This window comes from Trichomycterus rosablanca, chromosome 21, assembly GCF_030014385.1.
Source record: "Trichomycterus rosablanca isolate fTriRos1 chromosome 21, fTriRos1.hap1, whole genome shotgun sequence".
Classification (NCBI taxonomy): Eukaryota; Metazoa; Chordata; class Actinopteri; order Siluriformes; family Trichomycteridae; genus Trichomycterus; species Trichomycterus rosablanca.
In genome coordinates this window covers 15,775,901-15,887,752 of record NC_086008.1, presented here as the reverse complement: position 1 = coordinate 15,887,752, position 111,852 = coordinate 15,775,901, and the positions used below count along the sequence as shown (strand labels likewise).

The window sequence follows — 111,852 nt, the reverse complement described above, 5'->3', positions numbered from 1 at the left end:
AATGACTATTCAATGACAGTTTGACATGACTTGACATGTTTCAAGGCAGTGTGAAGGGGTCTCGACAATAATTAAACTTGATTTAATATCATTAACACAGCATTTTTAATATACAGTCGAATCCGGTTAATCGGACCACATCGGGACGCGTTCGTTTTGGTCCTAATAACCGGCTGGTCCGATTACACGAACGTGTACGAACGTACAAACAAGAACTACTGTTGCTTACGAACTTTGTTCATTGAAAAATACATTTGCAAACAAGTTTTTCGAAACGATCTACAACACAATGTATAGGTACTCAGCATGCGAAGCATAATAAAAAAAAAAGTTATTACTAAAGATGCAGATGGATCCAATAACCGCGTGGCTAACTGCTGGCTACTGGGTGCTTCGTTGTGGGAAAGAAAGTGGTGGGCGTGTTCACCTCCTGCTGGTTTTGCTCTTGTCAACACAACTTTTCGGATTTCCTGACCTTTGATAAAAGCATAAATTCTCCCGGGGAGCCCAGGAATCCTCCCATATCTCGCTGACCCGCTTTGCATCCGCTCTAAGTAGCGACTTGTGGCTTCTTTTTCTTATTCGCTCTCACGTTCTTTGGTCTGATTAAACGGAATTTTGGTCCAAATAAGCGAATAACATTACATGTACATAATAGGATTTGTTTCGGTACTTTAGGATTCGGTCCGAATAAGCGGCTGGTCCGATTAACCGGTGGTCCAATTAACCGGATTCGACTGTACTCAAAACCTTCTCCCTGTCTCCCTCTCCATGCCTCTCTCTCTCTCTCTCTCTCTCACACACACACACACACACAAAACAGCATTTTTTTGTAGTAGATAGTGGCTGCCCCTCCCCCACTCTCTCACTCAGTGGTGAAAAATTGTTACATTGTCCTAAATTCCCACGGGGGCTGAGCCAATCAGGTGTTGCGAGAACTTCCAAGTGAATATGCAAGACCTATATAAAACCCCCTGCCAGTATCAAAACTCCTCACATTCAGACAGTTCAGCTTGCGAACTTGCTTTGTGCTTTTACTACAACTTTTAGCTTGCTATTACCAGATCAGCAACCAATAGCCTTTTTAAAGGCTCATTGCCCTTTATACTGCATTATATTATTTTATAATATATATAAATATTTTTATATTATAATATACTATACTATACTATATTGCATATATTCTGTTACATTCTTTTCATAGTCTTTTCAAAGGCTTATATATTATATTATATTATATTATATTACATGATATAATATTATATTACTATTAGGGCTGTCGAAGTTAACGCGATAATAACGCATTAACGCAATCTCAATTTAACGCGATTAAAAAAAATAGTGCCGTTAACGCAAATTCTAGTTCATGTTGAGACTTGACTGGTAGAACCAACGTTTTAATGTCGGACTTGCCACCGTTTTTCATTTGCGGTTTGTTAAAATAATATAACTGAGCGTCGTAGGGATGCACTTGCATAATAAAGAAATAAATACACGGTATATTCACAAGTTGTCGGGAGCAAAACACTTCATTAACTTAATCTGTTACGGCACTGAATACCGGAGTCAAGCACGCTAGTCCATGAACTATGGAAGCCCCAAAAGGGTCAAAACACACTCACTTCGTGTAGAAACGTCCACTTTTCACATTTCACTTAAAAAACCTTGTTTTCTATAACATTTACACAGATTTTATTTAATGCGATTAATCGCGATTAACTATATGAACTTCTGAGATTAATCGCGATTAAAAATTTTAATCGTTTGACAGCCCTAATTACTATATATAATATATTAAACTTTGAAAGGTTCACAGCCTTTTTCAAGGCTAGTGTAACGTTGCTAACTAGCAACTCACAGCTTTTTTAAAAGCTTATTGTTATTTGCATATTACATTATTGATAATAGTAGAAGTGTAAGCTTTATAATATTAGTACATACATACAATACATTTACAATAACAACAATTTATAGCTAAATAGTTATAGGTCAGCCTTTTTTTATTACATATTGTATCTGGATCTACAATTTTGTGATTGTATTTTTTTCCTGAACATACAACATAGAAACAACATAGTAAGTATTGGATAGGAATAGGAATTTGCAAGACAAGCTTCTATATTTGCATCTTAAGAAACACTTGCCATTAATAACATGGATCCCAAACAAAAAAGTGGTGCCTCAAAAAGAAAAGCAAAAAGATTAAGGAAGCAAATCAGGCAGATTTCCTGAAAAACTTTCCTTTGATCTCAAACTTCTTTGAGAAACCGCTGGATATGAGTGAGACAAGTATTGCTAATGTTAGCAGTGATCAGAGTTCTAGCAATGAAGATGTGATCACCACTGGCTTAGTGTCACCTGTCACTGACTATGTACCTTTGCAGACCCAGTCAGGTGCAGAGCAGGAATGCCAGCCCTGCCAGGCTACCACAGACCAGCAGCAGAAAGACCATGAAAGGAAAGTTGCAGGTGTGTCAGACCCACAATCAGACCAGCCAGCATCGTGTGAGTGTCGTTTTTCAAATGAGGAGGGCAAGGACCCCAACTCCTGGTGTGAAACGGTCAACGACCCTGCTTTATGGCCCAGTACCATTACCGACCAAGCCAAGTCGATTCTTGTTAGTAGAGGAGAAGTGCTAAGTACCCAGCCTCAGTCAGGGATAGAGGCATTGGGGGTACCAGTAGGAGCTTTACAAATGCTCTACTCATTTGCTCTCTACAAAACGGGCAAACTGTGACTAGGCAGTGGCTACTTTACTCTCCTTCAACTGGCTGTGTGTATTGTTTTGCTTGCAAACTGTTTTCCAGTAAGCACAATACTTTTGTTCATGGATTTTCTGACTGGAAACATTCAGAGCGGATTGGTGAGCATGAGGGGAGTGTGGAGCATAGGGCTTGCATGCTAGCATTATATAATCGCTCCAGAGGCACAGCAACAATTGATTCTGATATTGTCAAACAAATTGATGCAGAAAGACAATACTGGCGGGAAGTTTTGAAAAGAGTTGTTGCAGTCATCCAGTTTTTGGGGAGAGGGGACCTGCTTTCAGGGGAGATGATGAGCTATTAGGATCAGCCCACAATGGTAATTTTTTGGGCATCATAGAACTCTTAGCCAAATTTGACCCATTCCTAGCTGAGCACCTCCAAAGGTTTGGAGGTAAGGGAAAAGGTTCTGTGTCCTACTTATCATCGACAGTGTGTGAAGAATTTATCCATTTGATGGGACAGAGAACAAAGCAGGCAATTGTTAATGAGATCAAAGAATCAAAATACTTCTCTGTTATAGTTGACTCCACTCCAGACCTTGCTCATGTGGACCAACTTACTTTTATTTTCAGGTTTGTTAATAATGACGGACATGTAGTTGAGCGTTTTCTAGCTTTTGAGCCTATTGAAAACCATAGTGGGGACAGTTTGGCAGAGTGTGTCGTTGCTATGGTGGAGAATCTGGGCCTAGACTTATCCAACTGTAGGGGCCAGTCATATGATAATGCAAGTAACATGTCGGGAAAGTACAATGTACAGCTACACAACTTCTCTTGTCTTTACGAGACTTTGTGGCAGCACGGAGAGATAACTTTGAGGTGTTTGAAGGGGCAGCTTTAAATGTCACCACTGCTGTCTCCCAAGAGTACAGGCATGACCTCCAGCATACAAAGAAACTATTTGCCCAGGGGCCCAGACTATCCTTAATCCGTCCTTGGGCATGGCGCAAGTTGGGGGAGGGGGGGGGCGCAAGTTCATGGCTGGCACACGAAGGGGGGCGCATGTCCAAAAAGGTTGAAAACCCCTGCACTAACACACCACCACCATGTCAGTGTCACTGAAGTGCTGAGAATCATCCACCACCTAAATAATAGGTACTCTGTAGTGGTCTTAGGGGAGTCCTGACCTATGAAGAACAGCAAGAAAGAGATGGACTACAGTCAGTAATTGTAGAACTACAAAGTGCTTCTATATGGTAAGTGGAGCTGATAAAATGGACAGTGAGTGTAGAAACAAGGAGGTGGTTTTAATGTTATGGCTGATCGGTGTATGTTTTAGATCACACTACTTTTAATATAAAACAATGACAAGTAAACACAAAATGCTTTTGTTGGCAATGTTATTTATTGAAAGAAAAATGATGTTCAGTCCTACTTGGGCCAATGTGACACTGTAATTAAATCAGGTCTTTGTTTTTGTATGACCTGGACGATTTGTCTTGTTGAATTCTGCTCTATATAAGAAAATTCTGAAGGAAACCATCCATCAGTTTAAAGTCCTAACTTGAATCCCATTGAGATGCTGAGGCATGACCTTAAACAAATGTTCTTGCTTGAAAACTCTCCAAGGTAGTCAAATTAAAATAGTTCTGCAAAAAATAGTAGGGCCAGAATTCCTCCACAGTGATGAAAAAGACACAAACATTCATTTGCAGTTGTTTCAGCCAAGATAGCAGTCAGTTATAAGGTTTACATTTACAGTGGTGTTCAAAAAAATAGCAGTGATTTTAAAAAAGCGAATAAAGCACAAAATCATAATAACTTTTATTTCCATAAATGCAAATGCACTGAAAATACTACACTTTCAATTCTAAATCAAAACATTAACAAAATTTAGTCCGTTTGTGTCAATCCTTTACAGAAAATTAAGAAAAATAAATATTAGGCTGTTCAAAATAATAGCAGTGCCAGCATTTTTCTTTAAAAACTCTTATCTATAACATGAAAAAATGTTTGAGGTTTCACTTTACTTTAAATTACTGAACTAATATTTAGTGGCAGAACAATTGTTTCCGAGATCTGTGTTGCATGGAGTCAACCAACTTCTGGCACCTCTGAACAGGTATTCCAGTCCAGGATGATTAGACTACATTCCACAGTTCTTCTGCAATTTTGGGTTTTGCCTAAAAAAAAACACGTTTCAGATTTCAGCCCACAAGTTCTCTATGAGATTGGGCTGGTCACTCTATTACCTCAATCTTGTTTGTCTGTAACCAAGATGTTTTGGATCATTGTCATGTTGAAACACCCATTTTAAGGACATTTCTTCTTCGACATAGGGCAACATGATCTCCTCAAGTATTCTGATATATTTAAACTGATCCATGATCCCTCGTATGCGATAAATAGGCGTAACACCATGGTATGATAAACATCCCCATATCATCATTTTGTACCACCGTGCTTTACTGTCTTCACAGTGAACTTTGGCTTGAATTCAGTGCTTGGGGGTCGTCTGACATACTGTCTACGGCCACTAGACCCAAATAGAACAATTTTGCTTTCACCAGTCCATAAAATGTTCAGCCATTTCTCTTTGGACCAGTCAATGTGTTCCTTGGCAAATGTTAACCCATTCAGGAAACGTCTTTTTCTTAACAACGGGACTTTGCAAGGAGTTCTTGCTGGTAAATTGGCTTCATTTAATCATCTTCTGTACTCACTGGTAAATTTAGATGTTCCTTGATCTTTCTGGAGGTGATCATTGACTGAGTATTTGCTATTTTGGCTATTCTTCGATCCAATTGAACAGTAGTTCCACGCTTTTTTTTTAGCTGAGCAGGCTATAATTTGCTGCACTTCTCTGTATGTTTTTTCTCTCGACAATCAACTTTTTAATCAAAGTACGCTGTTCATCAGAACAATGTCTGGAACAACTCATTTTCCCCAGTATTTCAAAAGGAAATGTGCTATGACCAACCTGTGCAACATTTGCCACCCTCCTACCTTAAATAAGGGCCAAAACTGACACCCATTCTTCTGCAGAATGAATGACTTCACCAATTGAACTCCTCACTGCTATTATTTTGAACAACCCCCTTTCAATCAATGCTTCGATTACTCAGAATGAGTGGGATGCATGTCCTAATTGTTGGGTTTGTTTTGTTTATTATTACTCTACTACACTTTCAAGTCAATTTTTTGCTATGTAGAAATATCACTTCTACTAAAAACAGTGATTAATCAGGTTAATGGTGTTGGACTGCTATTATTTTGAACACTACTGTATATTTACATATTCAGCATTTAGCAGACACTTTTATCCAAAGTGACTTACAGTACTGTGACAGTATACAATCTAAGCAATTGAGGGTTAAGGGCCTTGCTCAATGGCCCAACAGTGGCAACCTGGCAGTGGTGGGGCTTGAACCGGCAACCTTCTGATTACCAGACCAGTACCTTAACCACTAGGCTACAGCTGCCTCCTTAAGCTGTGTGGAATTTTCACACACCTATTTAACCTGAGCTTGCACCTACAGAGGATCCCCATTCCCAAAAAGAGACACCCAAACAACCCCAATGATTACAGGCCTGTAGCCCTTACATCACATGTTATGAAGTCACTAGAGAGACTGGCCTTAGACTGAGACTTACATCAGACCCAGGGTGAGGGAATACATGGATCCTCTACAGTTTGCCTAGCAGCAAAACATCGATGTGGATGATGCTCTCATCTACATGTTACAGAGGGCTCATGCTCATCTTGACAGTGTGGACGCTACTGTAAGGATTATGTTTTTTTATTTTTCATGTGCCTTCAATTCAATCCAACGACAAGGAACTGTCCTACCCCTTTCTTGTTTACGCTGTGTACATTGGACTTTCAGTACAACTATGACAACCGCTTTCTTCAAAAATTCTCAGATGATTCAGCAGTCGTGGGTTGTATTAAGGCAGGATGTGAGCAGAAATACAGGGTAGGGTAGCGATAGCTCAGTGGTTAAGGTACTGGACTAGTAATCAGAAGGTTGCTGGTTGAAGCCCCACCATTACCAAGTTGCCACTGTTGGGCCCCTGAGCAAGGCCCTTAACCCAAAAAATCGTGTTCAGTCATAACTGTAAGTCACTTTGGATAAAAGCGTCTGCTATATCCCGAAAATGTAAATACAGGGGCACGATCAAGGATTTTGTGGACTGGTGTAGCAACAACCACCTACAACTTAACATCTCAGAAACTAAAGAAATGGTGGCGGACTTCAGAAGGAAATAGATAGGGGCAGATCCAGAGCCAGTTATCATTCAGGAAACAGAGCTGGAACTTGTACCCAGCTACAGGTACCTTGGAGTTCAGCTGGATAGCAAGCTGGACTGGTCCAGACATATGGATACAATGTACACAAAGGGGAAAAGCAGACTGTACTTTTTAAGAAGGCTAAGATCTTTTAATATCAGCAGGCCCCTTTTGTGCACATTCTATCAGTCTGTGGTGGCCAGTGCTCTTTTCTTTGGAGTGGTTTGCTGAGGTGAGGGTGCTCGAACAACAAAAACAGACAAAATAAATAAACTTATCAAGGAGGCCAGCTCCATAATTAAGTCCAAACAGGATTCAGTTCAGCAGGTAACAGAGTTAAGAATGCTCACAAAACTCAACTCAATAATCACTAATTGTTCACACCCACTTCATGCCCTGGAGGTGTTTCGACAGAGCACCTTCAGTAGTAGAATGATTCCACCTAGAAGCAGGACTGAGCGCTACAGTCTTTCCTAACAGCTGCAATAATTCATAATAATTTATAATAACCTACTATTATTGTATGATATGCATACACAACCTCTAATGTTTACATGTACGGTGGTACCTTGAAACTCAATGTCAGTTGGTTCTGGGAGTGGCGTTGAGTTTTAAGGTATTTTTTCCCATAAGGATGTATGGGAAGCCTGTTAATGAGTTCCATGGTCCTGTGGAACTGCATATATTTTAGGCTAATGTAAAAGAATGGGGTTGTTTTTACACTTATACACTAATAATAACAAAAATATAATATAAAAACACTAAAATACAATTAAAAAACAGTTAAAAATCAATAAAAAAAATCTTGCACTTTACCTTTTCTTCTTTATTGTTTTCTTATGCTTCTTAATTAGTGGAGAAAACAAATAAGCAGAGGTTTAGTGTTTCTAACGCTAAGCGTTGTAGACTCTCTTGCTCTTAGCTAGTTCTTACAATTTCTTAGCACCCTGACTGTAAAACAAGTTTAAGTGAAACCGTGAGAAAAATCCATCTGAACACAAATTTACTCTGAAACTCTGAAATTTGACGGTTATTCCACACAAATGCAGATTCTTCTCATGTTCGCATGAGTTTAAAAGCCGAGCGCTGAACAAAGCAGCAGTCACACACATGTTTAAGGGTACAAATTTCTCGACGAAGGGCATTGAGTTGCAAAGAGTTTGAGTTTGGGGTACGTTGAGTTACAAGGTACCACTGTATATAGATTTTCCTGTGATTTTTTAAGCTTGTTTTAATACAGTGTCAGTGAATGTTGTATGTATGTATCAAGCTGTTTGTCTGATGTGAGCTGCTGTAACAAATAAATTTCCTGCTAATCTATCTATCTATCTATCTATCTATCTATCTATCTATCTATCTATCTATCTATCTATCTATCTATCTATCTATAACAAACTCATTAAACCACAACTTTCTGCTGGAACAGGTATAGCCTCAAACTCTTGCCACAAAGTTAGAAACATAGTTCATTTAATACATTTATTAGTAACAATGTCTGTGCTATCTAATTTGTTTTATTTTCTCTAACCGCTTCAGCCTAGTCAGAGTTTCAAAAGATCACTGGCCTTAACAAAGAAATACAACCTGAAAAGGACACTTAATTAATTACAGGGCACCATAACACATAGTCATTAACTTACTCACACAGAAGGGCAAGTTAGAGGATTAACATACCTTCAATCTACCTTCTGCATGTTTTTGCCATAATAATACCGTAATATAAAAAAAAAAAAAATACATACAGTATACACATGGGTAAAACGTGCAAAAATCTACTCACATATTCCTTGTAAAAGTTTGCAAATTTTTTTGCATGAAAAAAAAAAAACAGTGTGGCAGTGGCCAATCCATTAGCTACCCATATACACAGATTAGCCATAACATTAAAACCACCTTGTTTTTACACTCACTGTCCATTTTATCAGCTCCACTTATCATATAGGAGCACTTTGTAGTTCTACAATTACTGACTGTAGTCCATTTATTTCTCTACATACCTTTTTAGCCTGCTTTCACCCTGTTCTTCACTGGTCAGGACCCCCACAGAGCAGGTATTATTTAGGTGGTGGATGATTCTCAGCACTGCGTTTTTAAATACCGTGTCCACTCACTGTCCACTCTATTAGACACTCCTACCTAGTTGGTCCACCTTGTAGATGTTAAGTCAGACGATCACTCTGCTGTTTAAGTTGGTCATCTTCTAGACCTTCATCAGTGGTCACAGGATGCTGCCCATGGGGCGCTGTTGGCTGGATATTTTTGGTTGGTGGACTACTTTCAGTCCAGCAGTGACAGTGAGGTGTTTAAAAACTCCATCAGCGCTGCTGTGTCTGATCAACTCATACCAGCACAACACACATTAACACACCACCACCATGTCAGTCACTGCAGTGCTGAGAATGATCCAACAACTAAATAATACTTACTCTGCAGTGGTCCTATGAAGGGTCCTGACCATTGAAGAACAGGGTGAAAGCAGGCTAAAAAGTATGTAGAAAAACAGATGGACTACAGTCAGTAATTGTAGAACTACAAAGTGCTTCTATATGGTAAGTGAAGCTGATAAAATGGACAGTAGAAACAAGGAGGTGGTCGGAAACTTGTTAGCATAACGACGGCATTGCAATATAATGTGATACATGCCATGTAATGTTATTTTATTTTACTATGAAAGTAGGGTATAGGACAGTGTAGGTTTGAGAAAAATTTATGCCAGATGGGAGAGGACCCTGCTGCGTCATCAACATCCCTTAAACGCTACTGATGTCTTTTAATGTGCCTGATTCAAACTAAAGGCAAAATATTTTACAAAACAGTATTTTATACGAAGCGTGGACAAACTATGTACTTGTTAAGAACAATAACTTGAAATAATATATTTCAAAGTGAACCTAAATATGCATAAAATGCGGTTTTATGGTAACTGTTCGCGTCATTAGAGGCGGTTCTGTGGCAATGCCGATGCTCAGTGCTTGAGTGTGTTTCCTGGGAGAATCGCTAACAGAGATGAACATTGTGCAAACACTGAGCCATAATCAGACAAAGTAAGTCCCGCCGCTGAGCGGATTGCGGGTGGACGTATTATTCTGACAGCGTGGTTGTAATTAGTTAGCTCCAGGCGGAATGTAAACTAGTATTTGAAAACTATCACTGCCACGTTTCCATTTTATAGGCAGTTGTCGTGTTCTTGGTAAGAAACTATAGCTCGTTAGCTAGCTGGCTAAAGAGTCGGGTAACTGGCTTGCTAACCACCGGTGTTCCGTTACCTGGCGTTCTCAGTTATAGCTTATTTACAGCGAGACTGTAGAGGAAAACTTATGACAGGTACATGGGCAGACCTATTGAGTTAACTTATTGGAGCTTCCGATATTATGTGCTGTTCTGTTTAATTAAATGGCTGTAAATTAATTGCCTTTACAGACCGGGCACATTCACGCTAGCTATAAATACACTTCTTTGTTTCCCTCTTATCCATAAGCGGTTCAGCTAGCAAAGGATTTGGCTTTATCTTCTTTTGGCAGTTGGACGTTTAGCGTTTTGCATGCTCGCCAAAGTAAAGGTCGGGATATACTGAACTTTTGACAGCAAGCTGTCAAACTTAGTGACCAGCGCAAAGTTCAGCACGGTGTTCCAGTTAAGCTCACATTTTAACGTTTGAATGTCCCAAATTACATGGAAATTCACCGTTGCAGTTCGGAAACAGAGGTGCAATCTCGGTCTTCCAAATCTGGTACCAGAAACTCGGCAACTACAACTAGACGAAGTCTGAGGACCCTGCAGGGCTGGGCACCATGTCCGAGGACAACAATGCTGACAAGTTTATCAAGGTACGTTAGAACATATTAATAGGTGCCCATTCCACTTCAGCTAATGTCAGTCTATCATATTTGCATGGGCTGTCTGTGTGAACTTTGCTAGGTACTACATGCAGTGGACGGACCGCTTAAACTTAAATATATTGTCCAGCAAGCCATATATCAGTCTTTCTATTTATGGAAGATGTCGATCCAGATCCGGGCTTGACACTTTTTAAACGTTAACCAACACAAAAGTCGTTTAGATGGTGTAAGCTATTAACATAACAGTTTAGATTCTTAAGTTTTAGTTGCATAGGGGAGGACGGTGCTGGTTGTCACCGCACGTTTTTTCAGTACCCTGACCGCTGGAAATGTTGATGCAATGTTTGGACTTGAGGGCAGGTCACCTCTTCTCTCTGACTGCAAGAGATTTGATTTCAAATGAGTTTTTCTTGGTAATTACATTACAAAGTAAAATTGAGATTGTATTTTTTGTTAATAGAATAGAACAATACATTATCCATGTGTGGGAATTTGTCTTTGGACACTTGGCAAAAAATAAATGTACACAACATTGACTCATTAAAAACATACATAACATCTATGACAAACATCACATAAAATATCATAATTATGAATGTATCACATGATCACAAGCACATGAATTTACAATTTCTACTGCATTTGGTAAAAAAAAAATATCTCTTATACATAGGAATGTAATGATACACTCTACCCACGATGCAATATGATTCACGATACTGGGTTCACAATAAAAAAAAATGTTTTTAATTTTTTTAAACAAAATGAAATTGAAGACAAAGGTTTCCTTTTATTATTTGTCTTTAAAAAAATACAATAAAATACTGTACATGTGCTTATCTTTTATTTATCTAAATAATGAATGCTCTTTTATTTCTGAGGTAGGTACAAACTATGCCAAATAATGCTTATTGTGTAAAAAAACTGAAATAAAATTAAAAAACAAATCCAACATCATATAAATAAATGAATAATACAAATAAAGAAAGTATCCTCACATAAATAAATTTGGCTTGAAAATCCCCCACCTGGCAACTTTGTGAAGTGCCGTCAACCAGGTGAGGTGAATAGTGTCAGTGCCCTCTGCTGTTTAAAGTGAATATCGATTCATCTTAAATGAATAACCGATTTAAATCGTGGCACATGTGCACCATTTTTTTAACTGTCTTGTTGTGCAGGTGTCTGATCCATGGTGTTCTTATACCAACTTTAATCTGGCAGTTAAGTAGGTTTATTTATGTGTGAAAAAAAAATCACACTGTTCTTATGTCTATTAAAATCTTCTTTACATACATTGTGATTTTTAAAAAATAAATATATATTTAAATTAATTTAATTTTTAACAACCACTTTGTCCTGGTCAGGGTTGTGGTAGGTCTGGTTGGATTAGGAACCACAGGGTGCAAGGAGTACCCTGGATATGGTGGCAAACCAGGGCAATCAGTGGGCTTTGGCCAACCTCCCTTTGTCCTTCCCGACACCCAGCTGAAAGACTGCACCACTGAGATTTAAACCCGGATATCAGAAATGGTGGCACAGCACAATAGACCACTGCCACTGCACCACCCAACTGGCATTCTGTATTTTAATATTTTATTTATATTTTTAGTGAATGTGTTGAGCTTAATGTATTAACTATGTACTTTCCTGTATTTTTTTTTTTAAACCAGCCCCATATTAATGTCTGTAATATACACACAGGAGACCTCCATCTTGGAAGAATATAGTATCAACTGGACACAGAAGCTTGGTGCTGGAATCAGTGGACCTGTAAGGTAAGGTTTTCGTATTTATCATTAATAATAATTTTATTTACACATGTATTTGGCAGTTTAATTTAGGCAGTTACAGATTAAGGGCCTTGCTCATGGGCCCAATATTCTTTAAAAGAATTGGCAACTATTATATTCTGACTTTTTTGGTTATGACAGAATGTAAAAAAAAAAACCAAACTTAGCAGAAAAAACTTAGCCAAAAAAAAAAAAACCAGACAGCCCATAAGGATCTGTCATCTTTTTTTAGTTTAATGATAAGGATCTGTATGTGTATTTAATGAAAAGCAATGTATTATGACAGTATCCTGCACACAATTAGACAGAAATGCACACACAGATACTTGCACACAGAGACAATCACTTAAGAACAATCAGGTGCATTTGGTGGAATGAAAATTTAGACTCGACAATGCATTGGGCCCATCCACACGCACACATTTAAAAAGCAAATAAACGTAACCTTAGGCAATACCTGTTCTGTAAGGGTCTGCACTAAAAGACGTCAATGTAATGTTAGAGAGTAAACAGCTAGTAATTAAAATCCAGTTTTTATAACACCTTTTAGAGAGAGAGAGGGCCACCCAACCATAAAATGTAGCTTACAATGATGTGTTATAATTATAGATTTAGGTAATAAATCTTAGTGCATCTTAGAGTCCATGGGACTGAAAGTTGCATGTAAAGCATAAACATATTAAATGTCACCATAATCCAGAAAAAAAAAAATTATTTCGTTTTGTATTCTTCATTTGCTGTGACATTCAACTAATAAAAACTGAATTCTCAGACTCAGACTCAGCTTTATTGTCATTCAAAACCATGTACATGATTAGAACGAAATGCAGTTACTTAGGTCTCGGTGTGTGTAAACATAATAAAATATAAAAATATAAATAGCAAGAGAAACTATGTTTAGTAAAAATAAAACTTAAGACTTAAAAACTAGAAGAAATAACTAAGATAACTAAGGAATTTTAAATATTTACATTTACATTCAAGTATTGCACAGGAACTACAGCAGCTTTATGTGGATCTGAAGTGCACGATTCAAAGTATAGCAGCAGAAAAGGGCAGCACCAGTTCACAGGTGTTTAAGGTAACTGGTGCATAGACAGTACATGAGGGGTGGAGCAATTTAGCAGTCTGACTGCATCCGGAAAGAAGCTGTTTTTCAGTCTTGTTGCTTTTGCTCGGATGCAGCGCAGCCTCCTACCAGAGGGAAGGGGGGTGAAAAGTCCATGTGCAGGGTGGGTGGGGTCACGGAAGATGCAGGCGGCTCTTTCCTTACACCTAGTTGTGTATATGTCCCCGATGGGTGGTAAGCTGCATCCGATGGTCCTCTGTGCAGACTTTACCACTCTCTGCAGCGCCTCCTTCTCTGCCACAGTGCAGCCAGCATACCACACAGTGAGGCAGGTGGTCAGGGTGCTCTCCACCACACAGCTGTAGAAGGACCTGAGGATGTCTGTGTGAAGACCTGCCCTCCTCAGCTTCCTCAGGAAATACAGGCGTTGGTTGGCCTTCTTTATGACAGCCATGGTGTTGGTATGCCAGGTGAGCGTGTCAGTCAGGTGAACCCCAAGGTACTTGACTGAGGGGAGGGGATGTACCAGTCCTGCGGAAATCCACAACCATCTCCTTGGTTTTCTGAACATTGAGGATGAGATTGTTGTCTCTGCACCACCATGTTAGGTCTTCCACCTCCTTCCTGTACGGCGACTCGTCTCCATGGGTGATGAGTCCGACCACCACTGTATCGTCTGCGAACTTGACCACGAGGTTGTTCTTGTGGTGTGCTCTGCAGTCGTAGGTCATGAGTGTGTACAGTAGTGGGCTGAGCACACAGCCCTGGGGGGAGCCGGTGTTCAGGATGATGGTGGAGGATGTGATGTTGGACACCACTGTATTGTAGTTTGCACAAATTCAGATTTAACATTTGCAATAACCACACACTGCTGTGTCTCCATTGTGTAAGTTAGAAACCATGTATATGCGTTTGAATCTGATATTGTGCATTGTTTTTACTTTTATTATTCTCCACCACTCCAGACCCCTACCCTGATCTTGGAATGCCACAATCCGTTGCCGACCAGGTGCTCCACCCTTTTTTATGTAAAGAGGTTACATAAGCAGCCTTCTAGGCCTTGGGGACTGTACCTGTTTAAATAAAAAGATTCAAAACATAGGTTATGTAACATTTAAAGCAGCAAGCTTTAAAAGGTAGACATAAAGTTTATCCGTGTCAACCAATTTCATTGAATCTCTAGCTAGTAATGCATTAGCCATGTCACCAGAGTCCCTTCTTGCTTTCTTTTTTATGCAAGGATTTTGGCTGAGAATCAGGGACTTCATTTATTTTTCATTATATATTTTGTGCATGCTTATCAGCATTTGAGTTAAAAGACTTACAGTACTGGTTAAGAACTAAATCTGGCATATTGGTAGTATAATGAGTATCACCTGCTAAAAGATCCTTCAAAAAGGCCTGTACATCAAAATGTTGTTTCATTTCTAGTTCTAAGATTAAATCAAAGATGGCTTAAAAGAGTCTTTTTTTGTTTGGCCCTGTCTGTAATGTACTGTGAAAGATTAATATTGCCACAGAATTCATTAATTAATTGGAGGCAGAACACGACCAGTTGATGTTAAAATTACCTAGTATAATTATTAAGGATTATAGAAAGGGACAGACCAGAAGGAGGTCTATATACTCCTATCACTATAACAGTTATTTTGCACATTACACACTTTCAAATTCAAAAATATTTCTACGGTGACTGCAAAACAGTGCAAGTAAAACAATATGTGTTACAGCTGGCTACATCTCCTTTCTGTTATTTTTTTTCCTCTGATTTGAGGAGAACGAAGCTAACCCACTCTCCCTCCGACATGTGGGCAGCAGCCGTATGCATTTTGTCACCCGCACTAGGCAAGTGCATATATGCGAATCAGCCTTGTGTACGGAGAGAGACACCCTGATCAACGCACTCTTTCCCCGCCTCTGTGCAGGCGCCATTAATCAGCCAGCAGAGGTCGTAGTTGCATCAGTTACGAGGAGTCCCTATTTGGCTTAATACCCCACCCTTGTATGAACAACAGGCCAATCCTTGTTCATGTGGTTGCTTAGCCCAGCCGGCAGGCAGAGCTGATATTCGATACGATGTATTCGAGATCCCAGCTCTGGTGTGCTAGCTTGTGTTTTTACCGCTGCGCCACCTGAGTGACTGCCTTTTGTGGTTTTAATGCAGCGGTCAAAATGTGTAATTTCGATTTCTATACTTTGGTTTACAACAACTGTCACTAGTTACACTACCCAAGCCATTGTTTTATTTTTGTTCAGATTTGTCTGCAGTTCTGTTATTTATACAGTTGTCATTTTCTTTACTTAACATTTATTTCAAGACTGTGTTTTTCTTTGGGGCACCTGCCAAAAACATCTAAATTGGCATAACAAGTTTTTTTTTTATTTCTACAGGGTGTGTGTAAAAAAATCTACACAAGAACGATTAGCTTTGAAGATCCTCATTGACAGACCTAAGGCACGCAATGAGGTACTAAAGGACACATTTAACCTAAAATGTTAAGATCTTGTTTCCTTTTTGTTTTGTTCTAAGCATTTCAGAATACCAAAGAAGATCCAATTTTAAAACATATGGTTTTACCATATGGCTGTTAAATTTACAAAACTGCTTAAAAGTTCAGTTACTTTTGTTCAAACATTTCTACTTTTAAATGTATTTAAATGTTTTTTAGGCAATTATAATAAATCACTTGTTTTGAATACAGGGTTTAATTGTTTTATACACGACTCAAAATTAGGGGAACAACTAAATCACACATTGTATCTCAATGAATGAAAGATTTAATTTTGATTTTTTTACAGATATAAATTGTGTAATTTTTTAAATACGAAATGACTTAACTGGGGTAAATGGAAGCCAAAATCATCAAGCCAATGAAGCACACACCAATTTGGCTGATCCATTTTGCGGGAATTTGATCGCGGCAACTCGTAATGTGACTCAGTAGTGTGCATGGCCCGCATGTGCCTGTATGCACTCTCCTGATGAGATGGCAGGTGATGTGCTGGTGGATCTTTCTCTCGACCTGGGCATCACTAAGTTACTGAACCGACTGTGGCTCTGCTTGGTGGTGTTAGATGCACTAATACATAACATTCCAGAGGTTCTCAATTGGATTTCTGCCAGGGGAATGTGAGGGACAGTCAGTGGCATCGACGTCTTTGTAATCCAAGAACTGCTTACACACACCGGCCACATGTGGCTAGGCATTGTCCTGCACCAGGAGGAACCCAGCTTACTGTGCTGACGTAAGTTCTGACAATGGCTCTAAGGATTTCATTCCGATACCTAACAGCAGTCATGGTATTGTTAGCCAATCTGCTCTCATATGTGTAGTAAACCGTGTACCAAAGACGGTCCTGCCAATCCTGGTGTTCTCTGGCAAATGCCAAATGAACTCCAATGTGCTGGCCTGTGAGCATGGTTCCCATTAAAGGACGTTGGGCCCTTATGCCACCCTAAATCTGCCCACTTTAGTTCATTTTGGCTCTGTCAGTGCTACTCCATTTTATTCTTGCCCAAAAGAGCACATCTCTGTCTAGCTCTCCTCTTCTAATGGCCTGTGTCCTGCTCTTGAGACTGTGTTGGGAGACCTTTCGACACCACATTTGGATTTGCTATCCTGGAGGAATTGCAGGATGGACTGTGCAACCTGAATCGTATGCAGGTACCACCTCATGCTACCAGTAGTGACACATACAAGCAAATCTAGAGAAGAATCAGACAGGAAGAATAATGAGAATTGTCTGTGGCCACCACTTGCAAAACCATTCCTTTTTGTTGGGTTGTCCTTCTTTCCAGCACACATGTTCTTACTTTCATTTGCACCAAAGCAGGTCAAATTAATTTACAATTGTCTAACAGGACAGATTAGTGTCCCTGAAGTTTCATTTACTTGGTGTTATGATGTGATGATTAAGTGTTCCCTTATATATTGGGAGAGAATTGGGGATCTATTTGATTTAATCGGAACTTCAGCATACAGCATCCCAACAGTGTGACTTTCCTGTTTACCTGTGGCTAAATGTTCTCACTTACTTAACAAATGGAAGGCTTGGCATTGCAGAACTTACATTTGTAATCTAGCTTTTTTTATTTAAGGTAAGACTTCACATGATGTGTGCCTCACACTCAAACATTGTAAAGGTCTTGGAGGTTTATGCCAACAACGTGCAGTTTCCCCATGAATCAAGTCCGAGGTGGGACATACACCACACAGACTCTCTTGTGTTCTCTGCTTTTTTGTTCTCACTTATATTTTTCTTCTCCTCTGTTTTTTTATTGTTTCAGAGCAAGGTTATTAATTGTTATGGAGATGATGGAAGGAGGGGAGTTGTTTCACAGAATCAGCCAGCACAGACACTTTACAGAAAAGATGGCCAGCCAAGTCACTAAACAGGTATTCTGTGCACATTTCTGGTACATTACACACAATTTGTATTTGTGTGTTTGTTTAGTGGTTAGATTAAAACTTTTTTTTATTATTTGCACTTCTTTTAAAAAGTATTCACTATAAATAATACTTTCCAAAAGATTATGTGCTTACATAATGGCCAGTCATTATGCCATATATACACATGCACAGGTGCAATCGGAAATACTCAAAACCCTCCAAAAAAAATAAGGATTATAGGTCTAAACATTTCTGCAAAACTAGATTTTGCTTTAAATGAAGTCCTTTATTAGTTGAATGATACACAAACGAAAGAAAATGAATAATGTAATTTAGTGAAGCAGGAATATTTGTTAATACTGCCATGTCACAATTATTCCACCTCTAGATAATATTGCTGATCTACCTACTGCTAGTCTGTTTGACCTAAAGTTGGGTTACGACATGATTAAACTATTGGGAACTCAATAACCTTAATGTGATGTGTTAAATAAACACCTCCCTGAGGTTCAAGTGTTAAAGGTTTGTTGCAATCATGGTGAAAACTAAGAGCTGTCATAAAAGCTGAGGAACATTATGCCTTCTGTTGTGAACTTTGGTAATAATTGGACTTTCCAGCAAGACAGTGATCCAAAGCTTGGTTACTGAATCAGTCCTGGAATATGCTTGGAAAGGCTTTGTAGTATCAATATTAAAATTTCATAGGAAATTATAAAAGAAAGAGAAAGTTTTTTACAAGAAAAATTGTCTTTGTTAATATATAATACATTACAGTAAAATAATTATACCTAACATTAATGATTTCTTACCATTACATGTATGGGGTTTACACTTGGAATAAGTCACTGAAACAAGAAAGTACCTAATTAATGATTTGTGTTTTCATATGTATTATCTTCTTTAGATTGCCCAGGCTTTGGAGCATTGTCACTTATTGAATATTGCACATAGAGACTTGAAGCCAGAGAACCTGCTGTTTAAAGACAATTCAATAGTAAGCCTTTTCCATAGTATTGCTTAGAATGTGTTTTTAATTCAGTCATTTTACTAACTGACTAACGTAGAATATGCACTGTTTTTGAAATACTTTCTATTTAAACTCCACCTTGCAGGATGCTCCCGTAAAACTGTGTGATTTTGGTTTTGCCAAAATTGACCAAGGTGATCTGATGACGCCACAATTTACTCCTTACTATGTAGCACCTCAGGTAAAAAAACAACCCCTTACATTTATTTATTTATTTAATTAATTAATTAATTAATTAATTAATTAATTGTTTGTTTAAAATTGGGGATTTAACATATTTCAGGTATTGGAGGCACAAAGGCGCCACCAAAAAGAAAAGTCTGGAATTATACCTACCTCGCCTACCCCTTACACATACAACAAGGTATTGTTTTTGTTAATAGTTGTTTTGCAATTCAATAGTGCATTTAAATAAACAAGCCAATGTCTACCCTAGTACTTACTTTAGATGTTTACTTAGTTCTATTTGAGGAAGGTTCCCCATATTATAAGTAATTTGCTTCTAAATACAGATTTTCTTATTGTGTTATTGATAAATGTGCTTACATATAACAGTTTTGTTAGGGTGAGAACTTAAGTTACCATTGTGGACCCACTGAATAGTTCTGTGCAGAGCTGTGACCAGTAATAATGTCACACAAAAAAGGCTGTATGAATAAATCACCTAGAAAATGAAAAATCTTTCACTTTCAGAACTAGCTGTTCATGTTACATATTTTTTGTTTACTTGCAGAGCTGTGACTTGTGGTCCTTGGGTGTGATTATCTATGTGATGTTGTGCGGTTATCCTCCATTTTATTCCAAGCACCACAGCCGCACTATCCCTAAAGACATGCGCAAGAAGATCATGACAGGCAGCTTTGACTTCCCCGAAGATGAGTGGAGCCAAATATCAGAGATGGCAAAGGACATTGTTCGCAAGTAAGTGTAATTTTGAAATTATTATGTTAATATGGCCATTATGGTAAATGTATGTTTTAGTGTTTTAGTATGGAGTGTCAATCATCTATTCACTTATTTACAGTTACATTAATTTATTCACAAGAGAGGGGGTGGCACGGTGGCTAAGTGGGTAGCACTGTTGCCTCACAGCAAGAAGGTCCTGGGTTCGATCCCCAGGTGGGATGGTCCCGGTCCTTTCTGTGTGGAGTTTGCATGTTCTCCCCGTGTGTGCGTGGGTTTCCTCCGGGTGCTCCGGTTAACTCCCACAGTCCAAAGACATGCAAGTGAGGTGAATTGGAGATACAAAATTGTCCATTACTGTGTTCGATATAACCTTGTGAACTGATGAATCTTGTGTAACGAGTAACTACCATGTCTGTCATGAATGTAACCAAAGAGTGTAAAACATGATGTTTAAGTCCTAATAAATAAATTAATAAATATCACAGAAGAGGCAGAATCCAGTCCTGAACCTTTTGAGAAACTAAACTAAAACATGTTTAAGGTAGTTGCATAAAGACAGGGTTGCATTAAAACATTGTCATTTAAAAGAAAGGTATTAATTTCAACATATTTAGACCCACAGGTGTTTTGGTGTATGTCCAGGACAGTTTAAATTTGCACTAAAAGTAAGTGATTAAGCTTTAGTTGCTGTGATTAAACATTAATCTCAAAACATCCTATAACATCAAAATACATAGTGTATATTCAGACATTTTTATTCAGAATTATTAGATAATAACGAATTTACAACTGACTTATGATGGTCCACTTTTGATTAAAAGAATCTAATGTACTAACCCCATCTTCAGAAAAGTTGGTACATTTTGCAAATAAAAAGAAGAATCTGTGATTTGTTAACTCTCTTGAACTTTCATTGAACTGACAAATGTACTATTAAATTCACTGACCAACTTAATTATACTTTGTAAATATAAACACATTTAGAATTTGAATTAAGGAAAAAGTTTACATAGCGGCATGTTTACTGTTGTTACCACTTTTCTTAATCACTTTACTTTATATATTCATCCATAATTTATTTTATTATTCATCCTAAAATCCATACTTTAAATTGTACTGGTTATTGTGTAAATATCCATATGCTATGTAAATACTTTTGCTTCTTTTTTTTTTATCTCTCGGAGAGTGTCAAACAAAATTTCGTTGTACGCAAGTATAATGACAATAAAGGTTCTTCTTCTTCTTCTATTAATTACACTTTTTAATGTTTTGGCATCTAAGGATACTATTCTTTGCAGTTTTGCAAGTGGAACCTTTGCCCATTCTTGCTTGATACAAGATTTTAGCTTCCACACAGTTAATAGTCTGAAATTACTTTAATGGCATATATTGGCCAGGGAATGTATGATGAGCTAGTTAACCAATTAAACATTATGTAAAGCTAGTTAGGAGTCTTAGCAAGGAAGGATTAGTGTTGACAGTGATCATTGGTTTTGTCATGGTCCCAGGGGGGAAAAAACAGCCCCAATACATCACACATGCCCCATTTTACTTAACGATTTATTAACCATCTGTTTTTCTAACAAACTCACTAAGTTTTGTTTCCTTCTTGATAGGCTGTTGAAAGTAAAGCCTGAAGAAAGGCTTACTATTGAGGGGGTCCTGGCCCACCCCTGGCTGAACTGCACGGAGGCTTTGGACAATGTGCTTCCTTCTGCTCAGATGATGATGGATAAAGTAAGATCTACTTATCTACAGATATATATATTTTTTAAAATCATACAAAAGTCATACAAAAATATATGTCTGTTTAATATATTTACTGAAACATAATAAAATGTGTGTGTGTGTGTGTGTGTGTGTGTGTGTGTGAGCAGGCTGTTGTCGCTGGAATCCAGCAGGCCCATGCAGAGCAACTGGCCAACATGAGAATACAGGACCTTAATGTCAGCCTGAAGCCTCTCAGCTCTGTAAACAACCCTATTTTGAGGAAGCGAAAGTTACTCGGGTTGGTCTCTATTATCTGGAGTGCAGTGGTTGTTAATTGAATATTAAGGTTCAGGTCTGGTGTCAATACACTGTGATTTTTTTGGACCTAACGAGTCAGCATGTAGCTTAAAGGAACAATAAGTTGAAACCATTAGCTATCAGATGTAATTTTGTAACGTTTTATTAATTTGTGGGCTTTGCTTATTTATTTTTTCTATTACCATTTAGCTGACAAAAAGTGTTGGAATACTTAGAAAATGTTGCAAAATGTGGTAACTGCAACAGAGGGAGGAATAATCTTTGTCTTTAAAGACATGCCCATTGTTGGTGCTTTTGGTGGTGGACAGAGGTCAGCATATGCATCCTGACTGGTCTGCGGCTATGCAGCCCCATATGCAACAAACTGCAATGCACTGTGTATTCTGACACCTTTCTATCAGAACCAGCATTAACTTCTTCAGCAATTTGAGCTTCAGTAGCTCGTCTGTTGGATCGGACCACACGGGCCAGCCTTCGCTCCCCACATGTATCAATGAGCCATTACCCTGTCGCCAGTTTACCACTGTTCCTTACTTGGGCCACTTTTGATAGATACTGACCACTGTAGCCCGGGAACACCCCACAAGAGCTGCAGTTTTGGAGATGCTCTGACCCAGTCGTCTAGCCATCGCAATTTGGCCCGTGTCAAACTCACTTAAATCCTTATGCTTGCCCATTTTTCCTGCTCCTTACACATCAACTTTGAGGATAAAATGTTCACTTGCTGCCTAATATATCCCACCCACTAACAGGTGCTGTGATTAAGAGATAATCAGTGTTATTCACTTCACCTGTCAGTGGTCATAATGTTATGCCTCGTAGGTGTATAAATGTGTACAAGTGGTATTTATTTGCAAATTCGGGCTTGTCAGCAAATGTAACCATTTTCGGTACACGGAGGGAGATGCTAGCACGTTATGCCACCTCATCCCGTTGGTTTGAATGGCATGATGCTAACTGTGTTGGCTTAGTAAGCGAAAACTGATGGAATCGCTGTCTAAGTAGTGCATTCGAATAATCTGACTTATAAGTCAATGACTTATTATAATTTTCTCTACTTAGGCAGCGAGACAGCAAAGCAGCTCACTAGGTTTTCAAACAGACCCTTTGTGTCTGTTATGTGTCTGTTATGTGTTTGTTTGTTTGGATTTTAACGTCATGTTTTACACTCTTTGGTTACATTAATGACAGACATGGTAGTTACTCATTACACAAGGTTAATCAGTTCACAAGGTTATATCGAACACAGTCATGGACAATTTTGTATCTCCAATTCACCTCACTTGCATGTCTTTGTATTGTGGGAGGAAACCGGAGCACCCAGTGGAAATTGTAAGGAATAGATTGTAAGGTTCACTTCCTGCAAATGTGAACAGTATGTTTTATTTGTTCTTGTTCAATATAGTACAAGACCAAATGATGGCTTTTTTATCAATGACCCTGAAAATGGAGCAGAAGACTCTAATGTGGCACTTGAAAAACTAAGAGATGTCATTGCGCAGTGCATTTTACCACAAGCTGGTAAGTAAAGTGGCACACATTTTCTGGAGTTATACACATGTGCCTGTCACTACGATACTCATGTAACTACCTACTGTGCATCTGTAAGTTGTAGGAAAAATGGCTAACTGTGTCCAAAACTGCATAAATAATAGGTTATATTAAATACACTGATCAGCCATAACATTAAAACCACCTCTTTGTTTCTACACACACTGTCCATGTTATCAGCTCCACTTACCATATACAGTGGGGCCAAAAAGTATTTAGTCAGCCACTGATTGTGCAAGTTCTCCTACTTAGAAAGATGAGAGAGGTCTGTAATTTTCATCATAGCTACACTTCAACTATGAGAGACAAAATGAGAAAAAAAATCCAGGAAATCACATTGTAGGATTTTTAAAGAATTTATTTGTAAATTATGGTGAAAAATAAGTATTTGGTCAATAACAAAAGTTCAACTCAATACTTTGTAACATAACCTTTGTTGGCAATGACAGAGGTCAAACGTTTCCTGTAAGTCTTCACCAGGTTTGCACACACTGTAGCTGGTATTTTGGCCCATTCCTCCATGCAGATCTCCTCTAGAGCAGTGATGTTTTGGGGCTGTCGCTGGACAACACGGACTTTCAACTCCCTCCACAAATTTTCGATGGGGTTGAGGTCTGGAGACTGGCTAGGCCACTCCAGGACCTTGAAATGCTTTTTACGGAGCCACTCCTTCGTTGCCCGAGCGGTGTGTTTGGGATCATTGTCATGCTGGAAGACCCAGCCACCCCATTCTTCACAGTAGGTATGGTGTTCTTGGGATGCAACTCTGCATTCTTCTTCCTCCAAACACAACGAGTTGAGTTTTTACCAAAAAGTTCCATTTTGGTTTCATTTGACCACATGATATTCTCCCAATCCTCTTCTGGATCATCCATATGCTCTCTGGCAAACTTCAGACGGGCCTGGACATGTACTGGCTTAAGCAGGGGGACACGCCTGGCACTGCAGGATTTGAGTCCCTCTCGGCGTAGAGTGTTACTGATGGTAGCCTTTGTTACTTTGGTCCCAGCTCTCTGCAGGTCATTCATCAGGTCCCTCCGTGTAGTTCTGGGATTTTTGCTCACCGTTCTCATGATAATTTTGACCCCACGGGATGAGATCTTGCGTGGGGCCCCAGATCAAGGGAGATTATCAATGGTCTTGTATGTCTTCCATTTTCTTACAATTGCTCCCACAGTTGATTTATTCACACCAACCTGCTTGCCTATTGTAGATTCACTCTTCCCAGCCTGGTGCAGGTCTACAATTTTCTTCCTGGTGTCCTTCGACAGCTCTTTGGTCTTGGCCATGGTCGAGTTTGGAGTCTGACTGTTTGAGGCTGTGGACAGGTGTCTTTTATTCAGATAACGAGGTCAAACAGGTGCCATTAATACAGGTAACGAGTGGAGGACAGAAGAGCTTCTTAAAGAAGAAGTTACAGGTCTGTGAGATCCAGAAATCTTGCTTGTTTGTGGGTGACCAAATACTTATTTTCCACCATAATCTACGAATAAATTCTTTAAAAATCCTACAATGTGATTTCCTGGATTTTTTTTTTCTCATTTTGTCTCTCATAGTTGAAGTGTACCTATGATGAAAATTACAGACCTCTCTCATCTTTCTAAGTAGGAGAACTTGCACAATCAGTGACTACTTTTTGGCCCCACTGTAGAGGCACTTTATAGTTCTACAATTATTGACTGTAGTCCATCTGTTTTTCTGCATGCTTTGTTGCTGTTCCTCAATGGTCAGGACTTTCTTCCAGGACCACCACAGAGCAGGTATTATTTGGGTGTTAGGTCATTCTCAGCACTGCAGTGACACTGAAATGGTGGTTGTGTGTTAGTGTGTGTTGTGCTGGTATGAGTGGATAAGACACAGCAGTGCTGATGGAGTTTTTAAACACCTCACTGTCACTGCTGGACTGAGAATAGTCCACCAACCAAAAAATATCCAGCCAACAGCGCCCCGTAGGCAGCGTCCTGTGACCACTGATGCAGGTCTAGAAGATGACCAACTCAAACAGCAGCAATAGATGAGTGATCATCTCTGACTTTACATCTACAAGGTGGACCAACTAGGTAGGAGTGTCTAACAGAGAGGACAGTGAGTGAACACGATATTTAAAAACTCCAGCAGCGTTGCTGTGTCTGATCCACTCATACCAGCACAACACACACTAACACACCACCACCATGTCATTGTCAATGCAGTGCTGAGAATGATCCACCACCTAAATAATACCTGCCCTGTGGTGGTCCTGTGGGAGTTCTGACCATTGAAGAACAGGGTGAAAGCAAGCTAGAAAAGTATGTAGAGAAATAGATGGACTACAGTCAGTAATTGTAGAACTACAAAGTGCTTCTACAGTGTATCACAAAAGTGAGTACACCCCTCACATTTCTGCAAATATTTCATTATATCTTTTCATGGGACAACACTATAGACATGAAACTTGGATATAACTTAGAGTAGTCAGTGTACAACTTGTATAGCAGTGTAGATTTACTGTCTTCTGAAAATAACTCAACACACAGCCATTAATGTCTAAATAGCTGGCAACATAAGTGAGTACACCCCACAGTGAACATGTCCAAATTGTGCCCAAATGTGTCGTTGTCCCTCCCTGGTGTCATGTGTCAAGGTCCCAGGTGTAAATGGGGAACAGGGCTGTTAAATTTGGTGTTTTGGGTACAATTCTCTCATACTGGCCACTGGATATTCAACATGGCACCTCATGGCAAAGAACTCTCTGAGGATGTGAGAAATAGAATTGTTGCTCTCCACAAAGATGGCCTGGGCTATAAGAAGATTGCTAACACCCTGAAACTGAGCTACAGCATGGTGGCCAAGGTCATACAGCGGTTTTCCAGGACAGGTTCCACTCGGAACAGGCTTCGCCAGGGTCGACCAAAGAAGTTGAGTCCACGTGTTCGGCGTCATATCCAGAGGTTGGCTTTAAAAAATAGACACATGAGTGCTGCCAGCATTGCTGCAGAGGTTGAAGACGTGGGAGGTCAGCCTGTCAGTGCTCAGACCATACGCCGCACACTGCATCAACTCGGTCTGCATGGTCGTCATCCCAGAAGGAAGCTGACGCACAAGAAAGCCCGCAAACAGTTTGCTGAAGACAAGCAGTCCAAGAACATGGATTACTGGAATGCCCTGTGGTCTGACGAGACCAAGATAAACTTGTTTGGCTCAGATGGTGTCCAGCATGTGTGGCGGCGCCCTGGTGAGAAGTACCAAGACAACTGTATCTTGCCTACAGTCAAGCATGGTGGTGGTAGCATCATGGTCTTGGGCTGCATGAGTGTTGCTGGCACTGGGGAGCTGCAGTTCATTGAGGGAAACATGAATTCCAACATGTACTGTGACATTCTGAAACAGAGCATGATCCCCTCCCTTCGACAACTGGGCCTCATGGCAGTTTTCCAACAGGATAACGACCCCAAACACAACCTCCAAGATGACAACTGCCTTGCTGAGGAAGCTGAAGGTAAAGGTGATGGACTAAACCCAATTGAGCACCTCAAGTGGAAGGTGGAGGAGTTCAAGGTTCAAGGAGTTCAAGGTGTCTAACATCCACCAGCTCCGTAATGTCATCATGGAGAAGTGGAAGAGGATTCCAGTAGCAACCTGTGCAGCTCTGGTGAATTCCATGCCCAGGAGGGTTAAGGCAGTGCTGGATAATAATGGTGGTCACACAAAATATTGACACTTTGGGCACAATTTGGACATGTTCACTGTGGGGTGTACTCACTTATGTTGCCAGCTATTTAGACATTAATGGCTGTGTGTTGAGTTATTTTCAGAAGACAGTAAATCTACACTACTATACAAGTTGTACACTGACTACTCTAAGTTATATCCAAGTTTTATGTCTATAGTGTTGTCCCATGAAAAGATATAATGAAATATTTGCAGAAATGTGAGGGGTGTACTCATTTTTGTGATACACTGTATATGGTAAGTGGAGCTGATAAAATGGACAGTAAGTGTAAAAACAAGGAGGTGGTTTTAATGTTATGCTGATCAGTGTATAAATATAGTAATGACCAATGATGTCATTACCATGTTCACATCCTATTTTGTATATTCTTAGTAGTTTAGGATATATCAGCTATGTATTATACAGGGGCATACATTTGTCAGTGAAGCAGCATGGAGATTTATATTCAGTTGAAAATCAGCAGGCCACTTATAGTTGCGTTTACAAGCTGTGTGCCATACATGTTCGCCTACTTCATGGTTACCTTAACTCATGCCAGTACTTCTGTTTTGAGTAGCACCACCCTGGTCATTTTTAAGTGCAATTTTGGATTACAATTACATAATCAATTCCAAATCCACACGACTCCACCTTGATCTCTCTTAGTAGGTGATGCATTTTGACAAGACTTTTTACCAACTCAACGAGTGTATAGGTAGATTTGTGTATATGCAGCACTTTATTATGCTGTCCTATAATTTTATTTTTCTGCACAACAATTTGTATTAACAAAAATAGCACCTTAAAATTAATAAATTACCAAAGTGCTGGATCTTATTATCTCTCTTATTAAATCCTGTACATCTCTTTGTATAGCCCTAAATCAGAAAAGTTGGGACAGCATGGAAAATGCAAATAATAGAAACACAGAGTTCCTTACATTTCCTTTGACTTTTATTCCATTGCAGACAGTATGAACCTGAGATTTTTCATGTTCATTTGTTCTGTCATTCTTACAGGAGAAAATGAGGACGAAAAGCTGAACGAGGTGATGCATGAAGCATGGCGTTTCAACAGGGACTGCAAGCTTCTCCGTGATGGATTGCATGGGCTGAGCTGGAATGGTGAGTGTCCCATTAAGTGTCAATTTCAATCTTCAGATTGTCTTTATTCTGACAATAGAATTTTAGTATTGTTTTGAATAAAACCAGTTTAACCTGTTATTATTATACATTTATCTTAAGCTTTGTTTTTCTTATTTACTCAGGTATGGCTTTTTCTGATAAAGTTGATCGGTTGAAATTGGCAGAGATTGTGAAACAGGCCATTGAAGAAAAAACATTAGAAGACTCCCACTAGAAAGTGCTACATTTTTATTTACTTTTTTACTGTTTATTATAATTGTTCTTAAACAAATAACTGTAAAGAGAAATTTTATGTACATTGAACTTTTCCCCTCCATGGACACACTTGCAAGTCTGTTGTACAGCTGTGGATAAAGCCAAGTTGGTATGATTGCTCTCTCTCTACAGTTGTAAATGAAAAAAATGTAAATCTTTTTCCCCTGAACAAAAATTATTTCAGTATGAAGGGAGCAATTTATGATTCATTTTTATTAGGTTTTTTTTTTTATTTTTTTTATTTTTTTTATGCCCATATGTCAAGATAAATTTAAAGGATTCAAGACTAAAAGACTTCTTTAAAGGACAGCATTAGGTTGCTTTAACATTTGTTATTTATGTTAATATGTAAAAAAATAAAGACAATTTATTTACTGCAGAATAGAACTTGATCAGAATTAATGTTACTTTAGCACTAATCAAATACATATCATTACAAATTGTCCAGTTATAACTTATCTCTGATATATATTGTAATTTACTGACTATCATCCTTGTCCTCCCTGAAAAAGGTTTAGCTGTTAAGTTGGAATATTAAATGATTAATTCTCTTGTATAACTACAATCCACAATTTTTACATTTTTATGTCAGTAAGATCTCTCTTAAGCTGAATAATCGGTAGTTTTAGCTGATATCTGCCCATTTTTGATTAGTATTACATAAAAAAAACTATAGCATTCCTTTATAAACAAATGCTGCTAACATTTTGATCCACATGAGCCAATAGGCCAACTAGGGCCTGGTATTTCACAAGCATCATGGTTACAAATTACTTGATACCATATGCACTATACTAACAAAAGTAACCTGAACAACTATACAACAATTTTGACTTTTCATTATAGTGTTATCACTCAAAATTTTACAATACATTATGAAAATAGGTCCGATGTCTAAAGTATAAATGGTCATTCCGCTATTTATTCCTAGAGCTTATTACATTATTTTAAGACTGATAACTTTTGAAAAAGTTTCCCTTGAATTTTGACTCATCAACCACTGGTGTAGCTTGGTGATTCACTTGTTATACTTTTGCATTTAAAAACATTTGGCTATTATATACAAAACTCACAATTCACAGTTGCAAGTGCAAATTTAGAAAACGATTCAAAAGTGACTTTTTTTTAGACCTGTATTATGGAGGTTAGTACAAATTTAAGGCTAATAATGCATTTATTACGGAAGCCAATTACTCATAATTTGTTTAATTGAAGTATAGACTGAATACAGAAAGTATTCAGACCTCCTGACTTTTTGCATGCTTTTTTGTGATGGATTTAATTTTGACTGTATATGACTTTTTGAAAAATCTTCACTTGATCACTCATAATGACAAAGAAAAAACAGAGTTTTTTTTTCAAAAATGTATTAAAATCAAACACTTAAATCTCTAATTCACAAATGCAGCAACTGCATTCTTCTTGGATATGTCTGTACAAACTTTGCATACATGGATTTGGGCAGCTAATTCCTTTCTTCATGGCAGATTCTCTCATTTTCAGGCCTGTCCCCACAGATGTTTAATGGAATTGAAGTCTGTTTTTTTCTTTCTGTCCCTCCCACTGAGAAGCACCCCTGTTTTTCCTAGACACAGTACTTACACAGTTCTGCAAAAAGATTTTCATTTTTGTCTCATCAGACCAGATAATCTTTTTCATGTTGTCCTTTACATTTCAAGTAGGCTGTCATATGCATTTTACTTAACAGTGGCTTTCAACCTGCCATTAAGGCCTGATTTATGGCTGCTGCAGAGATGGTTGTCCATCCAACATGAATTTTGGGGCTATTTTAAATTGCAGAAGTTAGACTTCTAAACAAATCTCAAGAACAATTTGTGGACCTGACCACAATGTTGAGTGCCACGGCAAAGGATGTGAATAATTGTGAATAAGAGCTTTCACTTCTTGGTTTTTAAATAAATAATAATAAAAAAAATCATGTATTCACTTCATCATTGTAATTAATTGAATTGATGGATGGGTTATAGTAATTCAAAATGAAATTCACAATGTAGCATGCAAAAAGTCAAGCAGTCCACCAAGCAGTAACCCCCCCTGCTTAAGATTCAGGTTTATAGCTTGGTGGTGCTATCAGTCAGCCGGGCGTCTACACAGACGTATTTGTGTATGTCTGGTAAGGCAGGGATAGTCAAAGCGAAGAAATATACATATAAACAAACACTGTTTATGTTCACCCAAACGTTTGTTTTACTTTCATCACTGTTGCACTATGACGCTTTTAGAAAACAGATTTATTCCTTGGGTATTTATACTTTAATAGATGGCTCAACAACCATAGCAACAAGTCATTAATAGCACTCAGGTGTATCATCTTTTAAAAACTGATTACACTACAAATTAATTACAACTCATACATAAGACATACAATATATTAACATTAATTAATGCAATATATTAAAACTACAATATGTTTAAAAAGCCAAAACATTGTAAACATACATTTTATAATGAACTGTCCTTAGCTGTAATTATTTAATACACACTCCCAAAATGTTAGTTTACCCCGTGTGTTTAGTGTTAAACGCCTAAATTTAAAATGTAGCAATGTATCTGGGACACTTTTTGAAGCGGTTTAATTGCTTTATGTTCGTCCCTTTAAAACCAAGACAAAGCAAATCACAGAAACTATTTCTACAAGCTGTCTTCTAAGCATGGCAATATTTTGCTCTTTTTTCAGAATGGGTCAGGAAGAGGTTAGTGGCTTTAATCTTTTGTTTTTCCACTTAAGACTCTTGTTAGTAGTGCTTCCACTTTTGTCATTTCTGTTTTATATTTTAATTTATTTAATTAATTTTATCTTTTACTCTTTTCTGATGTGGCACGTAAGCACTTACCATTTCATGATGGAAGACTTGTAGACCTGTACCTCAGACAGTATTTTTTTTCTGACTATTCTAAAATATTTGTATTAAAGCAATTATTTGCTAACAATTGTGTTTCTGGTTGTTATTTTGGTTAATGTCTTTTAAGTAACCCTGAACTCAGAAACATGGTTTTAAATTGTTACAACCATGGGTCCGTTTATTCACAGTACAGAGGACAGTTTTTTCAATTAAAATAGGGTTATGTCTAATAACCTAGACAACATATAAATCAGGCAGTCTTAAGAGTGAAATAATTATCTTAAACATACAGTGTATCACAAAAGTGAGTACACCCCTCACATTTCTGCAGATATTTAAGTATATCTTTTCATGGGACAACACTGACAAAATGACACTTTGACACAATGAAAAGTAGTCTGTGTGCAGCTTATATAACAGTGTAAATTTATTCTTCCCTCAAAATAACTCAATATACAGCCATTAATGTCTAAACCACCGGCAACAAAAGTGAGTACACCCCTAAGAGACTACACCCCTAAATGTCCAAATTGAGCACTGCTTGTCATTTTCCCTCCAAAATGTCATGTGATTTGTTAGTGTTACTAGGTCTCAGGTGTGCATAGGGAGCAGGTGTGTTCAATTTAGTAGTACAGCTCTCACACTCTCTCATACTGGTCACTGAAAGTTCCAACATGGCACCTCATGGCAAAGAACTCTCTGAGGATCTTAAGAGACGAATTGTTGCGCTACATGAAGATTGCCAACACCCTGAAACTGAGCTGCAGCACAGTGGCCATTATTTACAGTTGCCATGGTGATGGTGGACGCTGGCGCATTTGGCTGCCGCTACCGTTACCGTATTTTACCGTATTTTACCGTATTTTATTGTATTTTTATCGTTTTTCGTTTTCATCTTTTTACACACCTTGTGGATCTATTTCTTTTATGTTACTTTTGATACTTTTATTTGTGCTTTTGATACTTTTTGTTCTTTCTACTGTACATCGCGTCTGCGGCCGGTGGTGAACGGTGGATGAGTTTTCCTGGGATCGGCACGATGTTGAACTATTCCGTTGACCAGCTGAGGAAGTTCAACAACTGCACTACTCCATCGTGTATTTCAGTCATCAAACAGCTTGGACTCCTTCGCCGGCCTCGTTATATTCACAGGGGCTCCCGGAGAAAGCTTGTTTATCTTCGAAACGGTAACGCTATTCCATCCTTCTGGTCAGCCGTGCGCACTGTCGCTCCGCAAACACGTCATCAGAGCGCTGCTGCCTTGCACACCAGTAGCGGTGTAGTCTCCATGACAACGCTGTCCACGGAGTGGGATAGGAAACGCGGAGTGGACTTAGCAAATCTCCGTTCTCTTCCTCGTTCCTCACAGCCAACTACACAACAATACCACTTGAAAATGGCATTGCTTAATGTTCGTTCACTCAACACAAAAAGTACTGTACTCAGTGAATTTATATCTGACAGTGAACTAGACTTTTTCTGTCTCACTGAAACTTGGCATAAACCCTTGGATTATTTTACGTTAAATCAGACCACGCCAATGGGATACTCGTATATTGATGAACCTCGTATGGAAGGGCGAGGTGGTGGTGTTGCTGCAGTCTATAGGGATGATATTAAAATAACCACTTTGTCTTTTCCTGCTGCTCTTTCTTTTGAACACCTGGCTTTCAAGTTGTCAGGGCCTACTCCTCTGGTCACTGCTGTAGTTTATCGTCCGCCAAAGCCAAACGCTTCCTTTCTCTCTGATTTTTCAGATTTTTTAACCCAGCTTAGTGGCCTCTCATCCTCTGTACTGCTTATGGGTGATTTTAACATCCATATTGATGACAACAACTGTAAATTTGCCAGGGAATTTTTGGAATTGTTACAGTGTTTTAATTTCACACAACATATACATTTTCCAACTCATAAAAAAGGTCATACTCTTGACCTTGTCTGCTCTACTGGTGTCCTAGTTCATCAGCCGTCCAGCCATGACCTTACTGTCTCTGATCATTTGACAATCATCATGGACATTGAGGTCACTAGGCCCATCACTAGAGCTAAACGTAAAATATCCTTCAGGAATCTTCAATATATCTCTCCCTCTGCTTTCTCAGATTCTCTTGTTAAAAAGATGTCTGTCTGTCCTGTACTGTCTAGTAATTCATCTGACCTTGTCGATTACTATAATGACATACTCGCCTCATGTCTTGATGAGCTGGCTCCTTTGAGAACCAAATTTGTTTCATTTAGTCATTCCGCACCATGGTACACAATTGAGCTTCACCAAATGAAATCCCGTAAACGCCAGCTTGAAAGACTTTATAAGAAAACCGGTCTAACAGTACATTATCAGATTTATTCTGATTATCTTCAACATTACAAAGACGCTCTTACGGCAGCCCGATCCACTTACTATTCCGAACTCATACATGCTGGATCAACAAATCCTAAGACTCTCTTTTCCACAATAAATAAACTTCTCAAACCAGTTGACAATACTACCAATTCCTTTACAGTTGACAAGTGTAACTCTTACCTCTCATTTTTTCAAACAAAAGTTGAGAATATCCACAATTTTCTGACAGTTTCCCCTGTCATCTCTGTTTCTCCGCCTATCTCATCTCAATTTATTACCCAGCCTCTGTCTCAGTTCTCACCTGTGTCTCTTTTGGACCTATCTGAGATCTTAACAGGGATGCGAAGCTCCACTTGTGTTTTGGATCCTGCTCCATCAAAACTTGTTAAGGGTTGTTTTCCAGTTATCTCATCACTTATCACAGAGATAATCAATTCCTCTCTTAGTTCTGGCTCAGTCCCTCAATCACTCAAATTGGCTGCTGTTACTCCCATACTTAAAAAACCTGGACTTGACTCTAACATTATGAGTAACTTTCGGCCCATTTCCAATCTTCCATTTCTGTCGAAAATACTGGAACGTGTTGTTGCCTCACAGCTCAAAGATCACCTAAATTCCAATAATCTATTTGAATCATTTCAGTCTGGTTTCCGCCCCCAGCACAGCACTGAGTCAGCCCTCCTCAAAGTCACAAATGACCTTCTTCTTTCCTCAGACTCTGGACAAATTAATATTCTCGTCCTCCTTGATCTTACTGCAGCTTTTGACACCATTAATCACTCCATTCTTCTGTCCCGCCTTGAATCCTCTGTCAACATCACTGGTACTGCCCTTTTGTGGTTAAGGTCATATCTCATAAACAGACAACAGTTTGTTAATATCAACAATTGTAGTTCTGCCATTGCTCCACTGTCCCAAGGCGTTCCCCAAGGCTCAGTGTTAGGTCCCCTTTTGTTTATTCTTTATATGCTCCCCCTTGGTGACATCATACGTCGGCATGGTTTACATTTCCACTGCTATGCTGATGATATTCAGCTTTACATCTCCTCCAAATCCATTAATACTGAACTTCACTCCACTCTGACAAATTGCATCACTGAAATGAAATTGTGGATGAAAGCTAATTTCCTCAAATTAAACTGTGAAAAATCAGATATGATCATCGTAGGTCCTACAACCCTGGCAAAAACCACAAAAAATTTTCAAATTACCATTGATAATGACACTTTGTCTCCGTCTTCTAACATCCGAAATCTTGGTGTAATTTTTGATAGCAACCTCTCTTTTGACCGCCATGTAAATCACATCACCAAAACTGCTTTCTTTCATCTAAAAAACATAGCACGTCTACGTCCATCACTCTCTTTTTCTGCCGCCGAAACCTTGATTCATGCTTTTATTACATCCAGAATTGATTATTGCAATAGCATCCTTTATGGTACATCTAACAAAATCCTAAAAAAACTTCAGTATATCCAGAATTCAGCTGCTCGCCTCCTTACTCATACTCGCTCCCGTGATCATATTACACCTGTTCTACAAAAACTTCATTGGCTTCCCGTTGCTCAACGCATTCAATTCAAAATTCTTCTATTCACTCACAAAGCTCTCCATAATCAGGCCCCATCCTACCTCACCGACCTGCTCCATCAGCACATTCCCTCCCGTAGCCTTCGCTCTTCTGAGGCTAACCTACTGTCCATACCCTCTAGGACCAAGCACCGGACCTGGGGTGACAGGGCCTTTTCCATAGCTGCTCCATCTTTATGGAATGCTCTCCCCAAACACCTACGAGATTGTCCTGACCTGTCCAAATTCAAGTCACTTCTCAAAACTCATCTATTCAGAGTGGCATTTAACTTGTAACAACACAAAATAAATGCTTTTATTTGTGCTATTCTTTTTAATAGTTTTTATACTTAGATCACGACAGAAATGTGAAGTCCTAGATCCTAAAACTTGTAAAGTTTTCAGTTTCCTGATTGCATGTAAATCTGTCCTGTTTCTGTCTAATTTTAAGAAATTGTTCTATATTTGTTGTTCTCTCTCATAATTTAGCTAATTTTTAATGAACTGTCTTATGCTGCTCTCTTTGTTTTTATCTTAATTATTCTTGATGTTGATGTACTATTTTGATTTTGTACTATGATTTGTATGGTGTATGTACGTATTTGTTTTGATTATTTGTCTTATGTAAAGCATCTTTGAGTATCTTGAAAAGCGCTATATAAATAAAATGTATTATTATTATTATTATTATTATCATCCAGCGTTTTAAAAGAGCAGGGTCCACTCAGAACAGACCTCGCGTTGGTCGTCCAAAGAAGCTGAGTGCACGTGCTCAGCGTCACATCCAACTGCTGTCTTTGAAAGATAGGCGCAGGAGTGCTGTCAGCATTACTGCAGAGATTGAAAAGGTGGGGGGTCAGCCTGTCAGTGCTCAGACCATACGCCGCACACTACATCAAATTGGTCTGCATGGCTGTCACCCCAGAAGGAAGCCTCTTCTGAAGTCTCTACACAAGAAAGCCCGCAAACAGTTTGCTGAAGACATGGCAACAAAGGACATGGATTACTGGAACCATGTCCTATGGTCTGATGAGACCAAGATTAATTTGTTTGGTTCAGATGGTCTCAAGCATGTGTGGCGGCAATCAGGTGAGGAGTACAAAGATAAGTGTGTCATGCCTACAGTCAAGCATGGTGGTGGGAATGCCATGGTCTGGGGCTGCATGAGTGCAGCAGGTGTTGGGGAGTTACATTTCATTGAGGGACACATGAACTCCAATATGTACTGTGAAATACTGAAGCAGAGCATGATCCCCTCCCTCCGGAAACTGGGTCGCAGGGCAGTGTTCCAGCATGATAATGACCCCAAACACACCTCTAAGATGACCACTGCTTTATTGAAGAGGCTGAGGGTAAAGGTGATGGACTGGCCAAGCATGTCTCCAGACCTAAACCCAATAGAACATCTTTGGGGCATCCTCAAGCGGAAGGTGGAGGAGCGCAAAGTCTCGAATATCCGCCAGCTCCGTGATGTCGTCATGGAGGAGTGGAAAAGCATTCCAGTGGCAACCTGTGAAGCTCTGGTAAACTCCATGCCCAGGAGAGTTAAGGCAGTTCTGGGAAATAATGGTGGCCACACAAAATATTGACACTTTAGGAACTTTCACTAAGGGGTGTACTCACTTTTGTTGCCGGTGGTTTAGACATTAATGGCTGTATATTGAGTTATTTTGAGGGAAGAATAAATTTACACTGTTATATAAGCTGCACACAGACTACTTTTCATTGTGTCAAAGTGTCATTTTGTCAGTGTTGTCCCATGAAAAGATATACTTAAATATCTGCAGAAATGTGAGGGGTGTACTCACTTTTGTGATACACTGTATAAACCACATATTTAACATTTACATTGTCAGAGTATATAGAAATCTTCAGAAACTTATGTGCTAATGTTGTGTACAAACCACTGGGTGAAAGGCAGTGATTTGTACATTTAACAAAAAGCTTAGCTTTTTACAAAAAAGAATGGGTTAAAGTTAACCACTGTGCAAACAACTGGATTAGCAAATAGTTTTAACAGTTTACAACATTTCTTTAAGCACAATTGCAGGACGTTTAGGCATTTTACCATCCGGGGCGACTAGTCCTGACAGAGGAGAGATGAATGCAGCTAAGTACACAGAGCTCCTTGAGGAAAACCTGCTCCAGAGCGCTCTGGACCTCAAACTGGGGCGAAGGTTTACCTTCCAACATGACAACGACCCGAAGCACACAGCCAAGAAAACAAAGGAGTGGCTTCGGAGAAAGTCTGTGAATGTCCTTGAGTGGCCCAGCCAGAGCCCAGACCTGAATCAATCAATCAAACATCCTGACAGAGCTTGCAAGGATATGCCAAGAGGAATAGGCAAAAATGTCCAGAAACGAGTGTGCCAAGCTCGTAGCTCGTAGCTTAAAGCTGTAATTGCTGCCAAAGGTGCATCAACCAAGTATTAGGCTAAGGGTGTGTACAGATATGTAACCCCTAAATATACGTTTTTGTCAGTAAAATAAAATTGCATATTTTCTAAACCCTGTTTTCACTTTTACAATTATTGGTGATTGTGTGTAGATGTTTGAAGCAAAAAATATATTATAGAATGAGTCTGTAACGTGATAAAACATGGAGAAGGTAAAAGGGGTGTGCAGACTTTCTAGCTTGACTGTACATCGTGTGGCTGGCCGGGTGTGTGTACGTCGCTTACCTGGGGAACACATGGCACCAGGATGCACTATGGGAAGGAGGCAGTGTGATGCTTTGGCCAATGTTCTGCTGGGAAACCTTGGGTTCTGCCATTCATGTGGGTGTTACTTTGACATGTACCACCTGGGTCATTCCTACTATTCGGTGCCATTTCAGGTTGGTAACTTTCTATAAAAAAGTGCAAAACCTTTCATGGTTTTATAATTTTATCTGAAGGAGGGCTTGTTAAACTATAAGAAATATATGTTGGTCCAGCTCAGGATATTATACTTTAATCATTTTGACCAAATTTTTTGCATGTGACGTAGGACAAATGTCCCCCCTGTTACAGGACATTCTCTTCTCTATTAATAAGTGTTTTAAATGCACAGTTATTTTAATATTTATATTTTCTAAAAGCTTAAATCTTCCTCAATTCATCCTGCAAGTTTTTTTAAGAACGTTTTTATAAACAAGCTTTATCTAAAAAAAAAGATACGTTGTTTTTAAAGGCACAATGTAATTTGAATACATTTCTTTTAGCATAAAAAGGAATTTCAATGTAATTTGGCTCCATTTTTTTATTATTTCATTTTACGGATTCATTCCCTCCAGGTAACCACAAAGATATGCATAATAATTGTTGATTTTATTTCATTAATATTAAAAAAAACACAGGTAACAGGGTGGACAGACGAGAAACAGGGTGGACAGGACGTAACGGGGTGGATATCATACAGTTACCAACAGTAAATTTCATTAAAAAGAAGCAACTTGTGCCCCCACCCTCATCCCCCACCTTCAACCATCAAATGTACTGAACACCTAAAGTTATTATCAGGAACATTTTTCAGTCTAGTGCTCTCATATACAGTGTATCACAAAAGTGAGTACACCCCTCACATTTCTGCAAATATTTTATTATATCTTTTCATGGGACAACACTATAGAAATAAAACTTGGATATAACTTAGAGTAGTCAGTGTACAACTTGTATAGCAGTGTAGATTTACTGTCTTCTGAAAATAACTCAACACACAGCCATTAATGTCTAAATGGCTGGCAACATAAGTGAGTACACCCCACAGTGAACATGTCCAAATTGTGCCCAAAGTGTCAATATTTTGTGTGACCACCATTATTATCCAGCACTGCCTTAACCCTCCTGGGCATGGAATTCACCAGAGCTGCACAGGTTGCTACTGGAATCCTCTTCCACTCCTCCATGATGACATCACGGAGCTGGTGGATGTTAGACACCTTGAACTCCTCCACCTTCCACTTGAGGATGCGCCACAGGTGCTCAATTGGGTTTAGTCCATCACCTTTACCTTCAGCTTCCTCAGCAAGGCAGTTGTCATCTTGGAGGTTGTGTTTGGGGTTGTTATCCTGTTGGAAAACTGCCATGAGGCCCAGTTTTCGAAGGGAGGGGATCATGCTCTGTTTCAGAATGTCACAGTACATGTTGGAATTCATGTTTCCCTCAATGAACTGCAGCTCCCCAGTGCCAGCAACACTCATGCAGCCCAAGACCATGATGCTACCACCACCATGCTTGACTGTAGGCAAGATACAGTTGTCTTGGTACTTCTCACCAGGGCGCCGCCACACATGCTGGACACCATCTGAGCCAAACAAGTTTATCTTGGTCTTGTCAGACCACAGGGCATTCCAGTAATCCATGTTCTTGGACTGCTTGTTTTCAGCAAACTGTTTGCTGGCTTTCTTGTGCGTCAGCTTCTTTCTGGGATGACGACCATGCAGACCGAGTTGATGCAGTGTGCGGCGTATGGTCTGAGCACTGACAGGCTGACCTCCCACGTCTTCAACCTCTGCAGCAATGCTGGCAGCACTCATGTGTCTATTTTTTAAAGCCAACCTCTGGATATGACGCCAAATACGTGGACTCAACTTCTTTGGTCGACCCTGGCGAAGCCTGTTCCGAGTGGAACCTGTCCTGGAAAGCCGCTGTATGACCTTGGCCACCATGCTGTAGCTCAGTTTCAGGGTGTTAGCAATCTTCTTATAGCCCAGGCCATCTTTGTGGAGAGCAACAATTCTATTTCTCACATCCTCAGAGAGTTCTTTGCCATGAGGTGCCATGTTGAATATCCAGTGGCCAGTATGAGAGAGTTGTACCCAAAACACCAAATTTAACAGCCCTGCTCCCCATTTACACCTGGGACCTTGACACATGACACCAGGGAGGGACAACAACACATTTGGGCACAATTTGGACATGTTCACTGTGGGGTGTACTCACTTATGTTGCCAGCTATTTAGACATTAATGGCTGTGTGTTAAGTTATTTTCAGAAGACAGTAAATCTACACTGCTATACAAGCTGTACACTGACTACTCTAAGTTATATCCAAGTTTCATGTCTATAGTGTTGTCCCATGAAAAGATATAATGAAATATTTGCAGAAATGTGAGGGGTGTACTCACTTTTGTGATACACTGTACAGTGGGGAAAATAAGTATTTGATCCCCTGCTAATTTTGTAAGTTTACCCCCTTACAAAGACTTACAAAACAGTCTATAAGTTTTATCGTAGGTACACTTCAACTGTGAGAGACCGAATCTAAAAAAAAATCCAGAAAAAAAAACATTAAATAAAGGTTATAAATTAATTAGTATTTAATTAAGGGAAATAAGTATTTGATCCCCTACCAACCAGCAAGAATTCTGACCCCCACAGACCGGTTATGTGCCCATGAGGCACACAAATTAGTCCTGTCCCTGTATAAAAGACTCCTGTCACAGAATCAGTTTCTTCCATTCAAATCTCTTGACCACCATGGGCAAGACCAAAGAGCTATCAAAGGACGTCAGGGACAAGATTGTAGACCTGCACAAGGCTGGAATGGGCTACAAGACCATCAGCAAGAAGCTTGGTGAGAAAGAGACCACTGTTGGTGCGATCATTCTAAAATGGAAGAAATACAAGATCACAGTTAATCACCCTTGCTCTGGAGCTCCATGCAAGATCTCACCTGGTGGGGTAAGAATGATTCTGAGAAAGGTGAGGTCAATGATCTCAAGGGAGCTGGGAGCGCAGTCACCAAGAAAACCATTAGTAACACACTTCGGCGTAATGGATTGAGATCCTGCAGTGCCCGCAAAGTCCCTCTGCTTAAGAAGGCTCATGTACAGGCCCGTCTGAAGTTTGCCAATGAACACCTGAATGATTCAGAGAAAGCTTGGGAAAATGTGATATGGTCAGATGAGACCAAAATTGAGCTCTTTGGCATCAACTCCACTCGCCTTGTTTGGAGGCAGAGAAATGCCCGGTAGGGATGGTGTTCTTGGGGTCATATCCAGCATTTCTCTGCTCCCAGCTCCCTTGAGATCATTGACAAGCTCCTCCCGTGTAATTCTGGGCTGACCTCACCTTTCTCAGAATCATTCTTACCCCACCAGGTGAGATCTTGCATGGAGCTCCAGAGTGAGGGCAATTAACTATGATCTTGTATTTCTTCCATTTTCGAATTATCGCACCAACAGTGGTCTCTTTCTCACCAAGCTCCAGCCCCCATCATGTGTACCTTTTACAGAGGTACCATCGAGAGTGTCCTGACCAGCTGCATTACTGTGTGGTACGGCGCCTGCACCGCGTCCTGTCGCAAGACCCTCCAACGCATCGTGAGAGCAGCTGAGAAGATCATTGGCACCTCTCTCCCCACCCTCCACGAACTTCACAACACCCGCCTCTCCCGAAAAGCCCTCTGCATGGCAGGTGATTCCACCCACCCACTGCACAGCTTCTTCAGTCTGCTGCCATCAGGAAGGAGACTGCGGAGTCTCCGGGCCAAGACCAGCCGACTGAGGGACAGCACCATCCACCAGGCGGTCAGGATCCTCAACTCGCTTCCTGTTCTGCCCCCCCTCTCACGAACCTAACCCCCCCCCCCCCCCCCATCAATACCATAACTTACATCCCCATTTATCTTTTCAACGCACATATCACTTTAATCTACAATATAACATAATCGTTTTTGCACTGCCGTCGTAATTAAACTGGTTTTTAATAAAGACTTCATAATCTGCACTGCCACTTTAGTGTTTTTATATTGGGACTTCTATTTTTAAAATTCTTCAAGTGGTAATTTTTACTTCTATATTTTCATATTTGTGTCAGTGTGTATATATATTTGCGCTTCAGAGAGTGTTTATCCTTATTCTATTTTATATTCTTTTATTCTAGGTTATTGTTAATTAATGTTTTATGTTGCACCATGGGTCAGAGAGTAACGCAATTTCAATCCTCTGTATGTCCTGTACATATTGCAGTTTTGACAATAAAGCAACTTTGACTTTGACTTCTTGCTGATGGTCTTGTAGCCCATTCCAGCGTTGTGCAGGTCTACAATCTTGTCCCTGACGTCCTTTGGTAGCTCTTTGGTCTTGCCCATGGTGGTCGAGAGATTTGAACGGAAGAAACTGATTCTGTGACAGGAGTGTTTTATACAGGGACAGGACTAATTTGTGTGCCTCATGGGCACATAACCGGTCTGTGGGGGTCAGAATTCTTGCTGGTTGGTAGGGGATCAAATACTTATTTACTTCAAATACTTATATACTCTGCTTTCTCTTCCTTTCTCGCCATTTCTTTCTCTGTGCTCTCTTCTCTCTTTCACTGAGGTCTGACACTTCTTTTTTTCTACCTTCATCTCTGTCCTTTCTCCACCTCTCCTTCTCTTTACTAAGGTATCTCTGCCTTTTTTCAGGGTCTGCATCACGATGTGTCCTGTAGCGCCTCTGCTTTTCTGCAGCAGACAATGGTGCCATTCCCTGACAAATATATGCATCCCATTTAACTAATCTTTTTCAACATATATAAAAAATAAATTCATATTAAATTAATAATAAATACCAATACTTCATCTTATTTCCACCCTATTACTATGTGTCCACCCTGTTACTGTGCAAAACAGTAACAGGGTGGACAGTAACAGGAGGGACATTTTATGCTAAAGTTAGCATTACTGCTCATGTGATATACAGCAGGCTAGTTCATGGCGACCACAGACAAAGATTTTTAACCTGTTTATTAACCATATTTTTAAAATTACAAAAATGTATAACTTTCCATTATAAATTAGCATAAAAGAGTGGACATGTTATGCTTTACCGCATCAGTAAACCTTTCTAAAACATTGAAAAAAGAATGAATAAAGTATGATACCTACTCTGTTTTTTGTGGATGATTTCCCTCCCAAAATGTATGCTACTTCCTGGTAGTCATGTGACTAGAGGAAGAGTCAGAGGGCATGTCCAGACAAATTTTCCATCACAGTAACAGGGGGGACAGTTGACTCAGGGACACAACTTATTTTAAAGACTTTAAATATTAAAAATGTATTAATAACAAAATATAACATTTGGTGAGAGATATTATAAATAAGGCTATACAACAATAATGAAAAATTTAAAATTTGTTTGATTTTTATTACTTATATTTGTAAATGAATTTGAGAAAACATGATTGGGGACATGGCAGTTAAGCCTACTTGCACTAAAATCAGAGTGTTTTTTTTTTTTTATTAAATAATCCTGGGAACACTTCATTGTTTTATATGGTGGAGGGGGGTTAATCATGTAAGACAAGCTTATAGAAATAAGTATTAGCCTATTTTTACACAAAATATACCATATTACGTCATGGGGACTCAAATGGCACCGAATGCTAGGAATGACCCACCTACCTTAGCATTGTTGCAGACCATGTACACCCTTTCATGAAAACTGTATTCCCTGATGGCTGTGGCCTCTTTCAGCAGGATAATGCGCCCTGCCTCAAAGCAAAAATGGTTCAGGAATGGTTTGAGGAGCACAGCAATGAGTTTGAGGTGTTGACTTGGCCTCCCAATTTCCCAGATCTCAATCCAATCAAGCATCTGTGGAATGTGCTGGACAAACAAGTCCGATCTATGGAGGCCCCACAGGAGTTAAAGGATCTGCTGCCAACATCCTGGTGCCAGATACCACAGCACACCTTCAGGGGTCTAGTGGAGTCCATGCCTCGAGTGGTCAGGGCTGTTTTGGCAGCAAAAGGGGGACCAACACAATATTAGCAAGGTGGTCATAATGTTATGCTTAGTCGGTGTACATCTCATTAGAAATGTGGGCACCTTTCATGGAATAACCATTGTTTTTTGCCCACATGACCAATAGGTTTTCATTTTGAAGAACATTGTCATATGACAATCCATTTTATAAAAGCACGTATAAAAAATTATATTAAAACGTTGTTGGGTGACTGCGACAGTGCAGGTTCTGGAGATTTAGTGTCCATCCCTGACTTCGTTGACTGTGAGGAGTTCGGCATGTTTCCTCCAGATACTCCATTTTTTATTAACCCCCTAAAATATACAGATGGTGGATTGGCTGTTAAACATTAACCGAGTCATTGAGTGTTGTTCTGCCAACGGATTGGCGCCCTGGGTTTTATTTTGCTCTGTGTCCAGTTTTCCCTAATGGCACTAGACTCAGCTATGCTAAACAAGGACGGATTAAGGATAGTCTGGGCCCCTGGGCAAAGAGTTGCCCAGGGCCTCAAACAAGCCCCCCCCCCCCACCCCACGCCCCCCCCCCCCCCCCTCCGACAACATAAATAAATTAATACATTAAACAACCTGTCAATAACTAACCCTAACACAAGAATCTATTTTATATAACTTTCTTTCTACTCTTCTTTCTTGCAAAGTCATCCACTAATTCATCAAAATTAAGCTGTCTGACCAAATCTGATTCAATGGCCAGAAGTGACAGTGAGTTCAGGCGGTTTTGGCGCATCCTAATTCTGAGTTCATTCTTAATACGAGCCAGTTTGGAGAATGAACGCTCCCCTTCACAATTTGTGATAGGCACAGTCAAAAACAGTCTAAGTGCTATGTAGACATTTGGAAAGGTTGACTGTAAATTCAAATTTATCATGGTTTTGAGCATTTTACTAGGACATTTTTCTTTTTCTGTTATGAATGATTTGTATTATATCAATTCATCTGCCAGGCTCATGTTCAGATCTGAAGGATATGCTGCAGCGAGTGAGTTAGCCTTTAAAGTGAGCTCACTGTTGGACATATTGTCAGGCATGAAAAGAACATCAAATAGCTCAGTTAAGTGTGTGTATGCATTCAAACGGTGGTTGAGACAGGACACAAGTTTGTCAATGACAACATTGAAAGTTTCAATCCAAAACTTGTCCTTTCCGTTAAATGCTACACCTGGCTCTGCACTATCATCAGACATAATTTTGCGCTTCTTTGTATGCTGGATGTCATGCCTGTACTCTTGGGAGACAGCAGTGGTGACATTTAAAGCTGCCCCTTCAAACACCTCAAAGTTATCTCTCCGTGCTGCCACAAAGTCTCGTAAAGACAAGAGAAGTTGTGTAGCTGTACATTGTACTTTCCCGACATGTTACTTGCATTATCATATGACTGGCCCCTACAGTTGGATAAGTCTAGGCCCAGATTCTCCACCATAGCAACGACACACTCTGCCAAACTGTCCCCACTATGGTTTTCAATAGGCTCAAAAGCTAGAAAACGCTCAACTACATGTCCGTCATTATTAACAAACCTGAAAATAAAAGTAAGTTGGTCCACATGAGCAAGGTCTGGAGTGGAGTCAACTATAACAGAGAAGTATTTTGATTCTTTGATCTCATTAACAATTGCCTGCTTTGTTCTCTGTCCCATCAAATGGATAAATTCTTCACACACTGTCGATGATAAGTAGGACACAGAACCTTTTCCCTTACCTCCAAACCTTTGGAGGTGCTCAGCTAGGAATGGGTCAAATTTGGCTAAGAGTTCTATGATGCCCAAAAAATTACCATTGTGGGCTGATCCTAATAGCTCATCATCTCCCCTGAAAGCAAGTCCCCTCTCCCCAAAAACTGGATGACTGCAACAACTCTTTTCAAAACTTCCCGCCAGTATTGTCTTTCTGCATCAATTTGTTTGACAATATCAGAATCAATTGTTGCTGTGCCTCTGGAGCGATTATATAATGCTAGCATGCAAGCCCTATGCTCCACACTCCCCTCATGCTCACCAATCCGCTCTGAATGTTTCCAGTCAGAAAATCCATGAACAAAAGTATTGTGCTTACTGGAAAACAGTTTGCAAGCAAAACAATACACACAGCCAGTTGAAGGAGAGTAAAGTAGCCACTGCCTAGTCACAGTTTGCCCGTTGGGTAGAGAGCAAATGAGTAGAGCATTTGTAAAGCTCCTACTTTGCTAGCCTAGTTGTTTGTTTGTAGCCTTTAGCTAAATAACTTTTTATATACGTATGTTTTAAACATATAATTTATACGTTAATCTTCCGTGTGTTGTTGATTTAGTTCTATTTTGTTTATCGTAAAAAAGCGCTTGTGTTTACTAACGTAAATTCGTGCTGTGTTGGAAACTAGGAAACTTCTGCTACCGGCATCCGAACGAAGCCGGTTTTGTTTGTTTTTGTACTTCAGCGCATAAACATCATAATTATCCAGAATTAAAACCGTTTTCGGTCCGCACGAAGCGCGTTTGTGTTTGGTTGTGTTCTGTATTTCAGCTCTTAAAACACCTCTGTTTTGTGGGGAGTTATAACCGTTTCTGTTCGTAGGAAGCGCGTTTATTTGTTTTGTACACCAGCGCATAACACCGTTCTCCTTTAGAATTACAGCCGCTTTTGTCCGAACGAAGCGCGTTTGTGTTGTTTGGTTGCTTGTGTTTGGTTGTGTTCTGTATTTCAGCTCTTAAAACACCTGTGTTTTGTGGGGAGTTATAACCGTTTCTGTTCGTAGGAAGCGCGTTTATTTGTTTTGTACACCAGCGCATAACACCGTTCTCCTTTAGAATTACAGCCGCTTTTGTCCGAACGAAGCGCATTTGTGTTGCTTTGGTTGGTGGTTTTTGTATTCCAGCTCATCATCGCCTGTTTCATCCGGAATTAAAGCCGTTCTTCTGTGACTACCAGCAGAAGCGCCGGTGAATCCAACATAAACATCATCTCCAACTCATCTTGTAAAGCTAAGTACATTTCTTTGTTACTATGGCCCCAGCAGGAGCTTTGTATCCATGTTCCGAGTGTAATATGTTCAGTTATTCCTTCTCCGTGTTTAGTGATAACTTTACATGTGATAAGTGTAGATTAGTGGTTAGTCTAACGGAGAAGATCTCAGTGTTAGAAGGGCGCATTCGGGCGTTAGAACAGACTACTACTAGTGAGGGCTTAGATTCAGCTGTAGCAGTCCCGAATGCCAGCAGTTCAGGTACAGAACCCCAGACTCCGGCATTAGAGCCCTCACAGCGGGGCGACTGGGTGACGTCTCGGCGACATAGTCGTAGGGAAAAGCACCGACCATCTCAGTTGCACGTGTCCAACAGGTTTTCCCCACTCAGTGAGCCACCCGCTGAGAAGCCTGTTAATGTAAGTGCTCTGGTTATAGGAGATTCTCAGCTCCGACACGTGCGTATTGCAACCCCCATAGAGACACCAGCAACCATAGTCACTTGTATTCCGGGGGCCAGGGCGCCTGACATCAGAGCAAACCTGAAAGTGCTGGCTAATGCTAATCGTAGATTTTCGAAGATTGTTATCCACGTCGGCACTAATGATGTTCGTTTACGGCAGTCTGAGGTTACTAAGAGTAATGTTAAAGAGGTGTGTGAGTTAGCTAGGTCGATGTCTGAGGCAGTAGTGTGCTCTGGCCCCTTACCGATTCGACCCAGTGGCGAAACCTACAGCAGGTTGTTGTCGCTGAACCGCTGGATGTCTAAATGGTGCTCAGAAAACTGCATCGATTTTGTAGATAACTGGTCCACCTTTGAGGGAAGGCCTGGTCTTTTGAAGCGGGATGGTGTCCACCCCACGTGGGAGGGTGCTGCTCGCATTTCTTGCAGCATAGGTGACAGGCTTTACCACCGCGTTAGTGTAGCGGCAGATAGTGTTAAATGACTATCCAGAGCCAAGACCAGGCAGCAGACTAACAGGCCTAACCGACTGTCTGCGAGTCGCCATCGGACGTCACCCGGAATCCTTAGGTCACAAACCATTGAGACTGTGTCTGTTTACCGTGGCAGGTGTAAGCCAAAACAAATTCAAAAAGTATGTCATAATAACTTAATTAAAATTAATCTAAATGAGCATCATGAAAACTCTAGTAAAGTTAAACTAAAGTTAGGACTTCTAAACATCAGGTCACTTGCATGCAAAACAGTAATTGTAAATGAAATAATTACAGATAATTGTCTTAGTGCCCTGTGTTTAACCGAGACCTGGGCTAGACCTGATGAGTATCTAGGTTTAAATGAAGCATCTCCTCCGGGTTACAGTTATGAACATAAGCCACGTCTTAGCGGTCGTGGTGGAGGAATAGCCGCAATTTATGATAAAGACATAGGTCTTACTGTAAAATCAACTCCCATAACAAACTCGTTTGAAGTTCTTATCTCTGACATAACCATTAAATGTTCATCTGATAAAAATAGTATGTTTAAACTGGTTACTGTTTATCGACCCCCTGGTCCTTACTCAGAATTTCTTAACGAATTTGCCGATTTTCTTTCTAAATTAGTCTTATCAACTAAGAAAGCTCTAATTGTTGGTGACTTTAATATTCATTATGAGGATAAGTGTAATCCACTCAAAATTGCGTTTGATTCTATTTTAGAATCCTTAGACATCACCCAAAATGTAACAGGACCCACTCACCGCTGTAAACATACCTTAGATTTAATACTTACTTATGGTATAAACATAGACAACCTGGAAATTATACCACAGAATGACTTAATCTCTGATCACTCCCTACTAATATATGAAGTGTCCCTGTCCAATAATATACAGCAACCAAATCGTTTTAAATGTAAGCGCACTATTACATCTGCAACTGCAGCAGCGTTCATAAACTGCCTACCAGAATTACCAAATATATCAGCATCAGAACCTAAAGAACTAGATCAGGCAACTCAAAACCTAGAGACCGTACTGCGCACAACCTTAGATAACGTAGCCCCACTCAAAACTAAACTGATTAGGGAGAAAAAACTTGCTCCATGGTACAATGACCACACATGCGCACTTAAACAAGCAGCACGGAAATTAGAACGTAAGTGGCGTCACACTACACTGGAGGTGTATAAGATTGCTTGGAAAGATGCTCTAACTGAGTATAAACATGCACTTATAAAAGCTAAATCTTTATATTATTCATCCCTAATAGAGAAAAATAAAAACAATCCTAGATTCCTTTTTGAGACAGTGTCCAAATTAACTAAAAACGTCAATGAAACTGAATCTAATATACCGCCTGACTGTACCAGTGATGATTTTTTAAAATTCTTTAATGACAAGATAGAAAAAATACGACTTCAGAGTCAGAGTGTGTCACTTGCCAATGTTAAGTATAAACTCACTCCGAGCAGCATTGGTGATAATAGTAACGAGTTAATCCAACTAAATTCCTTTAATCCAATCTCCCAAAATGAACTAACTGTGTTGATTAAATCATCGAAGTCATCATCGTGTATACTCGATCCTGTTCCAACTCGTTTACTTAAAGATTTACTCCCAGCTATTGTAGAGCCCCTGCTTACATTAATCAATGCATCCCTTAGCCTTGGATATGTACCTAAATTGTTTAAAAGTGCTGTTATTAAACCCCTGATTAAAAAACCTAATCTTGATCCACATGTTTTATCTAATTATAGGCCAATTTCAAACCTTCCTTTTGTCTCAAAGATATTAGAAAAAGTCGTTTCCAAACAGCTATGTTCTTATTTGAATGAAAATTGTATTCATGAAAAATTTCAATCAGGATTTAGACCCAATCATAGTACCGAAACCGCATTAATTAGAGTAGTTAACGAGTTGTTAATGTCTTCTGATAATGGATGTGTCTCTTTTCTTGTTCTATTAGATCTTAGCGCAGCGTTTGATACGGTCGATCATAACATTTTACTGGAGAGGCTAGAAAATACAGTAGGTGTTAAAGGACTCGCACTCTCTTGGTTTAAATCATATTTGACTGACCGATCTCAATTCGTTTATGTAAATAATAAATGCTCGGAAACTACAAAAGTAAAGTGTGGTGTTCCACAGGGGTCGGTACTTGGACCGCTATTATTTACACTCTATATGCTTCCACTAGGTGAAATTATTCATAAACATGGCATAAACTTTCACTGCTATGCAGATGACACACAGCTGTATATATCAGCCAAACCAAATGATACTGACACAATCAGTAAGATAGAAGATTGTGTAAACGACATAAAAAACTGGATGTCGTGTAATTTTCTTTTACTTAATTCAGATAAAACTGAGGTTTTACTTGTTGGCTCTAAAGCTGCAAGAGACAAGTTGTCTAACCTGGTGCTAAACTTAAACACGTTCTCTGTTACTCCCAGCCCAGATGTAAAAAACTTAGGTGTCACAATAGATTCAGATCTTTCCTTTGATACACACATTAATAATATTACTAGAGTTGCTTTCTATCATTTGCGTAATATCTCTAAAATAAGAAATATACTATCTGTTAATGACGCCGAAAAACTGATCCATGCGTTTATAACTTCTCGGTTAGATTATTGTAATGCTCTTCTAACTGGATGCTCTGGTAGATCCTTAAACAAACTCCAGTTAGTTCAAAATGCAGCAGCTCGAGTGCTAACTAGAACTAAAAAATTTGATCATATCACTCCTGTTCTATCATCTCTACACTGGCTGCCAGTTAAATTTCGCATTGATTACAAAATACTTTTACTAACCTATAAAGCGCTACATGGTCTGGCTCCACAGTATCTGAGTGAGCTTATTAATTACTACAACCCAGCACGTCCACTTCGTTCACAAGATGCAGGGTTACTTATAGTTCCTAAAATTAAAAAGACCAAAGCTGGTGGAAGAGCATTTTCTTACAAAGCTCCACAACTTTGGAATAATCTTCCTGCCTCTGTTCGGTATTCGGACACAGTCTCAATGTTTAAGTCTAGACTGAAAACATATTTATTTTCTCAGGCTTTTGATTAATATAGACAAAGGCGCAGAGCTTGGGGGTTCTTGGTCATAGAAACTTGTGGTGATCAGGGATGTTGGGTCGCTGTCGTTCTGCCTCTCTTGTCCAATCACTCTGGTTTGGGTAGGAGAGGTGGGCGCTGATGTCCTGTGAAAGCCTTCATGACCTTGTTACCTGCTCGCTCTCCCTTTTAGTTATGCTGTAATAATTAGGGCTGCCGGAGTCTAAAACTCTCTGTAAAACTGTTTGTCAACTAGCATTGTACATTATTAACTACATTCTCTGTTGTTTTACCCCGAGGGCATTCTGATGGAAACCTGTTTACCCGCCGAGGTTAAGGATTGAAGTCGAGACTGCCGGGACAACGATGCTGCTCCTGTCAGATGTGACGGGTCTGGAGTAATTGCAACGACAAGAAATCACTACAGACTTTATTGAAGACTAGAGCGGATAACAACTCTATTATTATTTATTTATCTATTTATTACCAGTTATAACTTTTAGATCATTTAATTCTGTGTTTGTATGATTTGTGTAAATCGTGTATTTATTTAAAGTATCCTCCAGGCCACCCATGAAGGATGGGCCCTGTTGAGTCTGGTTCCTCTCAAGGTTTCTTCCTGTAATTTTCAGGGAGTTTTTCCTTGCCACAGTCGCCCTCGGCTTGCTCAACAGGGGTTTTTGTATCTGTTGGTCCTGGATTTTGTAAAGTTGCTTTGAGACAATGTATATTGTAAAAAGCGCTATATAAATAAAGTTGACTTGACTTGACTTGACTACTGGTACCCCCAATGCCTCTATCCCTGACTGAGGCTGGGTACTTAGCACTTCTCCTCTACTAACAAGAATCGACTTGGCTTGGTCGGTAATGGTACTGGGCCATAAAGCAGGGTCGTTGACCATTTCACACCAGGAGTTGGGGTCCTTGCCCTCCTCATTTGAAAAACGACACTCACACGATGCAGCTGGCTGGTCTGATTGTGGGTCTGACACACCTGCAACTTTCCTTTCATGGTCTTTCTGCTGCTGGTCTGTGGTAGCCTGGCAGGGCTGGCATTCCTGCTCTGTACCTGACTGGGTCTGCAAAGGTACATAGTCACTGACAGGTGACACTAAGCCAGTGGTGATCACATCTTCATTGCTAGAACTCTGATCACTGCTAACATTAGCAATACTTGTCTCACTCATATCCAGCGGTTTCTCAAAGAAGTTTGAGATCAAAGGAAAGTTTTTCAGGAAATCTGCCTGATTTGCTTCCTTAATCTTTTTGCTTTTCTTTTTGAGGCACCACTTTTTTGTTTGGGATCCATGTTATTAATGGCAAGTGTTTCTTAAGATGCAAATATAGAAGCTTGTCTTGCAAATTCCTATTCCTATCCAATACTTACTATGTTGTTTCTATGTTGTATGTTCAGGAAAAAAATACAATCACAAAATTGTAGATCCAGATACAATATGTAATAAAAAAAGGCTGACCTATAACTATTTAGCTATAAATTGTTGTTATTGTAAATGTATTGTATGTATGTACTAATATTATAAAGCTTACACTTCTACTATTATCAATAATGTAATATGCAAATAACAATAAGCTTTTAAAAAAGCTGTGAGTTGCTAGTTAGCAACGTTACACTAGCCTTGAAAAAGGCTGTGAACCTTTCAAAGTTTAATATATTATATATAGTAATATAATATTATATCATGTAATATAATATAATATAATATAATATAATATATAAGCCTTTGAAAAGACTATGAAAAGAATGTAACAGAATATATGCAATATAGTATAGTATAGTATAATATAATATAAAAATATTTATATATATTATAAAATAATATAATGCAGTATAAAGGGCAATGAGCCTTTAAAAAGGCTATTGGTTGCTGATCTGGTAATAGCAAGGTAAAAGTTGTAGTAAAAGCACAAAGCAAGTTCGCAAGCTGAACTGTCTGAATGTGAGGAGTTTTGATACTGGCAGGGGGTTTTATATAGGTCTTGCATATTCACTTGGAAGTTCTCGCAACACCTGATTGGCTCAGCCCCCGTGGGAATTTAGGACAATGTAACAATTTTTCACCACTGAGTGAGAGAGTGGGGGAGGGGCAGCCACTATCTACTACAAAAAATGCTGTTTTGTGTGTGTGTGTGTGTGTGAGAGAGAGAGAGAGAGAGAGGCATGGAGAGGGAGACAGGGAGAAGGTTTTGAGTACAGTCGAATCCGGTTAATTGGACCACCGGTTAATCGGACCAGCCGCTTATTCGGACCGAATCCTAAAGTACCGAAACAAATCCTATTATGTACATGTAATGTTATTCGCTTATTTGGACCAAAATTCCGTTTAATCAGACCAAAGAACGTGAGAGCGAATAAGAAAAAGAAGCCACAAGTCGCTACTTAGAGCGGATGCAAAGCGGGTCAGCGAGATATGGGAGGATTCCTGGGCTCCCCGGGAGAATTTATGCTTTTATCAAAGGTCAGGAAATCCGAAAAGTTGTGTTGACAAGAGCAAAACCAGCGGGAGGTGAACACGCCCACCACTTTCTTTCCCACAACGAAGCACCCAGTAGCCAGCAGCGTGGTTATTGGATCCATCTGCATCTTTAGTAAGAACTTTTTTTTTTATTATGCTTCGCATGCTGAGTACCTATACATTGTGTTGTAGATCGTTTCGAAAAACTTGTTTGCAAATTTATTTTTCAATGAACAAAGTTCGTAAGCAACAGTAGTTCTTGTTTGTACGTTCGTACACGTTCGTGTAATCGGACCAGCCGGTTATTAGGACCAAAACGATTGCGTCCCGATGTGGTCCGATTAACCGGATTCGACTGTATATTAAAAATGCTGTGTTAATGATATTAAATCAAGTTTAATTATTGTCGAGACCCCTTCACACTGCCTTGAAACATGTCAAGTCATGTCAAACTGTCATTGAATAGTCATTGAATAACAAGCTGAATAAAATATGTTTTCCAATAAATAATCCTCAAACAAAATATCAGGGTTACACGCATACGCAGCCACAGCTACTACAACAAAACCACTTGCTGTTTCATCATCTGTCACCAAACCAAAATTGTGCTACTCAGTAAAATTAGCTTGCAGTTCTGTTGTATGAAAAGGCACTTTTCCTTTCATGCATTCCTTTAGAGCTAGAGTGACCACTGGTCTCTTTACTGTTGTTTATTAAAGGGGAAACATGAAACTAGTCAAATGGCTTGTTTTCACATAAGTGAAATCACACCCTTGGCCAAATTCACTCAATTTAATCGGTGTCAAAGATAGCATTCATCAGACAAATTGCTTGTCTTAAATTTAAATAATTGCAAAATTGCTAAATTAATTTGTGTCTCTGCGCTTAAGAGAAATTTAACATAATAATTTTGAAACAATACAAATTCAGAAACATTAAGTAAGGGCCTGAATTGCATTTTTGCAACAAAACGTCTGTTATGAAATATGGTAGCTTGCCTGGCAATTTGTAGGTCCCTAGAAAGTCAAGGAGCCATGGTAAACGACTTCTATGGAAGTCAAGGGCCCCATAGCAGGGGCCCTCGTGATCAAGGGCCCTCTAATGGTATGCCCTGCTCTTCTCTAGGGCCCCCTGGTAGGGGCTCTCATAACCAGGGCCCTCTAAAAAAATGCCCCCCTCAGAAGTCGAAGTCAGAGCAGTGCCACAACGCCTCATCCATTTTCATAAGGGGCCCAAAAGCATGGCTAGGGCCCAAAAGCATGGCTAGGGCCCCCAAAAGCATGGCTAGGGCCCAAAAGCATGGCTAGGGGCCCCAAAAGCATGGCTAGGGCCCCCAAGAGGCCCTGGGGTCAAAGTCCCCAATAGTCAGAGGATCCTTAAAATGGAGGGCCCTCGGAAATAAAAATATATTGTATCATAAATGTTGCTAGGCATCGCAAAATGTTTTGGGCCAAAGCCCCGCTGGGGCCCCCTGATCTCAAGGGCCCCTGGGCGCTGGCCCCACTGGCCCGGTCAGTAATCCAGCCATGATGCTAAACGTTAAGCAGTTCTTGAAGATGAAAGCAAAGCAGAACTGCTGTCAGCGCTACCGACTCACGTGGTTGCCGTAGCACTGCCGCTTAGCTTCTTAAAACCTCTGTTCACTTCCTGTAAATAGTGCGCTGCACTCTATTCCGCATCTCGCTAATTAAAAAATTTTTTTTTTTTTAATCTATTTTGGGGTGTAGTTTACACAAAACGTTAGAATTATATTCGTATTAAGGTTTATTTTTTGTCAAACAAAACAGGCGTTTCACATTTCAATGCACGCCTGCCTGTGTTGTGTATATATCCCTCCGCTGCTTTCGCGTTTTTCAGCTGTTTAGGTCTTTAACAGGCAGTGATCTTGGTAAACTGATAATACCAAAATAAAAAAGCTAAACGATTTTATTGTTTATTTAGCATATATAAGTAGTGGTGCATTTTAACATAACCATATTAAAATAGTTTAAGAAGGCAAAGACAAGTTAGCTGGCGTGCCTAATAGCAAATCGGCTGAAGCAGTGGAAGTAGCAGTGGAGCTATCTAGCTGATAGCTAACGCTAGCGAGCTGTCACTTGTTTTGTTACTCTGTTTACATTTGAAACGCTTCGTCTAGGTTTATGAACATTTAGACGAATCTGTTCAAATAGTTGTTTATGGGATAATCATGTCAATGAAGCAGGCCGGTGGAAATCGCAAAGCCGGCGGGAGCAGCGGTGGGGCCGCTACGGCCTCAGGCGCAGGGGGATGCGGAGGAGCTGCTGCTGCTGGACGCCACAGTTTGTCTAGGTGAGCCACATCTTTTTTCTTAATGACTAGTTAATATTCGGATTGGCTAACCTATTCCGTTTGAATATGTAAATACCTATAAATGTGTAGCGTATATATTTAATTGTGAAATTGGCGGCTGTTTCAGGGAGTGATGTAGCTGTCTAGCTTAGGCCGAAGGAGTATTTTGGGTTTTGGTTGCAAACTAATTGTTCTTGCGTATGAAGTTATCATATACATCAGTGGTAAACGTTACAGTATATAAGTTTGGTTCGTTGCACTGGTTGTATAATAATGTCAATAGATGATTTGGACAATTCTATCATGTGGTTAGATATTTGTTAGTCTCACAGGGTGTTTGTCATGTACCGGCGTCTTTAGGTTGATATTAGGCCTAATATTCTGTTTGGGATGACCACCGTCAGCACAGAGTGGTGTGTATAAAATAACGTAAAGGCACGGAATTTCAAACAGTGTCCGAGCACCTGCTTTACAGACCAGCGCTATTTTAATTCCTTTGACACCATCAGTGGACACTGGACTTGGGTTTATTAAAATCATTGAAGATTAAAAAGCACAGAATACATTGACCCAACGTTAACAGTTCTCTAGCTTTTAGCTGTACTGATTATACGAACAGTTAATCTTATTTTAAGCAATTATATTTTATGTTAAATTGTCGACGTTGAAAGTCGCATCGCTCTAGACAGACCAGCCTAGTTGACAATTATAACCAGCAATAGGGTATAGATATTTTAAACAAAATGCTTTAGATACATAGTAATTTGAATATTTGCAGTATAATTTAATATTAATAGTAATTGCAATATATTAGCCGGGAGCGATTTATAACCAGCATCTGATTATCATTATTGTAATATAGCCAAACTTATCCGGTCACTAGTCAAGCCAGGTATATTAAACATGTTTATATTTTGCTCAGTTTACCTGTTTTAACAGCTTGTTGGATTATTTGGAACATTACAATTAAAATGTCACCGTCCAGCTTTACATTATTTTATTCATACCCATATTCCGGCTCCTGTTCTACGATTGGCCTGTACTGTCTCGCCCCCTGCGGCGTTATTGCTGCTATTGACTAACTGCATTGTAGTGTGAACCACAAGCCACTCCGGTCGCAGGAGGCGCGGCTTGCTGAATACAGGTGTGGAAAAATACACGCAAGCTCAAACGTAGGTTGCGTTTGGGCACTAGTGGCGTCCGGTCAAAGAATCAAGACAGAAAGATCTTGGCTAAAGTCAGGCGAGTCAACCTTGACGCTTATTTGGGTAGTAAAGTAAGAAGAAAAAAAAACTACCCTTTAAAATGACATTTGTGTAAGTATGTTGCTTTGTTGCATAATATTTCGAAACTCTTGATGGACCGACGCTCTCCTTGCTAAAATAACGTTTAAAATACACGTGTTTGGGGTTTGCTAGGGCTTTAAATACATTCTGTTTCAATGTCACAGTTATACATTGTGTTTTCCTGTTGCATTCCTCATATTGATTTAAATTCCTTTTTTATACCTCATTCAGCTGCCAGTGCTGATGCAGCACACAGTGTCCTATGTGTCTGATTTTATTATTTTTAATTAAGTAAAGGTACAAAGGAGAGGTAAATTAAAGAGTTCAATTAAAATCTCTTCCTAGGTACAGTCAGAAACTTCCTCTTCTGCCACTGTTTTATATACCTTTGTTTTAAGAATATACAGTGTCATAAACAATGTAGATTTGAGAAGTATTTATCATACAATTTCAACACTATCTCTTACAAATGAAAAAGAAAATAAAATATACGTGAAATTCAATTATATTTTAGTCACTTTTTAGTCACATCTGTGTTAAGAATAAACTAAAATGATAGTTATTTACTTTTTATCAAACAGAGGAAGCTAAACTGTTTTTTTTGGATATCTTTTTTACAATGTAAAAAATTGTTTTACATGTATGTCTGCAGTTAGCAAACACTTTCATCCAAAGCAACTTAGAATTTTAAATACAGTGCGGACAATTAAGACACAGTGGCCACAATTCTGAAATTTGGCAGTGGTGGGGCTTGAACCAGCAATCTTCCATTTAATCTAGGACCTTAACCACTAACACTGGCTATTTTAATTCTTTGTTGATTGAAGAAAATGACCATTCTGTAGAAGCAATTATTGCTTAGTAAGAATGCAAATTTTGATTTAGTAAGAATGCAAAAATATGTTTTTAATTGATAACTGATATGTCAAAGTACGAGGAAAATATTGAACACACCACAGGGTTTCATATCAACACAGCTTTATGATTTATTGCATTGACTGCTTACAGCTTGATGTAGTGAACATGGGAGTAATGTACTGTAGAACAGAGAAACACAATAATCAAAACTAGTTCAGCATTCAGAACTCATTGCTGGCCAGTTTAAAACAATCTATATTACTTCTTAACCATTCTTGTGAACTTGTGGACCTTTGGGTCATTATCCTGCAGCCATGTAATGTTAACTGCTTCCACCACAATTCCACGTAAAAATAAATGAATTATCACTTTGTAATAATTCTGGCCCCTTAATTAAGTCATGTATATGTGCATGTACATATGTGCCATAAGTTTTTATTACTAAAAGTGTTATGGTTACATTTTGGCAGTTGATTCGAGGTTCATGTGCATACCAAACCATGCAATGTGATCCCTTCTGATTATGGATTATGTGGCTCGTTACACCATTACCATCTACCATACATTAAGTAGTAAATAGATTTAGAAACCTTGGTCAAATCTTGAATGTGTGTGATCTTTGAGCTCTCAGATGGCATTGTGTGAGAACAAATGTTTAGTTCTCTGTATTAAATATGAAAAGGACTGGTCAGGCGTATCAGTGAAAGGTGCAAAAGCCAACATGTCATAGTATGGGGGTGCATCAGTGGCCACTACATGGGAGATTTGCATATGTATGACTGTACCACTGGTGTGGAGGAGTATACTAGGACTTTCATGAGATATGTGGGTATTTCTGCAAGACAATGCCAGGCCTCGTTTTGCACGCTACAACAACGTGTTTGTCTGTGCTGTCTCCTATTGAAAGTGTATGTTAGATCATAAAGAGGAGAATCAGTCACTGACTGCTGAGCAGCTGAAGTCACGTATCAAACAAGAATGGGCAAAAATTCCACTTGCTGACAACCCATAAATTCCCATTTATCAGTAACTAGGGAGCTGAATGACATTAATAATTGTTACAAACTTCTTTTATTATAAAAAAAATAATCTTGCCCATCAGTGGCTTTATCATTGTGTAATGACTTATGCAAGTAATTAAGTAAATCAGAGATTTTAATCAAAAGCAACATTCGTGTTTATTAGCCAGAATCTAAGTATCACTAATGTAGAATGAAATGGTCTTCCACTTCTTGGTCAGTAACAGGTTTTTAATATAGTTAAACTATATACTTTCACCATACTCTCTTCACATAGTATTTTTAATGACATGGCACTATTCATGGAATATTTCTGGTTTTTAGCACTATTTTTCCCCAGTATTGGCTGTAAGGTGCACTTAATACACTTGACACACTAATCCAACTAATAGTAATTAATGATAATTTGGATAATTTTATTTTGATCTCATGAACACATTCAGAACTATTATTTAATTTTAATTTAGTTATGCACAAAATTAGTGGAAATGTTACTTTCAAGTTTAATGCACTGTATATGTAAAAAAGACAGTTCATACAATAAACTATAATATTGTGCATGTTTTCATGCTCTTAGATGTATTACATGTTTAACAGAGGACATTATAAATAATATATACAAAGCTCAAATAAAAGCAACACTTGGTAGGAATTCTGAACAGTCTAGCTACTGTGAGTCTTAGCTATTCACTCTCAGTGCTGTTCTTAAGCCCGGATAAAATACCATAAGGATGGTTGCATCAGGAAGGGCTTAAATCGGTATGGGGACCAGTGTGATCTGCTGTGGCAACCTGTAAGTACGGGAACAGCCAAAAAAGCAAGATTTTTACAAACTTAGCATAATGGATGTAAATTTTGTCATTCATTGAACCAGAAACTGACAGTGGTCAATGGTTATCTGATAACCGACAAGCTAATAGCATCTTATAAAATATAAAACATAGTTTTATATCAACAAGTTTGTACTTTATTAAATAAAAAACTGTGACCGCAAAGTCAGATGACAGTAAGATGAACAAATACAGAATGTTTATTTTATATAGTATATATTTGTTTAATGTACTTACTGAATGAATACTAATTAAATAACAGACATGTAGTCTGTACATTAAAGCTCTTCCTGGCAACAGGTAGGTATTGTTAGATAGAGTTTTATCTTTATACCGATACATGATGCAAAATATCCACACCACATGAAATAAACACGCACAGCTCCAGATGTGCATAGTATACCATGCTCCATGCTGACACAAAAGAATCGTTTGTGATTTTGAACTGTAATAGTTTTGTCATTCGTTATTTAAATTAAATAAATACATAAAACAACTCTGATTAGAAATGTTTAATGCAGGGGTTCACAGAAATGGCACATGCATACTGATTGTGTGTTTCAAACAGTAAAAGACTTTACTGATTTGTGACAAAGATGTCATTGTTTAATTCATACTGTCAGTTAAAATGTGATTTAAATTCATTTCAAACATTTAACTCTTGATTCAAATTGAGAGAGCAGCTAATCATTTTCATCCCTACTTACCATGCACCCCAACATGCTTTCTCTTCACATTTTCAGACTAAATGGCTCTGTAAAATTAGTGAAGTTATTGATAATAGCCACCAAGAAGAACTAAAACTGACTACTTGGCTGCATAGTTAGTAAACTACATATCATATGTAGTGCATGTTACTACAATCTAGGAATTAATTTGGGATTTTGTTTATGCTAGCGGCCTAGTGGTTTCATATTAAGCTGTTTTGGTATGGAATAAACAGCAAACCAGCCAACTGATAATGATTTTTTTGCCATTTGTTTTGTTAATGCAGCCCAAAAAGTTAAACAAGCATCAAAATTACAGCCTGTTTAGCAAATGAGTTATCCTTGTTTGTAATTGTTAATCTGTACAGTCTGTTAAATGGGCAGTTAAAGTAAATTAAAGATTGTAGGTGCTGCTGAACAAGTGCTGGTGTTAAACAGAACTCCTTATTGGCTGCATGTGTACCAGTGCATTATATACTTCAGATTGTCACATTTAAGATTAATGGCAATGATGGGTCCAGAATTTGCCACCTTTGTCTAATCAAAGCCCATGTTGAATGGCAAATCTAAGACTATTCATGATTAAAGTGTTTGCTGAGCTGAGAGTACCTATATCTCAAACCACTCATCTTTAATATAAAACTTTATTTAAAACACTCTGGAATTAAAATGTGAGAAACGCTGCTCAGGTGGTGCAGCGGTAAAATACGCTAGCACACCAGAGCTGGGATTTTGAATACATCGTATCAAATCTCAGCTCTGCCATTCAGCTGGGCTGGGAGGCCACATGAACAATGGTTGGCTGTTGTTCAGGCTGGGATGAGCCGGACCAGGGTTCCTCATAACTGGTGCAATTACAACCTCTGCTGACTGATTGATGGCACCTGTGCAGAGTTGGGGAATAATGCTGATCAGGGTGTGGCTGTCCGTGCACAGAGCTGATCCGCATGTGAACTTGCCTGGTGCAGGTACACCAGGGCTACATAGTGTTTTTGTTAATTATGCAGCCTTGGAATATTACTTTTATTGTTAAATTTGACTAATAAAAATTTAACAAACACAAGCCTGAGATGCAGAAAAGATTAACTTCCAGTGAATATATCTTCTGCCTAATCACACTGACCTGTAGTGCAACAAAATGCAGATTTAATTAGGGTGTACAGAATGTACAGAATACATGGTGATAGGGTTATTAGGGAATACATGAAAATATATGCCTCACACAAAGGCAGCTTTATATAATTATTTTTATATGGTAAAAAGGGAACATCATTAATGTCAGGAATTTACTGTACATAAGCTACATTCAAGCTAATGTTTTGTTTAGTAGCTTAGTATGCCTTATTTTATTAAGTCTTCCCCAAGACTTGGATCAGAAAATGTCTGGCTAGGCTAGCTTCGGCCCTGTTACTGATACATTGTATTTAAAACTTTATCAGTATTGTATCTTTTTGTTGTTTTCTCTTTGTAGTGGTTATGATCACACATACAAAAACTGAATTTATGAACTCTTCATTTAAATTGACTATTTTTTGTATTTTCTACAGGGGACACAATGTTAAAGGATCCTCCACTGCAGTAAGTTGTTTACTTTTACTTTCCATAATAAATATAATGTAGTATAATGTAATATACTGTACAATCACTGGAATAGGAACAGCTGTCAGGTGGCATATAATCACTGATGAAGTGCGCCCATGTGGTGGTTGCGTCACAGTCGGCTTTTGTATAATGTGTTGACCTGTCCACTGCACAGCAGAAGGCAACATTTACCAGCTATGAGTAAACAAAGCAACTTGAGCGACTTCCAGCTGAAGGTCACACAATGGTCGGCCAAGTGTGGTTGATCTGAGAGGCCATCAATACAGCAGTGGGCAAGCAAAACCAATTTCGGCCATGACCATGCGACATACCCTGCATTGATTAGGGTCCAACAGCCATAGACCAACACTTGTGCCGCAATGGGCCTTGGATACATGGAAGACGTTTGTCTGGAGTGATGAGTGCCGTTTCTTGTTGAGACACGCTAATGAACGGGTCTGCATCTGGCTCAAACCCCATGAGAGCCGCATTTGGATTGCTGCAGGCCGGTGGTGGCGGTGTGATGGTCTGGGGAGCATTCTCTTGGTATGTCTTAGGACCGTTAGTCATCATACCACAATCCTTGATTGAGTGATCCGAATGATGTTCACCACCTTGTGGAGTCTGTTCGCCGACCTATTGCATGCTATATTATTGGTATCATTATTAGCCAGGCATTCCTAATCCAGTGATCTTTCAGTGTTTGTATATATAAACATATATCTATACATATATACACTGTCGAGTCACAATATCATGACCACTTCCTACTTTGAATTGCGGCAGCCCGTAGCTCATGAAGGAAGTCACATTTTGTGAGCGGGCTTGGTGGGTATATAAGGTGTGTGATAGGCAGTCTGCACACATCTCTCATTGCTGTCATGGGTAAAATGGGGAATTTATCAGAGTTGCAAAAGGGATGATTATTGGATTTGGGTCAAGGGTGGAAGTATTTCTGAAACTGCTCAGTTTGTGAAGTGTTCACGTTATGCTGTGGTGAAAGTGTATCATGAGTGGACAAATGGCACCATTTCAAATAAGTGAAGTGAAAACTGCGGATCACCATGTGCCATTGATGTGAGAGGTGAATGTCGGCTACAAAGGTGCGCGAGGGCGGACCGACACGCTACAGCAGAGCAGCTCACCACCAAAATAAACCAGGGGGCTACCAGATGTGTGTCTAAAACAACAGTTGAGCGAACCCTACTGCGTATAGGGCTCTGAAGCAGACGGATGTTCACTGCACCTCTACTAACAAAGCTGCATTGGCAGAAAGGCTTAAATTTTTATGGCAGTATAGGAATTGGACCGCCGATGATTGGCAAAGTGTTGCCTATTCCGATGAGTAACGTTTTCTGCTTCATCAAACGGATAGACGTTGGAGTGTTAGGCGAGAAACATCAGAGAACAAACACCCTGCAACCATTGCAGAAAGAACACAAGCTGGTGGTGGCAGCAGTATGGTCTGGAGAATATTTGCGTGGCTCCAGATACCTGTGACAACCGACCAGGACCTTGTTGAGTCACTCCCAGCCCGTCTAGCAGCTGTCTGTACTGCACACGGCATTTACTCTAGATATTAGCTGGTGGTCATAATAATGTGATATGACAGTGTGTGTATATACATAGTTTCAGTGCCTTTGCTGAAAAAGTCATTATTCTTTGTTCAGCAGGTGGTCTTTAGTGGAGTTTATGCAAACATGAGGATGGTTCATGTCTTGACCTCAGTGGTGGTATGTTCAGAATTACAGAATTTGTAATGATTTGACAGAAATGTATTTTGTAGCCAAAGGTAGCAGTGCATTTTATATAAATGTGAAAATGTGCAGAAATGCACATCATTGAACGTTCATAGCCTGCATAATGACAATTACAACCCTCAATTCTAAAATGTGTATTACAAATAAAATCGGAAAGCACTGATCTACTTTTATGTGTATTTATAAGAAATGAAAAACTCTAATTAAATGAGAGTTCATTATCTTTCAGTTCAGTCTGTGGTAAAATACAGCCTGATAATAAGTTACTTGACATTGAGTGTAGTCACTACGAATTCCCATCACATCTAGTAAGTCCAGCAGGATTGACATTTTTGGCATGGCAACCACAAACCTGTGGGCTTCAGCTGCAGGAGGTTTCTGACGGGCTTTACATTAGAACCGACTTGGGGTGAAAAACAGAACATTATTGGGTCTGAGCTGGAGACATCAGGGTGAAAAACAGAGCATTATTGGCACCCGTGAATATTAGGTAGACCATATAAAGTATTTACTTAAATAAAGTATTTAGTGGAACTGCTTGGATTTATGAACTCAGGTGTTTGATTTAGAAAAGCACAATACACAAAAATAAAATAAAAATGTGGCAAAAAAAAAAAGGATATAAAAATGATGCTAGAATACGATTACTGGCACCCTTTGTTCAGTTTGCAACAAAGGACAAAATCAGACTTACAGTGGGGCCAAAAAGTATTTAGTCAGCCACTGATTGTGCAAGTTCTCCTACTTAGAAAGATGAGAGAGATCTGTCATTTTCATCATAGGTACACTTCAACTATGAGAGACAAAATGAGAAAAAAAAATCCAGGAAATCACATTGTAGGATTTTTAAAGAATTTATTTGTAAATTATGGTGGAAAATAAGTATTTGGTCACCCACAAACAAGCAAGATTTCTGGCTCTCACAGACCTGTAACTTCTTCTTTAAGAAGCTCTTCTGTCCTCCACTCGTTACCTGTATTAATGGCACCTGTTTGACCTCGTTATCTGTATAAAAGACACCTGTCCACAGCCTCAAACAGTCAGACTCCAAACTCAACCATGGCCAAGACCAAAGAGCTGTCGAAGGACACCAGGAAAAAAATTGTAGACCTGCACCAGGCTGGGAAGAGTGAATCTACAATAGGCAAGCAGGTTGGTGTGAATAAATCAACTGTAGGAGCAATTGTAAGAAAATGGAAGACATACAAGACCATTGATAATCTCCCTTGATCTGGGGCCCCACGCAAGATCTCATCCCGTGGGGTCAAAATGATCATGAGAACGGTGAGCAAAAATCCCAGAACTACACGGAGGGACCTGATGAATGACCTGCAGAGAGCTGGGACCAAAGTAACAAAGGCTACCATCAGTAACACACTATGCCGAGAGGGACTCAAATCCTGCAGTGCCAGGCGTGTCCCCCTGCTTAAGCCAGTACATGTCCAGGCCCGTCTGAAGTTTGCCAGAGAGCATATGGATGATCCAGAAGAGGATTGGGAGAATATCATGTGGTCAGATAAAACCAAAATGGAACTTTTTGGTAAAAACTCAACTCGTCGTGTTTGGAGGAAGAAGAATGCTGAGTTGCATCCCAAGAACACCATACCTACTGTGAAGCATGGGGGTGGAAACATCATGCTTTGGGGCTGTTTTTCTGCAAAGGGGACAGGACGACTGATCCGTGTTAAGGGAAGAATGAACGGGGCCATGTATCGTGAGATTTTAAGCCAAAACCTCCTTCCATCAGTGAGAGCATTGAAGATGGAACGTGGCTGGGTCTTCCAGCATGACAATGATCCCAAACTCACCGCTCGGGCAAGGAGTGACTCCGTAAAAAGCATTTCAAGGTCCTGGAGTGGCCTAGCCAGTCTCCAAACCTCAACCCCATAGAAAGTTTGTGGAGTCCGTGTTGCCCAGCGACAGCCCCAAAACATCACTGCTCTAGAGGAGATCTGCATGGAGGAATGGGCCAAAATACCAGCTACAGTGTGTGCAAACCTGGTGAAGACTTACAGGAAACGTTTGACCTCTGTCATTGCCAACAAAGGTTATGTTACAAAGTTTTGAGTTGAACTTTTGTTATTGACTAAATACTTATTTTCCACCATAATTTACAAATAAATTCTTTAAAAATCCTACAATGTGATTTCCTGGATGTTTTTTTCTCATTTTGTCTCTCATAGTTGAAGTGTACCTATGATGAAAATTACAGACCTCTCTCTTTTTTCTAAGTAGGAGAACTTGCACAATCAGTGGCTGACTAAATATTTTTTGGCCCCACTGTATCTTTGATTAATTATAAAGTAGACTTAAATGTCACCCACTTGTCAGTGCTCAAATGACTTTAATTAGCCTGTTAAGTAAGGGTCAGTTTTATTCCTTGTTCTTTTTCCATAATGACAAAGACCTTTGAGTACAGTCTAAGTAGATCAGAAATGCTATTATTACCAAGCCCAAGCAGTTTAAAGGTTACAGGACCTCCAAAGACCTTGGTGTCACGGCTTTAACAATTGCCATTCATGGGACAGTCAAGAACCTTCCAGGACATAGTGGAATTAGGAAAATTGTTGAGAAAACTCTAGATAAAGTGATTTGAAATGTGGCAAAGAAACCACATACTACATCCAAAGAACTTCAGGCTAAGCTGGAGACATCTGGAGTGAAGGTTTCAACTCTTATGATACACCACACAAAACAAAAAAAGGGCTCTGTGGGTGAAGGCCAAGGAGGACCCAATTAAAAACATAAAACGAGTGACTGAACTTTGCCAAAACTTATATAAGACAAATCACACTACTTCTGGGAAAATATTCTATGAGCAAATGAAACTATTTGGCAATGCATACCAGCATTATGTGTATAGACAGTATGTAAAAAGGTGCACCCTGTCTAGAGTGAAACTTGGTGGAGAATATATTTGGTTTTGGGGCTGCTTTGCTGCCTTTGGGACTGAATACCTTGAATGTGTTACAGGAACAGTGAAATTAAAGGATGGTCAGAGCATTTTACAGTGTAATGTGCCCCCAAGTGTAAGAAAACTAGGTTTAAGTCAAACACAAGGAGTCCTAGAGCAGGATAAATACCCAAACCACACATCCACTCAGTCCAATTAAAAATGTTTGGAGAGAGCTTCAATCTACTATTGGGAAAAGGAACCCTGCAAACATTCAAGAGCTTGAGAGAATTGCAGTGGAGGAAACTACCAAAGCAAAGAGTTCACAGATGGCCACACATGTTTGAATGATCATTGTTGCCAAATGTTGTGTAACCAAGTATCCTGTTAATGTCATAATACACTGATCAGCCATAACATTGAAACCACCTCCTTGTTTCTACACTCACTGTACATTTTATCAGCTCCACTTACCATGTAGCTTTTTGAAGTTCTACAATTACTGACTGTAGTCCATCTATTTCTCTACATACTTTTTTAGCCTGCTTTCACACTGTTCTTCATTGGTCAAGACCCCCACAGGACCACCACTGAGCATGTATTATTTGGGTGTTGGATCATTCTCAGCACTGCAGTGACAATGACATGGTGGTGGTGTGTTAGTGTGTTGTGCTGGTATGAGAGGATAAGACACAGCAGCGCTGCTGGAGTTTTTAAATACCGTGTCCACTCACTGTCCATTCTATTAGACACTCCTACCTGGTTGGTCCACCTTGTAGATATAAAGTCAGAGAAGATCGCTCATCTATTGCTGCAGTTTGAGTTGGACTTCTTCTTCTCACTAACAGGCGGACCGCGGTCCGGGTCCGGACCCAGAAGCTGTCCCATACGGACCCGGACCTACAGCCAAAACAGAAAGTTATGATTTGAAACCTGACGGAGCGCTTCTATTTTAACCGGCGCAGCTTTTGTAGTCTTTACGGTAGCGGTTTAGCGGATGAGAAAACGCACAGACCAATCACGTGACACCACTCATATATACATATATACTGTATATACTGTATATAGTTAAACATTCCGGACCTTTGCTTCAAGAAATTTTCTCTAACTGGACCTCTTTACATTTTAGTTGAATACCCCTGTTCTAGACCTTCATCAGTGGTCACAGGAGGCTGCCTACAGGGTGCTGTTGGCTGGATATTTTCGGTTGGTGGACTATTCTGAGTCCAGCAGTGACAGTGAGGTGTTTAAAAACATCAGCGCTGCTGTGTCTGATCCACTCATACCAGCACAACACACACTAACACACCACCATCATGTCAGTGTCAATAATACCTACTCACTGGTGGTCCTGTGGGGGTCCTGACCACTGAAGAACAGCATGAAAGTGGGCTAACAAAGCATGCAAAGAAACAGATGGACTACAGTCAGTAATTGTAGAACTACAAAGTGCTTCTATATGGTAAGTGGAGCTGATAAAATGGACAGTGATTGGTGTATATTATACTAATTCTAAAACTGGTGCCTGCAGCATGTTTCACAAATCTGTGACACAGAGACATTTTAGACTAGGAATGTCATGACACATTCATTAAACTTGCTTGATTGTAACAGGAAAATCCAAAAATGTTTATTAAAAGCCAAATATTATTGTTATTAAAATGTTATTAAAAGCCAAATATGGTTCGTGTTTTGTCATTTCTCTTTAAACTCTATTACTGTAAAATCAATGCTTTCTGTTTTTATTAGCAATTCACAGTCCCATTTTTTTATTTAATTATTTCTTGATCAGTACAAGTGTAAAGTACCTGTTTTGTATTATAGATTTTTAAATGTTTTGTTTAACATACCAAGAAAAAACCTTAATCATTTGATTTTTAACCTATTTTACAGGGAACCAATTGTGAACTCAAAGTAAAAAATGGAGTGATCTATGAAGGTGTCTTCAAAACATATGGTCCAGAGGTACACAGAAATGCCCAGTGTGTATAAACAAGTTTAAATTAGTGTCACATTACTATATAAACAAACGTGTTGCTCAACCATATTGAAGTGGTTCATGATACAGACATATGAATGTGATTAAGCAGTTAAGTCATTTAAGTTTGTGTGTGCTTATTTTCAGTGTGATCTAGTCCTGGATGCAGCCCACAGGAAAAGTCCTGAGCGAAACGCTGGCCCTCGACGTGAAGACATTGTTGAGAGCATTATCTTTAAGACTTCAGATGTCGTGATGGTACATTTTAAAGATGTGGACCTCAACTATGCCAAGAAAGGTGAAACATTTTCCTAAACATATACAAACCAACAGACTAGCTTGCATGCTAACAATGATACCAAAACATACTTTCTCATTCTTTTTTAAATTTGAAACCTACAGTGTATCACAAAAGTGAGTACACCCCTCACATTTCTGCAGATATTTAAGTATATCTTTTCATGGGACAACACTGACAAAATGACACTTTGACACAATGAAAAGTAGTCTGTGTGCAGCTTATATAACAGTGTAAATTTATTCTTCCCTCAAAATAACTCAATATACAGCCATTAATGTCTAAACCACCGGCAACAAAAGTGAGTACACCCCTGAGAGACTACACCCCTAAATGTCCAAATTGAGCACTGCTTGTCATTTTCCCTCCAAAATGTCATGTGATTTGTAAGTGTTACTAGGTCTCAGGTGTGCATAGGGAGCAGGTGTGTTCAATTTAGTAGTGATAGCTTCACACTCTCTCATACTGGTCACTGAAAGTTCCAACATGGCACCTCATGGCAAAGAACTCTGTGAGGATCTTAAAAGACGAATTGTTGCGCTACATGAAGATGGCCAAGGCTACAAGAAGATTGCCAACACCCTGAAACTGAGCTGCAGCACAGTGGCCAAGATCATCCAGCGTTTTAAAAGAGCAGGGTCCACTCAGAACAGACCTCGCGTTGGTCGTCCAAAGAAGCTGAGTGCACGTGCTCAGCGTCACATCCAACTGCTGTCTTTGAAAGATAGGCGCAGGAGTGCTGTCAGCATTGCTGCAGAGATTGAAAAGGTGGGGGGTCAGCCTGTCAGTGCTCAGACCATACGCCGCACACTACATCAAATTGGTCTGCATGGCTGTCACCCCAGAAGGAAGCCTCTTCTGAAGTCTCTACACAAGAAAGCCCGCAAACAGTTTGCTGAAGACATGTCAACAAAGGACATGGATTACTGGAACCATGTCCTATGGTCTGATGAGACCAAGATTAATTTGTTTGGTTCAGATGGTCTCAAGCATGTGTGGCGGCAATCAGGTGAGGAGTACAAAGATAAGTGTGTCATGCCTACAGTCAAGCATGGTGGTGGGAATGCCATGGTCTGGGGCTGCATGAGTGCAGCAGGTGTTGGGGAGTTACATTTCATTGAGGGACACATGAACTCCAATATGTACTGTGAAATACTGAAGCAGAGCATGATCCCCTCCCTCCGGAAACTGGGTCGCAGGGCAGTGTTCCAGCATGATAATGACCCCAAACACACCTCTAAGACGACCACTGCTTTATTGAAGAGGCTGAGGGTAAAGGTGATGGACTGGCCAAGCATGTCTCCAGACCTAAACCCAATAGAACATCTTTGGGGCATCCTCAAGCGGAAGGTGGAGGAGCGCAAAGTCTCGAATATCCGCCAGCTCCGTGATGTCGTCATGGAGGAGTGGAAAAGCATTCCAGTGGCAACCTGTGAAGCTCTGGTAAACTCCATTCCCAAGAGAGTTAAGGCAGTTCTGGGAAATAATGGTGGCCACACAAAATATTGACACTTCAGGAACTTTCACTAAGGGGTGTACTCACTTTTGTTGCTGGTGGTTTAGACATTAATGGCTGTATATTGAGTTATTTTGAGGGAAGAATAAATTTACACTGTTATATAAGCTGCTACTTTTCATTGTGTCAAAGTGTCATTTTGTCAGTGTTGTCCCATGAAAAGATATACTTAAATATCTGCAGAAATGTGAGGGGTGTACTCACTTTTGTGATACACTGTATATTGCTCCATAGTGGTCAGCGAAAACACAACCCAGTAATAATCTGTATTGTTTACAAGGATATTCTTAAAATGTTCTTAATTCTACAACCCCAAATCAGAAAAAGTTGGGACAGCATGGAAAATACAAATAATAAAAAACACAGAGTTTCTTAAATTTACTTGGACTTTTATTTTATTGCAGACAGGATGAACCTGAGATATTTCATGTTTTGTCCGCTCAACTTAATTTCATTTATTAATTTTGAAATACCGCGGTATAGACCAGCCAACCGCAGGGCATGCCAAGCAACCGCAACACCGCGGTGTTCACGTTTTTTCTTTCTTTCTTCTCTTTTTTTAATTGTTGCAGGGTCCATCTTGTTTGATACGCTTACGTTCGGGCGTAATAAATGTTAAATAAATTCATAATGAAAATGAGTTAAGAGCGACATTTTCCCGCAACCTGTTCGCATGCGTTGCTGCTGAGCGTCAGGCTTTGTGTTTTAAAATGTAAACAATCGCAACAGGAATTATAGGCAAGTTTATTAATGATTAAATTGAGTTCACACTCAATAAATACTTGTAATTTAGACTATATTCAAACAGCCTTGGTGAACTAAAACACTTAATGATGGTTAATATGGCATTGCAGCCTGCAAATATTCTCTTGCTGGCTTGCTGGAATGATTTAAATGTGTTTTTTCGTTGAATAAAAATTTATTGAAACGAGTAATAACTTGAAATGTAGTATATATTGTTATGTTAATTATACCTACTAAATAGATAGTTTGTCGCATTGTAAAGTCGCATGCAGGTACAGTACACGTGTATTAGTGTAACGAGCCCCATCAGAGAGAGTTTTAGTATCGAGGGGAACATTGCTACCCCACTCAGATTCTCTCTAAACCACATCAGATGAACGTGTTGGTTCTTCTACGTGTTGGTAGCGCGCATGATAACGCAGGTTTAAACTCTTACAGACTTTATTCTTTATTCTATTTTTTTTTTTTTTTTTTTTACCATATTTTGATTAGATGTGCATTTAAAATATTTAGCCTAAACACTTTTTTTTTTCATTTCACAGTGTATATCTAGCCTAGGCTAGAAGCTTAATTTAAACCTTTTTTAATAGAGAAAAGACGCGCATCCCTGCGCTGTTCTGTATTTAACATTAAACATGCATTTCATTGGTCTTAAAGCTGTCTCATCTTTGTCATTATAAAGCAATAATATGCCGAATCATAGCCTAACAATAAAGCTTGTTTATATAGCTCTAAAATCCAGATTAATTAAGTAATTTAAAAAAAAAAAAAAAAAAATGGCGATATTACCGCATACCGCGATATTGAGACAGGCTGAATATCGCAAGGGGAAATTCTTTTACTGTGACAGCCCTAATAAACATCCATTCCTGCATTTCAGGCCTGCAACACATTCAAAAAAAAGTTGGCACAGTAAAGCACTTACCACTTTGTAATGTTGCCATTCCTTAAAAGATTCACCACACTTAAAAGATGTTTTGCCACCGATGATACCAAGTGATTTAGTGTTTTAGCTTTTATTTTGTCCTATTCTTCCTGCAAACACATCTTAAGATGTACAACAGTACGGGGTTGTCGTTGTCGCATTTTTTGTTTCAAAATTCTCCACACATTCTCTATTGGGGACAGGTCAGAACTGCAGGCAGGCCAGTCAAGTACCCGTACCCTCTTCTTTTGCAGCCATGTCTTTGTAATGTGTGCAGCATGTGGTTTTGCATTGTCTTGTTGAAAAATGCATGGACGTCCCTGGATAAGATGACGTCTTAAAGGCAGCATATGTTGCTCTAAGATCTCAATGTACTTTTCTGCATTAATCCTGCCATCACAGAAGTGCTCCATGATGAATCCTGGCTTTTGGACTTGTTGCTGATAACAGTCTGGATGGTCCTAAAAAAGACCTGGAATGCTGATTCATCTGACCACAATACATGTTTCCACTGTGTGATGGTCCATCCTAGATGCTTCCGAGCCCAGAGAAGTCAATGCCGCTTCTAGACATGGTTAACATAAGGCTTCTTTTTTGCACAGTAAAGTTTTAAGTGGCATTTGTGCATGTAACTCCATATTGTAGTGCTTGACAAAGGTTTGCCAAAGTAATCCCTTGCCCATGTGGTTATATCAGCTATTGTTGGGTGGTGGTTTTTAATGCAGTGCCGTCTGAGGGATAGCAGATCACGGGCGTTCAGGTTAAGCTTGCGCCCTTGGCCTTTACGCACTGAAATACCTCCCGATTCCTTGAATTGTTTAATGATATAATGTACTGTAGAGGGAGAAATATGCAAATCCCTTCCAATCTTTCTTTGGGGTACATTGTTTTTAAACATTTCAATAATTTTCTCACACATTTGTTGAGAAACTGGAGATCCTCTGGCCATCTTTGCTCATCAAAGACTTTTCCTGGAGGCTGTTTTTTGTACCAAACCATGATTACAATCACCTGTTGACATCACCTGTTCGGAATCACATTATGATTTAGTTTTTTCACTTCATTACTAGCCCTAAATTGCCCCCGTCCCAACTTTTTTTGCAATGTGTTGCAGGCCTGAAATGCAGGAATTGAGGTATATTAACAAATGAAATAAAGTTGAGCAGACAAAACATAAAATATCTTGGGTTCAAACTGTCTGCAATCAAATAAAAGTCAAAGTAAATGTAGGGAACACTGCATTTTTATTTTATTTGAATTGTCCATACTGTCACAACTTTTTCTGATTTGGGGTTGTATTAAATTGAATGTTAATCTTAATCTAAGGTAACCAAACATTTAAGAACTAACACAGCACTAAAAAGTATGCACTTTTAAAATTGATTTTATATGCACAAATTCAATTAAAGCAGTAAAGAAATCACATTGTGTCTGTAATTACTGCCAGGCTTTGAGTCAGTTTCAAACTGTATGCAGAAGCTAAAGTTTTGGCATGTTCACTGAAACATAAAATCTGAAACTGTTAGCTGTTAGCTATTTTTGCTCTTTCGTGTTTAACTGGCTGGTTAAAGGTGTGGGTGAGACTTTGAACCAGGCTGCAGTATTGGTTGTTGGCTTTGCTTAATGAATCTATATTTTAACTAACCAAGGTTTTTTTAGGTGTGTAGACGTCAAATTTATTTGTATGGCACTCTTTACTATGGGCATTAATTACTACGAGCAAAGTAAACATGCAGGTCCAAAAGCCCCCAATGAATTGGCCAGGGGCAATGGTAAAAAACTTATTATAAAATATTTCAAAATATTTGTTCTCTGGGATTTTTCTAATAATACTATGTTGAAAATAAGTCTATGATTTTCCTTGCTTTTTCTATTAAAAAAAGAATTAAGATTTAGCTGTAATATACAAACCCCATTTCCTGACGTTATCTTTGATGAAAAGGATCATCCAGACTATTATCAGTGAAATGTGCAAAAGCCAACATCTGTCATGTTATTATCTGTCATGTTATGTTATTATCCAATTGATGTGAAGGTGTATATTGGGGTTTTAGAGAGACACATGCTGCTATCAAGGTGACATATTTTTTGGGTAAGTCCATGATTATTTTAGCAAGAAGATGCCAGGCCTCTTCTGTACACGCTACAACAGCGAGGCTTGGTAGACGCAAAATGTAGGTGCTTGGCTGGCCTGCCTTCAGTCCAGAGCTGTCTTCTATTAAAAATGTATGACGCAGCATAAAGAGGAGAATCAGACAAAGATAACCAGGGGCTATTTAGCAGCTGAAGTCTAGTATCAAGCAAGAATGGACAAAAATGTTACTTGCAAAACTGCAACAGTTTGTGTCCTTGATTCCCAAACCAGAAAGTCTCATTAATAAGGAAGATGATGGAACACAGGAGTAAAAAAATTTTTTCTCAAAGTTTTATGCGTGTGCAGACATCAATTTCTAAATGTGTTTATACACTGATCAGGCATAACATTATGACCACCTTCCTAATATTGTGTTGGTCCCCCTTTTGCTGCCCCATATGCAACAACCTGTGATGCACTGTGTATTCTGACACCTTTTTATCAGAACCAACATTAACTTCTTTAGCAGTTTGAGCTACACTAGCTCGTCTGTTGGATCGGACCACACGGCCCTTCGCTCCCCACGTGCATCAGTGAGCCTTGGCCGCCCATGACCCTGTCGCCGGTTTACCACTGTTCCTTCTTTGGACCACTTTTGATAGATACTGACCACTGCAGTTGCTGCAGTTTTGGAGATGCTCTGACCCAGTTGTCTAGCCATCACAATTTGTTCCTTGTCAAATTTGCTCAAATCCTTACGCTTGCCCATTTTTCCTGCTTCTAACACATCAACTTTTAGGAAATAATGTTCACTTGCTGCCTAGTATATCGTACCCACTAACAGGTGCCATGATGAAGAGATAATCAGCAGTGTTATTCACTTCACCTGTTAGTGGTCATAATGTTATGCCTGGTCACTATTTGATAAATTTTTAACTTATGGTTCATACAAATACTATCACAATAACAAAACTAACTCTAATCATAACTATTGTGCAATGAAAGTCCTTTATAGGTGTATGTAAACTTTTAACTTCAACTCTATGTGGATGGCATGAATAATGTGAAGCTTTTCTTTATATTCAGCTGACTTTTTTTACTCTCTCTTTTTTTCTTTCAATGGACATAGTCTCATCAGAACAAGGTAATTCAGCTTTTCTTGTGTTGCAGTTTCAGAAATTGCTTCAAAATAATACATGTTTACTTATATTTATGAGAACCCAAGCTGATTGCCAAAATGAATCACATTGGGCTCTACATTGCAGCAGTCCAAGCTTCAGATTGTCATTAAAATGCAAGGTTTTAAGAGAATGGATTGTTTATAGTATGAAGTTTTATTATTTGGATGAAATATTTGCATAGTTAGGCCTTTTTTCATGGTTTGACAAAATTTAAATCTCCAGTACTAATCTTTTTCATGCAGAAAAAGATTTCAACAGAAATTGTTCTAGTTAATGTTCTCATTTTTTCGTTATTACTTAATTACTCAAGAGTTCAAGAGAGGCTTTATTGTCATTTCGGCTGTATACAAGTATATTGAAACGAAACAACGCTCCTCCAGGACCAGGGTGCAACATACAATACACAGTGCAGATAAACAACAGTACAATGAATACAAAAACACATTTTCAATCTAAAAAATAATTAAGGAAGACAAGACTAAAGACAAGTGTTGGTCAGTACATAGTACTGAGTAAATGATGAGTGAGGTAGAAAACATATTCTGATATGCAGTTAGCAGCATAGGTTTTTTTAGCAGCGGAGATATAAAAAAGGAGTAAGGTGCAAAAATGCAAAAACTTGTGCAAATTGCAATATTGTGCAAAGATGCAAGTAATACAGTCACTGTAGTACAATACAGTAGTTGTGTGTATTTAAGTTGTCAGAGTCCAGAGTCTGTGTTAATTGTGTATGTAGTTGTATGTATTTAAGTTATGTTTAAGAGTCCAGCAAACAAACTGGGTTGATTTTGTGTGTGTGGTCGTGTGAGTGAGTGTCTCTGCATGTGTACGAGTGTGTGTGTGTATATATAACGTAAGTAATTTTATGCCAGTGTAAGTTTGTATTAGTGTATGTGTGTTAGTTTGTGTGTGTATGTACGTGTGAGCATGCGTATGTACAGTGTATCACAAAAGTGAGTACACCCCTCACATTTCTGCAGATATTTAAGTATATCTTTTCATGGGACAACACTGACAAAATGACACTTTGACACAATGAAAAGTAGTCTGTGTGCAGCTTATATAACAGTGTAAATTTATTCTTCCCTCAAAATAACTCAATATACAGCCATTAATGTCTAAACCACCGGCAACAAAAGTGAGTACACCCCTAAGAGACTACACCCCTAAATGTCCAAATTGAGCACTGCTTGTCATTTTCCCTCCAAAATGTCATGTGATTTGTTAGTGTTACTAGGTCTCAGGTGTGCATAGGGAGCAGGTGTGTTCAATTTAGTAGTACAGCTCTCACACTCTCTCATACTGGTCACTGAAAGCTCCAACATGGCACCTCATGGCAAAGAACTCTCTGAGGATCTTAAAAGACGAATTGTTGCGCTACATGAAGATGGCCAAGGCTACAAGAAGATTGCCAACACCCTGAAACTGAGCTGCAGCACAGTGGCCAAGATCATCCAGCGTTTTAAAAGAGCAGGGTCCACTCAGAACAGACCTCGCGTCGGTCGTCCAAAGAAGCTGAGTGCACGTGCTCAGCGTCACATCCAACTGCTGTCTTTGAAAGATAGGCGCAGGAGTGCTGTCAGCATTGCTGCAGAGATTGAAAAGGTGGGGGGTCAGCCTGTCAGGGCTCAGACCATACGCCGCACACTACATCAAATTGGTCTGCATGGCTGTCACCCCAGAAGGAAGCCTCTTCTGAAGTCTCTACACAAGAAAGCCCACAAACAGTTTGCTGAAGACATGTCAACAAAGGACATGGATTACTGGAACCATGTCCTATGGTCTGATGAGACCAAGATTAATTTGTTTGGTTCAGATGGTCTCAAGCATGTGTGGCGGCAATCAGGTGAGGAGTACAAAGATAAGTGTGTCATGCCTAAAGTCAAGCATGGTGGTGGGAATGCCATGGTCTGGGGCTGCATGAGTGCAGCAGGTGTTGGGGAGTTACATTTCATTGAGGGACACACGAACTCCAATATGTACTGTGAAATACTGAAGCAGAGCATGATCCCCTCCCTCCGGAAACTGGGTCGCAGGGCAGTGTTCCAGCATGATAATGACCCCAAACACACCTCTAAGACAACCACTGCTTTATTGAAGAGGCTGAGGGTAAAGGTGATGGACTGGCCAAGCATGTCTCCAGACCTAAACCCAATAGAACATCTTTGGGGCATCCTCAAGCGGAAGGTGGAGGAGCGCAAAGTCTTGAATGTCCGCCAGCTCCGTGATGTCGTCATGGAGGAGTGGAAAAGCATTCCAGTGGCAACCTGTGAAGCTCTGGTAAACTCCATGCCCAGGAGAGTTAAGGCAGTTCTAAGAAATAATGGTGGCCACACAAAATATTGACACTTCAGGAACTTTCACTAAGGGGTGTACTCACTTTTGTTGCCGGTGGTTTAGACATTAATGGCTGTATATTGAGTTATTTTGAGGGAAGAATAAATTTACACTGTTATATAAGCTGCACACAGACTACTTTTCATTGTGTCAAAGTGTCATTTTGTCAGTGTTGTCCCATGAAAAGATATACTTAAATATCTGCAGAAATGTGAGGGGTGTACTCACTTTTGTGATACACTGTATGTGCCTGTGTGTGTCAGTAAGCATGATCGTGTGTCAGAATCTAAGTGTGTTGGTGTATGTATGTCTATGTGCAAGTGTTTGTGGATTTATGTATGTGTGATTGTGAGTGTGCATGTAAGTTTGTGTATGAGTGTGTCAGTCTGTGTGTATGTATGCATGCATGTGAGAGTTTGTGTATCATGCAAGTTTAGAAACCTGATAAAATTTAAATCTAAACTTATTATATGTCATATGTAAACAGCATTTTGTAATGCAAATGTACAGTAGGTCTACACAATGTATTTTAGGCTGACAACCCTAAAGCTAATGGTTTTCCCAATAATGTTGCATGCTGTTGTAATGAAATGGAACTCATGCTTAAATGCTGCACTTTAAAAGTATGATTCTAACTTATCCGAGTACCAATTTCTTTTTCTGTTTTTTGAACCCCATTTACAATTGCTGTCATTTGCCTTTTTTTACCTATTTAAAGAGATTACAGTGTATAAGTTCAGCAGTTTAGGTACTGACATAGTGACCAGAAGGTTGCTGGTGCAAGCCCCATCAGAGTCAAGTTGACTTTGTTTGACCCCTAAACAAGTTGGTATGGTCTGACTGAGCTGTACCGTGCAAAGTATCTTTCATTACCACGTTACTTAATGTGGCATGTTACTTTGAAAATAAACTTGTTACCATGGAGATAAACTTAAAGGCTAAAAAGTCGCAGTCACACCACACTGAAAAGCACATCTGTATCCTACTGCATGCTGTGTGCTAGGTAGTTTGTATTCATGGCTCATACACTGCCCTAATTTGTTCCGAACAAATCAAATCAGTGCTAATTTCTTTTAACTCGTCAATAGTCATTGTTTAACCATTAACTGTTATGCATGAAGCTGCCCCTTACATTTACTGCACATGCTCCTATTCAAAGCGATCTACTAGTATGACCATTCAGAATCCAAGTAAGGTCAGCCTGGCAAGTGTGGGGTTTGAACCAGTGGCCTCCCGATTACTAGTCCGATAAATAAACCACAAAGCCACCACTAATATTATATTAGAAAAGATAAACAGCATTAGGTTTATGCTTTATTTAGGCATTAAGCTTTATTTAATGAAAGAAAGATTAATGCCATGAATGTGGCAGTAATGTGGAATAGTAAAACAAACATTCATCGCTGTAAAAAAACAAAATTGGTGATCTAGAGTTTAACTCCATACTGACACAACAGTTTCACTGTTTGTGTTTTTAAGGCATATTACAGTCAAGCCGGAAAGTGTGCACACCCCTTTCACCTTCTCCACGTTTTATTACGTTACAGACTCATTCTATAATAGATTTAGTTCTTTTTTGCCTCAAACATCTACACACAGTTGCCAATAATTACAAAATGAAAACAGTGTTTAAAAAATATGCAATTTTATTTTACTGACACAAATCGTTTATTTAGGGATTACATATCTGTACACACCCTTTTAGCCTATTACTTGGTTGATGCACCTTTGGCAGCAATTACAGCTTCAAGGCGTCTTGGAAAAGAAGCTACAAGCTTGGCACACTTGTTTAGCTTAGCTGCATTAATCTTTCCCTTTATCAGGACTAGTCGCCCCGGTCCAGCTGCTGAAAAACACCCCTACAATCATGATGCTGCCACCGCCATGCTTCACTGTAGGGATGGCATTACCCAGGTGATGAGTGGTGCCTGGTTTCCTCCAGATGCGACACTTGGTATTCAGGCCGAAAAGTTCAATTTTTGTTTCATCAGACCAGGGAACTTTGTTTCTCATGTTTTGAGAGTCCTCTAGGTGCTTTTCAAGCAGGCTGTCATGTGCCTTTTACTAAGGAGTGGCCTCCGTCTGGCCACTCTACCATAAAGGCGTTTGTGGGTGCTGCCTGGATGGTTGATCTTGTGATAGGTTCTCCCATCTCCACGAGGATACGCTGGAGCTCTGTCAGAGTGACCCTCGGGTTCCTGCTCACCTCCCTGGCAAAGGCCCGTCTTCCCCAATTGCTCAGTTTGCCCGGGCGGCCAGGTCTAGGAAGATTTTTGATGGTTCCAGACTTCTTCCATTATGAATGATGGAGGCCACTGTGCTCTTTGGGAACTGCAGCAATTTTTCTGTACCCTTCTCTAGATCTATGCCTCGACACAATCCTGTTTCTGAGGTGTGCAGATAATTCCTTTGACCCCATGGCTTGGAGTTTACTCTGATATGCACTGTAAACTGTGGGACCTTATATAGGCAGGTGTTGGGTGTTGGCAATCCCCAATCATGTCCAATCAATTGAATTTACCACAGGTGAACTCCAATTAAATTGTAGAAACATCTCAAGCAGTATCGGTGAAAACAAAATGCATATTAAAGAGTGTGCACACTTGTGTACATATGATATTTTACATTTTGATTTTTAATAAGCACACATGTCTATAAACCTGCTTTCACTTCGTCAATGTGGGCTATTTTGTGTAGAATTTTGTGACAAAAAATTAACTTAATCTATTACAGAATGAGTCTGTAAAGGGGTGAACGTGAAAGGGGTGTGCAGACTTTTCAGCTTGACTGTAGGTCTGTCGTTCCTCATTTAAATTATCCAAATGTATTCATTTTTTTCTAATTAGTTTAGAATTGTAGCACACTTTTGAGGAATATGTGAACAAAACTGCCACATGCACACAGGGTGGGTGAGGGTGAGTCAATTCAGCACTCTAACATTGAGTTTGGTAGCTCCAGTTGAAAGACAAAGTTAAAAGTGTTGTTAAATTTAGCTGACAGTAGTAAACAATGCTTTTTTGTTGGTTATTGGTAATTTATTAAAAACCCTAGAATAAATTAAACAGTACAAAGAAGACAAATGTATATACAACTCCTTGAAGACTAAGGGTGATCAAGGTGTGCTGACTGTCATGGACATTCCCCCACAGTCATGTGATGACAAATTATTCTGTATGAAAGTAGTATTAATAAATGACTCATTCATGACCAATAATGGGCCAAGGTTTGTCACTTTGCTAAAAAAATGCTTTTTTTTTGCTTCCGTCCCAACTTTTTTGGAACTGGGACTGGTAATATGATCATGTGCTGTATTGTCTTACTTTAAATTCTGCCTTTATTACCTGTTACACTGTACATTTTAAGCGGAGATTGTTCCCGCCTTTAACATTCTCACCCATTTTTAAACCAGTTCTTAGCTGAACTAGTGCATGTGTAGAAAATAACGTAGAGATTTTCATTCTTACCTGAAACGCTATGGTTCTTTTACATATTTAATGTATCTCACGTCCTCTTGTTTGAATTGACCATTAACTTTGTAAGTCTTGTTTGACTTAACCTCGTCAACTTTTAAGTTTTTTTTTTGTCCAGATAACTTGACAGACAATTCATTAATTTCCCGTTTAAATGGAGAACATAAGGAAAAGGATCTGGAGCCTTGGGATGCAGGGGATCAGCATGGAAGCTTGGAATCTCTTGACACTGACTTGGTAACACGTGATCCTATCCTGTCCTATTGGAAACTGTTTACAGGCCTTAGAGTAAAATAATTTTTGAATAATCTTACTTTTGTTTCTCTTTTTGTAGTCAAATGGCTGGGATCCTGATGACATGTTCAAATACAATGAGGAAACATATGGTGTGAAGTCTACTTATGATAGCAGCCTGTCCACATATACGTGAGTGCCCACTTTTCACTTAAGATTTGTCTCTTTCATTCATCTTTCATTAATCTTGTTGGGGTCATTGGATTATCCTGACTGCTTTGACAAGTTAAGTTGAAAAATTGTAGCATTTTATACATTTTTAACCAATATCTTTCAGCCCTACAACCTAAAATTAGATTTTATTTTGCTTATTTATTTGTTAAAGCCACAAACTTGGAGCTTTGTGTGATTTTTGTATTCTTTAGTTATTATTAACTTGTTCAATCCATTTTGCGACGCTTGGTTATCAGAAACTTTTAATGACACTTTTTTTGCTATATATTTATGTAATTGTGCTAAATAATTACAACCCATGCATGAACAGCATGAAAAATGCAAATAATAAAAAAAAAAACAGAGTTTCTTACATTTACTTTAACTTTTATTTCATTGCAGACAGGATTATCCTGAGATATTTCATGTTTTATCTGCTGAACTTCATTTCATTTATTAATAAACATCCATTTCAGGCCTGAAATACTTACAAAAAAAAGTTGAGACAGTAAAGCATTTACCACTTTGTAATGTAATTCCTTTTCACAACACTTAAAAGACGTTTTGGCACCAAGGATATCAAGCCATTTAGTGTTTCAGGTTTTGTTTTGTCCCATTCTACTGTGCAACAGTACAGGGTCGTCCTGTTCCGTTTCAAAATTCTCGTCATATTCTCTATTGGGGACAGGTCAGAAATGTAGGCAGGCCAGTCAAGTACCGGTACCCTCTAAAATTCCCTTCGATTCCTTGAGTTGTTTAATGATATTATGCACTGTAAAGGGAGAAATATTCAAATCCCTTTCAATCTTTCTTTAAGGTACATTGTTTTTAAACATTTCAATAATTTTTCACACATTTGTTGACAAACTGGAGATATTGTTGCACTAATCATTAAAATCCCAGGACTGTCATGACATGCTACCCTTACAAGTGTTTTTGCAGTTTTTGACTTGTACTCTTTATTCAGCACTACTTTTTAATTGTGTAATATCCCAGGGTACCACTGGAACGAGATAATTCAGAAGAGTTTTTGAAGCGGGAAGCTCGTGCAGCTCAACTAGCTGATGAGATTGAGGCCAGCGCCTCCTACAAGGCTCGAGTAGCATTAGAAAACGATGAGCGCTCAGAGGAGGAAAAATATTCATCTGTTGCAAGGGACATGCACGCACTAAACCGGTAAGACACGTTATTGCTAAAACATCCAACTACATCACTTTTTCTTTTTCTGAAATCATTGCAATTGATTAACACAATGGCAGTTTCAGGTATTCAAACAGTAGTGCTTTCACAATTGTGTACCTTTATAACTTACAGGCATATGTTGGTCAAAAGCTCAGTAAAAGGAAGTTTATTTAGAAGACACCTGACCAATTAGTCATGTTCTTCAAATGCATTTACCTCACTAAGCAGCAGTTTAACCGACTTTAGTACTTTAGCTGGTGTTGGATGGCTTGGTGGGTACCACTGTCGCCCCAGAGCAAGAAGTTCCTGGGTCTGGGGTTCAGTTCCCAGGTTGAGCAGTCTGGGTCCTTTCTGTGTAAAGTTTGCATGTTCTCCCTATTTATTAGCTACATGTGCATGTACCTTGACCAGGCAGTAGGTGTTGCTGTTGAAGCAACAAGAGGGCAGTTCCTTCTCTGGCCTTTCTTACCTCAAGACTTATTGACAAAAACAGCCAACTCTGATTCTACAGTTACAGCCTGTAGTGTGAAAGGAGTTGCGAGCAGGTTGCGAGTGCTATGTTGAACTACAGCCAATGAGAACGCAAGATACAGGGTGAGGGGAAAACCCAGGGTAGGAGTTGTAAAAACGTGGGACAGGGGCATAATATGGTTTCTATCAAAATACATCTGCACACAAAGCTTTACAGCATTTGTGATCTTATCGGCTACGCCAAACCATAATGCCCATGCTGCATTGCAAAAAATATTTATTTACCTCCAACTCACTACAGAACAGACATCCCTGCTGGTCGCGAAGTCCATTCCGCTCAGATTCATTTATTTTTCCTACTTGCTTTTACTCTGCACATCAGCACACAAACAACTTTGATCACTCGCTTCTGCAGGCGTGCATTTTTGGACATGGTATCATTACAGTTTTTTGCAGTTGCTAAGGCCCAAAAAATGGTACTAGTAGCACAATTTTAGAAATTACTAACTCAAATAGCCTTTCTATTGACCTGGTACTCTAAACTATAAGCTCATTCTCTACCTTACACTCAGCTAGCAATTCTAAAACACACTTTTAGCCAAACACTAAACACAGGTTGCTACATTAAATAAAGCAATACAAATTGAACACCCTGTGTTGCTTTTTGGAATACACTGCCATGCAAACACCACACCCATGAATCAATTGCCCAAACCCAGCCCCCCCAGGTGAAAACACTTCTGGATAATCTTTACAAATCAGCACCTGAGCCCTATAAAAGAGGTCACAGGTTACACATCTTGGTTTGCACAACAATGGAGGCAAATACAAGAGGAAAAAGGACGAGGCCAGGGAAGAGGCCAGGGAAGAGGCCAGGGAAGAGGCCAGGGAAGAGGCCAGGGAAGAGGACAGGGAAGAGGACAGGGACAAGCAGGAGCACCAGTACCACCACCAGCAAGAGCACCAGCACCATGGGTGATGGAGCTAGATGCAGCTGCTGTGGAACACAAGTTCCTTTACACTGACGAAGCTGGCTTCCTTGCCAAAACAAGGCGCAGGGGGAGGAACATTATAGGACACCGTGCCATCGTCCGTGTTCCTGGGCAGCGTGGTGGCAACATCACAATGTGTGCAGCTATAAGCCAGAATGGTGTTGTTCATCATCATGCCACCCTTGGTCCCTACAACACAGCACACATCATCACCTTCCTTGACACACTGCACAACATTCTTATTCCCTATTACCAGGGGGAGGGACCAGAGCAGTCCAGGAACGTTGTTGTCTGGGACAATTTTAGTTTCCACCGGGCTGTTCAGGTCCAAAACTGGTTCACTGATCATCCACAATTTGTTTTGCTTTACCTTCCACCATACTCTCCATTCCTGAATCCCATTGAGGAGTTCTTTTCAGCATGGAGGTGGAAGGGATATGATCGGCAGCCCCACCAACGCATCCCGCTTCTCCAGGCTATGAAGGAGGCCTGTGGTGACATTGATGAGGGGGCGTGCCAGGGGTGGATACGTCACTCCAGACGGTACTTCCCTCGCTGTCTGGCCAAAGAGGACATTGCTTGTGATGTAGATGAGGTGTTGTGGCCAGACCCAGACAGAAGACAAGATGCACCCTAATCGTTTTCCCTTTTTTTTCTTTGGAGTTACAGGCCTATTATATTTTTGTGTTTTGTAATGTTTTACAGTATATACAGCATGTTTGTTTCAGTAATGTTCATACTCAAAAAATAAACAATACCCTCATTGTGTTTCACTTTATGGTGTTTATTTACTAATTATGCATAAATAGCCTGTATATTTATGAAAACATATGTACATATGAGTACTATGACAGACTTTTACAGCAGACTGCTGAGTCCTGCACACTAAACACTCAAAAACCACAAGCTAGACAAAGCTTTATAAAGCATTTTTATAAAGCATTTATTCCATCAGTGTGTAGTTGTTGTGTAGAAAAATCTATTCAGTTGCTGTGTGTGTGTCGAGTTTGGATTCAAAAATACCATTCTAGCAAGAGTTTACAGAGCTTTGGGTGAAGTGTTCGCTTTGTCCAGAAGTGTAAGATATTCTGCATATTGTGTATGTTGTTTGGGCAGCTGTGTGTTAAGTTTGGACAAAAGAAGAGATAGTTCCAGAAATTGGGTCTAAGCGAACTCAAAAAACTGTAAACCCCTTGTCACCTCTCATGTGTGTGACAAAACGTAGTTTGGGAGACCAGACATGCGATTTCTCCTGATGGTAGATCGTGTAGTGTTTAATCTCCTATCACAGATCAGTTGTGTAGTGTGAAATCCACAACGATTTAAAAGACACCCCCGATTGCAAGAGATCCAGTTGTGTAGTGTAAACTTGGCATAAGGAAGCATATTATGTAGCTTAAAATCTGAAGGTCTAACTAGTTTCACATTTCAATCTTTCTTTTGTTCTTCTAAACAGGGAGAACAAGTACATCCCCCCTGGTCAGAGGAACAGAGAAACAGGGATGTCATGGGGATCGGGACGGCAGAACTCTTCCAGAGTTGTTCAGTGCAGTCCTGGACCTCCCACTGTCAGAGCTGCACCTCATGACTACAACTCAATTTCGGGTGTGGAGCAACGTATCGTCAATGGAGGTGGGATTACTGCTTTTGTGTTTAATTGAATTTTAACTTGAACTGTTGCTATGCATTTTTCTTATTGCTTTTTATCTATTTTAAATAGTTATTACAGTCCTACAGTCTACCCATGTTGTATTTTTGTTTGCATTACCATCTGATAAATCCATGCAGACAGTTGGTTTCCCATAGATTTTGTACTCAGTTCTTTCATCACCTTTGTATAAATGCACTTATTTTTGTATTTTGTTAGTTTTGTTTGTGTTCCCCCTTTCATTCCCTCATGTCTATTAGGTGCTCAACATTGGCCATCTCGCTGCCCATCTCCCTTCTCTCGCCCTTCCTCTTGCTACCAGTCAGGCTCCAATGCCTCCTTCCCTACCAGGCCTCCTTCCAGACCCCCATCCAGGCCCTCACGGCCCCCTTCTCACCCCTCTGCCCATGGCTCTTCAGCGCCCCTCTCCTCCCTGCCCAAACGCCACTCCTTAGAAGGTACCAAAAACACCTGGAGTGGGCCACCATGTTTTTGGCTTTTGGCATGGGATGCACTGCGGTTTTAATCTTGTGGACGATAACTAACTGGTGTGGGTTTGTGTGTGTGTTGCAAAATCTCACTTCATTCTGTCCTTTCTAATACTATTTTTGTCTCTCCTACTTGCTGTCTTTGATTATTCACATTTAAACCAAGACTGTGTCACTCATGTTTACTTTCTTTTGCGGGGTTCACGTCTCGAACATTGTAGTATGTTTAAAAGTACAGGGAGAATAGAACCCTGGATAATTTTTACCTACATAGGTCTGGCTAAGGAGTCATTTTTAACAATTTTTTTAAATTAGTTAATTATTCTGTTTTAAAATAGTGGAGTCACGACAATCAACTGTATGTGTACATTCTGATGAAAGTATTCACACAACAGAAATGTACCTTTTTACTTAAGAGGTTTGAAATTTTTTAGCCCAGGCCTCAGCAAAATAACTGTAGACATATATTGATCCTGCTAGTGCTTGTTAGTGTCTACACCAAAGTAAAGAAATGGAATAACAATAGTGTTTATAGAAGAAGAACATATGTAACCACAAGCTCATCACCACCCCACCACAGAAATGCTACATGTCTAAGGTTTGCAAAATACCAACTAGATGTTTCACAGTACTTTAGGGTCGAGGTTTCGTACACAGGGGAAAAAAACAATGTGGGGAAAAAAACAATGTGTTGTAAAAATACACAGTGCTGTGGCAAAAACCTAACCCTTATAATAGCTGTGAGGCATAGTGGAATACAGCACCAGTGTTTTTGACTCTTTTGTTGCCTTAGGTACTGGACTGCATTTAAGGAAAATAAATAAAACATCTATCAAGAAATTGCCAGTAGATTGGTCAATCACTTGAAAATATAAAGAATGTTTTAGGATGTTGTAGGTTACTAAAGTGGCCAATGAGTGTATACACTAAATAGGCATAACATTATGACCACCGACAGGTCAATTAAATAACACTGATTATCTTTTCATCACGGCACCTGTTAGTGGGTGGGATATATTAGGCAGCAAGTGAACATTTTATCCTCACAGTTGATGTGTTAGAAGCAGGGAAAATGGGCAAGCGTAAGGATTTGAGCGAATTTGACAAGGGCCAAATTGTGATGGCTAGACAACTGGGTCAGAGCATCTCTAAAACTGCAGCTCTTGTGGGGTGTTCCCGGTCTGCAGTGGTCAGTATCTATCAAAAGTGGTCCAAGGAAGGAACATTGGTAAACCGGTGACAGGGTCATGGGCGGCCATGGCTCTTTGGTGCTCGTGGGGAGTGAAGGCTGGCCCGTGCGGTCCGATCCAACAGACGAGCTACTGTAGCTCAAATTGCTGAAGAAGTTAATGCTGGTTCTGATAAAAAGGTGTCAGAATACACAGTGCATAGCAGTTTGTTGCGTATGGGGCTGCATAGCCGCTGACCAGTCAGGGTGCCCATGCTGACACCTGTCCACCACTAAAAGCGTCAACAGTGGGCATGTGAGCATCGGTATTGGACCACCGAGCAATGTAAAAAGGTGGCCTGGTCTGATGAATCATGTTTTCTTTTACATCACGTGAATGGCCTGGTGCCATGAGCGTCGCTTACCTGTGGAACACATTGCACCAGGATGCACTATGGGAAGAAGGCAAGCCGGCGTAGGCAGTGTGATGCTTTGGGCAATGTTCTGCTGGAAAACCTTGGGTCCTACCATTCATGTGGGTGTTACTTTGACATGTACCACCTACCTAAGCATTGTTGCAGACCATGTGCACCCTTTCATGGAAACAGTATTTCCTGATGGCTGTGGCCTCTTTCAGCAGGATAATGCGCCTAGCCACAAAGCAAAAATGCTTCAGGAATGGTTTGAGGAGCACAACAATGAGTTTGAGGTGTTGACTTGGCATCCAAATTCCCCAGATCTCAATCCAATCAAGCATCTGTGGAATGTGCTGGACAAACAAGTTCTATCCATGGAGGCCCCACCTCGCAACAGGAGTTAAAGGATCTGCTGCTAACATCTTGGTGTCAGATACCATAGCACAGCTTCAGGAGTCCTAGACAGTGGAGTCCATGCCTCGAGTGGTCAGGGCTGTTTTGGCAGCAAAAGGGGGACCAACACAATATTAGGAAGGTGGTCATAATGTTATGCCTGATCGTGTACATGCATTAAGGACAATATTGGTACTGGACTGGCCTGTCTGCAGTCCTGTCGTGCCCCCAGTAGAGAATGTGTGGATAATTTTCAAAAGAATATACTTTTGCACCTTAAGGACTAGTTTGCAGGAAGAATGGGACAATATAACACCTGAAACACTTTATTGCTTGGTATCCCTAGCTCCAAAATGTCTCCAGAATGACATTACAAAGTGGTAAATGCCTTGCCATCCCAACTTTTTCGGAATGTATTGCAGGCCTGAAATGCAGGAATGGATGCTTATTATGAAATGAAATAAAGTTGACCAGACAAAACATAAAATATATTGGGTTCATACTGTCTGCAATGACATAAAAGTCAAAGTAAATAAATATATAAACCAAAAAAAAACCGTAAATGATATTATGAAGCACTAAAATCACTTTCATATTGTAAGGTGATTCCACAGATTTACTGGAAATAAGGGTTGCATCTAATAGCTTTTACAAACGGGTTCAAAAGCAATGACAAAGCAGACAGCCTGCCTTGTGGCTGTTAATAGCTTTTGTAATGACTAAAAGCAATTTATACAGAACCCTAGCCCAGTTATTAAACACTGCCCCAACACTTTTCCTTAACAAGACCAAATTGATCTCAGTATTGCATGGGATCAATATATGGTCCAAACTTTAGCTGAGCTTTACATTACTGATTAGTCACTTCGAATTTTAGGTAATTTAATAAAAACACAATATTACACAGGGAATAATACAACACGTTGTAAAATTTGATTTGTTGAAGGAAAAATGCTGTTGTACAGTTGGTTGGTGTCCCTAATGAAATGCCAAGGAGTTAGTGCCCTTCTGACATGGATTTTCAGCCATCAGTTCAAGCCAGAGAAATTGACATTTATAGATGTTTGGCCTTGAAATCATGTAACTCCACTGGAGTTCAAGTAAAAAATGACAGGATCTACCATTAATGGTATTTATGGTGATATTATCTCTTACAGGTCCTCCAAGGATGTCTCCTAAGACCCAACGAGCACCTAGGGCGCACAGAGTGTCATCTAGCCGTGGCACTGGACCTCCTGGGGTGGAATTCCTATCCCAGGGTTCGTCAGGGGAGGCTTTAACTTCCTCTTCTTCCCGTAGCAGCTCCTCTGGGGGCACCTGGTCCTCAGTGGTCAGTGGAGGTATATACTTATCACTTTCACTTAAATGTTTAAACAACTAAATCTGTTCATGATTGTTGTCAGCCTGGTGCCACCTAAAAACACTGATTGCAAAGCAGTAAGATTTGGACAATTTAAAGCAAGCATGTCTTTGTAAGGTGAAGGAATCCCAGAATGCTGAGATAAAGCCCACACAAACACAGGAAAACGTCACCTCCAGTAACTGTCTGTGAGGAGTTAAAGATTGAACGCTGGTCCCAAGAGTCTAATTTGCTGTGCACCACCTACTTTGTTAGCTTTGTGTATTAATTAGAAATGTCACAAAAACTGCTACCAATTTACTCATCTTAACCAGTGGGTTAGATAATTCTGGAGGTGGACTGTTTCTCTTCAATTACTGACCTACAGCATTTGATGTGGTTATCTAAATACCTTATCGATGACTGTTTTTTCCACCGATAGGTCACAGACCTCATTCTCCTCGACAAAACAATATTGGAGGAGTTTCTCCTGGCCCCATTTCCTTGTCTTCCCCACAGGCTGGCGCAGTGCCAGTTGACTCTGTGGTCACAGCTGCATCTCTGACTACAGCAAGTTCTGCATCTAACCTGGCTGCAACACCTTCAGCAGAAGGTTTGGATCTGTTATAGCAATAAGTGTGTGGTTTGTTTTAGTGCTGAATTCCAGTATAAATACCAGTAACATTTTTTTTCCTTTTTTTTTTAATTTTTTTATTTTTATTATTATTATTTTTTTTTTATGAAAATGTAGCAAAAGACCCCAGGATACCAGAAATGAGACAAAATTCCCCTTTAGCGAACAAGGAGAATGTGAAGCCTATGGAATCTTCCACAAGCAGTAGACCTGTTAGTAAAGGTGTGTGTGTGTGTGTGTGTGTGTGTGTGTGTGTGTGTGTGTGTGTGTGTGTGTGTGTGTGTGTGTGTGTGTGTGTGTGTGTTTGTGTGTGTGTGTGTGTGTGTTCTCATAGAATATATAATGGATTCATACTTTTTGCACACATTGTTTTGTGGAATTGATTTTGAATGGATACATTTTTTTGGATCATTGTAACAAAGACATTCCAGTGTTGTTTTGGCTATATGCTTTGGGTCACTGTTTTATTTAAAGCGGAACTTTTGCTTCAGTCTTCATTTACATGAATAATTCAGCACCCATTATTTGTAGAAAGTATGAACGTAAGTCTTGTCTTGTGTATGTAAAGCTAACTATATAATATCAGCCAGAGCATTTGACGTTCCACTTATTTAGGGGTCACTGTAGCCAAGCAGTTCTTCTATTGGTTTTTGACACAAAACTGCAGGTCAAAGTTAAACATATTTAAACTTTGCAATGTATTGTATCCACATGCAAATTACATATCCATTGTATATCCATTTTCGGTGCAAAACCACAATTTGCTGTCAATTCTATTAAAATTAATGTAACTTGTAATGCTAACAAATACAGTGGTACCTTGTAACTCAACGTCCCCTAAACTCAAAATCTTTGAAACTCAACGCCGGGTGGCATGGTCGCTCAGTGGGTAGCACTGTCACCTCACAGCAAGAAGGTCCTGGGTTCGATCTTCAGGTGGGATGGTCCAGGTCCTTTCTGTGTGAAGTTTGCATGTTCTCCCCGTGTCTGTGTGGGTGCTCCGGTTTCCTCCCACAGTCCAAAGACATGCAAGTGAGGTGAATTGGAGATACAAAATTGTCCAGGACTGTGTGAACTGAAGAACCTTGTGTAATGAGTAACTACCGTTGAGTGGTGCGGTAAAACGTAATGCGAACATGAGACGAATCTGCATTTGTGTGGAATAACTGTCAAATTTACTCTAAAAGCTCCACATGTATCTGTGTTCAGCTGGATGTACCTCACTGTTTCACTTTCAAACGTGTGTTATAGCTCAGGGTTTTGAGAAACTTGTAAGAATCAGTTTTTACAGACAGTCTAAAATGCTTATCATAAATAATGTAACTCAATGTATTAAAAGAACAACATATAAACGCTAAACCTCTCTTAATTATTACTGCTTATTTGTTCTCCACTAATTAAGAACCATAAGAAAACAATAAAGAATTAAAGAGCAGGTTTTATTGTATTTTTTATTGATTGTAACTTTTAATTGTATTTCAGTTTTTTATACATTATACTTTTGTTATTTTCAGTGTATAAGTGTCAGAAACAACCCGATTATTTTACATAAGCCTAAAATATATGCAGTTTCATGGGACCATGGAATGCATTAACAGGTTTATCATACATCCTTATGAGAAAAAATACCTTAAAACTCGACACCTTTTAAACTCAACGCCACTCCCAGAACCAATATACGTTGAGTTTCAAGGTACCACTGTATACATTATGAACAAGGCTGTAAAGAATTTTTAAACAGAAAATTTCTAATAGTTTTAAAACCTTTTGTAGGAGCTTCCAGCATGCCTCCTGACCACAGAAAGCAGATAGACAACTTAAAAAAATTCAGTGTAGATTTCCGGGTAAGTATCATTGTCTTTGTTTTTTTTGTTTTTTATGACCCATGTGTTTTGTACCTTACAAGTTATTTAATGATTGCTAAATTTTTTCAGTTGCAGTCCACTTCGAATCCTGATCCAGTATTTGAAACCATGTCTTTCCGGGACTCTAAGGACAAACTAAAGGAAGAAAATAACTTGCCTGAATCGAGAGGACCCAAAGTTTGCTCAGAGCTCTCCAGCAGTGAAGAGTTGCCAGCTGCTATAGATGCCACCCCTGTTGGAAGTAAACCTGGTACTCCATCTCCCTGTTCCTTAGCTCTAAGCTCTGAGCAAAAACGAGTGCCCGACATGACGTCTCAGGGTGTCCAGACCTCCTCCCCCACTGCCACCAGTGCTGTGAAAACAGACAGAGAAGACAAAGAGGAAAAGAAAGACCATGTACCAGAGTAAGTGGTAATTATTTGATAGTAAGATGTTGCACTGATTGAACTAAAAAGGATTTAGTGTTACACTAAATATTTAATATTAAGTTAAACCCTCATCTAAACCCGTGTTTATCATTTGTGGCAGAAGTAAACTGTAAAAGCTGTATTTACTTGAGAAAAACAAGTTTTAGCAAAGCATTTAAGCCATTTGAGATTTTGCTTACCCTATAACTTGTTAATTGAGATAACGGCTCTATTCACATGATACATGGCAAAACCACTTTTGCACTGCTTCCCTGAGTGCTGTGCACCACTCACATTTGCTGAGTTGATTTACAGTTTTTACCACTTGCCGCTGCACTCAAAGTTCAGTCTGAATTTTCCCCAGTTTGCCACTGACCTTTTCAAAACGACATCAATGAGACAGATTGTGTATATGATGTAATCTGAAGTGAAGCACAGTTGTGGTGAATAGAAACACTGACTCAGTGTTTAACAAAATTCTGAACCATCATGTTCCACTTTCAGTTAGACCCATGGCATTGTGGTTTTGAAATGGTGAGACTGGATTAGCATTTTAGATAACTAATCCTGGAGTCACTGTGGCTCTTAAGGATTTAATTCACCCTTTGATTGAAACAACTTTCATAAAACCACATTTTTATTCTCTCATGTCTTCATAGGATGACACTGTAGCACTTCCTTTTTTTAAACTACTATACATTTAATACAACACTGCGTGTAAATAACCTGTCAATATTGTCAGTCAATATTGCGTATTGTTTTTAAGCCACTCATTGGTCTACAGAAATTGGTTTTGCCACGAATCATGCACCCAGCCTCACAGTGAATAAAGCAAAAAATGCTCATCATGTGAGCACAACCTAAGGCGTATTTTGTCATTTTATAAATGGCTTTTAACATTTTGACTGACTACATTGTTACAGTAAGCAGATGAGCACAAATGTTCAACAGAATCTACACTGATCAGCCATAACATTAAAACCACCTCCTTGTTTCTACACTCACTGTCCATTTTATCCACTTACCATAAAGAAGCACTTTGTAGTTCTACAATTACTGACTGTAGTCCATCTGTTTATCTGCATGCTTTGTTAGCCCCCTTTCATGCTGTTCTTCAATGGTTAGGACCCCACAGGACCACCACAGAGTAGGTATTATTTAGGTGCTGGATCATTCTCAGCACTGCAGTGACACTGACATATGGTGTTGGTGTGTTAAGTGTGTGTTTGCTGGTATGAGTGGATCAGACACAGCAATGCTAATGGAGTTTTTAAATACCATGTCCACTCACTGTCCATTCTATTAGACACTCCTACCTAGTTGGTCCACCTTGTAGATGTAAAGTCAGAGACGATCGCTCATCTATTGCTGCTGTTTGAGTTGGTCATCTTCTAGACCTTCATCAGTGGTCACAGGACGCTGCCTACAGGGTGCTGTTGGCTGGATATATTTTTGGTTGGTGGACTATTTTCAGTCCAGCAGTGACAGTGAGGTGTTTAAAAACTCCATCAGCCTTGCTGTGTCTTATCCACTCATACCAGCACAACACACACTAACACACCACCACCATGTCAGTGTCACTGCAGTGCTGAGAATGATCCACCACCCAAATAATACCTGCTCTGTAGTGGTCCTGGGAGAGTCTTGACCATTGAAGAACAGCATGAAAGGGGGCTAACAAAGCATGCAGAGAAGCAGATGGACCACAGTCAGTAATTGTAGAACTACAAAGTGCTTCTATATGGTACGTAAAGCCAATAAAATGGACAGTGTGTGTAGAAACAAGGAGGTGGTTTAATGTTACGGCTGATCGGTGTAGATCAAAAATTGTCCAGTTTTTTATTTATTCATTTTTCAAGTACATTAGTGGGTGTTTTTTGTCACGGGTGTATGTTCCACTCTGAAATATCTTGAGTCTTTTAACTTCATTGTGCGCTCAGATTCAAGGCACCCAGTGACTGAGGCAGCAAAGCAGTCCCAAAACATTACTACTCCTCCACCATATTTTTTATTATTTAATTCCCAAATTGTTACTCCTCCGCTGTTTGCACCACCCCTGCCCCTCGAGGGGAGCCCAACCATCCCTCCGACAAGCTTACCTCCGAAGTCGCCAACCACTTCTTTTCATCTCCCGGGGGGAAGTCCCACAGAGAGCCACTTCATGTACAGGGAGTCACATTGTCTACCTATTGATCAGATGACTTGATCAGCCAGCAGAGGTTTTTGCTGCAGCAATAAGGAAACTGTACCGTCTTTCTTCAGGCATGGCTGATTGTGCCTGTTAGATGCCTGGCCAGATCAATAGCACAGCTGAGGGCTAGTGCATTAGACCTCTGAGTCACCTAAGTGCCCCACATAATCTCTTGAAATCTCTTAATTCCTGAAAGGCTTTTTATTTTTAAACATGGAATTACCAAAAATGAGGACTGTGGTTTCAGTCTTGCTTGTAGAAGAGTTTAATAATGAGTTTAATAAAATTGCGACAGTATTAATATTTGTAACCATGTCTGTAAATGAAAAAGCATTAAATGGTTTGTGTTTGTTAGTCATGAGATTTAGAGAAAGATTGGAGGAAATCTTGTTTGTCTTTCTTAAAGTAGCAGGAAGGTCTTAGTAGCAGAGCACACCATGTCATGATTGAGTGCTACATGATTGATGATTTAGATACTCTGTTTTGACAGTATGATGTTTTTTTTCCTCACGCAGGAGTGTTAGAAAATCAACTCTCAACCCTAATGCCAAGGAGTTCAACCCCAGAGCTTTCTGCACTCAAGTGAGTATCTAAATCATAGGTGCTCACTCAGTTTAGTGTGTGTAATGAAAATAACCAAACTCCACTTCACTCTTATAAAAAATAAAACATTGACACTGACAAGGCTTAACATTATGACCACTGACAGGTGAAGTGAATAACACCGATTATCTCTTTACCACAACAACTCTTAGTGGGTGGGATATATTAGGCTGCAAATGAACATTTTATCCTCAAAGTTGATGTGTTAGAAGCAGGAAAAATTGGCAAGTGTAAGGATTTGAGCGAGTTTGACAAGGGCCAAATTGTGATGGCTAGATGACTGGGTCAAATCATCTCCAAAACTGCAGCTCTTGTGGGGTGTTCCTGGTCTGCAGTGGTCAGCATCTATCAAAAGTGGTCCAAGAAAAGGAACAGTGGTAAACTGGCAACAGGATCATGGGTGGCCAAAGCTCATTGATGCATGTGGGGAGCGAAGGCTGGCACGTGTGGTCCGATCCAACAGACGAGCTACTGTAGCTTAAATTGTTGACGAAGTTAATGCTGGTTCTGCTAGAAAGTTGTCAATGCACAGTGCATCACAGTTTGTTGCGTTTGGGGCTGCATAGCCGCAGATCAGACAGGGTGCCCATGCTGACCCCTGTCCACCACCGAAAACTCCAGCAATGGGCACGTGAGCATCGGAACTGGACCACGGAGCAAGTGAAGAAGGTGGCCTGGTCTGATGAATCACATTTTCTTTCACATCATGTGGATGGCCTGGTGCATGTACGCGTGACGCCGCTTACCTGATGAACACATGGCACCAGGATGCACTATGGGATGAAGGCTAGCCGGCGGAGTCAGTGTGATGCTTTGGGCAATGTTCTGCTGGGAAACCTTGGGTCCTGTCGTCCATGTGGATGTTACTTTGACACGTACCACCTACCTAAGCATTGTTGCAGACCATGTTCACCCTTTCATGGAAATTATATTCTCTGATGGCTGTGGCCTCTTTCAGCAGGATAATGCGCCCTGCCACAAAGCAAAAATTGTGAAGGTGTTGACTTGGCCTCCAAATTCCCAAGATCTCAATCCAGTCAAGCATCTGTGGGATGTGCTAGACAAACAAGACATCCATGGAGGCCCTACCTCACTGTACAATGGCTGTCCCTGCACTCTGACCCAATGAAGCTGGGATATGCAAATACAGAATTTCATTGTACTGTACAAGTCTATAAATATACAGTGCATCCGGAAAGTATTCACAGTGCTTTTCCACATTTTGTTATGTTACAGCCTTATTCCAAAAAGGATTAAATTAATTTTTTCTCCTCAAAATTCTACACACACAATACTCCATGATGACAAAGTGAAAAAAGTTTGTTTAAAATTTTTGCAAATGCATTAAAAATAAAACAAAAATATAACATGTACATAAGTATTTACAGCCTTTGCCATGACACTCAAAATTGAGCTCAGGTGCATCCTGTTTCCACTGATCATCCTTCAGGTGTTTCTACAACTTGATTGGAGTCCACCTGTGGTAAATTCAGTTGATTGGACATGATTTGGAAAGGCATACACCTGTTTATATTAAGGTCTCGTAGTAGACGGTGCATGTCAGAGCACAAACCAAGCCATGAAGTCCAAGGAATTGTCTGTAGACCTCCGAGACAGGATTGTAATGAGGCACAGATCTGGGGAAGGGTACAGAAAAAATTCTGCAGCATTGAAGGTCCCAATGAGCACAGTGGCCTCCATCATTCATAAATGGAAGACGTTTGGAACCACCTGGACTCTTCCTAGACCTGAGCGATCGGGGTAGAAGGACCTTAGTCAGGGAGGTAAGGAGGAACCCAAGTTTGCCAAAAGGCACCTAGAGGACTCTCAAACCATGAGAAACCATGATTGAACATCTCTGGAGAGATCTGAAAATGGCTGTGCGCTCCTTGTCCAACCTGATGGAGCTTGAGAGGTTCTGCAAAGGAGAATAGGAGAAACTGCCCAAGAATAGATGTTCCAAGCTTGTAGCATCATACTCAAAATTAATTGGGGCTGTAATTGCTGCCAAAGGTGCTTCAACAAAGTATTAAGCAAAGGCTGTGAATACTTATGTACGTTTTGTTTTTTAATAAATTTGCAAAAATTTCAAACATTTTTCACGTTGTCATCATGGGGTATTGTGTGTAGAATTTTGAGGGGAAAATGAATTTAATCCGTTTTGGAATAAGGCTGTAACATAACAAAATGTGGAAAAAAGTGAAGCGCTGTAAACACTTTCCGGATGCACTGTATGACAAATAAAGGCATTCAATCTTCCCTAGATTATCCTGATATGTTTTTGTTATGTACAAAAGCTAACAAAAACACAATACTGATTAATCTTATGAAAAATTAGTAAAATAAATAAAATAATAAGCACTTAACTACTACTCAACTTCCCACAGCCCAAACCAGCTACTACACCAACATTGCCTCGACCACAGGGTCAGCCAAGTCCTTCAATCGTGGTGCAGCAGCCGCCTGCCGTTTACGGCCAGCCAATGTGCTTCCCGCAGATGTACCCTTTGACTGGAGTGCAAGTAAGCGTTCTTCACAATTTCTACAAATCTTTTCGGTTTGTGTGGTAATCCATTGTAAATTAATACTTTTCTTTTCAGCCATCCACATGCATGATTTTATTCTTCCCATCTTAATTGCATTGTGTGTAACCATTCTTGGTCATTTAGAATTGTTTGTGAGAACTTGTCAGATACTCCCAGTATCTTTCACCCCTCTTGCGTTCTCTTACATTTTCCATTGCTGAAATTTAGTGTTATGTGCTTGTGCTTGTGCTTGATAATAAGATTTCTGCACTGTGTATGACAAAACATTCAAATTATTTTAGTAACTGGGTTACATACTTGTCTCGATTCTGGTGTTTGAATACATATTGTCCTTTTTTGTTGACTTATATTGGCCAGCAATTTATAAATGCATTTACCTAATCTTCAAAGGGTAAATGTTTTTAAAAATTACTGCTTCTGTTTTTTTTGTGTGGTTTTATGTCATATTGCCTAAATATACCATAGTACATTCGTATTTTTCGATGGTTTAAAGCCACATACAATTATCAAACTAAAGATTGGTTCTTTTTTCTTTTCCTTCTTTCCTCTCTCTCCATTAGAAAAGCATTATCTGGAAGGTTTGTGCAATTCTAAACTTTCTTTTTTCCTGTTGGTCATATTATGTTTGCCTGCTTAAGTGCCCAGTGTTGGTTTGCCAATTTCTTACCACAGTTGATGGGTTTACATACCTTTTTCAATTGGTTTTCTTACCCTCTTGATGTCTAATTAATAATGCATATACACCGATCAGCTATAACATTAAAACCACCTCCTTGTTTCTACACACATTGTCCATTTTATCAGCTCCACTTAGGATATAGAAGCACTTTGTAGTTCTACAATTACTGACTGTAGTCCATCTGTTTCTCTGCATGCTTTGTTAGCCCTCTTTCATGCTGTTCATCAATGGTCAGAACTCTCCCAGGACCACTATGGAGTAGGTATTATTTGGGTGGTGGGTCATTCTCAGCACTGCAGTGACACCGATATGGTGGTGGTGTGTTAGTGTGTGTTGTGCTGGTATAAGTGGATAATACACAGCAGCGCTGATGGAGTTTTTAAACACCTCACTGTCCTTGCTGGACTGAGAATTGTCCACCAACCAAAAATATCCAGCCAACACTGCCCCATGGGCAGCGTCCTGTGACCACTGATGAAGATCTAGAAGATGACCCACTCAAACAGCAGCAATAGATGAGCGATCGTCTCTGACCTTACCACTACAAGGTGGACCAACTAGGTAGGAGTGTCTAATAGAGTGGACAGTGAGTGGACACGGTATTTAAAAACTCCAGCAGCTCTGCTGTGTCTGATCCACTCATACCAGCACAACACACACTAACACACCACCACCATGTTATTGTCACTGCAGTACTGAGAATGATCCACCACCTAAATAATACCTGCTCTATGGTGGTCCTGACAATTGAAGAACATGGTAAAAGCAGGCTAAAAAAGTATGTAGAGAAACAGATGAACTACAGTCAGTAACCAGAACTACAATGTGCTTCTATATGGTAAGTGGAGCTGATAAAATGGACAGTGAGTGTAGAAACAAGGAGGTGGTTTTAATGTTATGGTTGATCGGTGTAAAATGCAATAGGATGTGAAAAATGTATTTTACATAGTAGGTATGTATGTTTTATAGTATTTTATAAAGATAGTGTATTTGGCTCAATTTGATTATTTTTTCTCCCTTACACACACTGCAGGTTTATTAAAAAAAAAAAAAAAAAAAAACAGGCAGTAGTTATGTATACATATGTTTCAAGCCAGACCAGTGGACTAAGATTTATTAATGGATTTGCTGTGGATTGTATGCATATAAATACCCAGTTAGGATAAGGTCTACAACTGCTGGACCTTTCGTAACTTCTAATATTTAATTTTCCTTGTTAATAAAAATTGTCTATAACTAAATTGTCAGAATAGTTGGAGCAAAACATAATTTTTATACATTCATTATATAACATTGTTATCTTGCAAGTCTTATTGGGACTAAAGATATAACCACAATTGATATAGTGAAAATAAACCCTACAAAAATACAAAAAGCTGGAGGGGCAAGATCTACTAATATAATTGACTGTCAGTTTCTTTGTACAAAAGGTCAGATTTCCTTGCATATCCCTGTCCTATCCTTTATTTATTACAATTATACATTTGCAGCCATTGTTCACTTATTACAAATGTGGCTGTGCTTCAGGTTTTCAGCAGAACAATTCATGTGGCACTAGAATATTATACAGAAGGTGTAAATAGTTCAGTAATAAGGAGCTTTAAACTGACGGTTCAGTTGATGGTCCTCTATAACATTGTGGATTATCTGATTATGATCATCCATACCTAAAGTTGCCACATCATTGGAGGACCAATACAAGGCTTTGTTTACTGTGAGTCAAAACAGCAACTTCTGCACAGATACAGACTGTGATTGAGTGATCTCAATCAATGAAACTACAAACTAAGGCTACTTGGCAGTGGTCAAAAGTAGTAGTCTCTAAACCACTTCTCAGTCTATGTCCAAGTCTATGCCTTTGTTTTGCTTTAAACTACGACATAAATGTATTAGTAGATGATTGGAAAAAACATTCTTTTTGCTGATTAATTCAGATCTTGGTGGAGAGCTATTTATTCATAGCTGGATAATTACCCCAAACACCCTAAAGCATAACCTTTTGAATATCAAAGAGTCTATCATGGACTTTCCTTCACAATAAGCACTCTTGGCAGCACTTAAAGACAGATAAAGCCATGCATTCAGTAACATCACATGATGATGATCTTTGAAATATTGTAAATCATGCTGGGATAAAATGTATATTTTGTTTTTGCTTAAAACTGTGGAGTCACTTTAGCAATTGTGGGACATAGCAAATACTAAAACTCTAAAATTATGTTTCTAAAAGCTTTAAAGCAATTTATGCAAAGTTTGTCCCTGCATCTACAAATGCAGATTAAAAGCAGTTAAAGCTTGCCTTTTTTTATACCCATGACAGCATCACCTTTTTACCTAATATTTTCAATATTTCATACTGGTGATGGCCTTAATTTGGATTTTGTTGCCGCCATCAAATTAGGCATTTGTATTAGCATATACACTGATCAGCCATAACATTAAAACCACCTCCTTGTTTCTGCACTCGTGTCCATTTTATCAGCTCCACTTGGCATATAAAAGTAGTTAGCATATACAGGGGTTGGACAATGAAACTGAAACACCTGTCCCACACAAGTGTGGGAGGTTTCATGGCTAAATTGGACCAGTCTGGTGGCCAATCTTCATTAATTGCACATTGCACCAGTAAGAGCAGAGTGTGAAGGTTCAATTAGCAGGGTAAGAGCACAGTTTTGCTAAAAATATTGCAATGCACACAACATTATGGGTGACATACCAGAGTTCAAAAGAGGACAAATTGTTGGTGCACGTCTTGCTGGCGCATCTGTGACCAAGACAGCAAGTCTTTGTGATGTATCAAGAGCCACGGCCGGGCTGCTATAGCCAAACCTTTGGTCACTCGTGCCAATGCCAAACGTCGGTTTCAATGGTGCAAGGAGCGCAAATCTTGGGCTGTGGACAATGTGAAACATGTATTGTTCTCTGATGAGTCCACCTTTACTGTTTTCCCCACATCCGGGAGAGTTACGGTGTGGAGAAGCCCCAAAGAAGCGTACCACCCAGACTGTTGCATGCCCAGAGTGAAGCATGGGGGTGGATCAGTGATGGTTTGGGCTGCCATATCATGGCATTCCCTTGGCCCAATACTTGTGCTAGATGGGCGCGTCACTGCCAAGGACTACCGAACCATTCTGGAGGACCATGTGCATCCAATGGCGGTGCCGTGTATCAGGATGACAATGCACCAATACACACAGCAAGACTGGTGAAAGATTGGTTTGATGAACATGAAAGTGAAGTTGAACATCTCCCATGGCCTGCACAGTCACCAGATCTAAATATTATTGAGCCACTTTGGGGTGTTTTGGAGAAGCGAGTCAGGAAACGTTTTCCTCCACCAGCATCACATAGTGACCTGGCCACTATCCTGCAAGAAGAATGGCTTAAAATCCCTCTGACCACTGTGCAGGACTTGTATATGTCATTTCCAAGACGAATTGACGCTGTATTGGCCGCAAAAGGAGGCCCTACACCATACTAATAAATTATTGTGGTCTAAAACCAGGTGTTTTAGTTTCATTGTCCAACCCCTGTAGATTGTAGTTCTACAATTACTGACTGTAGTCCATCTGTTTCTCTGCATGCCTTTTTAGCCTGCTTTCACCATGTTCTTTAATGGTCAGGACCACCACAGAGCAGGTATTATTTAGGTGGTGGATGATTCTCAGCACTGCAGTGACAATGACATGATGGTGGTGTGTTAGTGTGTGTTGTTCTGGTATGAGTGGATCAGACACAGCAGCACTGCTGGAGTTTTTAAATACTGTGTCCACTCACTGTCCACTCCATTAGACACTACTACCTAGTTGGTCCACCTTGTAGATGTAAAGTCAGAGACGATCGCTCATCTATTGCTGCTGTTTGAGTTGGTCATCTTCTAGGCCTTCATCAGTGGTCACAGGACGCTGCCCACGGGGCGCTGTTGGCTGGATATTTTTGGTTGGTGGACTATTCTCAGTCCAGCAGTGACAGTAAGGTGTTTAAAAACTCCAGCAGTGCTGCTGTATCTCATACCAGCACAACACACTCTAACACACCACCACCATGTCAGTGTCACTGCAGTGCTGAGAATGATCCACCACCTAAATAATACCTACTCTGTAGTGGTCCTGGGAGAGTCCTGACCATTAAAGAACAGGGTGAAAGGGGGCTAACGAAGCATGCAGAGAAACAGATGGACTAAAGTTAGTAATTGTAGAACTACAAAGTTCTTCTATATGGTAAGTGGAGCTGATAAATTTGACAGTGAGTGTAAAAACAAGAAGGTGGTTTTAATGTTATTGCTGATCAGTGTATATATTTACAAATATCAATAAACCTGAAAAGGTAAAACCTTAAATAGATTGGTGTGCTGTTTTTAATTTCAAATGTTTAAAGTTAACAAATATCTGCTTTCCTGTTCTAACTTTTTTGAAATTGCTTTGGATTTGTCAAGAAACATGAAGAAGAGGTACTGGTAAAAAGTACACTTTTTTACCATAGGGGTTTTGGGCACAGGCAATGAGAAAAGTCATTTAATTGTGGAGTTCCATCGCACCTTTTTTTTTAGTTTATTGATGGATTGCTGAAATATTTTAGCAATGTATACCTCTACCAACTGTACAAATGTTTGGTTTGCATTTTTGATACATGCATGAACAGAAGTTATTCAGTCACATTACCTTTTAGTCTGGTTCTATCACCAATTCGGCAAAAGATAGGGAAAAAGCAGATCACAACAGGGAATAACTAGTATGAGTATGATTCACATCACACAGCTGTATATGTACTGCAGAAGTGGGGTTTCATTTAGCTAAACTTATATAACTTATGTTTCTTTATCATTAGCCTCCTGCTGTGTACCAGGTCCAGGTTCCTCACATGACTGTGAGCCAGTCCAAACCCTACAGACCAGGTAAAGGTGAGAATAATTTTTTGAAGTGTAATGCATTTACAGAGAGAATAGTTAACATATTTGTGATTTTTTTGCACATTCAACATTTTACTACGGAGAGATATGCAATCACAAACTTCATTAAAAACAAGATCTGTCTATAAGCACGAGTGATAGTCTGCAGCGCTCTGTGATCAGACTGGGGTGGTGCAGTCAGGAACTGGATACTAGTAGATTTGGAAAAAAAGGAAAAATAAAAACAAGTAAAAACCAAATTATGATTATGGGAACGCATACACAACTGCCAATTTTCAAAAACCAGTTATCATTGAAACGTTCAAATGCAATAGAAACATGTACAACCCCAAATCAGAAAAAGTTGGGACAGCATGGAAAATGCAAATCATTTATAATTTAATCTTGCATTTACTTTGACTTTTATTTCATTGCAGACAGGATGAACCTGAGATATTTCATGTTTTGTCTGCTCAACTTCATTTCATTTATTAATAAACATTTATTCCTGCATTTAAGGCCTGCAACACATTCCAAAAAAAGTTGGGACAGAAGCATTTACCACTTGGTTTTATTTTGTTCCATTCTTCCTGCAAACTCGTCTTAAGATGTGCAACAGTACAGGGTCGTCGTTGTCGCATTTTTCGTTTCAAAATTCTCCACTCATTTTCTTATTGGGGACAGGTCAGGACTGTAGGCAGGCCAGTCCAGTACCCGTACCCTCTTCTCCCGCAGCCATACTTTTGTAATGTGTGCAGCATGTGGTTTTGCATTGTCTTGTTGAAAAATGCATGGATGCATCCCTGGAATCCCTGGAAAAGATGACGTTTTGAAGGCAGCATATGTTGCTCTAAGATCTCAATGTACTTTTCTGTATTAATGCTACCATCATAGAAGTGTAAATGACCTTTGCCAAGGGCACTGACACAGCCCCATACCGTGACAGACCCTGGCTTTTGGACTTGTTGCTGATGATGTCTGGATGGTCTTTTTCGTCTTTCAGCATCTATTTTTTCCAAAAAAGCCTGGAATGCTGATTCATCTGACCACAATACATGTTTACACTGTGTGATGGTCCATCCTAGATGCCTCCGAGTGTAGAGAAGTAAACGTTTTTAAACATTTCAATAATTTTCTTATGTATTTGTTGACAAACTGGAGATGCTCTGGCCATCTTTGCTCATCAAAGACTCAGCCTTTCCTGGATGCTGCTTTTGTACCAAACCATGATTACAATCACCTGTTGACATAGCCTGTTTGGAATCACATCATTATTTAGTTTTTTCACATCATTACTAGCCTTAAATTGCCCATGTCCAAACTTTTTTGGAATGTTTTGCAGGCCTGAAATGCATTAATGGAGGTATATTAACAAATGAAATAAAGTTGAGCAGACAAAACATGAAATATCTTGGGTTCAAACTGTCTGCAATCAAAACTTTTTCTGATTTGGGGTTGTAGATTAAAGCACAAATTAAATATATTTGTAATTTTTTTTTTATCTAACACTGCCAAATGCAAAAGTACTCACTAAATCGACCAGGTCAGTGACAGTGCAAAGATTTGAAGAATCCAGTTAAAATATCAGAACTGTCCATATGGAATAAAAATATGCTTTATTAAGATTTAACATAAGTGATAGATTAGCCTCAGAAAATTTCTCATAATATTTTGCTCTTTTAAATTTATCAGTCAGGAGAAGAGATTTCAGTGCACATTCAAAGCTATTATGGTATAATCATGGCCTTTGCTTGTAAAGACAACTTGCTCTTTTTTTATATACTGTAGGATTTTTTCTTTGTTTTGTGTTTTTTTTCAGTACCAAACATACCACAACAAAGATCTGATCAGCATCATCCTGCAGGCACAACCCCAATGATGCATCCTGCTACTGCTGCAGGTCCTCCAATTGTAGCCCCAAACCCAGCTTACTCCACTCAATATTTCACCTGCAACCCTCAGCAGTTCAGCAGCCAGCCTCTAGTGCAGCAGTTGCCCCACTATCAGTCCCAGGTAAATGGAGAATGAGGTTTATATCTTGGTGAACAGTTGTTGCCTGTAACTTGTTTTAATACAAATCTTGACCTAGGCTTTGTGATTTGATTGAATCATTTCCACTTAACGTGTAAAGTGAATTGGATTAGATTTTGAGTGTTATTATTATTATTAATTTACTGTGGTTTATAATTGTTTATTTTACAATATTTAGCCCTGTAACATGTTTGTAATAAAACTACTCTCCAGGCCCAGCATGTGTTCAGTCAGGTTATGCAAGGTAGTGCAAGAATGATCAGCCCACCCAGCCATGGCCAACCCAACCTGGTCTCTTCCTCTACCACTCAGTACGGAGAGCAGACGCACACCATGTATGGTAGGAACACCAGCTTTCTTTACTATACACTCTTCTGTGAAAAATATACAGCATCTCTTTACCCCTTTCAAATAGTCACTTTTTTGTCTTACAACAGCCTGAAATCAAAAGTCACAAAAATCTTTCTTTCACAAACACTTGAATCATTGTTTTGGACTGCTGAACTAAAAAATAACGATCACTGATTTCAGCTGTTACTATATTTTTTTCTTTATATAAAATTAGGATAATTAAGGTTTTTTTCTCATGTAGTCAGAGTAATTATAAGACTATTCGCAATTGAAAAATTTTATTTGCATAAAAATTATGCTTATGATGGTTGTTTCTGTTTCTCTGGTGTGTTTTGGGCCTTAAAAACACAATTTTAAGGTTTGGCAATAACAGTAATTTTTTTTTCATTTCTTTCTTCTAGTCTCGGCCACCATCCCGCAGCAGTATCCACATCACAGTGCAACACTCCATCCACTCGCCCCTCAGCCACCACAGCCCTCTGCTACACCCACAGCTCAGGCGCAGCATGGTGCACAGCATGTGGGCAACAGCCACACTGCTGCCAGCCCCGTCCAGCACCCGCCTCACCAGGCATCTCTCCACTTAACCAATGCAGCTCCTCCACAGCAGCAGATGTACTCGACTTTGACCCCGACCCCACCCTCCATGACGCCTGGACCTGCCCCCCAGTCACCACAGGCTGTCTACATCCATCCACCACAGATTCAGCACTCATACAATCCCAACCACATGGCTCACATGCAGCAGGTGTGTTTTTTAATATCGTATGTATTTCCAGTCTGAATCAGTCTGAAGTAAAACACAAACAGGGACAACAAACAAAGTTTAATTTCTTTGTGTGTTAAAGGCACATATGCAATCCGGGATGGTACCTTCCCATCATGGCACTCACCCTCCTATGATGTTGATGGCCACACAGGCACCTGCACAGAACACACTCAATCCAATCCCGGTCTCTTCAAACACACACTTCTCCTATATGGCACACCCACATGGTATGTTTTTTTGTATTCTGTGGCACTTTAGAGAATGTTAGTATAAGATGTCTATGCTTGGTAACGATGTAGTATGACAGTGCCAAATGTAATTTCTCACCTAAAGATTTTGTCTAGATGAGCTGTGTGTTATAAATTAAGTAATAAATGCCTTTAAAAGAAAATATTTAGTAGCCAACTTGATTGTATTTTGTCAGATTGAAAATTTATGCCTGCAACATGCTCAAAAATGTTTGTTTGCCACTGTTACATCACTATTTCTATAAATTACACTTTTTAAAACCAAGTATACACACTGTGTCTATGAAACTGTATGTGTATTGCATATTGTCATGTGAAAAAGGTAGGACGCCCCATGAAAACCTTTGTCTTTTGAACATATTTAAAAATATGAACATTTGAGCTTCATTTGAACAGCACTGAGAGATGAAGCTTATATCATTAAACAATTTTTTTTATTTTTTATTACTTTTAAACACAAGTTGTAAAATGTAATGAACAAAAATGGAAATTTATTGTGAGAAAAAAGTTTACATTTATTACTACTTAAAATGTCTCAAATTAGAATCCAGTGCACCACATTAGCTGCAATGATTAGACTATCGTTAGAGGACACTGGAGTTTTATTTAAACCTCAGACATTAGTTTGGTTTGCTCTCGATTGTTAAAGTGAGTGTAATCACCATGCTGAGATCTAAAGAGCTCTCTGAGGCCTTCAGAAAGAAGGTTGTAGATGCATATGAGTCTGGGAAGGGATTTAAAAAGATCTCAAAACAATTAGAAATCAGCCATTCCACTGTCCGGAAAATAATTTACAAGTGGAGAACATTTAAAACAACTGCCAACATGGCCAGGTCAGACCGTCCTAGCAAGTTGAGCCCAAGAGCAGACCGCAGGATGAGTAAAGAAGTCTCCAATAATCCTACAATGTCATCACGGGACCTACAGGTAGCTCTTGCCACAGTTGATGTCAAGAACCTCATATTAACTGTGAAGCATGGAGGTGGAAATGTCATGGTTTGGGGCTGCTTTGCAGCAGCAGGGCCTGGCAAGCTCTCCATTATAGAATTCATGATGAATTCTTTACTGTATCAGAGGGTGCTTGAGGAAAATATAAGACCATCTGTCCAAAAACTGAAGCTGAGGTGGACCATGCAGCATGACAACGACCCAAAACATTCCAGTAAATCCACCAAGGAATGGCTCAAAAGGAAGAAGTGGAGAGTTCTAGAATGGCCAAAACAAAGCTCGGATCTTAATCCTAATGAGATGCTGTGGGGCGATTTGAAACGGGCTGTGCATGTAAGTAACCCCTCAAACATCACACAGCTGAAGAAATTCTGCATGGAGTGAGAGAAACTTTCTCCCAGTTGATGTCAGAGACTGTTAGATGGTTATAGGAAACGTCTAATTAAGGTTATTTCAGCCAAAGGGGGAAATACCAGCTATAAGAGCATAGGGTGTCCTAACTTTTGTCCTTAAAATAAATTTCCATTTTTGTTAATTACATTTTACAACTTGAGTTTAAAAGTAATTTTTTCATTTTTATTTGTTTAGTTATATAAGCTCCATCTCTCAATACTGTTCAAATAAAGTTCAAATGTCCATATGTTTAGATTCTCATGGAGTGTCCTAACTTTTTCACATGACTGTACTAGGCCTTTTTACCCTCCTCTCTGGACCACTATCTGGATAACATACAAGTTCTTGTATTTGTCCAGATTTAATGAGTTGGGTTGGAAAAAAACTGTTTTCTTTTTTTTTGTTTCTGTTCATTTACAAATTAGTGTAGAAATCACTACATTTTTACATGTTTTGTTATCTTTTTTTCTATGCAGTACAACCACACCACCAGCAGCAGCTGTAGAAGATGAAGATCAGCCAAACACAGCTAACCACACAGAGAGAGAGATGCTTCTCAACTGCTCTGGCACTGCCTAAGAGCTACTAGCCGGCCAGTCCTTTCTTCAGCTCATTCTCTAAATGCCCAATGAAATGGCCACTAAATGGTCTGTCATGCTGCACTTTTGCTACTCTTCACCAGTAATTGATGCTAAAAGAGCAAAGTTGCTGTGCACTGATGGGTTCTTTTTGTTTAACTCTTTAGTTTTAACACAAGAGGGATTGTTTTTAAGTTACCATGCTTAATACCATGAGTGAGAAACAGAAACTAGAACTTGCATTTTGCCTGCACCTTTAAAGTTAACAAACTCTTCCAGTTTATTGACAGTATTAACATTACTGTTAAATGCTGCTGCTGTTGCTGTGTTTAACAAATTGAGGTGAAGGAAACGACTCTAATGAAAGTAAAGAACCCAACTTCCAGTGACAAACATTTGGCAAAATCTAAATTTAAGTATTTATTAAATAAACTTGGAAGCCCCATGATATTTCACCATAATAAAACTGCTAAATTAAAAGAACTTTTACTTTGTAGATATAATATAAATAAATAAAATCATTAAAAAAAATTTGTAAAAACTGTCGATGGCTGTACTGTGCTTTATCATTGTTACTTTTGAGTTTGCTCTGCCTTCTGTCTGTCTATTGTGTTCAACTTTAAAATCGCTGAAATGAGAATCCACGATAAATGACTCAGCATAATGTATTTAAAATATTCTATAATATTCAGTGATGATCAGATGAATGGTTGGTTTGGTTTATCATGTTAAACTCCCAAACTGCTGGGACAATGGGTGGTCACAATCAAACTCTCACTATCAAAATTAAGCTATTTAAAAAAGGCAGAGGTCTGCAGCAATAGAGACCATAAAACAGAGTAGGCATTCGGATTTGATTAAATAAAAAAAGAATTGGGGGAATAATGCAAATAATTTTTAAAAGATAAGTGGATTGTATAGCCCATGATAACATAAATTGAATCCATCATAACATCTGCCACTACTTAAGTGTATCTGGCTTTAGAGTACATGCACTTTCTAAAACTTATGGGGTTTTTTTTGGTTTTTTTTTAGATTGATTGATTAGACTGTGTTTCTTCTCATAGTTCTTTATTTTTTATTTATGGTGGTGGATGATTTTCAGCCCTGCAGTGGTGGTGTGTTAGTGTGTGTTGTGCTGGTATGAGTGGATCAGACACCGCAGCGCTGCTGGAGTTTGAGTAGTCATCTTCTAGACCTTTATCAGTGGTCACAGGATGCTGCCCATGGCTGGATATTTTTGGTTGGTGACAGTAGTGACAGTGAGGTGTTTAAAAACTCCAGCAGCATTGATGTGTCTTATCCACTCATACCAGCACAACACACACTAACACACCACCATGTCAGTGTCACTGCAGTGCTCTGAATGATCATCCACCTAAATAATACCTGCTCTGTGGTGGTCCTATGAGGTTCCTGACCATTGAAGAACAGCATGAAAGGGGGCTAACAAAGCATGCAGAGAAACAGATGGACTACAGTCAATTGTTGAACTATAAAGTGCTTCTATATGGTAAGTGGAGCTGATGAAATGGACAGTGAGCGTAGAAACAAACAGGTGGTTTTAATGTTATGGCTGATCGGTGTATGTCTTTTATGGAAGGTTATACCTTCATCATTTTAAAATTGATGTATTTTTTCATAGCATGCCCAGGTTGAATCTGTCTGTTAAACTTTGTTATAATAGAAGCAAGAATTGGCCTTGCATAATTTCAGGGTCCTAGGTTTAATACTCACCTTCCATTAGAGCATGTATGAAATTGGTAAGTTCTTTCTGTCACGCAAAGAAAGTTCAGGAAGCTGGAATTTCTCCACACCAAACATATTTTTATATTACTGAATTAACAGACCTTTTAGCAATGTGCATGACCAGAAACACCAAAAGTCAACATTTAGGAGGGATGTTTACATGCTTTTGGCCTTGGTGGTTATTTAGCTGTGGGTTCAGTATTGGCTTAATACAAACTCCATTTCCAAAAAAGTTGGGACCCTTTCTTAAATTGCAATAAAATCTGTAATTGGTTAAATTAATTTAAACTTTAATAAAACAAGGGCAAAAAAAGATGTTCAATGACGAACTTAACATTTATTTCTTAAACAATCTTAGAAATTAATGCATGCAACACACTCAAAAGATGAGTAAAGAAAGCAAATCGACACTCTACTTTGATGTTTAAAGACTAAATCTATTATTCAGAAATGATAATAGCCATAGCAGCTGAAAGAAATAAACAAACTTTTTAATTGCTTGGAAATTAAATATACTAATTGTTGCAATTTTGCAAATGGAATTTTTGCCTATTTTTGCTGTAAACAAGACCTGAGGTGCTCAACAGTCTGTGGTCACCGGTGTCGGATTCTTTTCTTCATGATAATATTACAGCAGGATTTCCCCTGACTTACTGCAAAAGCCAAGTTTTTTTAATCAGTTGGGCTGGTTTATTAGAAACACCATCCACATTCACAGTGCGAGTGGAGAGGTAATAAACCAGTGTTTCATTGGAGATGTGGAGCTAAAGTTAAGCTGAATATCACCTGCATGACAATGAAACCTAAGACTGTTCACAGATGATCTGGCCTAGAGGGAGATATATAATATAAAAGGTATGGGTCCAAGGTCAGAGCCTTGGGGTAGTTGGGTCATCAGTGGATGGATGTATACCTATATAGATAAACTGTTATCTATTCATAAAATAGGACAGAAACCACCAAAGGACAAAAGTCTATTGTAAATAAGTACAGTGGTGTTTCCAAAAAAATAGTAGTCCACATCATTAACCTGATAAATCACTGT

The 111,852-nt window shown here is 39.4% G+C and overlaps 2 protein-coding genes across 9 annotated transcripts; both read left to right on the top strand.

Moving 5' to 3' along the window:
• Window positions 1–9,994: 9,994 nt before the first annotated feature.
• Window positions 9,995–31,643, top strand: mapkapk5 (MAPK activated protein kinase 5). Of its 2 annotated transcripts, XM_063017902.1 has the most exons (15): window positions 9,995–10,043; window positions 10,692–10,826; window positions 12,540–12,613; window positions 16,089–16,164; window positions 17,797–17,894; window positions 17,986–18,094; window positions 18,993–19,082; window positions 19,201–19,296; window positions 19,399–19,479; window positions 19,849–20,036; window positions 21,638–21,758; window positions 21,899–22,029; window positions 23,455–23,570; window positions 28,311–28,415; window positions 28,559–31,643. In XM_063017902.1, the coding sequence occupies exons 2-15, from the start codon at window positions 10,791–10,793 to the stop codon at window positions 28,648–28,650; spliced, it is 1,413 nt and encodes a 470-aa protein (XP_062873972.1). In that variant the 5' UTR covers window positions 9,995–10,043; window positions 10,692–10,790; the 3' UTR covers window positions 28,651–31,643. The 2 variants fall into 2 exon arrangements, with proteins under 2 accessions (XP_062873972.1, XP_062873971.1); XM_063017901.1 differs by having other exon boundaries at window positions 10,007–10,826.
• Window positions 31,644–55,489: 23,846 nt separating this feature from the next.
• atxn2 (ataxin 2) lies at window positions 55,490–109,604 on the top strand. Of its 7 annotated transcripts, none has more exons than XM_063017799.1 (24): window positions 55,490–55,926; window positions 62,174–62,204; window positions 63,881–63,940; window positions 68,754–68,825; window positions 68,986–69,136; window positions 75,525–75,539; window positions 81,502–81,620; window positions 81,718–81,809; window positions 82,827–83,006; window positions 85,932–86,107; window positions 89,746–89,928; window positions 90,370–90,540; window positions 90,679–90,783; window positions 92,335–92,405; window positions 92,496–92,830; window positions 95,540–95,606; window positions 98,015–98,149; window positions 98,734–98,751; window positions 103,680–103,752; window positions 105,560–105,753; window positions 105,985–106,111; window positions 106,524–106,870; window positions 106,971–107,118; window positions 108,957–109,604. In XM_063017799.1, the coding sequence occupies exons 1-24, from the start codon at window positions 55,805–55,807 to the stop codon at window positions 108,983–108,985; spliced, it is 3,021 nt and encodes a 1,006-aa protein (XP_062873869.1). In that variant the 5' UTR covers window positions 55,490–55,804; the 3' UTR covers window positions 108,986–109,604. The 7 variants fall into 7 exon arrangements, with proteins under 7 accessions (XP_062873869.1, XP_062873870.1, XP_062873868.1 ...); XM_063017800.1 differs by having other exon boundaries at window positions 63,878–63,940; window positions 103,680–103,746; XM_063017798.1 differs by having other exon boundaries at window positions 63,878–63,940.
• Window positions 109,605–111,852: the final 2,248 nt, after the last annotated feature.

Excerpts from the sequence above, each read along its gene's own strand:
- mapkapk5 (XM_063017902.1), top strand. The coding sequence starts at position 10,791 with ATGTCCGAGGACAACAATGCTGACAAGTTTATCAAG. Across the intron at positions 20,037-21,637 it reads GCAAAGGACATTGTTCGCAA|GCTGTTGAAAGTAAAGCCTG; the intron begins GTAAGTGTAATT and ends CCTTCTTGATAG. Across the intron at positions 21,759-21,898 it reads CTCAGATGATGATGGATAAA|GCTGTTGTCGCTGGAATCCA; the intron begins GTAAGATCTACT and ends GTGTGTGAGCAG.
- atxn2 (XM_063017798.1), top strand. The coding sequence starts at position 55,805 with ATGTCAATGAAGCAGGCCGGTGGAAATCGCAAAGCCGGCGGGAGCAGC. Across the intron at positions 86,108-89,745 it reads GCAACGTATCGTCAATGGAG|GTCCTCCAAGGATGTCTCCT; the intron begins GTGGGATTACTG and ends TATCTCTTACAG. Across the intron at positions 89,929-90,369 it reads GTCCTCAGTGGTCAGTGGAG|GTCACAGACCTCATTCTCCT; the intron begins GTATATACTTAT and ends TTCCACCGATAG.